Source organism: Myxocyprinus asiaticus, chromosome 20, assembly GCF_019703515.2.
Source record: "Myxocyprinus asiaticus isolate MX2 ecotype Aquarium Trade chromosome 20, UBuf_Myxa_2, whole genome shotgun sequence".
Lineage (NCBI taxonomy): Eukaryota > Metazoa > Chordata > Actinopteri > Cypriniformes > Catostomidae > Myxocyprinus > Myxocyprinus asiaticus.
In genome coordinates this window covers 14410233-14548837 of record NC_059363.1, presented here as the reverse complement: position 1 = coordinate 14548837, position 138605 = coordinate 14410233, and the positions used below count along the sequence as shown (strand labels likewise).

Genomic DNA, 138605 nt, shown 5'->3' with positions numbered 1-138605 from the left:
CCAGATATAAACGTATCTAAACAAAAATAAATCAAGAAATATTAACCCACCAGGTCAACGACTGATGTATCACCAGTTTCGCCACTGCCTGCAGCCAATATTGTCTCTGTATCTCAGTGTATATTAATAGAGAGGAGTTAAGTGCTTATTATTAAATATATTTAGAATTGTATCTTGTATATTTTAGTTTCATGAGCACATTAAAGGAATATTCTGGGTTAAATACAAGTTAAGCTCAATCGACAGCATTTGTGGCATAATGTTGATTAAAAATTTGTCTTGTCCCTCCTTTTAAAAAAAAAAAAAAAAAAAAAAATAAAAAACAAATCTGGGTTTCAGTGTGGAACTTGCTATGAAAGTGAATGGGGCAATCCATAAACGTTAAAATACTCAATTTCAAAAGTATAGCCACAAGACGTAAACAATATGCGTGTTAACATGATTTTAGTGTGATTAAATTACTTACTATAATAATAATAGTGTTTTAACTGCTTTTATCAAATTAAAAGTTTCACATTTCTGCCTTTTAAACCCTCCAAAAATCATCCCCATTCACTTTCATTGTACATGCCACACTGTTACCTTGATTTTTTTAATTTTTTTAATTTTTTTTTTTTAAGAGAAGGAGGGACAAATTCAAATTTGTGGCAATCAACATTATGCCACAATTGCTGTCGATTTGATGTTAACTTGTATTGAACTCAGAATATTCCTTTAATGTCTCAAAATCTTCACCATGATAGTCATCACTAACAAACATCATACACGCAGAAAAAAATAAAAATAATAATATATCAGATTGTGTGTAAGAGAGATACAGATAGCACTCAAATTTGGTGTTGTACCTCTTTGCTCTGCTATGCTTTGTGTGAGATCAGATATGGTCATGTCGCTGCGGTGCCTAATAATGACCTTGGTGACCCCAGGTGGGAGGGGCTTTGCTTCACTCCAGCGCGAACAGGGATTAGACGCAGCATCTGCTATCAAGCAGCATGACTGTCCAATCACTGATGCCAGTTTCTCCCACTGCTCTACATCCTAAACACAAAGACACACTGGCAGTTAGCCCTAATTCCATAGTTTGCCAAGTCAAGCTGAATGACACATAGTAAAGTGATTTTATTGCTTTATACAGAAAAATTTGGATTTAAATGAACGTTTTACTCACCTCTTTTCTGAAAGGATCAGTGGGGGCTGAGATGGCAGGATATTTATTGATCAGACCCTCATACATGTCATCCAGCTCATCTGGGGATTTGTGGCAGCCTGACATCACCTCATACTTCCCACGTGACTAGACGAAAGCAAGAGAAAAATTTAAATCATATTTTAGAGTCATTAAATAACAGTGTGGGTATATTATCACTTCTTTAAATTACTTTAACCCCGTGAGACCCTGTGTCCACATGTGTGGACATTACGTTTTGGCTTTGCTATAGTCTATGCTTAATGTTTTTTTTTTTGTTTTTTTTTTTTAAACCAACTGATCTCAGTTCAGGAGTCTGTAGGTTGTCATTAAAAGGTTAAACTTTCAGCACACCAAGTCATGTGACAAAACAATATGTGGAAACACAGCCGAGTTTGTCTTTCTGTGAAAAGGCAACAAAATTACTCTCGTAGGAAACCAGTTTAAGCTTTCACATTAAAACCTGTTTGAGTCAGAAGAGTAGTCTCTAGTTTCATCCGATGTGCCATTTTAAAAACTGCATCGATTTATTGTGAAACAGTATGTTGTTAAACACAATGTACCTGTACATGGACAACAGGACAACTTTTCCATAAAAATCCCACATGTACTCTGCATTATCACCAGGGGCAGATCATCCAATGGGTTTTATGGGCATGTGTCCGGGAGGCCAGGCCACTAGGGGCCCTCGTGAGCAAAAAAAATCAAGCCGATGTAAACATGGTGATGGTGTGCAACAGCTAAATGCGTTCATGTAGTGCATGGTCATAGCATAATGTTCCGCTCCAAACGTTCCGCAATTGTGACGTTGGAACAGGCATGTCAACGTGAAAGATGGTGAAATATTTTTGATATAGTATATGACAGATCTTACCTATAGTATATAATTACTTAATGTGCCATGCATTACTAAAACATATAGATTGTGTAAAAGTGCCGCAGGAGTATTGATTTATGCATATCCACTGGTACAACAGAAAAGAGCTTTTGCCTTTATTTTATATTTTTTTATTTTAGTTTGGCTTCTTCCGTATTTTGTTTACGAATTCAATGCGTGATATGTCGTTACAACAAATGCCCAACTCAGACGTATAGGAGCTTCCCAGTTGCACCTGAAGGCAGTAAATTTAATGGTAAAACTTTCAAACAGTAGTACACCACATATGATGTCATTACCCCATTGTCACATAACCTCAATATATTACTTCAGCGAGTTGGAATTAAAAACTGTTATTTTGCATCCAATCCAATTGCAATCCAATTTTGTACAAAAATGTCTTTACTCTTGGCTGTTTAATTTAATAATGAGTTAAGTAGGAGATGTCAAAAATTGCTGTCGTTCATCACAATGGAAATGCAGGGTCAGGTCGAGCACATTCCATTATGGGTGTGAAACAGTATTATACACAGTGTGCTTTGATGTATACTGCACATTTTGGCAAATGTAGTGGGTCATTTACTGTACTGTATGTATTTCATGCATACAGAAAATTTGCATGCTGCACAGTGCAGAAATAATGAGACTAGTATGGTAGTATTCTATTCCAAACATTTCAGCACCCCTATACCCAATAATGTTATGTAGGTCTTTAGAGGCTATAGAAACTATAGCATTAATGCAGTGAGGTTGCCACAATGTACAATGCACCCGTAATTGCCTTCCATCTAAACATAAATATATATATAGTGTGACATGCTGTTAAGTGGTTCAATCGGCTTTCACAAGCCCTGCACATGATTGAGGCCTGTTTATTTCATTCAGATGTTGATGTGCAGATAATTATCCCATCAAAGCATAAAAAAATCCACACATAATTTGTGTGCTGCTTAATGCTTTTGTGTGAACCCGAGCATGAAGAATTATGTGCCTTTGTCAAAGAGTCAAGCCCTACGAGAGCATCCTTACCCCGGCTTTACACGTGGATCCATTCAGAACTCTACGCATTTCACACTGCAGCTCAAGGCCCATGCCGATGACCTGCAAGACCAACAAACACACTTAAGATGAGCAGTATGGACACTGCAAGTTCTAACGAGACTCAGCACAGCATTAACACATCTGTGCTGAAGGATTACTATGTCCTACTTTGCTAAGAGATGGTGTTTGTTTGTGTTTTGGTGTGAAAAGGTGGTATTCTTGAGCACACGCATACTTATCTGATTTGGATTTAAGATGGCCTCCTCCAGTAGGTTGAGTTTGCCCGCAGACTTTTTTCACAGCTTAGTATTGTAATCATGGGAACAGGCAAGTGAATCTCATCCTGAGCCTAAAGAAAAAGGGGAGCGAACATAAAGGAGATAAGGTTAACATCAGTATCCTTGTCCTCCTTATGGCCAGTCTTTGAATGCACTAATCTCTGTGTGACCTTTTGAGTTTGTATCTGTGCTTCATATTTCTGTATAATGTGTCTATCAGGACATGCACAGTTCAGCTTTCTTCTCGAATACACACCCCTGTAATCTCCCACATCCACATGTTTGTGTGTATCTGTGTCTGCCTGATGGATGCATGATGCATTTAAGTACTATGATGTGCAGGGGTCATCACCGTGTCAGCATGTGACAGACATTTGGGATAAAATGCAATTTTTATCACAGGCACATAAGAAATTGATCTTCTCAATGACATTACCAGAACGGAAGTGTGAACTGAGTGTGTTATTTAATAAAGTCTCTTGAAAGCAGAAGATTTTAGGTCAATTTTACTCACTTTTTTTTTTTTTTTTTTTTTTTTTTTTTATAAAGTATTACTTAATGGAAATTAATGTCTGGTTTGATTTTAAACCTTGATAATGCATGCAAAATTGTGAAACCTTAACATCTGTGACTATTCAAAAATGTGACTATGCAGAGAAAACACTTTATCAGGCATTATCATTTGAAATGCATATACTTTTCCTACACAAAATGTATTTATTATTTATTTTTTATCAATCCTAATACGTTTTACCATGGGCACGTTTGTTTGTGTACGGACATGTTGATGAACCCTGTTGATGTCTATGTGTGTTTGTGTGCATTGTTTTTTATGCTTGTTTACCTGCTGGTCTCTTAATGATATGAAATGTCTGTATAAGGCTAATTCTATAAGTCTGGAAGCGGTTTTAGCCACAGCCAATGAAACAACACCCACTGCTATGGCCCCTGGCAGCCTAGGCACTGGGGGCTCTGCAGGAGGGAGGGGCTTCTTCGTGTTGTTTCCTTTTTTACCTGGAGAGCCGAGACATAGTGACAGCGAGAGAAAGTGCAGGGGAAAGAGAAATTGTTAGAAATCATACGGATGTGCATTTTGAAGTGCAGCGAGTTCACCCTTCTGTGATCTTAAATCACCTGAATTTTAAAGGTAAACTAAGTCATTTTTGTTTGTTTCACTGGGTGATACGACAGTCATCTTGGACTTTCTACTGACACGTTTCCGGGAGGATGCAAAATCATACAAAAGCGAGTGTGGATCATTGGAACTATATCTAAGTGTTCTTTGTTCCCAAGAAAAATCGAGAAGTATTTGGCTGGTCATGTGATCTCAACAGGGCGGGCCTCATGAGGAGGCAACCTGCCCCAACACAGCCTTTTCAAGGTCACTAATATGACTAGAGTCTTCAGTGCATGTGAGTGCACATCATTTTAAACATATTTTAAACTATTCATTTTAGGGATAACACCATTTTAACAGTGGAAAAAGTTACTTTATGCACCTTTAAAAATGAAGTAATTTCTGCAGCACTAGCATCATCAAACCGAATTGATCACAAACAGATTTCAGACAGTTTCACCCATCTTTCAGTGGTTGTACAAACAAACTCTGCATATCTACCCTAAAAAAAAGGTGTTTGTATTTAAGAGGCTGGGGAGAGGAGCAATGAGTGAGTCGGTCAAATTTTTGTGAAAAAATATTGAGAACATGTGACTTTGTATATAAAGTCTGGCGTCAACTCATTCTTTATCTAGAAGTAAAAAGGCAGCATTTTTTAAGAAGGCAGCTGACCTCAAGGCAAACGCTCCTATCTTTTCAATGTTATTTTCATGATTTCTACAGGCTATACAATTTTAAATAAAAGCATTATTTTAGAAAAAATCATGGAAATGTATAATGTGGGCCCTAATATGTAGGGAAATAGCAATGAATTCATTTTCAGAAGTACAGTACTTTTACATGCTTGACTTTTTACGGTTAAGCTTGTATACAAGCTTTAAATCCTGAAATGTCTGTGATTTCAAGAAACCTGCACAAGTTGGAATTTTTAGACTATGTGAAAGGTTAAACTAGAGTCACCGTCATCAGATGGAAGGATACACTGGGATTATCTTTTTCAGTACAATCTGCTAATGTAGCTGGGAGCAGGCCCCGGCAGGGTTTCTTTGAAACAGAGCAATGTGGAATACTCTTACGACAGGTCCCAAATAAATAAGATGAGAGCAGAGTGCTAGAGGTAAGCTAGACTCTTGTTCAACCTCTCGTCTTTTAGTCCCACTGGCATGATCTACTGCACTAACACAATATGTCAGGCTTGTTGTCTTCTTCTGAACCCATCAGACACATTTTAACCTGGCTTTGATCCCTCTACTATTCTTTTTTTTTTTTTTTTTTTCTTTCTTGCCTTATTGACACTTTTAAATGGTACATATATTCAAAAGATGAAAGGAAATTATGGGGTAATGGAATGGGGAAATGGAATGAGCTGGACTTGAATTTGTCATCCACATGAGCACCACCGCAAACAGTGTCAGAGCATGTGCACTAATGCTAGGCCACGGCCCTGATGTCCCTCTAATATTCTAATATATTAACTTAGTGACCTCAAAAATTATGTGGCATCAGAGCTGTTCTGTGCAATGCAACCAAATGCCCTGTTAAAGGAACAGTTCACCCAAAAAGGAAAATGTTCTCGACATTTACTCACCCTCATGCCATCCCAGATGTGTATGACTTTTTTTTTTTTTATGCTGAACACAAAATATATATATATATATATATATCTCAGCTCTGTTCAATGCAAGTGAATGGTTTCCAGAGCTTTGAAGTGCCAAAAAGCAAATAAACACAGCATAAAAGCAATAAATTCCACCCAGTGGTTAAATCCATGTCTTCAGAAGCAGTTTGATAGGTGTGGGTGTGAAACAGATCAATATTTAAGTCCTTTTTTTTTAACCATAAATCTACTTTCAAACAGCCCTCCTATGCACATTCACCAGAGTTGTTGTTCTTCTGTTTTTGGTCGATTCGCATTCTTAGTGTATATCGCCACCTACTGGGCCATGGTGCAAATATGTTTTATTTATTCTTTTCCTTTGCTTTATCCCTCCTTTTTTTCTCCTCCCTGCCCAGTAGATGTCGATATGGGTTAGGTTCTGAAAAACAGAATAAGAGTGAACGCACATAGGAGGGCTGGTGGAAGTGTAGATTTGTAGTAAAAAAGGAAACTTTTCCTTGGGACCCTCAGAAATTTCTGATGCCCCCCACCCAGTCGATTAGTCTTCTTTAACTTTAAATGACAAAAGGTGGATTTTGGTGGATTAGAAGGATCTGTTGAACCTTTCTAAGAGATATACAGTATGCCTGGTACAGTGTGTATTGTGTGTTGCATGCTTGGTCACCTGAGCAGTTTGTCTACATTTGTTTGGTCATTGGGGTTGATTCCTTGCAGCATTGGACTGAGATGTTCTCTGATCCAAATTAAAGCTGTTGTTACAGAGTTGTTGCCGGTCATTGTTAGAAACTGTTTCCCCTGACTCTACTAGACCCTCAGTCAGGCGATCATAAGGGCCACCCATCACTGCACTACACACTATCTAAAATTTGCACCAGAGTCAGAAATTAATAGGGGCTCGGGGCAAAAATGCCACCATAATTAAAAATGTGAGGGCACAAAACATCCATGTAATGAATTTGCCTGTTTTTTTATTTAGTTTTTTTTATTTGTATATTTGTAATATCTGATATATATATATATATATATATATATAATATTCTAGGCCTAGAAAATTATTCTAATTATTCATATTTAATAAACTGACTAAAGCAGAGGTATTTGACATAAAATGATGACATAAAATGTGCTCTTGTGAAAGGGAAAAAATGCCCTTAGACAGTAAAAAAAAAAAAAAAAAAGGCAGTAAAATCCATTCCAGGCCTTAATAAAAAAAAACATTCAGACACTGAAAGCAATGTGTTTTTTGCAATAAACAGCAGCAAATATACAGAACTTGGATAAGTGATGGGATATGGATATGTCTGGTTCATTCCTAATAACACTCACTGCCAGCTATAGCAAACAGAGCTGTAGATCAGCAGTGAGGAACCATTTTCCTATTAAGGACAATTTGAGTATTTACAAAATTATTTGCGGGCCATACAATTGCTTGCAATTTCTGATTGTGGGTTGAAACGGGGATTATTTAGCAGAGATGGGCCACTTCTATTCAAATGAATGGTGGAAATTGGAACACTCAACCAAGGAGCTCTGAGCGCCTAACGGTCAACGGATGTAGAGAGGAAGTCTTGCCATAAAAGAGCAAATCACCTTTTAGATACAGACATCATCTGTCAATCAACTTGAGAACGTGCATGCGCATTAGCTATACAAGAAAATCGTGTTTTTAGCATAATATAAGGTAAAGAATCACAATTTATGATACCAGTATTGTCAGATTTTATTGCTGATTTGAAATATGTTTTTGAATCGTAATCTTCGCCAACCATTTTTGCGATTTTGGTCTTTATCCATTCAAGTAGAAAGGAGCTGCACTGGCATGACTGGAAATCAGTCGTGAGCGCGTTCCAAAGATGACCGACAGTAGACTGACTTGCTAGAAAGACTTTGGTTGAAATTGATGTACACATTCTGTTGCATGCTCATGCACCAAGAAAAATTTTAAAGGTCATTGTTATTATTTGAAATGATTTTAATAATTATTTACATTTTATTTATTGTTTACAGTTAAAGAAATCAAGGCCATTTTTTGCTTTTCAGATTATTTCTCGAATGGCCTCATCGGGCCGGAAATATTGGTCTCGCAGTCCTTATACGGCCCTGAGGCTGGAGGTGCCCCATCCCTGCTATAGATAATCTTACAGGTGATGGGTTCAGACTGAATGACGGTACCCATTTTGTGGAATGGAGAAGTCCACTGCCCCCAGTCAGCCAAATATGTGTGTGTTTGGGTTTAGTTGATGTTAAAGGGTTAGTTCACCCAAAAGATAGTGACCCAAGACCAGATGTCGGAAAGTTCTTTTTAAACGTGAGAGAGCAGAACAGTGTGACATCACATTCCTAACTCTCCCAGAACATTCTAATTGATCTTAGGCAGTGTGTGCAGTGGAGAGGAATGCCTATCCTCCTCTACCATTTTCTTTCACTCTTTCTTTTTCCTCCCTCTCTTCCTATTCCCATTTCGTTCCACACTCTACTCTTTATTCGGTGAGCCACCCCCCCCCTTTCCACCTCTCCACTCCTCTTCTCCTTTCCTCCCCCTAACTCCTGCCTACAGCTGGGCCGTTCCCTGTCCTTCTGCATTACTGTCATAAGCTCTAAATGTACCAAGCCAAAACAGCAGCTCTCTGCCCTGCAATATGGCCACCGTGCCAGAAGGCAGAGTGCTTACTTCACAAATACAAACAGAAAGGAAACTAAACAGACAGAGAGAGAGAGAGAGAGAAAGAGAGAATGATCTGATGATCTGAATGGTCACACATAGTAGTTGGTTACGGAGGCAAGTAGCATCGCAGTACAAATGCACACACTCTCCTTAATTGCTCTATGTGCATGAATGTGTGAATGGGCTCACTGTGACCTAAATTCAGCATTGTGTCATTATACATTTCTCCTGTTCACTGTACAGCATGGTGAGAATGCCACAAGGTGAAAGGTCACAGACCAACCAGCTTCTTGTTCTTTATAACCGACAAAACAGACCCACATAGATCTTTTATTCTCCATATTGTCCACAAAACAAAACATTTGATTGGAGTTAATTTCATTATATTAGGCCTGCTCAATGTAATACACTTGAAGCCCAACTGACAAAGTGGTAGCTGCCCTGAAAATTTATTTTAAAAAAACAGTCACCTGAAATGTCAAAATTTCGAAAGAATGTGTGTATGACGTCAGAATACCTTTTCCTCATTTCTGATGATACAGGTCTACTGCTGTCAGTCTTCTTCCATCAAACACCTCACTTCCGGTGATCTTACTTATTACAGGAGTATAAGAAAACCGGGAAAAAAAGTTTGCCTGAAATAGAGCAATGAGTGTTATTGATTTCCATTCATTATGTTGGTGTGTAATGGGGATCTGATCCAGCTCTGAACAACATCAATGCTGACTTCAGTCTGGCATTATAAAATGCAAACTGGATAAGATTTGTACTTTAAACTTGGTGTGAACTCATGGCTTGTCTACGGTTCCCACTAGATCAGTGGTTCCCAACCTTTTTTCCAAGGGACCCCTATTTTAACATTCAAAACCCAGAACAACCCCTTCTCCTGCGAACACCACCCCACCCCATCCCCAAATTAAATAACTGACATGAGCAACATATTCATGTGTTATTTGTTGAATGAAATTAATGAATTGAATGATTTTCTTTGTAACACGAGCTAAATATAATCTGTTAATGTGAACATCAATGCATTGGAGGAGAAATCACTAATGTACAAATGTATTAATTTTACTTAACAGATAAAACTATATATATATATATATATATATATATATATATATATATATATATATATATATATATATATATATATAATAATTTAAGAACAGTAATATTGTGGGATTTTCACCTAATAAATTATATGCATATTTATGATATTTATTGTGAGCTCTAGTCAAAAGATCCCTAAAGTTCTGGGGTATATTTTGATAGTACAGGTTTTCCCAAAGGTAAAACTTCCTGGGTTTACCCACCATCTGAGGGTGTTTGGTGCTCTGATGGCTCTTCAGTACGATATGAAGGAACAAAGTTAGGTATATGTGTTAAGTTGTTGAAATAAGCGATATGCCAAGCGATAATCCTATGATGATTTCATCAGAGCGTGTGGAACCCCACTGCCAAATATACTGAATATTGTTGGGCGACTGTCTATTTCAGAGAACACAAACAAAAAAATGCATGTAGACTGCGTATAATATATGGTTTTCCCATTAGCTACATATCCACAAATAAGACACACTCCATTACCAGATGAAGTATTTTGGAGAAACTCGATTTTAGTCTCAGCCTTCAGATTATGTCAATTTTATCATGAAATCTAAACAATAAATACTGTTTTGATGCTTTATAATGCTTTGTGTTGCAGATCGTGGTAGCTGCACATTCAAACGGAGTGGCACAACGCTCTCAAACGTAGCATGAATGAATATCAGAGGTTATATTGAAAGAGTACAGTACAACTTACTGTAATGTGTCACAGACATGGATAATATATTGTGCTTTTCCAGATTGGAGTACTCAATCTGTTCATTCATGTTTCATTTGCTAGTCTTTCACCACACATCACACACACAATTTGCATTTTGTCCATTGCCTCAATGAAACCAAATTCAATTAAAATAAATCCAAATAAATAATTATAAATAAAACCAAATAAATCCTCTTTTTCTTTTTACCACTTATGTTTTCCTATTCTCCCTGATGCTTTGCCATAGTCGTTGCCTTCGTTTGGCTAGCTAGTCTGTTCTGATCGTTGCTCAGTACTGTACATCTGTTATTTTTGCAAAGCAATTTTGCAACGTCTTTAAAAAAAAAAAAAAAAAAAAAAAAAAAAACTGCGTCCTTACTACCCTCGCGAGATGCGAGCCTATGTTAGATACACTGTATATATTGTCTTTTCATATATCTCATAAACAAGTAAATATTATTCAGATACTCAAAAATGGCCCTATTTGATTTTGCTTTTTTACAAAAATAATTTTAACTTTTTTTACACATCCAATTATTTTCTTCTTGTAACCCTCAAAATGGAGAGAGCTTGGCGACCCCTAGGGTTGGGAACCACTGCACTAGATAACCATAGATGTCATCCGGCTTCTGAAGAAACATTTCGTTCAAGACGTCCTCGATCCTCTGCGGGACCCCGTTAGACCTGTAAAACTCTGCGGCTTTGTTTTTTAAGTCGTAAAACTCCTGGTACTCTTTTGAAACTCTGCTATTGTAGCTCAAGAAACCTTTATACGACATAGCTCTTTGATGGGCGACAGTTTTTCATTCGTTTACAGTATGTGCGCGTCCTCGCTGGCTTTGTTGATTAACGGTCGTTGCATGGCAACGTCAAATGTAACACCGCGAGATTTTGAGATGTCATTTCGACACATTTCATTGTAACAAGTTCCATGACCGTTTTGGCGCAAAACTGATCGTAATTTTTCGAGATTTCTTACAATCAAATGTGGTCTCCGTTCTAAGTGGACGCTCTTGAAGTTAAATATAGGCCTATACCTAATAATATTTATGTATGATATAAATATAGTCTTAAATAGTAGCCTTACTCTTGACAATAAATATGTTTGCCTCTTATAGGCTAACTAACCTCCACAAGCCTTAAAGTAATTTAGGAATAAATCTGATGAAGCATTATGAAATAGCTCATCAAAAATCTTTAGGCTACATGCCCTATCAAACACCGCAAAGAGAAAGTGAGTTAAGAAATGGCTATTCGTCATTATTCATTATTTCTTTATGTATGTATTTATTTAGGCATTTGGGCATTTAAAAAACACGGTTAACCTACTTCAACATAGGCGTACTAATCAAAATATTTCTCGTAGTTGTCAGACTATCGGTTGAGAGATCATCATTACAGAAACGAGGATGAATTGAAGTTATCTCTCGTCCCATGTGACGTCGGATGTCGATAAAATGAGCATTAGAAATGATTGTTGCAGGGACAACAGTGTTCAATTTAAAAACCCGTTGTCATCTTGAAAATGTTGTCAGAGGTAGACTGCCGTTTATTAGTAATAAACGGCAGTCGGTAACAATAAATAAACTAAAACACACCGTGAACTGGAAAAATATATATTTAGGAATTACAAAGGGATTGAAATACAATATATTAAAATGTTCGATCTGATAGAAAAAGTAGCCTAGCTAGTAAAGAAAACGACTGACTGAAGATTAAAAATACCTTAACTATTGTTTAAAAAAAAATACAATTTAACTACTACTAATAATTATATTATTATTATTATTATTATTATTATTAGCTTATTATTATTAAATGTTTATACTACCGTAATAAAGGGTGATTCTGACGCGCTTGCGGCTGTCTGCAGAACAGTAACCCACTAAGACTGGTAGGCTATTAATGTGTTGATTCGCACACAAAATTATAAATTGCATCAGTCCACGTAAATTATTCTGCCAAGTGCAAGAATTGTTCGCATATCAATATAGTTATTATTTGTAGTTAATCCCTATATGCAATGAATAGGTCTATGTCAATGCGCAAGTTTCCACTTATGTTAACCAAGGTTTAATTTGATGTAACAGAGTCTTAAGAAGTTTGTGTGTGGATTTCTTGTGATATGTTATGCAGCATTAATGCCAGGTTGTTTTGCTTATTTATTTGTTACAAACCATTAAATAGCCATTGTCACCGCGCATATAAACTGCATAACGTAAACTGAGTTAAACTAATTTCAGTTTAATTGTTTTATTTTGTTTAGTGCAATATTTGACACAAGTTAAGAGAATGCTGAAATGTGTCACTGTGCTTTAGGTTATTTAATTTTTTAATTCAGTCACTTGAGGAACTAAATGTAAAAGATTATTGAATACACACATTTAAATATTTTACAACCGAATTAAATAGTCTATACAAACCCTTGCAACAGAGCCATTCATTGATTTTTTTTTTTTTAATTGAGGAAAGCCTAGCTAAACCTATGTGATTTGTTATAAAAAAATAAAAAATACAATTTTGTAGTCTAATATTAAATTTCATTTTCATATATTCTTTTTGGGTTTCCTTCTGAATTTACATTTTAAATCTTGCATTCTACAAATTCTACATGACATTTATTGCTTAGGCTACTTTCCGTTCCTTGTCGAGGGTGCGTGGGCTCTTTAAAATTATCTCATAGTAGCCTATATGTAGCCTACCATGTTTTCCAATAGTACAAATAGTGTAAATTATTATTAATTAAACTAATTAGGCTGTTATTTATTTTAGTCTAACAGGTGAACTAACGCTGATTCCTATACACAAATGTTTTGATTTAAGAGTTTAATTTTTATTTTATTATTATTTTTTTTTTTTAAATAGGCCCAAACAATTTCTTTGGATTAAGAATTATCTAAATGGATTCCCAGTTGTTGTTATATATATATATATATATATATATATATATATATATATATATATATATATATATATTTCAGCAATTCAATTTGTCCTTGCTCCTTGTAGGATAGTAACAAACAGTCTCCCTGTTTACAAATAATTTAACTTCGGGTTGTGAGCCTGATCACTCAGGTGTATATGCTGTGAACTCCTGACTCTTTTTAAACCCATGCAGCAGGAGATAATAATCCAGATTTTCATCCATTTACTACATCCATAAATACTGTTATATACTGTATGTACATTGAGACTAAGTAACATTACCTGCTCAGACACATAAAATCTGTGAAATAATTTATCGCTGTGTTATGATCAAATCAAAGTGCCAACAGTGCCTATAGAGAATCATGAACTCATCGGCAAACGCTATGGACAAGTGTTCTACCATGACGTTTTTTATCATTTAGCCTCTTTAAAAATAAATAAATAAATAAATGCGTCCAATGCAATGCAGAGTTATATTTGGGCCCTCTCACTGAATAAAGCACGTGCATGAGAGTGCCCAAATATAACTTTGCATTATAGAAGTCGCATTTTTGCAAATAAATAGGTTATTTTGAGACGGACAAACCGAGTTCACCCGACACTGCATGCATGGGTCACGCAGCGGTCAGAGGTGAGCTCTCGAGCACTTGGCCCGTACGGTGGGTTTATAAGTGTAGGTTTGGTATTCTTGAACTAACCAAATATTTATATATTCATTCAATACCTAGCCTATATAAAGCCTATATAGACCTATATTTCTCAATTCGTTGTTTTTGTGTATAGGCTACATTCTGACTGGACAATGAGATGCAATATCCAAATCAGGCTTATTGTTTATATGAAATGTAATTTTCTTTCATCTGTGTTTTTTATGAATATATATATATATATATATTCATAAAAAACACAGATGAAAGAAAATTACATTTCATATAAACAATAAGCCTGATTTGGATATTGCATCTCATTATAGATAAGCTAGGTATTGAATGAATTTATAAATATTTGGTTATTATTATTATTATTATTTTTATCCACGTATATATTAAACTTATGAGTAGCAGTATATTCGTTGGTCAAAACACAGTCGTTTTCTGCGTCAAATTATGAGCTTGCGACTAGCTCGGTACGGAAAAGTATGTCTTGTTCCAAAGGAATAGGATAGGCTTTTCATTTTTTACATGCAGAAGCATATAAGCTTATACTTTTAATTATTTAAGAAGACTCTATAAACGTTCATCTCACATCATGGCTGCGAAAATGAAAGACATCTCAACTTCATCTTAACATAGGCTACTGCCTAATTGCAATGAGAACACTGTTTATATGGACCAAATATGGAGTAGAGTATAAAAATCTGGTTCTTCGGATTTCAAATTAAAGGCTGTGACTGTGTGGCACGCGCTTCTGCTCGAGTATGGATTCAGGTTCACGCGGAGGTCAGTTGCTCCAGGACAGGAAGTCACCGAGAGATCGCCAGCGTCACTTACGTCACAGACAAAAGCGCGTTCATTGGCTTTTTGCAGCGCTTGGCTGGTCGCGCGGACAGGGCAGACACAAATAATATCTGACACAATAAAATCTGCTTGCTGAAAAATTAACCGAGGCTCTATTATATTTCAGCGTGAAGCCAAATCAGTATGATTTTACAGCGGAAACGAGTACTGATATTATGCACATATAGGCCTAAACAATGAGCGCGTGGCTCATCCCAAAACGGAGAGCATTTCAGCAAGAAAATAAACACAGAAACACGCATTGGACTCCAGTCTAGGCTACACGTTCTCCAATGACACGCAAATGGAAAAAATCAAATATGACTCCACGAATAGGTAAAAAGCACCTGCTCTGTATTTTCAAATTCACAATGAAATAAGAGGAACTTTACCTATATTAATAGAGCATTGTAATTTGGATAAATTATGGCCTTCTGGGCATAAATGCATTTCAAATGCATTTACAAAGAACATCACATGAAGCGGATCTTTGAGCATATTCATGTATTCCGGTCAACTCGCAGTACAAGTGCGCAAGCCGGCATGTTACTGTCGCCACCAGCCGGCACGTCTACACACTCTCAACTTCAACCTGCATGTATGCAGTCTTTTCCCAAAGGCTATATTTACACTACATGTAGGCTATTTTCGTCTTATGCTTTCTTACATAAACGGCGTCGATAAAATGCATTATGTATGTTGTTGTTTGTAGATATATATATATAGAGAGAGAGAGAGAGAGAGAGAGAGAGAGAGAGATAGATAGATAGATAGATATTGTCGGTAACATTTGAGGATGTAGCCTATAGTCTACTATTACGCAAAATTATCTATAGCCTAACAATATTTCCTAACGAAACATGTGACTTATTAGGCTAAATTAATAATTTACCGAGTTTTAAAATGACATAAGCATCAAAAATCAATAAAATAACATTTAAGGTAGACTACTTTAATTTATCTACTTTCATTTGATTAAGAATGTTTTGTTCACTTACATTTTGGTGAAGATACATCCATAGACACTCCCATTAGAACAACTCGAAAGTGGTTGCCAAAGTAACCAATGTGATAGACATACCAAGCCCATATCTCCAGCTTTACATTATCAACTGCATCTATAAGAGAGAATATTATATACAAATAAAAAGCCTATGGGGACAGTCACCAAACAAAGAGAAACGTAATGTCCGTTCTAAGCTGTGGATATAAACAATCTGTTTAAATACACATTGTGTCTGTTTTTGGGTCCCCTGGGCCCTGTAAAGGAGTCCAGGCTTTTCAAGTGCATTAAAGCTTGAAACATCCACATTGTCAAAGACATGTGACTGCCAGTGGGTCAGACACTCCCAGTTCCATTTTCTGTCTATTTTGTTTCTCCCATTTCTCATTTCAACCTCTTTGAGCTCATATGCTGTCACTACATTTGGATTTGTTTTGTTTTCCTAAAGTTCTGGCAAGTAATTTTAATGTTTTATCAATCTTTATCAATTTAAAGCACTGACATGAATGGATATTCATCCAGCTCATGCTCAACCACTTGTTGCTTTGTGTTCCATGAAGTCCTGTAGTTACTGTCCTGTTTACATTTTTGTTATGTTGTCATTCTGTGACCTCATTTATGGCTTGCATCATGTGGATCATAAAAAACACAAAATGTAATTTTCACAGTTTTCACGAAAGGCTACATTTGCATTTACACGTTTTAATTGCTTAACTAATAATGTTACATAATAATGTAATAATGTTTACCTGATGAAGACCTAAGCGGTCGAAACGTTGTACTTATTAAACTTCTGTGAGAGCATGATCAGCAGTGTGCGGTCCCTATTTTATTGTTTTTTAACTAATAATGTTAACCAGCTTGCCAAGGGTCCCGCTGGGTCACAGGAGAAAAGGGCCATTGCTACCTAATTAGCACGTCTTCTCTAGTCCTTAAGCCGCCAGATGCACCGCCTGATGCCCTGATTAATGCTTTCAGAGCCGCTCATGTTTTCAATCTTTGCCAGGTGTCATCTGAATGAACAACAATAGATTTTTTTTCTTTAGTTTGTGTTTCATCCAATTAATACGACCACAAGGGCTCAATGAAAAAAATCCTTGCCATTCATTAAAGAGTTTTGGTGTGGTATAACTTTAGAATGGAGGTTTGTTATTCTGGTAATGCAAACGACCACAATAATGTTTTGCTGATATCTGATTTGCATGGTTTATGTTCAAACAGACAATTGTTTTAACTGTTCTAAACGTGTCCTTAAAACATTTCATCTGCAAAGTTAATATGATCCAAGTGATTCAAAAGAATATTTTTTACCAGGAAAAAAAAATATTAAAGTTTGAGCTAAAATGTTATTAAATGTAATTTTATTTCATAAGTCTTAGAATTGTTTTAGCTTCATTTCGGCTTATACATTTCAGGATAGGGCCTACTGACAACTCCACTTCATATTGGATATCCCACTCTGAAAAAATACAAGCATTGTCATGGGTGAGTCCGCTGGTTTGTTTCAGTTTGTGGTTACATGTTCTCTATTGATTCAGGTGTCGCTGGCTCGCGTAATCAGCGTTGCCATGGGATCCTTGATTGTTTCTGTGGTAAGGCTGATCATTCCAGCTTGCTGTGAGCAAGCGGCACTTGATCGCCATTAATTCCCTGGCTATAGCTACCTCACTCTGTTTTGTGTTCGTCGCTCGAATGTTGTTTGAGTCCTGTTACTTACCACTCTCTCCCTCTGCCCTAGTATATCATGTATCATGTTCTGTGTATTGGTTGCCAGTCTGTGCTGTGTGCGCCGTGATTGTGGTTACCTTCTAGTCTGTTGCCTCAAATCTCTTGACGCTTCTCCTGAGTTCCCCTCAGCAATACTGCACTGCGCTGGATCTGCTCTGAACACGACCATTACGCACACAAGCCTACGAACATATTACTCTACAGAGAATTCATCGAGGATCTACGTTACACTTCCACTACGCACACAAGCCTATGAATACACCATCCATTTCCAGCTGCAGTCGGTGCCGGGTTCCCCTCTCGAAGCTTTACCAGCCTAGCTGTGTTTGTTAAATAAACTGATCAATGTTCTCCGCACTTGGATCTTTTGTCTCATCTTTCCTGACAGAACAATCAAGCCAAGATGGATGCAGCAGAGGAGACCAACCTGCAAGCTGCCCTCACTCTACAGGGAGTGTTCTTGGGTCGCCAGCAGGACCAGATCTCCGCTTCCAACCGCGCCATTGAAATGGTGGTCTCAGCTAGCGGAACTTACATCACTGGTTCAATGACTCCCACAACTCCGTCAGTCTCCTGACTCCGACTCCGCTGCTGAGGTTTCTTCAGCCGTTCTCCCTAGCACCGGGTGCTCAGAGCCCCATGTCATTCCTCCACCTCCATACTCAGGTGAAACAGGGTCCTGTCGCACATTCCTCACGCAGTGTTCACTCTGTTTCTCGCTGCAGCCCTCAACATACTCCACGGAGGCAGTCAAGTTCACCTTCACTATCACACAAATGACCGGGAGGGCTGGCCAGTGGGGAACTGCTGTATGGGTGAGTCGCCACCCTTGCTGCTCATCATTCCAGAAAATTTTGGCTGAGCTTCTTCAGCAGATCTGTACATGGACAAGAAGCTTCAAGGATTTTGTCCGGGTTGACTCAGGATAACCGCTCAGTTGCAGACTATGCTACCGAGTTCCGCACTCTCTCCGCTTTTGCCGAATGGAATGAGGCAGCCTATTGGAGTTGGTTCCTGGATGGCTTGTCAGACACGATCCACGATGAAGTTTACACTCTGGATTTGCCTTCCCATTTTAACAACCCGGTCATTCTGGCCATTAGGATTGACCAGCACCTTGCAATCCGATGCAGCCGATTTCGCTCCTCACCTCCCACCATCCTCCCACTCCTGCGGCCATGGTTTCAGTGCAGTTACCCGAAACGGAACCCATGCAGATTGGGAGGACACGCTCATCATGACAAGAGAGGCGGCGCCGCATGTCCAAGGGGCTCTGTCACTACTTTGCTGGTCCTGGTCACATTGTTGCCAACTGCCCAGTAAAAGTCGGTAGACAAGGGGTTACTGGCGAGCGCAATTCCTCTGAGCAAAATCCCCGTACAATGACCTGTTCTCCTGGCCCGGCTGCAGCTCGGAACGACCAGTCATTCTGTTTCTGCCCTGGTGGACTCCGGAGCGGAGGGAAACTTCCTTAATGCTGCCACGGCTTCCAGGTGGCAGATTCCGGTGGTAAAGTTGGCCAAACCCATTACGGCGTACTCTCTTAGCGGCTCACCCCTGACCATCATCACCCATTCTATGGAGCCACTCACCCTTATCACGGGTAACCACTCTGAACAACTCTCTTTTCTGCTGGTCTGCTCTCCCTAGGCACCGGTGGTACTAGGGTATCTATGTTTGGTAACACACAATCCACACTTTGACTGGTCAACCAATTCTGTTCTTGCCTGGAGTCCTTATTGTCTTTCCCATTGTCTTAACTCTGCTGTCTCTCCTGTCCAGTCTTGTGTGTCTTTTCAGGATGAACCAGCGGATTTATCTGGTGTACCTGTGGCATACCATGATTTGGGGGCATTGTTCAGTCAGTCCCGCGACCCTTCCTCATTTCCCGTACAATTGCGCAATCTATCTACTCCCTGGGACTTCTCCTCCATGACGTCGGTTGTATTTGCACTCTGCTCACAAGAGTGAGGCCATGAATGAGTATTTCACTGATTCTCTGGCAGCCGGTCTCATCCGCTCTTCCTCTTCCCCTGCAGGGGCTGGGTTCTTTTGCGCGGAGAAGAAGGACGGCTCGCTTAGACTCTGTATTGATCACGGTGAAGAATCGTTATCCTTTGCCGTTGATGTCTTCAGCTTTCGAACTCTTGCAGGGGGCGTCCGTCTTTACAAAGTTGGACCTACGCAATGCTTATCACCTGATTCTGATCAGGAAGGGTGACGAGTGGAAGACAGCTTTTAACACCCATAGGGGGCATGTTGAATATTCGGTCGTGCTGTTCGGATTGGTCAACGCCCCCACTGTCTTCCAGGGGTTCGTGAATGACGTGCTTCGGGACATGGTTGATCGATTTGTTTTTGTTTATTTAGACGATATTCTGATCTTCTCCCAGAATATCGAGGACAATGTCCAGCACATCAGGCAGGTGCTCCAGCGACTGCTAGAGAACAGACTGTTTGTTAAGGTGGAGAAGTGTGTTTTTCATATGCAGTCGGTTCCGTTCCTGGGTTTCATAATCTCGTCCAAGGGAGTGCGCATGGACCCTGTTGAGGTCAAAGCGGTGTCTGATTGGCCAACCCCAGATTCCCGCAAGTTTTTGCAAAGGTTTCTGGGGTTCAGTAATTTTTACCGATGTTTCGTTAGAAACTTCAGTCAGCTCGCTGTGCCCCTGATGGATCTCACCTCCACCCGTACCAAGTTTTGTTGGTCCTCATGGGCAGAAGCTGTGTTTTCTAAATTGAAAGAGAAGTTTACTACCACTCACATTCTTAGGACTCCTGACCCTTCACGTCAATTTATGGTGGAGGTGATGCGTCAGAAGTCGGGGTCGGTTCTGTCCTATCATAGCACTCTTCCTCGGATGGGAAGATGCATTTGTGCAGATTTTTTCCGCACCGCAGTCCCCAGCCGAATGGAATTACAACATCGGTAATAGTGAATTGTTGGCTGTCAGGTTGGCCTTGGGGGAGTGGCGTCACTGGTTAGAGGGTTCAGGGGTACCTTTCGTGGTCTGGACTGACCACAAGAATTTGGAGTATATCCACGGAGCTAAACATCTTAACTCCAGACAGGTTCATTAGGCACTTTATTTCACCCGTTTTGATTTTATTTTATCGTACCGGGTACTGTCACAGTCTCAGTGAGTCCGCTGGTTTGTTTCAGTTTGTGGTTACATATTCTCTATTGATTCAGGTGTCGCTGGCTCACGTAATCAGTGTTCCTATGGGATCCTGGATTGTTCCTATGGTAACGCTGATCATTCCAGCTTGCTGCGAGCGAGCGGCACCTGATCGGCATTAATTCCCTGGCTATATCTATCTCACTCTGTTTTGTGTTCGTCGCTCGATTGTTGTTTGAGTCCTGTTACTTTCCTGTTACACTCTCTCCCTCTGTCCTTGTATATCCTGTATTGTGTTCTGTGTATTGGTTGCCAGTCTGCGCTGTGTGTGCCGGGATTGTGGTTACCTTCTAGTCTGTTGCCTCACCTCTCTTGACGCTTCTCCTGAGTTCCCCTCAGTGATACTTCACTGCACTGGATCTGCTCTGCACACGACCACTATGCACACAAGCCTACGAACATAATACTCTAGAGAGGATCCCTCAAGGATCTGCATTACACTTCCACTATGCACACAAGCCTATGAACACACCATCCATCTCCAGCTGCAGTCAGTACCAGGTTCCCCTCTCGAAGCTTTACCAGTCTAGCTGTGTTTGTTAAACTGATCATTGTTCCCCACACTTGGATCTTTTGTCTCATCCTTCCTGACAGGAATAGCCTATGCCTTTTTTCATATAATTCACTAATAACCAACCCATAACTGTTTAGTAGCCTATTTCTTTCTTAAAGGATTATTCCGGGTTCAGTACAAGTTAAGCTCAATCGACAAGGACTGGGTTCCCCGATAACATTGCAACTTAAGCTTTTACGATCATCTTAAGGTCACTGGTTATTTTAAGATGGAGTAATTTCCCAAACCAGAATGTAGATTGCTCATTATAAATTTTAACTTAAGTGCTTCGTTATGGGAGCCAAATTGATGCTGATCACTGGCCAATATATGTCCAGGAGTTTGTCTTCTCAAAATGAAAATAATGTGGAAATTCTAACAAAAGTAATTTTTGTGGTTATCAGTATTATGCCACAAATGCTGTTGATCGAGCTTAACATTGAACCCGGAATATTCCTTTAACCATGCTGTATTTATTTATTTATTTATAAGTGTACTCTAATAACCAATTGCGTTTATATAATAAAATAGAATAGAAACATAATAACACAACAGAATACATATTCAGAAACGTTTCCATAGAAATTCTAAAAATTCTTACAAATTGTCAAGCAGTTCTTACAAATTGAAAGTGTTTTAATTTAGGCCTAATTAAATATTGTGAATTAAAATGGCAATACATGCGCAAAGTCAAAGTGATATTCGCAAATTAATAGGCCCAAACATGGTTTCATCAAACATGGGGGCAACTGAGAACATCTGCAAACAGATGGACCATTTATGTTGGCATGCAGCCTACGAAATTGACAGATTAAGTATTTTTGACTAAAACACACTTAAGATTTGCCTTAATGTGCTGGACCGATCTCGTTTAAGTCACTCTAAACCCATTACAGAGAGTTCACGCACAGGTCGCGGCGTGGCCCGACCCACTCAGCGACGCTCTGCTACCTGACCCAGAGAGATCTTTGTTGAATTATTCGATTCTTTCTTTTCTTGGTGCCATTACTGCCATCTGGCAAATGCATAAGTAAGCTCAAAATCTTGACCTTCGCTTATCCGTATGAGTATGCATTTTCCTCCTGATAAAATAAGAGACAAGTGTTATTTAAACCTGCCGTCTGCACGAGGAGAATTGGGGACACAAAAGCAGAAAGCGCTAAAAGATGTACAGTAGCCTAGGCTACTACATGCTGGGATAGTAAAACTCAGTATCTAAACATCTCTATCAGCACATGCGTAAGGATTCCCATCATTTAAATGTGTTTTATAGACCATAAACAGTTTAAGGCATTTTATTCAAAGCTATTCACAATTATTATTGTTGGACATTGGCTTTAGCCCTATGGATATTTGGAATAGAATACGAGTAAATTGGATTGCAAAATAAATAAATAAATAAATAAATAAAACAGATGAAAACATGAGCCTATAAAACACGTTCAAATCTGTTTCCGGTTTCAGCATTTTGGGAGCCTATTTTTTCCAAGAATATCAATATCAATTTTCTAACTCAGTTTCAGGCCTGATTTTAGGCCCCTTCGAACTGGCCAAATGCTACAGCAGGAATTGATCGGGAACAGCATTAATAGCAAAAAGGCGGCTGTGTTTGCAGTACTACAGTATGTTGTGATGGCTTCTATTTAAACCTCTCTTTGCGCGCAATAGGGGCGCAATGGGCATTATCACCAGTTTACAACCAGCCAATCGATTGAAAGAGAACTTTGATGCAAAAGCGGTTATGCCCAACAAGTCCTCGACGATTAGGCCTACACCATATTGTTTAAGCGGAATAATTATTTAATAATTCATCATAAAAAAAAAATAAATAAATAAATAAAAAATCATTTGGTTGTCCTGGGCAACTTAAAATTACTTCATAGAATCTTCCATAAATTCCATCATAAAAAAAAGAAGTTATTTTATAAAGAATACATTCAAGATTTTTCATTGTGAGAAGTGCAAATCAGAGTGTACAGTATAAAGCATATACTTTGTATTCCAGTGTGTACTTGCAGAACTAAAAATGTCCGAAGTGCTATAACAGTTTTGACACTGTGTATGAACACTTCCCCCTTGTGGACTTGAGGGCGTGTTGTCCCAACGTCAGGGCTGTGATTGTTTTTTTTTTTTTTTTTTTTTTTTAAGAAACCTATAACATCTTTGGAACATGTATAGCCTACTTTAGAACAGCTGTCAAAACAAAGGTGAAAACAACAGTCATTATATAAAAAAGACCCATATAATAATTGTATTTATTTATCACATGTTATACATTTGCACATATACAGTGAAATTCTTTTTTTTTTTCTTCACATATCTCAGCTAAGCTGGGGTCAGAGTGCAGGGTCAGCCATGATATGGTGCCCCTGGAATAGATACAGTCAAGGGCCTTGCTCAAGGGCTCAACAGTGGCATCTCAGCAGTGCTGGGTCTTGAACCCCCAACCTTCTAATCAGTAACACAGAGCCTTAACTGCTGAGCCACCACTGCCCCTATTTTTATGTGTGGCATTGTTTATTAAAAACTCATTCAAGACTTTGGTGTGGGACAGCATATCTGCCATTTTGATAGAGTTTTCACAGGACAATCAAACAATTTTTTTTAATTTTTTTTTTTTTATTATTTATTTATTTTTTTGGCACATTCACATATTACTGTAATAGCCTGAGCAAACATCTGCACAATGGCCTGCACAAACAGTTTATTGTAAAATTAATACATTTCAATGTTTTTTATTTATTATGTAACAAATTATGGATGCGTAGGCAGATATAAGATATTGAATCCTGAGTACTTCCTGACTGTTTATATGGAGAGTGTATGTTTGTATGTATAATGGTTGTAAGATGTAAAGATCATCATAGGGCCAATGAAATTACAAGGTAAATATAAACCAGTCATTTTCATAAACCAATGTTCTCAGGGAAGAGACACCATTCTTAAGTTGATATTTGTTTGAGTTCTTATAAAGTAATGGCCAATTGCTGTGTGTGAAAATCCCAGGAGATCAGCAGTTACAGAAATACTCAAACCAGCCTGTCTGGCACCAACAATCATGACACGGTCCAAATCACTGAGATCACATTTTTTCCCCATTTTGATGGTTGATGTGAACATTAACTGAAGCTCCTGACCCGTATCTGCATGATTTTGTACATTGCACTGCTGCCACACGATTAGCTGATTAGATAATCGCATGGATGATTGTCTGTGCCAGACGGCCTGGTTTGAGTATTTCTGTAACTGCTGATCTCCTGGAATTTTCACACACAACAGTCTCTAGAATTTACTCCAAATGGTGCCAAAAGCAAAAAACATCCAATGAGCGGCAGTTCTGTGGACGGAAATGCCTTGTGATGAGAGAGGTCAACAGAGAATGGCCAGACTGGTTCGAACTGACAAAGTCTACGGTAACTCAGATAACCGCTCTGTAAAATTGTGGTGAGAAGGATAGCATTTCAGAATGCTATTCTGAGATGCGGGTTGGCGCTGCTTTGGTGGCACAATGGGGACCTACACAATATTAGGCAGGTGGTTTTAATGTTGTGGCTGATTGGTGTATATGCCCATGTAAAAATTATATGTATGAGGTTATATATTGGGGTTGTTGTTGATAGTTTACAGCTGCTTCTGTTTTGGAGTAAAGTTGGATGATAAAGCAAAAATAAAAAAATAAATAAAAATAAAAAATTAGGGTATGACTATAAACTGGCTTGTCATAGACATAGAGGGTATTGTGGGTCAAATTCAGACTAACCACTAGATGGGGCATCGGCCCTTTTTATACGTCAGCAATGCCACAAAAGGTGACCAATACTGTTCATTGTCTTCCTCTAATTGCCGTATGATATCTACTTAAGTTTAAGCTGTGTCCACTTGCAATAGCAAATTGCAAGACTATGCATATTTTAGATATAGACTAAAATGCAACTTATAATACTGAATCCAACTTTTAATGTCATTGACGGAAAGTAACCTTGTTCATAAGTGTAACATGAAATGTTAATGCATGTTATCTAAAAGACTGCTTGAGTTTGCTCAGGAAGTCCCCACAGCAGATGCATATGTTCTGTGATTTATATGATGTCACTGACATCACTTGTGATGTGTAAATCTTCACCCTGGTGGGTTGTGATCACACCCATATGCTGCTGGACTCAGGCCAGGAGGAGCCATACCCCCTGAGAATCTGCTACCCAGCTGTGATTATGCAGTGTTTCCCTGGTCTTCCTCCAGTGATGTTGATCCTATTGAATTCCACCATGTGCAATATCAAATCTATGGAAGATGCACACTGAAAAATGTTTATTATGTGTGTGTGTGTGTGTGTATATATATATATACATATATATATGCCGTCTCAATTGTTAGACAGACAGACAGACAGACAGACAGACAGATAGATAAATAGATAGATAGATAGTGTTTTGATGTTTCTGTTTTAGTTCCCATGGGCCTGTGTTTGCTCTATTACTGTATTCATTAGTCTGGACTCTAGCACATGGAGTCGAGCTGCAGGGCGGGGCGGGATGGCGAGCCGACAGAGGACAGGCGGAAAGTCTGGATCGGTACACTTCCTTTCTCCAGATGTCAGCCAGTCTAAAGAAACCTCAACTTTAGTTGAAAACAGAACTACTTCATTTTTAAATGCGTTTTAAAGCGTTTAGTCTAAACAAATCTTGGGCACGAAGTGATTAAGTGAGAAACAGGGCGACGGGACGGGGGAGGAGGCACCCGCTTGAAGAGAAGTTAAGAGCTTTCTGTAAATAGGCCTAAGCAAATGGTCCTTGCAGAAAGTTTTGGGGAAATTTAAAGGAATAAGAAAACTTGAAGAATATGATGATGACTGAGAATGAGCTGGAGATTGACAACATCATAACAGGTAAGAGAAATCCTATGTAATGAAACTTCAACAGTGTGTAACTTCAACAGTTTGAGCAAGAGGGGTGATTCCGTTATTCTATGGTGCAATCCCGTTATCAGCTCCCACAATTTAAGATCCATTCTGCTATTATAACTGTAAGCGTAATTACTGGTGTTTCACAAACCACTTTAAGACAAATCCGCACACAGCTCTATATTTAAAATCTTAATAATTGTATGGGCTATATTTTGTGACATATTCCAAGAATGCAAGGCACATCACTGCAAGCCGCATTCAGCTGTACCGCAGTGTTCCATCAGCGCAGGCACATTTTAAGCACCATTTTTAAGGGGTTTTCTTTTATCCTTGCACGACTCTTTAACGCATTACAATGCGTAAAAATGCACTAGACTTTAAAAGGGCATTGTGGACTTGGGGGTGAATGAGATAGCAGAGGTGCAGAGTTGGGTCACGTGGTTGCGCTCCTGAGAGCTTTGAGTCAATGCAGCAAAAGTCTGCACGCTCCATCATCTTCATCCCAGGTGAAGCCGGAACGAGGTAGGGCTCCTCAAGCACCGACCCAGACACGCCGTAGGACTTAAATATTAAATATTAAATATTTTAGTGCTAGGATTAATACGGAATTATCGCACTACGGGGAAATCTACTAACGCGACTGTCTATAGCTATAGATCAAAACAGCATTTTCTACTGTTGCACAGATGAATATTGGCTATATGATGCTTGTTTCAAGGTTTGGCATGTTTTGACAGTTCTGCGCAGTGGAAGCTAAACGAGCACGTGAACTGCTGGTGTCTGTCCTTTAGGAAGGACGCTGGATTGTCAGACTGCTGATGTGATGTAATGTGATTCAAGAGAGGCGCCTCTCTGACAGAGCATAGCATCTGTGTTAATCTCATCGCGAAGATGTCTTCACAAAGGCGTTTTGTGCAATAGACATCAGTAGACATCACCAAGGTGATATTTGTTGAAAGATGCGCAACATCTTTTCGACATTGCCGTATTTTTCTTCAGCCTGCCTCAGTGCGTCCGATCGACAATCACAGTGGAATATGTGTTCCACCGTTCATACCCGAAATCGTTATTTGATTCCGTCCTTGATGCTTTTCTATCGTTTCCCGATGCTTTTAACCGTTGCGCCGCGTTTTTTAGATGGCGTGTCGAGTTAAAAACAACTTAAACTGTTAAGATCACATCTCGAAACACAAAAACGAGTGCTGTGTGAACGGCTCCTGTCACTATAGTCAAAACTTGTTAATAAAATCAGGATGTTGCGGATATGACACTTGCGTGCTAATTGCAGGCGCACTCGGAAATTTGCATAAGAACATTGAACTTGCTGCAGAGTGATTTAGGTGCTTTTGGCTTTGGAAATTTGCTAATCGTTTTGCAAATAACCCCGTTGTGTTCTTAAACTGACAACTCGTCCACGTCTACTTTAAGATTTCTGTCGCCTATGTTTGGTCAGGAGGATGACAGTGGCAGGTTAAAACCACCTGCCCTCCAGCACATTCCCACAGTGGCACTTCGGGCCTCCAGTATAAAGGAGTCATTGTTTGTGTAAGGGGGAAAAGGCCTCATAGGTAGCACATGTAGGCGGGTAAAGATGAGAAGTGTAGACCCACAAAGTGTTTATTAGATGGAGAGTTGTGCATGTTGCATGTGGAGGCACTATGTAAACAAATATGGCTTTCAGACTTCCTGTTTTCAGACTTGAGATACATTTCTATTTTCATGCATTTTCACTCCCTGAAAAATGTGTGGTTTGATTCTGTCTTAAAAACAGTGATTCTGTTTCAGAAGTTCCACAGTGTTTAAAAGGAAATGTATTGCTCGATTCAGGGATTGTTTAAGTGTAACTTAAACCAGGTCTGATCTATCCAATCTAAGATTGAGTTTCAGTAGCATCTTTAAAAAAAAAAAGGCATTTTTTTATTTTTATAGGCCTACCTCCTTTACCCTTTCCCTCTTTCTCTTTTTGATGCCTTGCTTGTGATCTCAAATGGACAGCAGTAAAAACAGCTAATATTATTACATTGCTGTTTCCTTATAAGTGGAGCTAAAAGTGGGATTTTGCATCTTTAGTTTAAAAACAAAACATTCACTATTATGGTGTATTTGCATCAGTGTTAGGCCTAAACCTTTGTTATGAAGTCCATCCAATGTAATGGAGTTTTTAACTATGAGCATTGTCTCCTGGCAACCATGCACCTGGAGTGATGCAGTGATGTTTCTGGGCTGGCTGGTGCAGTTTAAGTTGAACAGGCAGATGCACGTGGTCAGGTCAGGACTGCTTAGTCAGCATGCAAGGGATAGGGGATATTCATGCCTGTCTGCAGCATTCAACAAACACACACCATGACCAAATAATATACAACACACAGATGTGTGCCAAACATCTGATGCACAAACTCTTGACCCATAACCTGCTGTGTGCATTCAGCAGTATGATGTGATACAGATAGCTGAGACAATGCCCACTATCAGGGTGTGGTCGTGAGACATGATGTGGTTGCACATCTGTTTAAAGAACCTCAGTTGAGACATATGACTGAACAGTCAATACAGCGATGATTCTGCTATTTAGAAAGAAAATAGGTAACCAAAGTAATAAATGCTTATAAACACATTAACAAAGAAATGATGATCATTTTAAATATATATCTATATTTGTAAATTTACAGATGTGTGTGTTTTTCGATCTACTGTGGACTGTTGAAATGAGGAAAATATACATTTATGCATTTGGCATCCTTCTGGAGAAAAATAAATAAATTAGACTGTACCTGCATAAGCTTGTTTACTGGCCTTAGCTGGTTGAACTGGTCTGCCAGCCTGGGCAAGCATGTGTTCAGTTGATTTAGCGGGGCAGACACTTATCTAAAGTGACTTACAATGCATTTAAGGTAAAAATTGTATCGGTGTGTGTGTTCTATGAGAATCGAACCCATGGCCTTTGCGTTGCAGGTGCCAAAGAATTCTGTTGATTATGTTTTCCGCGTTCCGTGTGTTCTATTCTGTTGAAGTAAATTACAAGTCACAAAATCTACTTCTAAGCAATAAAGTCTTGCTTGCAGTCTAGGAGATGCTCAACTGGCAGGGGGTGTCTGGGCCTGGGTGTGTGTTAGGACAGGTAGGACGACAGGGTGATATAATTTAAAGCAGAGCAATTAGCATCTCCGTTTGAGGTCAGTTCAAGGCCTTTTTGCTTCACACACACACACTCACTTTGGAAGACTTAATTTGTTGAGTGCTGTCTATGGTCATCATCTGTGTAGGTCAGACTCACTCTCCGTCTCTCTCAGTCTCTGTTTCACTTCTCTGAGGTCTCCTGATATAGAAAGTAATACAATCAGAGCAAGCATCAAGTTTTGATCTTCACAATCTATAAAGATACTTGGACTTTAGACTAGGGCTGTGTTTAAATATAAATATGGCATACTACCATACTACTCTTGCTGTTTCTGCAGTATATAGCCTATATTGTACACACTATGCAAACATTTTTGTATGCTTGGGATACCTGAATGACCTGCTTCATCTGCTAAAATTTGCAGTAGATAGTGTGCAGAGTTTACCTTCCCTTTCCATGTGACACATGAACCAGAAGTAATGTTTTTAACACCTCTTTCTTGACTTATTATTTGCTTGGACAGCCATGACATTTTTACACTAAATTAGAAATAGCAAAATAAGCATTCTTATTGCCTAGTTGAAAACTGGATTCCACTCACTGCAACTTAATAAGGGCATGTGACAACAGTGTAGCATACTACAGTTTGGAATGGTTGTTGTTGGGTAATGTATTGTTTCACATACTGTACTAAGTATGCAGCAAGCAGTACACTAGTTAGTATTCCATAGAGAACAACAGTGCCTGCCCACCTTTCAGCCATCTTGGTTACGGAAGTATTTTTCCTATTAATTTTTCCCATAGGGATTTAATAAAATCCTTCATAAAAGAGCCATGAACCAAACCAACCAGCTCCGTGGTGAATTGCACCAAGCAAAAATGTATTTGAAAATCTGACAAGATTTTGTACTTAACGTCTTTCATTAGGGCATGAACTGCAATTCTTCGAAACACTGCCAATGACGTGATCAAATTAAAAACGATAGAAAAATATAAAATAATTTATTTTATAAGTATAGGAACAATATAATTTTATTTTATTGCAAAATATTAAAATATTTGCATATATAAAAGTCGTTTGACAGTGTAGGGAGACCAACTCGATTGCGTCATTTACAGTACATCATGAGAGTTCGTGGTCACTGCAGAGCATGTTTGGCACACTTTGTTTGTTGTGATTCTCTGATTGGATTTATCTCTTCAGGATCATAGGTGTTGCAACATGATTACACGGGATGTCGGCATGTTGTTTCCGAGATTTTCAGTAACCTAAAACAGTACCCTTTATCATCGGCTCCAGTGTTTTTACCTTCCCTTGTGGCGCGACCAGAAGCATGTTGCATTGCATCAGCATTGTGGGAGACCTGGGTTCGGATCTCGCCATAAAATCAGCAAGTAATCACATTCCCTTTATCAGTGATGAATGTGATTCAGTGGTTGCATTTTTACCTCTAACATTACATTTTCACTTACTGATGGTTAGGTTTAAGTTTGGGGTTTGGGTAGGGGGGTACAGTTTATAAAATATGCATTTCTCTTCATTGTAATTAAACCCAGAAAATGGAGATTACACGTGCCCATACGCCCAATGACACTTACCGCTTTGGCCGCTGGGGGTTGTGTTCCGAATTTCGGTAAGCACAGACTGATTTTAGGTAATGAAATGTCAACCTCCTGTTTCCGATTTCACTGTGAGATCAGTCTGAGTGTCATAGGTCTTCAACAGATATAATGCGGAAAATAATGCATTGAAATAAGTGGAAATAATGCAGACTGATGGATTCAACAGAAGCTTATACCATTAATTAACAACCTCGGAGCTCACGGTAGGTCTGTCTTTAAAGTTTTTATTATCGTTAAACATCTACCTCCCTATGGAGAAAATTAGTGGTATCAGGAAGACTCACAGACTTGAGTGAAATTTAAGATGACATTTATTTGATGAATATAAAACAGAAATGTAATGTCTCTCTTTGGCGTAAGCCCCGTCTGGTGGTCCGAAGAAGTTGCACAGCAATGTGATAGATTGTGAGCAGACTTATAAAGCAATGGCTTACATGTGATTGGCTAGGAGTTACCTAGCTAATGGTGAGATAATGTACAGCTGCTAGTCTTCCTGCTAGAACTACGCTGTGCTTACATTTCTGGTACCATACTGTTGCGCTCTATTACAAGCATTGCCATGGTTTAGATTAATATTTAGATTCATATTTATTATTATTATTATTATTATTATTTTTCATATTTTAGAATAATAGTAAAGTCATCACAACTATGGAATAATAGAAATGGAAATATGGGAATTATGTTATGACTAAAAAAATCCAAAATAAATCAAAACTGTGTTATATTTTAGCATCTTCAAAGTGGCCACATTTTGCCTAGATTTTGCAGAAATGTACTCTTGGCATTTTCTCAAGCAACTTCATGAGCTTTCACCCTGGAATGCTTTTAAACAGTATTGAAGTAGTTCCCATCTATGTTGGGCACTTATTGGCTGCTTTTCTTTATTATTCGGTCCAAGTCATCCATTTCAAAAACTTTTTTTTATTTTTATAAAATTTTAGTTTTGTAATTAAATAAATTAATATGTTGGCACAATTATATTTTTGTCTACAAAACTAATTTCAAACATTTAAGCATACGCCCTCAGATCAAAAGATTTTTAAGATCATGAGAAACATTTCAGGCAATTGACCCCAAACTTTTTAACGGTAGTGTATGTTGTTTTTAAAAGTCTTGAAATCAATACTCTTATATCAGGTATCTATCTCTGAATGTATCTTCATTTAAGAGTGTGTAAGTCAGTTAATATACTGAGTGGCTGTCTGTATTTGCAGTGTTTGGGGCAGGATTACTTGCAGATGGAAGCCTGCTAAGACACACAAAAAAGCCTGAAAATTCCTGCATTCCTGCATTACGTCATGGTATAGGTATTAGCTGCGGTTGCCACAGTTCCCAAAGGGAAGGATAGAGAAGCTATGTAAAGGGGGAGCAGGCACTTTTTTAGTGTCAACAGACCATCCACGTGATAATGAGAATGTTGCTCCTTTGGGATGTTGCCTTAAAACCCCATCTCAACTGAAAATAAATCTCTTTGTCACTCTTTAGCTCTTTCTGTACAATACGTGTCTTCCAAGAGACAGCCAGTCAGACGAAGCAGACTCCACCCAGCACATATGTTCTAATGCTATACATCTGTGATATACAGCTCAGTATTTTATAATGTGCATCTAGGTATTTCCATCATGACTTTGCAGTATTTGAAGTCAGTTCAGTTTAGCATTTCTAAAGAATGATTTTTGGTGTTGAAACTGTTGCAGTATTGTAGGCATTCGTTTGTGGATGTACCCAGAGGTCAATTTGTAAAATAATTACAAGGGGGGTGGTGGTGTCAGAATTTTTTTGTTGGTGGAGGGTGGTGGCCAAGGTGTTAAAAATAAGAAATCTTCTAAAAATCTAGTTTAAAACTCTTGTGTCAAGTTCTTAGAAATGTAATCTTTGTGTTCAATTTGGTTTCATACATTTTTGAAAAACCTTTATAGCATTTACTACAAAAAAAATTAAAACCTTTAAAATGTCATGTTGTGTAACCATAAAGTATTATAAAACTTTATTTGCAACTTGAATACAGTACATGAGAGTATAAACAACTTCCTCATTAATTAAAATAAAAAGTTCTCAAACATTTTTTCTAGGTAAAAGGTTTTTCTAAGTATTTTGTTATATATATATATATATATATATATATTTTTGAGTCAAAAATATCTAGAAGTTTTCTCAGGGTTGCACCACATGACCTGAACAAAATGTGCCTTTTTATAAAAATGTCAAAATGAATATCAGATTTATTTTTTAACTTCATGCTCAGTTTTGAGGGTCTCAATGTGTCTGCTCTGTTTTATGGTTTTATGGTCAGTATAAACAACAAAATGGCTACCTACAGGTTGGTTACACCACATGATTTTGATTTGATGGACAAAAGTGTTTTAAAAATGAATACTATTTTAAAAAACAATTGTATCACTGCTTTTTTTTTTTTTTAAAGAAATGACAGTAAAAGATGATTCAGCACAATTCATGCCAACATTTCTTTTTCAAGAATTTCAGCTTTTAATGAGCTGAGATGTTTCTGGACACCACAGTTTTTACTTAAAGTCTCAGAAAAAAATGTTAATATGACTTCAAACTCAGAAATTAAAAATATGCTAATCATAGAAAAGGTGTTTTAGTTTTTTGTGAATTGCAATTTAAATGTATTTTTAATTTAATAGATCTGGACAAAATATGAGTCATTAACCCATACATGGCCATAATATGCACCTGTTACCCTCTGTTATTGTATTTTTATGATTAATTTATGAAAGAGGTTTGCTCTAGATTGTTCGCTCGCTGTCACACACACCCATTTTTTTTCTTCTCCAATAACTGAACTCTAAGCATTCTTTGAAGGATGCTTAAACAGTGGTGCAAAAAGATGTTCTACACACAAAAGCGATTAATGGGCGAAACCCTGAAAGTGTTTGAGTTAAAAATATGTAGCCTACATGTTGTAACTGTACACTTGTCATAGCAATATCTTACCTTCTGTTCTCTTCTTTTTAAAAGAAAGTCAAATGATTTCCTTGTACTGTTGTCATGACCATTTTTGAAAGTCTGCGAAACTTTTGAAAACTTTTGAACTCTGCTAAACTCTGACACACCTGTTTGCAGGTGCTTGAAGAAAACCGGCACCTTTTTGCAGTGGATAGAGAACTCGCACGCTCATGGTTGCCAGATTGCACAACTAAAGCGTCACACTGGCAGAATATTTCCAAACTGTGTGAGTGAAAAGATCTAATTGGGGTATTTCACCTCTTGAAATCTGGCAACCCCAAATGTGTCGAAATCTAATTCTGATCGGCTAATCGCCGTTATTTAAAGTCTGTTATTTATCAAACATAGAGAATGAAATATTTTTCTTGCATAATTAGTTCTAAGTAATACATGACACAATTAATTTAATGGGGATGGTAAGGGTGGTTTTACAAGGAGGATGGTTTTTGGTATTTCTTGCAATAAGGGGAATGGCATCCCCTCGCATCCCTCCCTCAACTCAAGCCCTGGATGTACCACAGAAATAAACAGTGCAGTGTAATTTATTGTTTCTGTTCTCTGTATATTATCTGTTTAGTTCTGTGCGTGTGTTTATGGTGAAAAGACTTTATATTTTTCATACCAGACCTGCGTGAGCAAATTTGGATTGTAACATGATCACCTGACTTGGTTCTTACTCAAATTTTAAAAACTGCTCATGGAGTTACTTCTGTAGGTCTGTCATGCACTGTGCTGGTGGTTCACTTTGCTTTGGAGAATTCTTGAATAATTTCACATGTGTTAAATAATTCAGATGCACATTTCTGTACTTTCTAGTGCTTAGAGAGATGGTCTGGTGGGCCCCACTATAGTTTCATACTCATAGAGACTAATGTAAATTCAGTCTGAGTTCTGATGACTTTTCATTCAAAAATGAAAAATCTATCATTTTTTCACCCTCATGCTGTTCCAAACATATATGACTTCTTTCTTCTGTGGAAAAAGATTATTTTATGCAGAATATTAGCCGCAGACACCATTAATTTTCCATGCATCTTTTTTCCATACTGTGAAAGCAAATGGTGGTTGAGGCTGTCATACTGCCTTACAGCAGTATGTTCCACAGAAGAAAGTTATAAGGGAACAACATGAAGTCACTGAGTGTTATTGACAAATTTTTGCTGTCTCAGACACCCTTACAAAAGTGAAAGTTTGAAATGAGTTTTGTAGCTCTGAAAGTGATGAGTGTGAAAAAAGCATTCACATGCTGTCAGGAAGTCTTGATATGTTATAGTGTATTCCCTGTGGGCTAGGCTGTACTATGTAAGGAAACTGACCCCACCAGTGTGGAGAGAAATGCCAATAATCCAATCAAGCTGTGTCTGTCCACTAATCTCGGTGGGCAATGGGGGAGGTGCATACACAGTTGAAGTCAGAAATTTACATACACTTAGGTTGAAGTCATTAAAACTCATTTTTTAACCACTCCACCGATTTCATATTAGCAAACTATAGTTTTGGCAAGTCGTTTAGGACATCTAATTTGTGCATGACATGAGTAATTTTTCCAACAATTTTTTTTCAGACAGATTGCTTTTAATTGACTAAATCACAATTCCAGTGGATCAGAAGATTACATACACGAAGTTAACTGTGCCTTTTAGCAGCTTGGAAAATTCCAGAAAATGATGTCAAGCCTTTAGGCAATTAGCCAATTAGCTTCTGATGGGCTAATTGGAGGTGTACCTGTGGATGTATTTTAAGGCCAACCTTCAAACTCAGTGCCTCTTTGCTTGACATCATGGGAAAATCAAAAGAAAAAAAAAAAAAAATTGTGGACCTCCACAAGACTGGTTCATCCTTGGGAACAACTTCAAAATGCCTGAAGGTACCACATTCATCTGTACAAACAATAGTATGCAAGTATAAACAACATGGGGCCATGTAGCCATCATACTGCTCAGGAAGGAGATGCATTCTGTCTCCAAGAGATGAACGTAGTTTGGTGCAAAAAGTGCAAATCAATCCAAGAACAACAGCAGAAAAAGGGTGAGGCTTGCAAGCAAAAGATCACCATACCAACCGTGAAGCATGGAGGTGGCAGCATCTTGTTGTGGGGGTGCTTTGCTGCAGGAGGGACTGGTGCACTTCACAAAACAGATGGCATCATGAGGAAGGAAAATTATGTGGATATATTGAAGCAACATCTCAAGACATCAGGGATTGGGTCTTCCAAATGGACAGTGACCCCAAGCATACCTCGAAAGTTGTGGCAAAATGGCTTAAGGTTAACAAAGTCAAGGTATTGGAGTGGCCATCACAAAGCCCTGACCTCAATCTGATAGAAAATTTGTGGGAAGAGCTGAAAATGCATGTGTGAGCAAGGAGGCCTACAAACCTGACTCAGTTACACCAGTTCTGTCTAGAGGAATGGGCCAAAATTCCAGCAACTTATTGTGAGAAGTTTGTGGAAGGCTACCCAAGATGATGTCATGGTGTTTAACATACTGTTCCAGCCACAAGTAAAGCCAATAATGCAGGTTTTTCTCTCCATGGACAGCTCACGAATTGTTTTAACCAATCATCAACACACTTTGACCAGCCGAGTTCTCTTAGGTCAAGAATTTCAGAGATGTGCGTGAACAGGAGAAATCTCACCAAACGAACACCTTGGCAGACAAAAAAAAAGTCACTGCATTTCATCATAATTTGTAGGCAAACTAAGCGAAGCCTGTTCGCCCAGTAAGTATAAATTAGCCTTTACACACTTCAACTTTAAGTGTACTATGCTGAATTTACTATGCTGTCTTTCGTTCACACAGAAATGAAAATTCTGTCATTATTTACTCACCCTCATGTCCTTGGAAACCCAAATTACTTTGTCTTCTGTGGAACTCAAAAGGAAATGTTTTGAAGAATGTTTTCCATACAAAGTAGTGGTGTCACGATACCAAAGTTTCAGTAGTTTGGACTGATACCAGTGAAATTTCACGGTTCTCGATACCACAGCAAAATATGCTAATGTGGTTGGTTATGTGCTATTGAACATAACATGCTCCTTTAGCCTATTTAAAAAGTTAAATTTCAATGTAAATAATAAATTAAAACAAATGCATGTGTCCAAGTGTTTCTCAATGAAGTATGCATTGCTTAAGTGTTTCTAAGTACGGCCCTACTAAATCTTTTTTTTATTTTTTTTTTTAGAATTCCATGTTTTTAAGTTTAAATTAATTTCATCTGCAAAAGTGTCTAATCAATTCCTAAAACTTTTATCAAATGAGTATACAATTACTTTTTAATATACCATTGCAATTTTTTTTACCAAACTTTTATTCAGTACAACAGCACTTGTGCTTGTAATATATTGCTTAAATTGTAAAAATTATTATTTTTTTTATTTTTCAGTATTATTTATACTGCAGAGAAAGACATGGGTTATGTCTCCATCCTCTGAGCAGATGGGTGTGTCTTTAAGACCAAGCCTATACAATCTAGAGGGGGTCCAATAGAATCGATGTAAAATCTTGAATTGCATAAGGCACGCCCTTGCATCTCTAGATGCAGACTTGTTGTTTTTTAGAATCCTAGCCCACTGTCCCTCCTCCAGTACCAAGTTTAAATCTTTCTCCCATAATCTCTTGAGAGAAGTTGAAACTCCACCCCCCCAGACTCTGAATTAGCAGGGAGTAATACACTGATGCCTCATGACCTTTTCCAAAAGTAGCAATCACCACTCCCAGAGTGTCTGCCGCTCCAGGGGGGTGTATGCTACTCCCAAAAATAGTACAGAGCAGGTGGCGCAGCTGTAAATATATAAAGAACTGAGATCTGGGAATCCCAAAATGTTGAACCAGATTTTCAAAAGATCTCAACACTCCGCTCTCATATATGTCACCAAGTGTATTAACCTCCCTCACAATCCACTCTAACCAGCTGAAAGGGGACTTATTAATACATAATTTGGGGTTCAGCCATAAGCTCGAGGCAACATTTAAATAAATGTCCAAATTAAACACTCTGGACACTTTTGTCCATACCGAGTGTAAATGTGAGATAACGGGGTGTAGTTTAACTTCTCCGGTTAGTTTGATAGAAAGGCTTTGCAATGGCGAAATAGAGGCAAGAAATTCCTGTTCAATACAAAACCAGGGAGAGGCTCTCTCAGGTGGAAGTGACCAATGAGCCAAATGTCTGAGACCGAATGCATAATAATAAAACAAAATCTTGGGTAGGCCTTGCCCACCTTTGTCAATCGGCCTGTGCATCTTACTGAAATGTAATCTGGGACATTTCCCATTCCAAAGGAATGACTTCACTATGCTATCAAATTGCTTGAAATAAGAGAGGGGGACATCTATAGGGAGTGACTGTATCAGGTAGTTCAATTTTGGAATACAGTTAATTTTAATAACATTGACCTTCCCAATCATCTATAAATGTAATGAAGCCCACCTGCCCATATCGCTCGAAAACCTTTTTATTTATTAACTGAATCCATCCAATAAAAGTATTCCTGAACCCGTATATTTCCAAATCTTAAAAAGTTAATCTCATTCTACCATATCAAATGCCTTCTCGGCATCAAGTGAGATGGCCGTGACCGGCGTCTGATCATTCGCCACTGACCACATAATATTTATGAAATGCCTAATGTTATCAGAAGAGCTGCAGCCTCAAATAAACCCCACCTGACCTGTATGTATAAGAGATGTCATAATTTTACTTAATCAGTTAGCCAGAATTTTTGACAATATTTTTACGTTTAGCTGGATCAGGGAAATTGGACGGTAACTCTTACACTGACTTGGATCTTTGTCCTTTTTAAGAATCAGACTGATCCGGGCTTGTGTCATGGTTGGCGGAGCTTTCCATTCCTTAATAATTCCGTATAAACTTCTAACAAAAGTGGAGCCAGATCTATAGCATAAAATCTAAAAAAATTCAGTGACAAAATCATCTGGCCAGGCCTTAATTACCTTGCCAAGCTCCTCCAAGTTTATCTCAGAAACAAGAGAATTGTTTTGCTCAGTCAACAGTTTAGGGAGTTCTAAAGGTTTCACAAAGTTTCTAATATCTTCATCAGTAGACGAAGACGTGGAACTATAAATATTAAGATAGAATTATTTAAAAGCATTATTAATATCAGTGGCTGAGGTAAATATTTCACCACCAGCAGATTTCACTTAGGGAATGGTAGAAAAAGACTCTCTGCTTTATATATCTAGCCAAAAGCTTGTTTTGTTTTGTCCCCCTACTCATGGTATGACTGTCTTGCCCTGAATAGCCAAAACTCCACCTTCCGCTACAAAATAGTATTATATCTGTATTTCAATCGGGCCAATTCACTGAGGCCATCAGATGACATTCGGCACTTCAGCTCTGCCTCGACACTTTTAATATTCCCTTCCAACTCCACGAGTTGTCGTGCTTTGGAATTTTTGATGAATGAGGCATACTGTATGATCCGACCCCTAAGAACTGCTTTAAGTGCCTCCCAAGCCACGCCCACAGAGGATACTGTCTCCATATAAACACTGATTTCAGCCTTTAACAATTGTTGGAATTCAGGATTTTGCAAAAGGGATATATTAAAGCGGCAATTATATGATTTCTTTTTCTCCGTATGTGGCAACACCTCTAAACTCACCAGGGTGTGATCTGAGACTAAGATACTTCCAACTGAGCAATCCACAACAGATGAATGAGGGACTTAGAGATATATATATATATATATATAAAAATCTATTCAAGAATAAATCTTATGGACTGATGAAAAAAATGTATAGTCCCTACCAGATGGGTTCAAACGTCTCCAAATATCTGTAAGACCAAGATTTTTACACATCCTGTTAAGCGTCAGTGTTGCTCTAGGGGGCTTACACACTTTTGCTTCACTATGATCAAGGACTGAGTCCATCAAAAGATTAAAGACTCCTCCCAATATTATATCATGAGGGGTGCCAGCGGCTTGCAACATCCCTTCAAGATCTATAAAAAAGCCCTGATCATCAGCGTTAGGTGCGTAAATATTAGCCAAAATTAACCTTTGCCCCTGAATTTCTGCTAAAACAATAATGACTCTTCCTAATTTATCATTAATCTGTTTGAGACATTTGAATTGTAGATGTTTACTTATCACTGTTCCCTTATCCCCTGCTCTTAATTGAGCCAGCACTAAAGAAAACATATCTTCCCAAATTCTTCAGCTTCCTGCAGGGAAGAAACACAATATCATATTTTTTACATTTAAGAAAAGAAATAAACTTCCTTCCTTTTATGGGGTGCCCCAACCCATTCACATTCCATGTGGAGAGAGACAATCCACTCATATTAACATTTGACATTTTGACATATTAGAAAAAATATATTTTGTGTCAAAAATAAAATTATAAATACCACCTTCCAACATTAGTGCAACAATCAAACCCCGAACTTCCCCCCCGAACCAAACAAACAGAAAAAAGAAAAACGTGCGTATTAACCCCATACACGACAGTGCCAACTGGCGTCTATCCCTCTAAACTCAAACAGTCCATGTACGCCTACGAGAGCCCCCTCGACAACTTTGCCGTCGGATTGCTCAAGTCCGGTGCTTCTATACAAATTTTGTGAGACAGAATTACACAACAGAAAATAATTTATAAACAAACTCCAGCCAATAGGCGGGTTAAACACAAAGACTTGCAGATTCATCCACGTAACTGTTCCGAAGGTGTGTTCCTCCACAAAACAACTCCAGTCACTAGGCAGAACCAGCACAAAAAGAAACACAAAAGGCATCCAGTTTCCTCGGACAGTCAAGTGAAAGTTCAGCAAGTCAGTCTCACTCGACTGTTACATGAGTGCAAAAAATGCCCTAATCACTCCAATATTTTGCAAGAAATATTCCACAGGACAAACTCCAGCCAATAGGCATAAGAACAAAAACGTGCAGATTCATCCACAAACTGTCCCGAAGGAGTGTTACTCACAAAACATACTCCAGCCGCTAGGCGGAACCAGCACAAAAAGAAACAAAGAAGGCGCTCAGTTCCCCGGACAAACAAGTGAATGTTCAGTGAGTCAGGTCCACTCAGCTGCATAGAGAGTATCACACAGTAACTTACTCATTCCATTGACTTTATGAAGGACATTGCTTGCTGTGGGCATGTAAATAATTTGCGGCCATCCTTAGTATCTATTCTCAATTTGGCCGGGAACATCAGTGCAAAAGCGACCATCTGTTGATGTAAGAGTTTCTTGCATTCCTTGAATCGATCACGTTTCTCTCTTGTCGAATTTGCAAAGTCTGGGAACAAGAAAATGTTGTGGTTCTTCCAAGAAAGCCTTCCTTTACTCCTCGCCTCACATAACACAAGATCTTTATCGGATGATCTCAGAAAATTGGTCGGAATTGATCAGGGCCTGTCTCCCTCAGTGGATCTCTGAGCCAGAATAATTAATAACAATTTTCTTTATCACACATTATACATTTGCACATATACAGTGAAATTCTTCTTTTTCACATATCCCAGCTAGGCTGGGGTCAGAGTGCAGGGTCAGCCATGATACAGTGCCCCTGGAGCAGGTAGGGTCAAGGGCCTTGCTCAAGGGCCCAACAGTGGCATCTTGGCAGTGCTGGGGTTTGAACCCCCAACCTTCTGATCAGTAACCCAGAGCCTTAACTGCTGAGCTACCACTGCCCCTAAACCCTGTGAGCTCCCTCAATTTCCAGCTTATGGCCTGTTATGTCGAGCAGACTGGGGAAGAGTTCATCTAGGAATTTCACCATATCTCGGCCTTCTTCGTTCTCAGGAATTTCAACAATTCAGAAGTTGTTTCGCTTGCTACGATTCTCTAAGTCTTCCAACTTTTCCCAAACATGTTCCAAGTCTGTCTTGGTTGCTAGCGGGTTTGCAGCTAATTCCCTCTCCAATGACTCCAGATAATCGATCCGTTTCTCAGAACGTCCGACACTCTTGTAACCAACTCAGAGAATTTAGTCTCCATGGCAGTGATCGATTAACGTATTACAGCAAGATCCTCCAAGTCAGCAACGACCTTCGCCAGCATTGCCGACATGCTCGACAGTTGACGCTGAATCTCTCCCGCCGCACCGTCCAAACCGAGTCCCTGGTCTGCGGCCCTGCTGGAGTATCAGCTTGAGCACGTAAGTGTCTTTTAATGTCTCCAGAGGATTTTGACTTCTTTGACATACTGTCTTCATAGAACAGCTATGGATCAGGGTGTATACAATCTCACTGGTTTATGACATAAAAAGTATAAAAAACTAGCAAAGTGCGCAAAGAGCTTGCCGTTCACATGTCCAACCCTCGCATGGCACCACGTGACTCTCCTATATGTTGTTTTAATATTGGTTTCATGCATGCTAAGATGTAATCATTCATATGACTGCGTGTACTGTACCGAAGGCCCTGTATCCGTTCGGTTCAGCATGGATACATGTACCGTTGCAGCCCTAGTATTGTGACATCTTTTGTTTTGTTCCGACTTGGTACCGAAGTATCAGTACTTTTGACATCACTACAACAAACCATGTAGTGACCAAGGGCCATAGTATCAATCTCCAAAAAGGAAAAAAAGCACCATGCAATTAGTCGATATGACTTATCTTCTATAATCCAAGATGTCTGAAACCATACAGTAGCTTTGTGTAAGGAACAGACCAAAATGTAATTAATAATTCCCTGAAAATCTTCCCCTCTGTCAAATTTGAATATGCGTAAGTGCTTTATAGCCCTTGGTCACTATATGCTTATTTACAAACTACAAACTACTGTATATTTAACATTTACTTTATGTTCCAGATGATGGTGTGTAAATGATGACAGAATTTTCATTTTGGGTGAACTATTCCTGACAGAAAGACTGTAGCATTTCTGAAATCTGAAACACCAAAAAAGCTCTTTTGTTAACAATATTTTTTAGGGTAAAATCATGGTCTATTGAAAGATGCTGAGTTACCATTTGCAATAGACTGTGTCATAATTTGTGATTGTTGGAGTGTACAAGACCTTCCTTTTGCTTTGTGTACCAGCTGTAATCAGTGTTCAAACCAGAACACAGGAAGGAAAAGGTCTCCGGTTACACGTGTAACCTCGGTTCCCTGAGATGAAGGGAACGAGACATTACTGTAAGAACTATGGGAAGTGTCCTGCTACACAAACTTGTTGAAACCCTTATACAATCATGCCAATCCTCTGATTGGCAATGGTGTCTGAGCCCTGCCCCACCCCCGTAGGCGCGCAGTCAGCCTATATAAGCGGGAGCTCAGTCACCATTTCTTCAGAAATTTCTGACTGAAGGACAAGAGTGAGTCACTCATATTATGAAATTCTGAAGTAGTAGTGCAGCCAGCTTTCGCAATGTTTGTTCCCTTCATCTCAGGGAACCAAGGTTACATGTGTAACCGGAGACATTCCCTTTCGATTCAGTTCACCCAACAGTGCTGTAAGCACTATGGGAAATGATACCCCATCACGCCGCACTACATGACATTACACTCCCAGAGTTATAACACTAAATAGAGATATTCATAAGGAACCACAGGCCAATGACTGATGAGTCATATTAAAGTGTATATGAATAGTCCCACATGGTGGATGTCAGATGAAAATTAATGTAGTCTGGGATCTATATGAACCATGTAGATATACACAGTATGGTTTATTAATTCTCTCACAACATGGTTCGAAAAGTAGGATTTATTTCTTATGGGAGTGCTTATGAATTTTAAAGGGGCAGTTCAATGTGTATAATTAGGTGGCTGTGTTGATTATAGTTGGTGGCCCACCCGTAAGAAGCACTCTATATAGAGAGGACTTGTGAGGAGATGGATGCCACGTCCAGGTTATAAAATCTCACAAACGTGTTTTGTGAGGACCATCCTGCTGCCAAACATATGTCCTGTAAGGACACACCATTTATCCTCACCCACGAAGAGGCCGTGCCTCAGATTAAATGTTCTTTGACACCAATAGTGCTGTTTGTGCCCTGTGATTCGTAAGCGAGAGCGATCGGAGACGGACATTCCTTTTGTGTGTCCTCCATAACAAATAAAAAGCTGTTCTGAGAGCCTAAACTGACGGATGCGCTCAACAAATGTATGCAATGACCTCACCAGGCATAACATATGCATAGATTGCTCTTCATCTGAATTAAATGGTGGGGGAAAGAAGGCTTGCAAATGGACCACCTGAACCCTGAAGGGCATTGATAAACCCTTAGGCATGCAGCCTTTTCAAGTCAAGTCAAGTCATTTTTATATGTATAGCGCCTTTCTCAACACACATCGTTTCAAAGCAGCTTTACAGAAATCATGCATTAACAGAAAATGAAACTGTAATATCTATAATGTCATAGAGTCATCATTGTGTAGTTTGATAAAATACGATTGTGAATCGTGTTTAAAAATAAATAATTAAATAATAATTGTATTTAGAAACCCAGTGAGCAAGCCGAAGGCGACTGTGGCAAGGAACACAAAACTCCCTAAGATGTTGGTTAATGGAGAAAAATAAACTTGGGAGAAACCAGGCTCACTGTGGGGCTAGTTCCCCTCTGGCTAAGATCATGAATATAATGCCAATATTACTTAATTATGTATAGTGCAAGTCATGGTTTAAAATTATTAAACTAAGTAAGTATTAAGGGTCAGTGTTTAAACAAAGATTTTGTAAGAACTGTAAGATTATTAACTAATGTCTTTGAAGTTAATCCTGGATTAACTGCATAAATTCACATAGATGCATTGTCCTTTGTTATTTGGCAATTAATTGATAGTCTATATATTCCATTAGAAGAGTGTAGTCCATCATTAGAACGAGGTGATACAGGTAGAGATCAGTGCGGTGCATCACAGTTCAACCGGCCGGTAATTTCGTTGAGGTCTATCCTAAATCCAAGGTTCAGGCAATGGCATATGATATATCCCATGTCTTATGGTTGGAGTTGGCAAACGAGGGGGTCATTGTATATTAATTTTCCAATATGTATTTCACAAACTAGTGAGCAACTTACTGAGAAGACACTGCTTAACTATGCACTGCATAACTTTGCCCTGTCTGCAGAGTAACCGTCAGCTCAGAGTCAGCTCTGTAAACAGTGGAGTCAGGGCACGCTCTGCTGGACAAACTACACTACACTATGACACCAATTCTAAAGCATTGTTTTCTGCATTATATGTTCTGAAAAAGTTTTCATATCTGCACATATCGGTAAACATTTATGCCGATACCGATATATTGGTGAAAGGATCGGGCACTATTTTAGAGGTTTTTGGTCCAATAATTAGTACCTCTGTTTTGTCGAAATTGAGTAGAAGGAAATTTCTGGCCATCCAATCTTTGATTTCATTGATACACTCTGCTAATTTGGAGAATTGTGAAATTTCATCAGGTTTTGAAGAAATATAAAGTTGGGTATCGTCGGCATAACAGTGGAAACTTATTCCACGATTCCTGACAATGTCTCCCATGGGAAGCATATACAAGGACAAAAGCAGAGGCCCTAAAACTGATCCCTGTGGCACTCCATACTTAACTTTTGTTTGGTTTGACAATTCCTCATTTACATAGACAAAGTGGTAGCGGTCTGCTAAATAGAACCTAAACAATGCTAATGCAAGTCCACAAATGCCAACAAAATTCTCTAGCCTATTCAAGAGAATGTCGTGATCTAGCGTGTCGAATGCAGCACTAAGATCTAAAAGCACTAGAAGTGAAAAGCAGCCGCGATCAGATGATAAGAGCAAGTCATTTGTAACTCTGATAAGTGCAGTCTCTGTACTGTGATGGGGCCTAAATCCTGACTGAAATTGTTCATATATACTATTTCTCTGTAGAAATTAACATAATTGGGAGGACACTACCTTTTCTAGTATTTTTGACATAAACGGATTTGAAATCGTTCTATAATTAGCCAGTTCTCCAGGATAAAGTTATGGCTTCTTAGTAAGTGGTTTGATAACTGCCATTTTAAAGTTTCTTGGGACATGTCCTAAGGATAGTGAGGAGTTAATAATATTAAGAAGAGGTTCTGAGATTACAGGGAATACCTATTTTAAGAGCTTAGTTGGAATTGGATCTAACATCCCTGTTGTAGCTTTTGATTTTTCGATTAGTTTTGTTAGTTCTTCATGATCTATGACAGTGAAGGATTGAAGTTGCACATGAGGAAAATTATGAGACACTGTTTTCTGAAGAACTGTGACAGATGATTGCATAATTCCAATTTTATTTCTGATTATTTCAATTTTATCAGTAAAGAAATTCATGAAGTCATTACTATTGTGCTGTGACGGAATATCTGGTTCAGTTGAGGCTTTATTCCTAGCCAATTCTGCCACAGTATTGAATAAACACCTAAGATTGTTGTGGTTATTTTCTATGAGTTTGCTAAAAAATGCTGACTTGGCAGATTTTTGTGCCTGTCTGTATCTCCAGACACTATCCTTCCATGCACCGCGAAATACTTCTAATTTTGTATTCTTCCACTTGCGCTCCATTTACCGAGCTGCTCTCTTGAGAGCATGAGTGTGATCATTGTACCATAGTGCGGGGATTTTGTCTTTCATTTTCTTTAATCGAAGGGGGCGACACTATCAAGAGTGCTAGAGCAGACTGTATTTATATTTTCTGTTATTTCATCAAGTTCTTCTAGAATTTGGGGCTTATTGAGTGTATGAAATAGATCTGGAAGATTATTAGTGAAGCTATCCTTTGTGGTCGAAAAATAGTTCTACCTGAAAAATAGCGTGGTGTAGATTGAGTAACATTAGCTGATCGCAGCATACAAGCTCTGCGGAAGAATTTCTATAGTATCAACTTCAACTCCATATGACAGAATTACATCTAGTGTATGATTATGGCGATGAGTTGGTCCTGTCACATTTTCTCTGACTCCAAGAGAGTTGAGAATATCGATAAATGCTAATCACAATGTGTCATTTTCATTATCTATGTGAATGTTGAAGTCACCATTAAAGCTCTATCTGCAGTAACTACAAGATCTGATAAAATAAATTAGCAAATTCACCAAGGAAATCAGAAAAAGGCCTGGGTGATCTATATACTGTGGGGCAAAAGATATCTGACGGTGTCACATTAAGCATTATTAGTTCAAAAGACTTAAACTTATATCCTGTCCTCTGAGTAACACCAAAAACTTCACTGAATATTGTAGCAACACCTCCTCCTCGACCCTTCAGATGAGGCTTATGTTTATAACAATAACCTTGGGGATTAGATTCATTTAAACTAATATATTCATCCGGTTTAAGCCAGGTTTCGGTCAAACAGAGTGCATCCAAAGTATGATCTCTAATAATTTCATTTACAATTAGTGCTTTGGTAGAAAGAGATCTAATATTTAGTAGCCCTACCTTCATATGATGTTTATCTTTAATAATTTTTGTATTTTTGTATTTATTTTCAAGTGTGACCTTAATCAAATTTTTTCCTAATGATTTAGTGAGAGTTTTGTGTTTGGTAGTTCGGGGAACAGACACAGTCTCTATGTGATATCTAGGTGATACAGTCTGTATGAGTTTGTGACCTGTGTGACGTCTCAAGGCAGCTAGCAGACGTTCGGATTAACCAGTTTGTCTGCATCTTGACCTGGTCCCCAGTTAGTCAGATACTATCATTATTAAGACTATGAGCCAAATTACTAGAGAGGAGAGCGGCACCTTCCCTGGAGGGATGGAGTCTGTCTCTCTTTAGCAGGTCAGGTCTACCCCAAAAACTCCTGCAATTGTCTATATATCCTATGCTATTCTCCAGACACCATTCAGACATCCAGCCATTCAGTGACACTAATCTACTCTAAACCTCACCACCACGACGAACAGGGAGGGGGCCAGAGCATATTACAGTGTCTGACATAGTTTTTGCAATTTCACACACCTCTTTGTCATTAATGCCGACATGAATAAAAATTTTAGAAAATTTATGTTTAGCATTAGCCAGCACTTGTAAATTTGATCTGATGCCGCCAAGACGTCACCCAAATGCCCTGCTGCGGGGGCTCTAGAGCTAACCACTGACCTTCACTAGCATTCGGATGCTTGTCTCTAACTCATTAAACTTCTCCATCAGCCTGACTAATTCCTTACATTTATCACATGTGAATCCCTCACTGCTGACGGAAGAAGCTATAGTAAACATGTGACATGCAATGCAGGAAGAAATAACATGAGCGGATGCCATGACTTACCGCAATTGTTTGTTATTGTTGGTTGTTCCTGAGTGGTGAGGGTTTGAGATCGATGTGAATCCCTCATGCAATTGTTTGTTGTTATGGTTGTTCTTGATAAGCGGTGCTTTGAGATCGATGCAATAATCCGTGTAACACAGAGGAGAAAAACGGGTGCGTGCTATAAAATGTTAATCGCGATACAAATAAAAAGCAGATGCACGTGGAAAATGCACACAGTTGAATTGCAATAAGAGAATAATGCGGGAGAAAACCAGATGTGTGCTGAAAAATGGCAAATGTTAAGGATTAAAAGCTGAAAACAGATAGATAAGCGAGCAGGCTACAAACAGACTCGAGCTAGGTGCCAGCAGCAACAGGTAAAATACATACAGATGAAACAGTAGAAAAGTGGAAAAACCTGAAACATGCGGTAAAATGACAAAGGATAAAACGATGAACGTATAAGAATAAGATTAAGCAGTGCTAAGCAGGCTACAAACTCTCATGCAGTGTGCCGTCAGCAACAGGAACAGCCATCGAACACTGCCCCAGCCTGTGTTGGATGCATCTGTGGTCATCACTTTTCTTCCGAAAATTTGACCCAGCATAACACCCTGTTGATAGAAGGCTGGCGCCGTCCATGGTGCTAGAGCAGCCAGACAGCAGCGAGTCACCACGATGCGCATGCGCCCGAGGCTCCTGGCGCGATGTGGAACGTGTTGCTTGAGCCAGTACAGGAGAGGTCTTTGAATTGATACGCAATTCCCTCGAACACGAATCTCAAAAACCGTCTGTGACATGGTGCAGTTGGTACATGAAAGTACACGTCCCTCAGATCTATTGACGCAAACCAGTCCTGAGGACGGATGTGCGATAAGATCTGTTTCTGAGTTTATATTTAACTTCATGAGCGTGCGATTCAAGTGTCTCAGATCTAGAATGGGCCGAAGTCCGCCGTCTTTCTTCGGAACAAGAAAATGATGGCTGTAAACCCCGCTGTGTGTGTTGCAATCTGGGAGAGTATCGCTTTTTTTGCGAGGAGACTGTGAATCTCTGCGCGCAACACCGGCGGATCCTGTGGTCAGACCACAGATTGCAAAACATCGGTGAAGCGAGGTGTGGCAGTGGAGGGCGTGGTCAAGCAGCACTCCGGAGAGAGAGAAAGCGGTAAGGGCGCTTACACCTGAGCTAGAGTATGTCTAACACCTGTCTCTAATTTCAGTGAGCACGAGGAGAGCGGCATAAAAGAGCCACACCGCCAGCAGACGGGGAGAGAGACTGGCGCAAGGAAGGCTACGGTGCTACATGTTGTTAGGTTGATAATGTAATGAAGTGGAAGTGCGTGATTAAATATTTGCTTGTGAAGCTGTCGAGTGTGTGGAACTGTAAGCGTCAGGGTGCACAATTAAACGCCTACCTGAACCAGGAAATCTTGCTTCTCGCCTCCTCTTTTCCACTGAGAAGTGTTACACGAGGTGACCGGTGTACAAACTGAATCGTATAACCATGCTCAATCATTTTTAACACCCAGTCTGACACGCCCGTGAGGGCTCGCCATGCGTTCGCGCAGCGTGACAGCAGGCTTATTGATTCACTCGCTATAGGAGATAGAGCGCTGCTCACCACAGGGATGCGGTTGAGCATAATGTGTGGGGTGTATGATTGGTGAAGAGGAAATGGCCCTTTTTATGAGAACGTGTGAGCATCCCTTGTTTGTACAATGGGCACTTTTTTTCTCTTTTGTGAGATCGTTCTCAATTTGAGTAATGCACACAGAAGCAACATTTTGAACAACGTCCCATTCCCGATTAACAGTATTGGGGAAGAGGGGAGAAACACTGTGTGTCTCGAATCAAGCCTTCTTTGTCTCTGGGCTGTGAATAACGGCAAGCTCTGGGCTCCTCTTCATGAGGCTGGGCATGTCAGGAACTTTTCTGCTGCCCGGCTGGGGGTTTTCCATCTGCGCATTTTACGCCAGGTGCTTACGTTTGGGCAACGGTTTATGTAGCTTCACAGATGGCTCCGTAGTAGATTTTGGCTGCGCTGGGGTAGCGAGAGATGGATCCTTTGCCGGGCACTGACCGGAATTAGATCAGGAGCGTGTCGGGGAAGAAGTGTTACTTCTCTTTGGCAGAAAGTGTTTCATTGCTTGAGAGTGCTTTTGCGCCACGATTAAACACTCTGAAAAGCCTTCCACGGTGTTGCCAAAGAGACCATTGGGTGACCCTGGTGTTGAGGAGGGTGGCTTTCTCTGCGTCACGCATCTCCGTGAGAGTTAGCCAAATATGCAAATATGAATAAAGCTCATTGCTTTGCCGATAGCCTTAGTGGTAGCTTTCGTGGCTCGCAGGGCCAAATCTGCCAGTTCTCAGGGTGTCTGAAACAGTTCACAATGGCTTTCCAATGATCAAAATATATTAGTAAAATGTATTAAATGTCCAATTGTCTTTGATAAACTGTGAAAGATGACAGAATGATATGTTGAAGTTGCACTTAATGGACTTAAGGTAGCTTCAAAGCTCTCGTTAATTTACGTTTTTATGAACTACTTAGATGATGATGCTTTTGGGAAACGCGCCTTAGAGATTAAGTCCTACTTAAGTGCTACTAAAGTTCTACTTAGTGCTTTGGGAAACCCAGCCCCTTACAGACTCCAGCCCCTTACAGGGTGGGGCGGGGTTAGGGTATCTGCTGCCTGCCAGGAAAAAAACCATGGCCCCTATGTACATTGGGCTGCATTAACATGAACACAGAAGCCGTGTTCTCCAACAGTAATCGCTTGTGTTAAAAAACGCTTTCTCTTAACAGCCTTTAAGCACTTAATGGCTGCATTTGCATTTGCATGACATTTCACAAAGGCTTTCTGTAAAACCCCGAATAAGACTTTTTTTTTTTTTTACGCATGTAAACGTGATCAAAATCTTGACAGATTGAAAGATATATATGGAATAAAATGTATAGAAGCCACAGCGAAGTGAAATTATGTCCACACGGCAAACTAACAAGGATCTATGCTTCTAACCACAGGTAAAGGTTTGTAGTTCCATCCAATTTGTGATGCTGGAACTATGGTTTTGGGAAATTCCAAATCGTTGAACTATGTTGGTAACGATATAACTTCCGACCATAGCTGGCTAACAAGGTGTAACGGGTAAAAGATGGGCAAGAAGGAGGTGGGAAATGGCAGAACAATCAATATAAACTTTAATGGCATAAACTCAACTTAAAACAACATAAAACACATAGACGCGCGCGCACACACACACACACACACACACACACACACACACACACAGCGGCCGCATGTGTCTCTCTCGAACTGGCGTCTCCGGCTCCCCTTTATCCCTCTCTCCCGCTCGTCCTCGTCACACAATGCTTTTGGGAAATGCACCCCTGGATGGTTGCTAGGGTGTTGCAAGGTGGTTGCTTACTGGCACTAGTCAAGAGAGTCCATTTCCCAAGTCTCTATGATATTCGGATCCCTAAATATGGCACAAGTCCCTCCTTTAATGTAATCTAAATGATATTTTATTGTCTGCAAAATGAAAAACATAAGTCTGACTTGGAAAGTTAATAGCACACCTCTCTCTAACAAGCTACGTGATTTGATGTAGCAAAAATGTAGGGCAAGTTATGGGTTATGTGTTTGTTAAAATCCCCAACCTAAGAATGAGCAATAATAATGGCCTTACAAGAATCTACAGTGGTGTGTTGATAGTATAATAGCATACACCACTAACAATAAAAAATAAAAAAAACATGATCTTTCCATTTGAGCCCACCTTGTAAGCTCAAGTCAGTTTTGCATCATCATCTAGCAGAGCTTACACAGCTCCAATTGACTGACACAGCTGATGAGTTCACAGGGAGCTCTGTTCTCTCAACTAAACTAGTTTAATATTGCACATGGAATGCAGTTCTGTTGTGTAGATGGGTGCTGGTTTCAGTTCTATTTAGTGCTGCAAAAATCAGTTCTCTCTCTTTCTCTGTGATTATGTATCATGTCTCTGAGGTTGTATGATGGTATAGATTTAGAAAGACAGCTCTCTCTCTCTACTATCTATTTGGGCTGAGATTTGATGTAAGTCATATGCAGCGGCGCCTGCAGCCGAAGGCACTGTGCGTACCTTGACGGATTGCTTATTGGTGTTATTATTATTTAGCATGCCACTATCAAAGGCAAGGGCATGGGATCAGTTACCAGGGAACACTTATACTGATAAAAATGTACAACTTGAATGCACAATAATTTGCTTCCATAATAATCAATGGAGCTGTCTACACTGGAAGTACCAGTAACTTTTTACTGTGAACTGTATTTGTTATAGGTTTCTGTGCTTACCCTGACATGCATTCCTGCAGGTTTCCCTGGTAATATGCCCACTTCTACACAATCTAAAAAACATTTGTTGTACTATGTATGATAAATGGCTTATGGTAGGGGGAGACTTATGTTGAAACACTCGCCTCTTGTCTGTTGTCTTGGCAAATGTAATGGGAGTTTATGTGCTCTGTAAACCCTCTAATTATTCTCCAACTTCACATTCCAGAATTAAAAGAGTAGAGGAACTCCTACAGACACAGTCTTTCAAATTCAACTGATATTTCAAACGAGTCTGAAACCTGTAGGATATTAGAGGGTGAACAAGTGGGAGAGACAGAAAGAAAGAGACTAATAACATTGCACCAGTCACAGCTGTTGTGTGGCTCCTCTCACCCACTGTGTGTGGGATGTGTGTTTGTGGATGAATGTGAGTGTTTATTTGTGTGTTTTTGTGTGAGTTTGTGTGAGTGAACGGAGCCAGCTGGACTCATTGAGTGTGAGTTAGAGGACATCCTGGCTGCGTTTGGTTTTTGGCATTTTTTATGCTGCGTCTCTGAATGAAGCTTCACAAACACGTGAACTGGAGCAGTGCTGCCCTGTCAATGGCCTCTCTTTGAAGGGGCTTTTCGCAGTGGCTGTTTGCGGCTTGTAAAGGATGCATCGAGCTGGAGTATTTGACTAAGCTCTGTGTGCTGCTAAACTATAGCTTTGGCCTAAAACTCAGTTCTCATTGTAAACTTCCTGTGAGGATACTGCCTAATATTGTTTACAAAAAAAAAAAACTTGTTACATTATATTGCTCGAGATTAAAAATGCTTGAGTTAAGCACACTTTTCCCTTGTAGTGATATATATCTTTGGTTTCACTTACCAGAGAATTCTCAACTTGATATTTTGATATCAAGATATTTGCTTTTGTAAATCTCTGCATTTGGCTATTATTTTTGGATAACTTTCAAGCCAAGCTTACAGAGTTAGCTGATATTTGTCTCAGATATATTGAGATTGATTAAAACTGTGAAAAATACATTTAATTCATAATGGATCACACACACACACACACACACACACACACACACACACACACACACACAAAATCTTGAATATGTGGTCAAACTGTCCTCCATTTTTTTAGAAACCAGTGTTGGAAAACCATTTGATGAAAAGCGACCAGTCTAACACTAATATTTGCTTTTTCCAATTTTTTTTTTTTTTTTTAAACTTTTGTCTGGGGAAATGAGCTATGAAACCTCATAGGAAGTAAAAATTCTGTGGGGGAAAAAATAAAAAGAAGAAAGGGATACAACCTCAAAAATGGCAAACAAAAATGCTTTTTAAGCATGGCAGAAAAAGCCATAGCTTCTCTTATGGATATCTAATTATTAAACACACACACACACACACACACACACACACACACACACACACACACACAAACAAACAAGAAAGTAACATTTATGACTGATATTTCAAGTTGATTGTGGCAAGTCATAACCTTTTCTTCATATTTAAAAAATTATCTCAGATCTCGGGTTTTCTCACTCACTCTGACTAAAATCTATTTCAATTCTGCATATTTTATAGATAATAGATTCCAGACCCAAGACTGCTTTTAGTCAAATATCTTTTGTGAGTGCACGTCAGTGGTCCATATGTCTCTCTACTCTATTATTTCTGTGTAAGAGGCTGCTTGGAATTCCTCTGAATTTGTAATTCCACAGAGGAGGTATGACCTCTGACTCCTGCTTCCTGTCAGAATTTTGTATAACATTCCAGGACAGAGCTTGAACACAGTTTATTCACTCCCGTTCTCTTGGGGATGAGAGGAGGGGGTGAAAACAGGAAACCTTACTTTTTCACTTCTCTCCATCCTCTGAATTCTGCCTGTTTATTTTCACTGCTTGGATAAAAGCATGTAAAATGTTTAGCTTGTGTGCTTACCTTATTGAGAGTATTTTGTGTTCTATGGTTGTTCTGTTTTTTGTTCTTCATAAACCTTTTTTTTTTTTTTTTTTTTTTTTAATGGGCAACAAACTTGAAGTCTTTTATAAGACTTACTCTATTTTTGTATTTATTGTGTCAGTATTGTGTTAAAAAAACTCATTATTTCTGAAGTAAAAGAATCAATCTTTATTGTTGACAACCATTTTTGATACATGAATGAAGGTCAGGCCTGTTTGCAGATAAATTCAGTGTCATGAATGCTTATGTATTGTGTAAATAAGTCTTTAAAACAGCAGGAAAATAAACATGTAATACACAATCAATGCCCTAATCAAGAATCTTTCAAACAGCTGCCAGGGAAACTGTTGCCATTGCCTTTGTTTAATTACCCCAACGCACAGTACAGGTCCCAGTACAGTGATCCATGTTGCCATGTGAACAAACTTAAGTTCCTTTAACCCACAAATCTATTCGCTGAAAAATATGAAAAGATGTTCAAGTGTGTGTTTTTGTGAGTAACATTTTTTTCATTTAGGCATTTATCATTATGGACAATCATTTTACTCCTTCAGTGTTGATTTGGATGTTCCATTGTCCCATTTTAAAATCAAGCTCGGTAGCTGGAAGCGGAGTGTATCGGTGAGTGGTTGAAATGAAGTGTGAGCCGCAGGTAGCCAGTCACTCAACCCGTAATTACTCGCTGAAGAGCTCTGCACTCTTTCTGTTCACTCTCGCTCGCAGTATGGGGTAAAGGCAGGAAAAAAGGATGAGCGCTCAGAAAAACGCGGCGTCCCGTGGTGTGCCATACCCGGGCACTCGTTTAGTGTTCAGGGTCCGCCACGTCCGAGTGTTTTAGTGAAGCTATTAGGCCCGGCTAATGAGGATGATGGGAATGGACAAATACAACCTCTAATTCGATTCAAATGTCAGTGTTTAGGGGAGCAGCTGTTGCTGTAGTATTCTAAAGCTCAAAGGATTTTATGATTTTATGACCAAATAATGTAAAATGTGAGACATAAGCAATGTTATAAAAAGTACGGCTAAATGAGTGGTCTTTCAGACAAATTCACTGAACATTAATTGAGGCTTTTACGTCTAGTTCTGTCTATAAATTATTTTCAGGAAAGATTTATTGCTGATGGTGCCATTTAGCCCTGGTCTCCATCTGACCATGAAACATAGCTATAGAATGCTAAGGTTTAGGCACCGTTGATGCGTTGCCATACAGAAATGTACCATAGCAACTATAGTTTCCGCCAAAATACCATAGTTACTACAGTAAAATAGTTATTACAGTAAAAATGTGTTTGGCCACCACTATAGTAGTACAATAATTTTTACAGTAATAACAATAACTTTAGTTACTGCTGCATATTGGTAGAACATGTGTTTACCAAATGTTTGTGCAGGCTTTTTCAACTTTCATGTTTTGTGAAGTGGTATCCTAATGCTCCTCCTTGGTGATCTACTCAACTTTCAAATAGCCTTGCTTTTGGTTTGCTTTGAGCCTTTTTAGGCATTTTTAAACATGTTCAAATGACCCAACATAAAACTGTCAAATATTCATACATCAGAACTGCCTGAAATAATTAAATTCAGAACCTTTTTAATGAAACATCAGAATATACCCTGACATTCCAACACATTTTGTTCAGAAGTCCTTTGCAATACATGAACTGATGCCATTATCTCTGCAAATAAGGTCAGTTATGAATTAGTTTACATTTAAGGTAAGGATTTGGGTCATGGCTATTTTCTTTGTGTGTCTCTCTCTCATTCTCACTTTCTTTAACGTTGCAGATGCAATGGCCACTCCATCTCCAGCCAAGAGTATGGGAGACCCAGGCATCACACCACTCTCCCCCACACACACCCTGGTGAGCTCTGCTTTCTTTATAGCCAACACAACGTTGCTCATTACTAGGGATGCACCGATACCACTTTTTCTCTTCCGATTCCGATACCGAAATCTCAGTATCGGCCGATACCGATCCCGATCCAATACCAGTGTTGGTTTTTTTTGAATAATCAGTTTAGAATATCTTTACATTATTGTGTGGAACTAATTGGGTGTACTCTTTAATATGTAAAGAAACACAAACCTCTAACTACACATTATTTCAATATAAATGTATAGCTTCACTATCGTGCTGGCGCTGCGCGTGCATACTATATATTTACTTATTAAACACAGCCTATTGCGATTCACAGAGCTATCACACGTCTTCAAGTGGCTTTGAATAAAATGTAAATGCAAAATAAAATGCAAATGAGTCACATGAACTACTTTAATGGTGTTTTTATGGTTCTTTTATGCCATTTTTGGAGCTTGACAGTAACAAACATGACTAAACACAGTATTGGATTTGGATCGGGCTCGTCGGACCGATACCCGATCCATCTAAAACTTCAGTATCGGAGCCAATACCGATCCAGGTATCGGATCGATGCATCCCTACTCATTACATGAAGGAAATGTCCGACGTGCAAATGAGGCCTTAATGGATCATCTTATTTACAGTGAGCTGTAATTTCTTACAACAATTGTATTGACTGACATCTATTTAACAGCTCCTCCCTTGTCTTTCTCGTTCCCCCATTCTCTCTATTTCTCTTTCTCATCCCTCTTTTCCATCTACAGAAGGACTCGGAACAGAATGAGCCCCCGAGACACCACTATGTGGTGGTGGTGGCCATTGACTTCGGCACCACCTCCAGTGGCTACGCATATGCCTTCACTAAAGAACCGGAGTGCATTCACACAATGAGGTGAGACAAAAGGGGTAGAGAGAGATAGTGAGAGAGGGGGCGAAAGGAAGTGTACACTCGAAGGAAGAGCTGAGATGAGATATAATCTTCAGATTTTTTTTTTTCAGCACTGATTTGGGGGCCGTTCCGCAGAATACTTTTAAAGATGAAGTGCATAATTTTTGTGCCACTAGCGGCACCAAACAGAATTGCAAAAATAACAGCTGTTTTCAAACAAGTTTCCCAAACACTCTCCTTTCCTGCCATTAGTCGTAAAAATAGATAGTTCCATCCCAATCTCACACCATTGGTTGAGCCTATGTCAAGCTGTGGTCTGGAGGCTCAAACAAACATTTTTATGTTAGATTTTTATGCTGTCAGTTTAACATTTCGTGCTGCTGATTGTGTCCAAAAGGAACAATCTTACATTTTTATTACCAAAAGAAAAGAAAATTTAATTGTTTTAATTTTTTGCTTTGAAATTCTTACTTTAGGCCAATCAAATCTTTCTGTGCCAGGGTTAATTTTTTTTAGTCCAATGTAAATTCATGTTGTGGTTCTGTCTGATATTCACATAGCTCTCAGATTAAGCCATTACAAATCTGAAATCTGATATATCACAAAAGATTATATAAAAATGTATAGGCCTATATAAAATGATATAAAAAAAAGTCACATACTTAAACATACAGTATATGCAACGACATATATTTCAAAATACCAAAAAAATTACTGTTTTCATATATTTAACATATTTTCCTAAATCATAATTTATTATAATCTAATTTGAATTGGCTGTGTAGCCTACATATATGCCCAAATAAATGAACTATAGTTTATGCTGTATGTAAATTGCCTTATATCAGATTTCTTTTTGGGAAGACATTTGAAATACCTTTTATCTTATGTTAGTAAGCATACAAAACTTTTATTTTTGTATGTTCAGATATATTCAATCAAGTCAAATCGAAGATTCATCATGTTTATGCATTGTATGATAATTATTATTATTTTTACATTGCTTCAAAAGCAATACCTTGGCATACAATAATACAGCCACAAGCATTTTTCATGAAAGTTTTATCTGTTCGCCTATTATTGTTTTTTATAGTCACCTTATTTTTGGATCATTAGTCATCTTCTCACTGGCCCATCACTTGGCTTCTGTAGAGATTAATGGGTAGTTCACCCAAAAAATTTATATTCTCTCATCATACTCAACCTCATTCCATCCCAGATGTGTATGACTTTCTTTCTTCAGCAGAACACAAAGTTTTTTTGAATAATATTTTAGCTCTTTAGGTCCACACAATGCAAGTGAATGGTGACCAGAATGCAGAAGTTCCAAAAAGCACATAAAGGCAGCATTAAAGTAATCCATACGACTCCACTTCTGAAGATATGGATTTAACCACTGGAATCGTATAGATTACTTTTGTGCTGCCTTTATGTCCTTATTGGACCTTCTGAGTTCTGGTCACCATTCACTTGCATTGTATGGACCTACAGAGCTGAGATATTCTTCTAAATATCTTCCTTTTAACATCTATTAGCATGACAGGTTGTGTCTCTGTTTCAGTCAAAGTCACAGTCATCTTTCTCCCTGGCCACTTTAAAACTAATTTGGTATAGAAGTCCCAGTGCTTGCACTGGTCAGAACTTTGCAAACTTGTACATGTTACTACTGGTGTATGAATGTAAAGCCACAGCTGCTCTGTGACCCTGACCTGACCTACTTGGTCATTTGACCGTTCAGCTCAGAGGTGAACTCACCCGAGTACCAACTGAGCAGAGCCAACACATGTTTCCCTCCCAAACATTAATTTAAGGCTTCAGACTCATTAGCATAGGATTTTATTACACAAGTACATCTGTAGAGGGCATCCTCATAATTGACACATTTAAATAAGAAAGACTGTTGAAATCTAAATGTAAATTCTGCTGTTAGTTTTCCATTGACACATGAAGGCCATTACGTATACAGATATACTTAGCTTTGATGATCAACCCAGTTTGTTTTTTTATTGTAATTTATAATTATAATAATTTTACTATACATTGGTAATACATTTCAGTTGTAATTTCTTAAGGCTTTTAATTTGACTCCTGATTTTATTTAGAAAGTCCGGCGCTGAGCGCTCCAGGAAGTCTGTGTTTGAGTGTTTGTTTGTAGGCTAATTCACAGTAGTGTAATACACTTCTCATTCAACGTCTGGTAAAATGCTTGTCTGGTGCCATTCTCAATGCATATTATAGGCGGACCGAACTATTGATCATCTACATCTGAGATGGAGTTTGTGTGGAGCTATCACATATTGCACTGAGCAGTGCATCACGAACCTCTGTGCATATTTATGTGTGTGTGTCGGCAGAGCGGCGCTCGGCAGTAAAGCCTGGTGCCAGAGACTACTTAGCTATGCATGCTGACAGTACATTTATTATTAAACACAGCCTTTTGCCATTCACAAAGCTTTTGGATGACTGTAAGAGCCTGAATAAAATGCACGAGTTATATGGACTACTTTAATGGTGATTTGAAGGTTATTTATGTCATTTGTTGAGCTTGACAGTAACGTCAATGACCAACATGCGGTATTGGATTTGGATCGGGCTCGTTGGACCAATAACCGATCTGGGTGAAAACGTCAGTATTGGACCCAATACCGATCCAGGTATCGGATTGGTGCCATCCCTAATATTATTTGTGGTTTGACTGCTGCTACAACTTCACACACACACACACACACACACACACACACACACACACACACACACACACACACACACACACACACACACACACACACACACACACACACAACAACACAAATAGCCCAAGCCCTGTGCGATTATTTGGCTTGGACTCAAAGTCTAGTCCCTAAATTTTTACATAAACACAGTGTCTCTTGTAAAAACTCACAAATCTCTTTCACTAAGTCTTTTAGAGTCTGGAAGGCGGCTGCTTTGAGTCTGTTAAGAGGAGATCAAATGATTGACAACAGTATGTCCTGAATCCACAGTATCCCCAAGTCATTTTTTAGTTTGCTTGTAGAGAATGAAATTATTAACTCTGATAAGCTGAAACCTTATGGACTATTACATTCTGCATTTTGGTAAGTTCATCACCGTTTTAGAATTGCACAACTATTTAGAAAAATACAAACATGTTATGGAGTTTTTCTTTAATATTATGTTAATTTTAAGCAAGAATGTAACCATATATTCAAGATTGGATGTGAAATGTGTTCTGTGGCATTCAGGCACTCTGCAGTCAGACACTATGCTCTGTTTGGAACTGAGCTTCTTTGCCCTGGAAGTAAAACTCATTAATATTTAAAACCCCTCTGTCTCTGTAAACAGCTTGTGCTGGTTTTTATGGCTACCTCAATGTGGATAGTGAGTATGATGATGATGATAGGGCGGGTTATGGGATATTATAGGTCATCTTAGGTCAGTTCTATCATAATTAGGAAAAAAGTGACAAGCTACATTATTTCCAAATTCTGCCTTATTAGATATTTTTAGATGGTATATACAGTATCTCACTATTTCTGTACCACACGCATACACACACATGGTAACAGAAAAGCATTCATGTATTGCATTTTATGTTTATTTTTTAGATATTTGTAAATATTACCTCATCAATTTTCTTCTCTAATGATTTCATTTAGTTTTTTGGAAACGGAATGAGTGAACAATTAGTTTAGTAATGCAGTTGGAAAGTGATTGGTTGATTTACCTCTGTTGCTAGGCGTTGGGAGGGTGGAGACCCAGGTGTATCCAATCAGAAAACACCCACCACCATTCTACTGACTCCAGACAGGAAGTTCCACAGTTTTGGTTATGCAGCAAGAGATTTCTACCACGACCTGGATCCCACCGAGTCTAAACAGTGGCTCTACTTGGAGAAGTTTAAAATGAAACTACACACCACTGCTGTAAGGACACTCTTACACATAAACTATGTTGATTTTTAGAAGAGGGGACACTGAGTGACCTCAGCTTCCCAGCACACACACCCATCCAGGGAAATGCTGATGATAATTGTTAGAACATAGCCTCCTCATGAAATATTCTTCTACCTGATATTGCAGGGAGTTATTGTAAATTTTATCTGGCTGCTGCATATCTTATAATAGAGAAAACCTTTCAAAGATCAAAATGAGCCATCATCATAAGACTCATTACACTGTGCACATTAATTACTGGATAATAAATCAGAGCTTCAAGAAACTGAAATGGGTCTTGTATCTTTAGACTCTGGTTTAGTTTTCCTTATTGAGTGAACACTGTATTAAGTTGTGCAGTAAACCTCAAATTATAGTTGGTTTTTGAGAGGTGTTTTTGTCATTTTATTTTCTCCAGAATTTGTCAATCGACACGGATTTGCATGCGGCCAATGGGAAAAGGGTGAAAGCTCTGGATATATTTGCTTATGCGCTGGCATTTTTTAAGGAGCAGGCTCTTAAGGTATGTCTTAAAACCTCATACTGTATGATCATCTTTTTTACATGATTACATTCTGACTTCAAATATTCAATCAGAATCTTAATGAACAGGTTCTTGCATAAAACTCATCAGTGTGTCTTTTTCTAATTGTTTTTTGTCTGTGCCTCAAAAGCATGTTAAAGTGACACAATAGGTGATGTAAAATGCCTCCCTCTGATGATGGTTTGTGATTGGTTACAGGAGCTGAGTGACCAAGCAGGGGCGGAGTTTGATAATGCTGACGTCAGATGGGTTATCACTGTACCGGCCATCTGGAAGATGCCAGCCAAGCAGTTTATGAGAGAGGCAGCATATAAGGTGCACAGTTTGTGTCTTTCTTTCCACTACATTTATTCTTTCTCTCTTTTCATTGACACCCATATGCACAAAATCCACACACACCTGTCTAACTATGATTAATGTGCAGATTGGTCTTTGTTGTGTATGTGTGTGTGTGTATATGTATATTGTGTATACAATAATCATCTTCTAAAGTGTCATATTCATACTTCCAGCACCCAGGGTGATGATAGACTTTTATTACATCTAAATTAGATTTTTAAACAGCTTTCCCTTACATAGAAAGATTATAGTCCGCCACTGGCCATTTGTCACACAAGTTTGACGGATGGGGTGTACAAATCCCTGGTGGCAATTTTAGGTACTGCAGTATTGAGATGTAGTGTGAGTATCCCCTATTGTTAGCTCAATGGTTAGGTTGCAATATATAGAGAGAGAGAGAGAGAGGGAGGGGTCGAGAGGGCTATTTTACTGGCATATGAGTTCATGAGCAGATACAGAGAGAAAGGAAGAGAAAAATAACGTACAAAATATGTTTGTTTGTTTTTTTGTTTTGTTTTTTGTCCAAGTCTGTTTGCTTTGAGGCAATCTACATGCTAGTGTACTCCTAAAAGTTGATAAATTACGCAGTCATATCCATTTACATTTTCTGTCCTTCTCTACCAGGAAAACAGACCAAAAATTATTAATGACTCATCTAGCACTCACAGGAATATACAAATTTTCATCCAAGGAAATGCTCTTTAGCTATTGCAATGACTAGCAATAGCAAAACATGGCTATGACATAAACTAAAGGCTATTGGTTATTTTAAAAAAGGGACAAGCCCTTTGATTTGTCCTGAATTCCTGTTTCAATAGAAAATACACCAACACAGGAAAGACAGCTGCACTTGTTGAGTCATTTCATGGGTTTTTAAGACGGATACAGAAGCAGATCAGGGAAATGAAAATGTAGAGTAGAAAGGAAAAGTAGAGGGATTACCGGAAAAGGAAAAAGGCAAGTTGAGAGAAAAGGAGACGGTGATCTCACCCCTTAGATACAACCTCTGTTTCTCTCGTTTTCACTCTCTCTTTCTCTCTCTCTCACACACACACACATAGTGGAATTGTATCACTGACACACTGTGGGCGTGTTTGTCTTTGGAACAGATGGCATGATTATGTATGTGAGTATGTGTGTTCTGATCTGTTGAAAAATGGCCAGTGTGCGTGTGCGCTTGCGGCATATATCCTGGATTAATGAGATTATGAGACACAGGTCAATAAAAACAGAAAGCAGACAGGATGAAAACCAAAAACAGAGAAAGAATTGAGAGAGAAAACCAGAAAGAACCAGAAAGACTATGACAGCAGTTATGAAACATAAACTAGTTAAAAGAATATTCGAGGTTCAATACAAGTTAAAGGGTAAATTCACCCAAAAATGAAAATTATCTTATTATTTACTCACCCACATGCCATCCCAGATGTGTATGACTTTCTTTCTTCAGCAGAACACAAATTAAGATATTGAGAAGAATATCTCAGCTCTGTTGGTCCTCACAATGCAACTTATGGACTTAAATATTGATTTGTTTCACACCACACCTACTGTATCATATCGCTTCAGAAGATATGGATTTAACCACTGGATTTTTATGGATTACTTTTATACTCCATTTTGGGTCTTCAAAGTCCTGGTCAACATTCACTTCTATTGTAAGGACCAACAGAGCTGAGATATTACTTTAAAAATCTTTGTTAGTGTTTTGCAGAAGAAAGAAAGTCATCTAGATCTGGGATAGAATGAGGGTGAGTAAACGATGAGAGTATTTTCATTTTTGGGTGAACTATCCCTTTAAGTTCAAATGGACAGCATTTGTGGGGATAATGCAGATTGCAACAAAAATACATTTCGATTTGCCCCTCCTTCTCATTAAAAAAAAGTTACAGTGAGGCCAGTCCCATAGTGTAAAAACATTATTTACTAACCATTTCTGTATAAAGTTATATCCAATTTTACAACTTATTTTCCATGACAACTTAATGCCGTAAACCCTAAAACGACTGAAAAAATTATGATTTAAACAACTTTACAGCTCAAATAATACAGTTTTAACAAAATAATTTATAAATTTATTAAGGGCTTTTATAAACATAAGCTTCTCGTATCTGCCTCTAAAGCCCATTCACTTACATTAGGTAAGTGCTTCACTGTAACATCGATTTGTGCTTTTTTTTTTTTTAAGAAAAAGAGGGATGATTTGAAATTATTTTTTGTGGTAATCAACATTATGTTACAAATGCTGATGATTGAGCTTAACATGTATTAAACCTGGAATATTCCTTTTAGGTTAGTTGACATATCATATGGTGCGACATGCTATACTCCAGCTTAAACAATTTTAAACAGCATTTTGCTAAATTTTATAGTTAATATGGCAGTTTTCTTTTTTTTTTTCTTTTTCTTTTCACCGCATAGGCTACATGGAAATGTTTTATTTTTAAGAATTTATTTGTCACACTGCAGGACCATTTTAAATGAACTTGTGAAGCCAAAAAAGTATATTAAAAAGGGTTACAAGCACCTAAAAAATATACAAATTCCCTTATACATTCATTAAAATTTTTATATAAATTTCAAAAAGTCCATGGACATGTTATGCATCAATTTTCCATTACTTAATTAAAACATAATTATGTAGATCACTCTTTAGACACACACTAATTATTTATTCATTTTATTCATTAAGGACTGAATATAATCTGTATTTAAACCTCTGCCAGTCTCACATTTATAATAATCACAGCACAGTAAAACAAATGGAATACTGGAGAGAGAGAGAGACAAAGGCAGAATGGGAGGAAGATCAGGGTGTGGCCTCAGCTTCTCTCATCATCTCAATCCAAAGCAAAGAAATAAGAGACATAAAGGACAAGAGTAAGTGAGTTAGACAAATTTATAGCAAGAGAAGAGAGAGCATGTCGAGAGACAGAGAGAGAAGGGGGGGAGTCTGCAACACCTGATTTCTGCAGAGGGAATTCCTGCAAAGCTGGCCTTAGAAGTGTGTGTGTGTGTGTGTGTGTTTGTGTGTGTGTAGTGAATCAGCTCTCTGTAGCAGCAGGATCAGAGGAAAGAGGGAAAGGACATTGCATTCTCTTTCTCTCGCTCTCTGCACCTCTTTTTGCTTACACTGTCGCTCTGTAACGCATTGAATTTTGCAGCACACTCAGAACAGTGTCACTCAGCACAGCTTTTGTGTGTGTGTGTGTGTGTTTGTGTGTGTTTTGTTGTTTTGTTTGTTTGTTTTTTTTTTTTTTTTTTACATTTTTACAGTCACACCCTTCCATTTGAAGTGAAGTTATGTCATTCTGATGTATGTGGCATATGTACTAGTAACATTTAAATTTCACACCATCCAGCAAATAAGTCATGGTAGTTAATATTTGGGTGTGGGTCTTTAGGGTTGTGTCCCAAAAACTGTTTGTGATTTTGTAGAGAGTATATAAAACATCGGACACTTTTGCAGAATGTTAATATTGAAGCTGATGTGTGTTATTTTCTTTGCTGTTAAAATTCTGTCTCGTATCCCAGCTTATTATCCAGAGTCAACCTCAAATAAGGTTGATTTCACCTGTGGCTCTGTGGCACTAACAAAACATTCCACTGTTTGTCTGTCCAACCAGCCTAACACAGCTAAGTTTGCTCAACCAATAGTGTGAATTTGGGGCAGGACTATCTGTTTGTACAGCCAATGGAAGATGGGGGGAGTTTTCTGAAATCTGCTTGAAAACAAAGATTATATGTGCTATTCCATTTGGTGATGCTAGTGGTGCAGAAATTACACACTTCAGTTTTAATATTTGGTTTTCGTGCTTCTCTAAATTTATTGTGTTATAAAATGTGACCGATGCAAATTGTGAATAACATTCAAGTTCATGAGCAGACTTTTTGATTAGAATTGACTGTTCCAGTCAACAGTTTGGACATACCTACTCAATTTTTATTATTACTATTTTCCGCTTTTTATAATAATAGTAAAGTCAAAAAGTCATTAGCTAGTTATATGTTAGTGTCTAATAATTTCTCGTGTGTTCTTTGTGCTCATCTAGGCTGGTCTGGTTTCTCGTGACATCCCCGAGCAGCTGATCATTGCCCTTGAACCTGAGGCTGCTTCTATTTACTGCCGTAAGCTCCGCCTCCATCAATTGGTTGATTTGGGCACCAAAACAGCCCTGAACGGTTACAGTCCAACAGAGAACGTTGGAGGCGGAATGACGCAGGGTAAGCCACAGTTTTACCAGATAACAGAGATTCATATGTGGCATAAACGTCTTGCAATGAGGATAAACCACATCAACCACAGATGATAGTATTCTCAAGGTTACGCTGCATTTATGTTTGTTGAAAAGTGCATAAGCATAATACTGCCCACGTGTACTGTGTTCTTTCTTTATGATCACCTACTAGGGAACAATTATAACCTAGTCTTATGAACAGTACTATATTTTTGCAAACTGAGTTTTATGTGCCGTGTTCTACGTTTTGCCACAGTTTTCTGGTGAAATTAACAATAGAGGCATGCATCAACTGTGCGTTTTATTCACTTTCACACAAATCATGAGTACAATGGTTGATTATGACTAGACACTTATTTTTTGCTCTATTATTCACACACTGCTGTGTAATGATATCAAAAATTTGAAAAACTATACATTTTAACACTTTCATTACAGACCCACCTACATTTATACACTTATTCCAACGTGATGAGCTTGTGCGATAGTTCACCTCATAGAGTGTTGGACTTGGATTTAGGAAGACCGTGTTGGCAAGCGTGTTCACGCGTTCCCAACATAGACATTGAGAGGGCTCACAGGACTCCCACTTTTGCTCCTAACAACATGAATTCAACTCAGAGAAGCATATTAGTTCGGTTTTTGCGCTTCACTGACAATGAAACAATCCTGAAGGTGGCTCTGAAGAAGACTGTAACTTATAACGGCTCGGAGCTTCTATTTTTTTCAGACCTGTTTGCTGGCCTCCTGCAGAGACATCGTGAATTCAGCTTCGTGGGAAAAGCCCTGGCTGCTCGCGGTCTGTACCGTGGATTCGATTACCCGGCGAGGCACAGGGGCCTGCATAATTCGAAGATCTGTTTGATGATCCAAAGTCGGCTAAGGCTTTTTTGGATTCTCTGGATAAATAGACTTGATTTCTGATTGGAACATATGTTTTGATTCTCGGAGGAACAGTTTGTTCCCATTGGACACGTATGATCAGTAGTATTCTTTAAGGTAACAACAAGATGGTCATTGTTATCTGTCACGTTTGACTGTGTATTTGCAATTAGTCTACATGGCACATTTTCTCTACCCGTTTTTTCCCTTTAAATATCCCAATGGGCTCACTTTTTTAGTTATCTATCTATAGTGTTTATGTTAATGGAGCGGTTTAAGAGTAGGGGGTTGTGAAACTTGGTGGTACACCGGAATGTTGTCAGTTGTTTTTTGTTTTGTTTTTTTTCTCCCCTTTTCTCCCCAATTTGGAATGCCCAATTCCCAATGCACTCTAAGTCCTCGTGGTGGCATAGTGACTCGTCTCAATCCGGGTGGCGTAGGACGAATCTCAGTTGCCTCCGCGTCTGAGACCGTCAATCCGCGCATTTTATCACATGGCTTGTTGAGCGCATTACCACGGAGATATGGCACGTGTGAAGGCCCATGCTATTCTCCGTGGCATCCACACACAACTCACCACGCACCCCACCAAGAGCGAGAACCACACATTATAGCGACCACTAGGAGGTTACCCCATTTGACTCTACCCTCCCTAGCAACCGGGCCAATTTGGTTGCTTAGGAGACCTGGCTGGAGTCACTCAGCAGGCCCTGGATTCGAACTCGTGACTTCAGGGGTGGTAGTCAGCGTCAGTACTCACTGATGGGGAGGGGGTTCACAAATTCGGTTTATGTTCTAACTGTGGTACTTTCCTGTTTGAATTTGGCATCTCATGCTGACACAATTTATACCTCTGTGCAACCCATCTGCTTCATGACAGTACACTATTTGGCTTTTATATATGAACAACATCCTTAAATTAATATTGTGGAATGTGAAGGGAATTGGTCACATCATTAAAGGAAGAAAATTCTGACTTTTCTTAAAAAAGAACACATATCGATAGCATTATTACTGGAAACTCACTTATCCGATAAGGAACATTTAAAGTTGAAAAGGGGCTGGGTTGGCCAGATCTACTTCTCCTTATTTACTTCAAGTAGCAGGGGCACTGCAATTCTTATTCATAAGAACATTACATTTATTCTTGTACATGCAGAATCTGATTCGGAAGGTAGATTTATGCTGATCTCCGGCTGTATTTTTGGAATGCATGTTACTGTACTGACATATATGGTCCAAACGAAGACTGTCCCAGATTTTTGTCACATGTGGTTTTAAAGTTCAACTAACACTGTAAAAGCATTGGATTATTAGGAGGTGATTTTAATTGTGTACTTGATGGAAACTTCAAATACCCACCCCAGATCAAAACAAACTTTTCACATACTCTCAGGAGTGCCCGTAAGGATATAGGTTTGGTGGATATCTGGAGGGAGTTGCTTCCTAGAAGTAGGGATTATACATTTTACACTCATCCCCATAATTCATACTCAAGGCTGGATTATTTTTTTGTACCTTCTAAGTGTATACATTGTGTAAATTCCTGTCAGATTGGTTCTATCGTGCTATCTGATCACGGCCCAGTATACTTAGGTACTGATATCAGTATATCAACTCCCAATTCATCCTACTGGAAGTTCAGTACTTCATTTTTTAGCTGTAACCATTTCCATTCCTTTCTTAGACAGAAGATAATTCAGTATTGGCAAGACAATCAGAACTCGCCTGTCTCTTCTGCTATTAAATGGGATGCTGCCAAAGCTACACTACATGTCCATCTCATTGCTTACACCTCACTACTGAAAAAAATCAGAACTCAGAAAAGGAAAGATTTAGAAGCCGATGTGATTCACTTAGAAAAACAACACAAACGGGTTGTTGTGAATAATTGGGTTTTGTTAAATAATGCCAGGGCAAAGCTTAATTTAGAACATACTGAACACGTTAAGAAATTATTATTTTTTTAGTAAGTAGAGATATTATGAGTCTGGAAACAGACCCGGTCATCCGCTTGCTTACCATTTAAAAGGGAGCAGAATGAAAGAGCTATAAAGGCAATTAAGACATTTGACGGCAGCGTGTCCTATGACCCCATGGTTATAAATAGCACTTTTTCTGACTCTATAGGTCTCTATATATATCTGAGTACAGCAGTCCCAGCAAGGATCTGCTGAAATACTTGCATGAGTGTCTTCTTCCCAGTGTTTCTGAAAATGCTAAACTCCTTTTAAATGCTCCTTTTACCAAGGAAGAAATTTGGCAAGCTATTCAATCAATGCCGTCAGGCAAAGCTCCCGGTCCGGATGGGTTTCCGTTAGAATTTTATAAGCAGTTCTGGCTTGAGCTTTGCCCAATTTTAATGCCAGCAATCAGTAGTCTCTTAGAAATTTATTCTATGCCTGAATCTTTGTCAATGGCTGTTATTAAATTGCTCTTGAAGAAAGATAAAGACCCATTACAATGTTCTTCATATCATCCGATTAGTCTACTCAATGTGGATTGAAACTGTTTTGCCTCATATTATTAATCCAGACCAGACTGGGTTTGTTTAGTCTAGATATGGTACTGATAATATTCATAGAGTATTCATTGTGTTATCCAAGATTTTTATGTTCTTTGCCATTTATTTCTAATATATAAAGGATTCAATCTCTGTCTAATAATTTCACTGTGGCAAATACTCTTCTGGTGTGGAATGATGTTAGGAAATACTTAGCTATTCCAACAAAATTATCTCTTAAATCTCCCATTGTGCTCAACCCTGATCTTCCCCTATCAGTACAGAACATTGGGCTTCAGGCCTGGATGTCAAGTGTTGGAGTTAGGCCATTTATTTAAAGATGGTAAAATTAAATCATTTCAGCAGTTAAGACAGGAATTTAATTTTGCCCGTTAATAATTTTTATACGTTTCTTCAGCTACGGCACTTTATAGAGTCACAGATAAGAGAAGGTAACATATGATTTACTCTTACTGAAGTAGAAAAACATCATTTTTCCTCATCTACTCTTAAGAGGAAGATCTCTGACTTATACATTATATAATGTTAGTCCTTCATCTTTTGATTCTTTGAGGGTGATATGGGCAAAGGACATTGGGTCTTCTTTTAGTGGCGAGGAATGGTTATCTGTTTGTGCAAGTATTTTTCCTAAGTGTGCCCCAATTTCAGTCCACGAGCAAAATTTTTTATTTATCCATAGCACTTACTTCACACCAGTTCACCTTCACAAATGATTTCCTAATACTTCTCAATTATGCTTTAAATGTAAGATATACGACTGCACCGCAGAAGTATAACCAAGTGAAAAAATACACTTATATACAAAATACACTTATATTTAAGATACATTCTCTTAAAGCAAGTCTAATATCTTATATGTTGCTTCTCAAGTAAATGTATCTTGTTTTAAGGATTTTTAGACAATTTTAAATGCAAAACAAGACAAAAACACTTGATAACAATAGGATTTTTTGAAGTGAATTTCTTTACTGAATTAAACTTGATAAAAAGTATCTTTTTTCCCTTTAATTCAGTGAATGTCATTTAGAGGTATTTTTAAAAGATGATTTTGTTCTCTTTACACACATTTAATACAACCTTCTAAGTAGGGGCACAAGCTGAATAATCGGTTAAGAGTTAATCATTAATTGTTGCAATAATCGCAGAATAATCGTTCTAATAATCGTTAGATTAATCGATTATCAAAATAATTGTTAGTTGCAGCCCTACATAAAAGTAATCCATATGACTCCAGTGTTTAAATCCATATCTTCAGAAGTAATGTAATATGAGTGTTAAACAGAACAATATTTAAGTCTTTTTTTACTCTAAATCTCCACTCCAACTTTCACTTTCAGATGTGAAAGTGAAACTAAACAGGCACCACATGTTTAGAGTAAAACTCTAAACTTTAATTTGTATCTGTTTCTCACCTGCACCTATTATATTGCTTCTGAATATATGGATTTAACCACTGGAGTCCAGTAGATTACTTCTGTGTTTCCTTTGTGATTTTTGGAGCTACAAATGTTTGATCACCATTCACTTGCATTGTATGGACCTACAGAGCTGAGATATTTTTTCTAAAAATCTTCGTTTGTGTTCTGCTGAAGAAAGAAAGTCAAACACATCTGGGATGGCATGAGGGTGAATAAATGATTATATAATTTTCATTTTTGGGTGAACTAGCCCTTTAAAATCTCATCTGATTACAACACCATTTCACTCGCTTCTGGTGCCCCCCACTAGACATTTCACAGGGAAACCGCATCAAAACGTTTATTGAAGCCCATAATTTTGTTTTGCAAAAATTTTGCCACGGTAATGTCATTTTCTTGAGATCAGGCTGAACAATTGATTGAAATCGTGAAAAAGATTTGAACATCATGGGTATTTGGTGAACAGTCAAAAACAATGCTGGTATTGGTATAGTATTCAGCCTATAAGATGCAGTATGCAAGTTGTTTGGACATGTGGTGTAGGGTGTCAGATGTTATCACCAATAAAGGTGATGTTTGTGTACAATATATGCAATTTTGAGATGTTAAAATACTTTCTTCTATCCCAGCTGAATGTGCAGAGCCAGCTATAAGTTAGCCATTCTCTGTAGAGTTGAAGGATTCCTGCAGTCCAAAATGGCCTTAACCCTGTGGGGTCGACGGACACGCCGGTGCGTCCTGCTGGATTTTTTCCTCATAACAGCGGAAACAACTTAAAATACTCCGTCATTTTTGGGCATACAGATAAGTGTAAGACATCATTAGAGACTGTAAAGGGTCTACCTTTATTTGTGTACACTCACAATAACAACAAAACCTTGTGCTTTTGTAAAATAAAGAAAATAAACAGGGTGCGCTTTCAGCCGTCTCTGTCTCCGCGAGCATCTTTCTGAAACATGTCACAAAAATGAACTGAAACTCCGCAAATACTTATCAGACAAACATGAAACATGTCTAAAGAAAGCTTAAAATGTCTACTTTTAAATAAAACAATTCAAATTTAAAACAAATATTCTCCTGCAATGTAATCTGTATGAAACAAAGCGATGTACAGTTTCTCCTGGCTCAGCTAATTACCGTTATGTGATCACACCCACCAGCAGAGTGCGCAATTCATACAGTAATGTGCTGAGGTGATCAGTGCAAATGGTAAATGCCCCCAACAGTGCCTTAAAAAGCATCAAGTTCATCATCCGATTCATTCACTTTCCTGTGCGTTTGGAAGATGGCACACTACACAGGTGAGGAAGCTCATCAGATGGTTGTGGATAGTGAGGAAGAGTTCACATTTTCCTCTGAAGAAGAGCGGGAGTCCGACAAGGAACGTTTGCATTTTGAAGAGCGACTTGATCCAGCCGAGGATACAATTTTGGATGAGTAAGTCATTTAGTTTTATGTACATTAGTTGACATGCTATTTTATATAAATATGTACATATTTTACTAGTTGGACTATTTCCAGACTTGCCAGCCAGGATTCAGAGTATTGAAATTTTAAATATGTCCGAATAGGCAAGTTTTAGTTACATTTAAATGTTGTTTCGCTAAAGCAGGTATAAATTGTATGCTGTAAATATGATATTTACATTTATGCATTTGGCAGATGCTTTTATCCAAAGCGACTTACAGTGCCCTGATTACAGGGACAATCCCCCTGGAGCAACCTGGAGTTAAGTGCCTTGCTCAAGGACACAATGGTGGTGGCTGTGGGGATTGAACCAACAACCTTCCACTTACCAGTTCAGTGCTTTAGTCCACTACACCACTACATTTTATATCATAAATAACTAGTGTTTATGCTGCCTCATTATCATCAACGAAGCTTGTCCTTGCAAATATCTGTTCAGGTGTAAATGTGTAAAATGTGCTGTAAATATGCCCATATTAGAAAATCAGCATATTAGAATGATTTCTGAAGGATCATGTGACACTGAAGACTGCAGTAATGATGCTGGAAATTCAGCTTTGATCACAGGAATAAATTGCATTTTACAATATATTCAAATAGAAAAGTTATTTTAAATTGTACAAATATTTCACAATTTCACTGTTTTTGCTGTATTTTGGATCAAATAAATGCAGCCTTGGTGAGCGGAAGAGACTTCTTTTAAAAACATTAAAAAATCTTACAGATCTAAAACTTTTAAATGGTAGTGTAAGTCTAAAGTTTTTAAGTCTTTATGTAAAGAAAATGCATAGTCAGATTACTTCTTTTAAATTAAACTTGATTTTGCGAATAAGCTACAAACAATACATTCAATCATTAAGTCTCCTCACATTCATTCTCTCTCAGGGGAGGGGTCTTTGTCTCCTCAGGTGTGAATCACATCAATATTCATGATCATCCACGCCTCCTCGCATATGACCTTTCTAACACTAATAATGTTTTACAAAAGTTAAATGACTATATTGTTTTGTATGAATGAGTGATCAGGATGGTTTTCACATCATTTTTGTAGCAAAAACTCTAGGCTACAAGATCCAGTTCTCAAAAGTCTTGTGAACAAATGTTTAGTATGTGTTATATGGCCTTATTTCAGTGACTTTTTTTCAAAAACCATGCATAAATGTTATTTTCTCAAAAATACAAACATGTACATACATGTTGCTCACATATTATTGTAGCCCAATTTGTGCTGAATACAGTGTTATCAGACTTTAGCCATTAATATGTTTTTAAGCAACTGAAAAAAGCACAAATGTCAAGGCATGTCAAAACTTCTCCAGGGCCCAAAACACCCTCAGACCCCAGAGGGTTAATTTAAGCTCGTTTTAAATTTCTTTATTGTACCTGCCATTTTCCATGTGTTTGATTACACATACATTCACTAATATGCATGAGCACATGTGTGCTTCAAGTGTCTTTATTAGCTGCTGTTTGTGATTCTCTGCACTGGCACTGAGTACGTGTGATGGTGGTTAAATATTTATGCCTACTGAATATTCGTATTTACCTGTAAGTGTGAAATCGACATCAGCTAATAACATTCATCAAGACGTGCCCTAATATGCTGTGAAAAACTCACATAATCATACTCATGTTGTGGTATACCTTGCTAGTTTACATCACATGCTAAAGTAAAATGTAATTGCATCAGTTTCAAATCTCAGACCTAAATATTTTTTTGTATAGAGGCAGAGCAGAGTACATCACATTCTCCTGTATTTTTCCTCTACCCACTGCTGTCTGCCTCCATCTCTCACGAGAGCACAAAACCACTCTCTCTCTCTCTCTCTCTTCTGGTGTTTTCTAGTTCACCTCCATTGCCCTGCTCATGGCCTTACTACAGACTAACCGCACATGCACTTTGAGCTTTATAATGTAAAAGTATTCTCACATGATTACATATTTAGGTGTTTCAGTGACCTGTGATTTTAGAAACCAACATGACAATACTTTTTCATGTCCATTCAAAAGGTGACAGTCATTTGGATCACTGCTGAATGGTGATACCAGCATGAGAAACAGCTTTGGCAAATTCATGCTTTCCCTCCTTTCTCCCTCTTTCCTTATCTCTCTCTCCCCACTCTCTCTCAGTCTTTCTTCCTGTTAAAGTCTGCATGTACATTCATTCATAATTGTGTAATTATTTGAGGTCATGCATTACATTCCCTTGGTTAAAAAAACAATATTAATTATACCAAAACAATGTTAGCAATGTCTCTCAATTATTTAAAACCTTAACCCAATTTGTTGCTTGTATTTCCAGGGTTTATTATTGGTCAGTGTCAGCATATTGGTCAATGTCAGTCCATTTGTTGGTGGTCGATGTTTCAGCACTTAAGAATGTCAGTTATTTTGTCCATTATGTGTTACTGGGTAGTTGAAACGAAATTCTTTTAAGAAATGTATTTAGACATCCACATGACTCCCTAGAAGGGATGGGTTAATGCAGAATAACAGTGCTTTAAATTGAAATTAAGACCCGCTATACTCCATCTAAAATTATTTCATATAATCCTTGAGAAAGACAAAGATTATGTATTATTGATGTTGGAAAAAGCTTGTTGACATTTTATTAATGACTATTTACTATTTTTACTATTGTCTTTACTGAAATAGCTAGGGCAGAACTATCATTCTTGTGTTAGTGAATGTTTACAGTAGTGCAGTTTGTTTGTCAGCTGAGGCTGATGCATGCAGCACTGTAACTCTACTCCTCTGCAAGAACAAACTGTCAGAGAGGGAGAATTTAATCAGATGGACTGTGTGCATTTAAGGTGAAAATAACAGGGGAAGAAATGGGTGAAATATGATTATAGTGCTGAAGCAGAAAGGAAGTGTAAAATCGCTTGTGCTAATGTTTTGTTTTCTCTTTGCATAAGCTGTGCTATAGAAAGAGAGAGCAAAAGAAAGGACGAAGGACAAGAGGAGTAGTTTATATTGATTTATTTTTTTAGCACCAGTAATATTTGTGCTCTGATGGAGCCTATACATTTGATATCACTATGTAACACAATTTTTGTTCCTGGGTAGTAAGTGTTATTTCCTAATTGCTTATGCCTCAATATTCCCCACAAACTTTGCTTTTGTGACCAGGACAGTGATATTTTTGAAATTTACCTATTTCCAATGAGAAAACGGGCAAATGTGTGTCTTTTTGTTCACAAAGTCAGAAAAAAACAACACATGAATCTAAATTAACATGTATTTATACTAAAGTAATATAAAAATAACTACAAAAGATTTAGAAGTGAGTAGTTTTTCGAGATTTACGATTATACTGTAAATCACTTTCACGAATCAGCCCCCAAATGTACTCATCGTACTTCAAAGTGTCCAGCAAGGTCTTGATGCTGTTGTAATCCTCTATGAGGTGCACCGAGTGAGCCTGGGGAAGAGACGGGTACTTGTTACCATTATGGAGCAGCAGGGCTTTGAGGGCTCCTGGATGAGCTGTCAATGAAGAGGTGCCACTCATTCTGGTTACAGGCGATTCCAATTGCCTCAAACAGACTGGTCACATTGTAGTAGAAGCAGAGCCCATCTTGACGGGTGAAGAAGCTGGAAAAAGGTTGGTGACGCTTCCTCTGATCTGTGACTTGCACACTTTCATCCAACAAGTTCCACTGCTTGAGCCTAGATGTCAAAAGCTCGGCATTGGACTTGGTGAGACCAAGATCTCTAATCAAGTCGTTAAGGTCTTTTTGGTTGGGGTAATATGGGTTTCTCTCCTCAGCTCCACCTCTGAAATTGTCATCTGGATCTACAACGTCTTCCTCGCTCTCTGACTTGCTCTCTTCTAAAGACGGCTGCTCTCTCTCCGGAGGAGTGGGTACAGGGAGCTCATGGCAGTGTGGCACCGGGGCGATGGATGAAGGAAGGTCCGGATACGTGATAGCAGGTGCATTCTTGCCAGTCCGACGTTTGGAAGGGTCCACCATGCAGAAGTAGCAGTTGCTTGAGTGGCCAGTGGGTTCCCGCAGAATTCTTGGGATAGCGAACTTCATGGCTCTCTTTTCCCTTCTGTACCATCCTCCAAAATTACATTTATTTCACCCATGACTAATGTGTAAGAGATTCTCGCAACATTTTTCATATATGATATATTTTTTCAATAACATTGAAAATTGTAAAACATTTTAAAATTAAAAACTTCTACCATTTTAAAAATTAACAAATTTTATAACAAAATTCCAAGCAACAATTGTCCATCTTACCTTCAAAAAATTACCCAGATTTTTTTTTTGCAGTGCTTGCAGGTGAATTGAGGTGCCCAGGGTTTGTCTTGATCCCCGACAGGCATGCCGAAATATGCTTTGTAGGCCTCACACATCTTAGCAGATGCTTCCACTGAGTACTTTTTCGCTCTTGTCTTGATAAATTTGCCGCAGACATAGCAAAATGCGTCTGCCGGATGCTTGCAGCCTCTTGATGCCATCTCAGAAAAATGCAGATATGTATCCATTTAGGCAGCTGGAACTAAACTGAACTGGTGGGCTTAAGGCCCCTGTATTTATACTACTATTTATATTACTGGAAAGTTACTAGTTTACTCAGCACTGAATCTATCTGGAATATTCTGGAAAATAGGTACATTTCAAAATATCACTGTCCTGGTCATAAAAGCAAAGTTTGTGGGGAATAATAGCCATTTTCTATACTTCTGAGGCATAAGCAATTAGGAAATAATACTTACTACCCAGGAACCAAAAAAAAAAAAAAATTTGTTACACAGTGTATTCAGTGGTGAGCATTGAAAACATCTAAAGGAGCTGAAATAGTCTCTGGTTAATTTAATTTGCCAATGAAAGCCAAGACCAGATGCAAGAAGCAATTGTGTGTGGCAACCCGCTGGGAAGTAAATTAAAGGTCTGTTTTAGATTGTATATGTCAATTTACGAAGTACTGAATACAAGTTAATATATTACATTAAAATATTGTCATTATTTACTCACCCTCTTGTTGTTCCAAACCTGAATGTCTCTTTCTTTAGTGTATTAAAAAAACATACAAACATACTTTGAAGACGCTCTTGTCTATATAATGAAAGCATATTTTGCGTATAAAAACACCGTAAAAGGAGCACAAAAGCAGACTTGTTTGCTATTTATTCATACTAGATTCATGTGTGCTGAATTTTGGTCTAAATTTGGTACATTTTGGCCATGTCTCGCTGAAGTTTTTGTCAAAATGTTGTCCACTTCTTGCTAGATGACTGTGCCCAAAATTTTGGTACATTTTGGCAACTTAAGCTATATGACTGTGCGCAGAATGTTGGTGTAAATTTTGACCACTTTCCCCTATATGACTGTGTGCTACATTTTCGTCTAAATTTTGGTACATTTTATCCACTTCCCACTATATTACTGTGTGTTAAATTTTGTTCTAAATTTTGGCCACTTCCCTCTTTATGACTGTACACTAAATTTTGGTCTAAATTTTGCCCACTTCCCAATATATTTCTGTGCACTAAATTTTGTTCTAAATTCTGGTTACTTTTGCCCACTACCCTCTAAATGACTGTGTGCCAAATTTTTGTTAATTTTGGCAACTATTTTTGGTACCTTTTTGTCATTTTTGGAGTTCGACTGTTCCCTGTCACTATCTGCTTTTGTTGAATGGAAATGTGCAATGGAAAATTCTTCAAAATAGGGGCTTAAATAATGGGCTGAAATAGTCACTGGTTAATTTTAGTAGGCAGTGAGAGTCTGAGACAGGAAGAGGTGTAATTGTGTGTGGCGACCCACTGTTTAACTGAGCAGCAGTGAGCAGCATTGAGGGGCTGTCTCTCTGATATTAGTAGACCCAATATCTTCCTAAACCCAGTCAGAGACTGGCAGGGGATAACATGTCCCTTTAAGGACTGTCTCACAAATATATCCTTTAACATCTGGATCTATTTTTTCATTTACTGAGGATGTTTTCCCACTAATCCTGTTGGCTTCATCTGTTGTCACACTGATTTCCCAGCATGTAATCCAGCTGCTACAGCTGTATCCAACTGTATCAGATGGCAGACTGTCAGAGTGAACACCCCCTAAAGCAAGAATGTAACCACATATTCAGGAATTGGGGGAACCAAATGTAATAATTTAAGAATCAACCTTTGAAAAACATATCAGTCGACCAGTAATCTGAAGGGGCCGTATTCTACTCAATGTCTATAGCTGATACAGCCCTGGCTCTTAAAGATTTTTCTGAAAACTGAATGACATTCTCTTGTGCAATCATTTTGTTCACACATCTAACATATAGTTTTCACTGCCTTAATGATGTTTTGAACTACAATAGGCTGTTTCCTAACTAGTGAGTTGTGAATTTGTTATCAGGCTGCTGCAGGAATGTTGAGATGGGGGTCTCTTGTGTGTTGAAAACACTGTTAGATTGAGCAGTTTGAAACAGTTTGAGCCTCAGCTCTTCCACGCTTCATCAGAACCTGTCTTGTACTGAAAAAAAAGGCCAGGTGGCCCATTTCATTGTTTTCTGTGGTAAGGGAAAATGTCAATCTGACATCTGCCTCCATGTGGTCACTCTCTACAGCTTTACACTTCCTGTTTGGGAATGTTTACAACTGCCAGGGTGACCATTATCCTCTGATGTCATCAAACTAACTGCCCTTTATCTGGCCTGGCTGATTTCCCCCTCCACAGTGAATGAACAGAAACTCTTATTTATGCATTCCGGTTGCAGTCAGGAAGTTCACAAAAGTGAAAATGGGAGGAAATCTTTTAATGGAATAATTCGGAATGGTCCTGAATATTTTCTGGCTTAACCGCAATATTCTGTATTTATACTATAAATATCAAGTTTTTAGTTTAAGGTTTTTAATGATTTGCAGAGACAGATATTTTTAGGTTGATTACCCCCAAAAAGTGTAGCTTTGTGGCTCTGTGGCATTATTGTTTTTTTTTTTTTTTTTTTTAGCATTCCAAAGGTGAGTTTGGGCTAGGACTAAACTGTTAGTCCATCCAGTGGAAGACAGTAGGAGTGTTCGGGAAGCCTGTTTTAAAAAACAAATGTTGCATTTGTGTTTGGAAATGCTAGTGGTGTAAAACCTAACTTTTTAGCAATCAAGGTAATACTAGGCCATATTGGCTTAATAGTATTACACTAATATCATTCTCCTAATTTTTCTATTTTTCCATTTTATGTCATATTTGGAAATTTCAGTTTCAAATCCACTTAATGATTAACATTTAAAGAACACTCAAAATTTCAGCCATTTCAAAGTTATGTTTTGAATTTTATGAATTTGGCTGAAATTAAAAGAGTCTTGCATTCTGTTACAACTTTTTTCCAATGGCATCCCCTTGCTTAAAATAAACTGTTATGCAGCCCATGTTCCTTTCTCATTCTATCGCCTTGCCTATAGAACTGCCACAAATATAGAAATGTACAGCTTCACGCTGCCTTCCCTCTCACACACACTTCCTGTCTCTCTCTGTCAATAACCAGCCAAGGAGCATGTGCGCCGTAACCGACAGAGCCGCACCTTTCTGGTGGAGAATGTCATAGGAGAGCTCTGGTCTGAACTCACTGAAGGTAGAGTCTGTATCTTCTCACAAACATTTTTCTTGTAGTATTTTGCTCCTGCTGTTTCTAATGCTGCTGTCATATGAAACCTAAATTCTTTTAAGATGCACCCTAGCTTATAGAAAAAGAAACATGCTTAGCTTGAAATCCTTCTTCTGGTGTTTCAGGTCCGATAAACAAACATTTCCAGCCCTTATTCTTCTGTCTGAATTAGCAGCTTCTCACACACCAGTACTTCAGCACACTTTGCCAATTCATCGCTGCTGTAATAACCCCACACAGTTTAATTTTCTTCTAGTTCTCTGTTCTTAGAAATTCATTAGCATTTAGAATCATTACAATTCAAGTTTAAATTCTAATTAAATTTAACTTAAATTATACAGTGTGTACAATATACAGAGCTTCTTAAATGCTAAAGGCCTCTCCTTTGGTGACCAACAAACTGTCGATGAACCCTGAAAATAGGTCACCGTTCCCCTGACACCTTGGAAAAGCACTTCTTTGCAGACATGTCAGAATCACTCACTTCCAACATCTACAGAGATTTTCCTGAAAGTGTCAAACAGAGTAAAATGTCAGATGCCTCACTGGATGAGATGATCCTGATGAATTCATTTCTGCTGGTGACCTCTGATGACCTTCATTTGATGTTTCTGCTGGTGTCTAGGTGACCGGTATGTGGTTGTGGATTGTGGAGGTGGGACAGTGGATCTAACGGTGCATCAGATCCGAATGCCAGAGGGACACCTGAAAGAACTGTATAAAGCCTCAGGTAAGAAAAGCCACAGAATCAAGGAGAGCCAAATATTCAAAAAGCCAGACTTTCTTTATTCACTGTGGAAGGAAAGCTATCATTCTGAAATGACATTATACATAATTTTAAATCGAATTAAAGTAATAGTTCAGCCAAAAAAAAATTATTCTGTCATTATTTACTCACCCTAATGTCATTCCAGACTTGTTTGCTGTTATTTTTTTTCTGCGGAACACAGAAGTATAAGTTTTTAAATTACAGTTCATAAACACCATTAAAGCACTATTATGGTGACTTTTTAAAATTATTATTCTTTTGGACACTTGATAGCCCCTGGTCACCATAAACTGCCATTATATGGCAAGAGCTACTTAACAATTCTTCCAAAATGTATGTGTTCATATTGTTGGAAAATATAACAGTGTACATATTGAGAACGAAATGAAGGTGTGTAAATGATGACAGAATTTTTCATTTACACTTTCCATCTTCTCCACAGGAGGCCCGTATGGCTCTATCGGAATAGATTATGAGTTTGAGAAGCTCTTGTGTAAGATATTCGGGCAGGATTTCATCGACCAGTTTAAGATCAAGCGTCCTGCTGCATGGGTGGATCTGATGATTGCGTTTGAGTCTCGTAAGAGGGCTGCGGCTCCTGACCGAAGCAATCCACTAAATATTAATCTGCCCTTCTCATTCATTGACTACTACAAGAAATTCAGAGGACACAGTGTGGAGCATGCACTGAGGAAAAGCAAGTGAGTGATGAACGCTTGACTTTTTCAGGAGTGAAATTGGTTGTAGAATGCGGTTGTCACTACCATAAATAACCTAACTCTTTGAGTACAGAACGAGATTAAAGGAAAAGTTCACCCAAAAATGACAGTTTTGTCATCATTCACTCACACTCATGTTATTCCAGACCTGTATGACTCTCTCTCTGTGGAACACAAAGCTGACAGCCTCAGTCACCATTCACTCTCTTTGCATCTTTTTTTCCATACAATGGCTACGTTTACATGCACCCTCATAATGCGATTACAGTGCGATTAAGGCAATACTGTGATTTGATGGCACTTTCTCCATTGTCATAAACTGGTGACTCTATTTCCTGCTGACTGTCTTCCTCTGCAGTGATTGTTGTCTCTTTTGAGCTCGGATGTGTGTGACCTACAGACCCTGGGGAGTTAATCTGTCTATTCATGACCGCTGTCAATACCATCCACACACACAGCCATTCAGTAAGCCGTCAGGCCCTGTATAAAGATGCCCATATCAGCTGAATGAATACCATGTTTGTGTACATGTGATTGCTGACTATGTACTGAAGACACTCATAATCAAGCAAATTATTATAGAAACTAAACAAGGTATCTAGTTCAGTGAGAGAACCTTGAATTACATGATATTAGTATTATTTAGAAAATGTGAATGTTTTTTTTATTTTTATTTTTTTTCTCCCCTTTTCTCCCAATTTGGAATGCCCAATTCCCACTACTTAGTAGGTCCTCGTGGTGGCGCGGTTACTCACCTCAATCTGGGTGGCGGAGGACAAGTCCCAGTCGCCTCCGCTTCTGAGACCATCAATCTGCACATCTTATCACGTGGCTCGTTGTGCATGACACCGCGGAGACTCCGCATGCGGAGGCTCATGCTACTCTCCGCGATCTACGCACAACTTACCGCTCACCCCATTGAGAGCGAGAACCACTAATCACAACCACAAGGAGGTTACCCCATGTGACTCTACCCTCCCTAGCAACCGGGCCAATTTGGTTGCTTAGGAGACCTGGCTGGAGTCACTCAGCACACCCTGGATTCGAACTCACGACTCCAGGGGTGGTAGTCAGTGTTAATACTTGCTGGGCTACCCAGGCCCCCTATGTGAATCTGTTTTACTATTATTAGCAGTGCTTGCTACAGCACTATTACTATTGCTCATACTTAGGGTTAGGGATTTTAACAAATCCCTAAAGGCTGATTTATACTTCTGCGTCAAAATCTCTGTAGCCTGACGTGCACCTCTTCAAAAATTGAACAACAGCTGTGACTGGTCCGCTTTGAAACCAGAGACTATTCCCAAGGATGATGATAAGATATCTGAAGTAGCGTCACATTTTGTCTAACATTATTTTAAGAACTATGCATCATATTCACTGTTTACTGTTTGCCACATCTGTTTACAACTTCTGTTTTTGTTTTACAGGGCTTTTACTCGATATACAGTATATTCGGTTTATGAATGAAACAATATTTGTTGTATTCTACTTGAGATCCAATCTGTATGATGCTTCGACCGTTGTTTGACAGTATTGTGTACAGTAAATAATTATATTTCATAAATTATGAAAATGCTAAACGTTAAGATGCTGTTATTTGTCAGCAAATTAAAAAGCATCTGTTAAGAATTAGTTATATTTTCTATATGCAACATAAAGTCCAGCTTCTAAGCTTTAAAACAACACTTATTTTGTTTACGTCAAGCGAGTAGTTTTCATTAATTTGATTATTTTTTTCAGCACGGAGCGTCAAAGTATGCTACAATGACTTAATAAATACTTTTGAATCCAATAATTGAATTTGTTTATTTATGGAATACAGGTGCATCTCAATAAATTAGAATGTCATGGAAAAGTTCATTTATTTCAGTAATTCAACTCAAATTGTGAAACTGGTGTATTAAATAAATTCAATGCACACAGACTGAAGTAGTTTAAGTCTTTGGTTCTTTTAATTGTGATGATTTTGACTCACATTTAACAAAAACCCACCAATTCACTATCTCAAAAAATTAGAATATGGTGACATGCCAATCAGCTAATCAACTCAAAACACCTGCAAAGGTTTCCTGAGCCTTCAAAATGGTCTCTCAGTTTGGTTCACTAGGCTACACAATCATGGGGAAGACTGCTGATCTGACAGTTGTCCAGAAGACAATCATTGACACCCTTCATAAGGAGGGTAAGCCACAAACATTCATTGCCAAAGAAACTGGCTGTTCACAGTGTGCTGTATCCAAGCATGTTAACAGAAAGTTGAGTGGAAGGAAAAAGTGTGGAAGAAAAAGATGCACAACCAACTGAGAGAACCGCAGCCTTATGATTGTCAAGCAAAATCGATTCAAGAATTTGGGTGAACTTCACAAGGAATGGACTGAGGCTGGGGTCAAGGCATCAAGAGCCACCACACACAGACATGTCAAGGAATTTGGCTACAGTTGTCGTATTCCTCTTGTTAAGCCACTCCTGAACCACAGACAACGTCAGAGGCGTCTTACCTGGGCTAAGGAGAAGAAGAACTGGACTGTTGCCCAGTGTTCCAAAGTCCTCTTTTCAGATGAGAGCAAGTTTTGTATTTCATTTGGAAACCAAGGTCCTAGAGTCTGGAGGAAGGGTGGAGAAGCTCATAGCCCAAGTTGCTTGAAGTCCAGTGTTAAGTTTCCACAGTCTGTGATGATTTGGGGTGCAATGTCATCTGCTGGTGTTGGTCCATTGTGTTTTTTGAAAACCAAAGTCACTGCACCCGTTTACCAAGAAATTTTTGAGCACTTCATGCTTCCTTCTGCTGACCAGCTTTTTAAAGATGCTGATTTCATTTCCCAGCAGGATTTGGCACCTGCCCACACTGCCAAAAGCACCAAAAGTTGGTTAAATGACCATGGTGTTGGTGTGCTTGACTGGCCAGTAAACTCACCAGACCTGAACCCCATAGAGAATCTATGGGGTATTGTCAAGAGGAAAATGAGAAACAAGAGACCAAAAAATGCAGATGAGCTGAAGGCCACTGTCAAAGAAACCTGGGCTTCCATACCACCTCAGCAGTGCCACAAACTGATCACCTCCATGCCACGCCGAATTGAGGCAGTAATTAAAGCAAAAGGAGCCCCTACCAAGTATTGAGTACATATACAGTAAATGAACATACTTTCCAGAAGGCCAACAATTCACTAAAAATGTTTTTTTTATTGGTCTTATGATGTATTCTAATTTTTTGAGATAGTGAATTGGTGGGTTTTTGTTAAATGTGAGTCAAAATCATCACAATTAAAAGAACCAAAGACTTAAACTACTTCAGTCTGTGTGCACTGAATTTATTTAATACACGAGTTTCACAATTTGAGTTGAATTACTGAAATAAATGAACTTTTCCACGACATTCTAATTTATTGAGATGCACCTGTATATAGTTATTTCAGAAATTAAGGCATTTTCTCCTAAAATACTATGGTTGTGTACTCACAAAAGGAAGCAGACACACCAATGCAGAACTATAAATGCAAACCAGCCTACAATGTATTTTTTTTTTTCTCCCCCTTTTTCTCCCCAATTTGGAATGCCCAATTCCCAATGCACTCTAAAGTCCTTGTGGTGGCATAGTGACTCGCCTCAGTCCAGGTGGTGGAGGACGAGTTGCCTCCGCTTCTGAGACCGTCAATCCGCGCATCTTATCACGTTGCTTGTTGAGCGTGTTGCCGCGGAGACATAGCGTGTGTGGAGGCTTCATGCTGTTCTCCACGGCATCCACGCACAACTCACCACGCGCCCCACCGAGAGCAAGAACCACATTATAGCGACCACAAGGAGGTTACCCCATGTGACTCTACCCTCCCTAGCAACTGGGCTAATTTGGTTGCTTAGGAGACCTGGCTGGAGTCACTCAGCACGCCCTGGATTCAAACTCATGACTGCAGGTGTAGTAGTCAGCATCTTTACTTGCTGAGCTACCCAGGCCCCCTACAATGTAGGTTTGACGCAGAAGTATAAATCGGCCTTAACATTAAGACTAAAACCTTGGCATGTAACTTGTCCCAATTTTCGTGTAGCAGACGTTAAAACAGGTGAAAAACTCCCATAGACTTACATTGAAGTAGGAACCCGAGCCATGTCTTGGGTCCAGAACGTCATTAAGATTGGGGGTGGGCTATTTCACTTGGTCCAATAAGTAACCATTATGTAACCACCCAGAACACAATAGCAACCAGGTAGCAATGCCCTGCCAGCCACCCTGAACACCCTAGCATCATGGTAGTGAGTTTTGACCGGGTTAGTACCATTCATTTTATATTTACTTTAGAAAATATAAAAATCTAGTTTATTGCTTTTATGGGTACACTAGTGTATTCTTTCTCAACACAGTATTGAAGCTTATCAGTTGCGAGCCCTGAGTAAGATCCCCTAACTTGTATGTTATAGATTATTGGCTCTAATGTCTCACAGGGGACAGTTTTCCCAACAATCAGACGATTCAGCCATCAATATGAGGACTCGTACAGCTCTACATTACACTGCTCAGTGCAATGATATGGGAATATGTGCATGCTTTAACCAGAAGCACAAACATTAGCTCTAACATACTGACTTTTATAGCAGTGTAAATCCTAATAAAACAATATGAACTCAATAATATAAACACTATTTTTAGAACCATTTGAGATTAAAAAAAACTTTTTGACTTTGCACCACGTGCAAGTGAACTGTGATAGTTTATTTCATAGTTTTATCTCAGTCTTTAACTCTCTTTTTTTTTTCATCTCCCCTGTACCTTGCAGTGTGGACTTTGTGAAGTGGTCATCACAGGGCATGCTAAGGATGAGTCCAGATGCAATGAATGCACTGTTCAAACCAACTATAGACCACATTATACAGCATTTGAGTGAGTACACACCCAGTTTTACTACAACAAAATTGCTTACACTCCAGTTATTGTTGGATGTGCCTTTAAATAATAACAATATTAGTTTAATCTTGTTTTATTGTAGAGCTCTGGTTGATCTCTACAATGCAGTTTTATATACAATAATGCTTTATAATTAATTATCAGCAAAGGCTTCATAACATAATCATGTTTGCAATTCACTGCAATATGCCTACTACAATTTCAAACATTTCAAACATCTACTTATTAGAGCTTGTAAAGCTGTGTATAAAATAAAGAGCCACTTAGAGACACATTTAGGGCAAGCGTTGCTCCAGACAGAGATATCCCAACCATCTGCCCGAAATACTCCAGCAAATGCACACAGAACTAGGTCAGAATTGGGTCCCTCTGCTCTCATGTTGGCTGCATTGCCCAACTGTAATCTGTTCAAACAACAATTACAAGCAGATATATGAAACCAATAAACTGCATTTTTTGTCAATTTAAAGGTGCACTCAGTAACTTTTGTTTTTGTTGCACTGGTGGTTGCACATTCAAGTTGACTTTAATTGACAACTAGCTGTTTAGAAGCAGCATCACTCAAAAGCAAGAGTTTTTGATTATAGAAATTTGCCATAGAAATTTGCTTTTTGCAGTCAGCGATGATTCATTTATTCTGTGAGCGAAAGTGTCAGATAAAAGGGGAACTACCAACATAAAATAAGTATAACTATTAATGTGGTCATGTGATCTCAACATGGTGGCACCCTTGAGACAGCCCAGCTCCATGTAAAATAAAACAGCTTATATTAGGCTCATGTGATCTCATGTGAGTATAAATTACTTAAATAATATTTGCATTTCTTTAGGGGTAAAACTTTTGTTAATGAGGAAACAATTATGCACCTTAAATGAAAAACCAGAGAAATGCATTCTTTGGTAAAATTCCACGAGTTAGATTAGATGAAGCATGTGATGAAATTATGATATTTGACTTTCCCCTTTTGTTTTGCTGCCTGTTCTCATTCTTCTATTTGCTCTCCAGCTGAGTTATTTGAGAGGCCGGAGGTGACAAACATCAAGTTCCTTTTCCTGGTGGGTGGCTTCGCTGAGTCTCCACTACTCCAGCAGGCAGTTCAGAAAATGCTTCAGGGCCGTAGCCGAATTATAATCCCGCATGACGTGGGCTTGACCATCCTTAAGGGGGCGGTGTTGTTCGGGCTGGATCCCAGCATCATAAAGGTGCGCCGCTCTCCACTCACTTATGGCGTGGGTGTCCTGAATCGATTCGTAGAGGGGAAACACCCGCCAGAGAAGATGCTTGTGAAGGATGGAACACGCTGGTGCACCGACGTCTTCGATACTTTCATCTCTGCCGATCAGTCAGTGGCGCTGGGTGAAACAGTAAAACGCAGCTACACGCCCGCGAAGCCATCACAACAAGTGATTGTGATACACGTATATTGCTCGGAAAAAGAGTCGGTCAGCTTCATCACGGACCCAGGTGTAAGGAAGTGTGGTACGCTGAAGCTGGATGTGAGCGGTACTGAGAGTCCAGCAGCACGAAGAGAGATCCAGACACTCATGCAGTTTGGAGATACTGAGATAAGAGCTATGGCTGTTGATGTGGCAACCTCTCGTTTTGTCAAAGCTAGCATCGATTTCCTTAGTCAATAGGAGAGGAGGGGGCATTAGTAAATGATACGCTGCAAAAATAATTTTCTTGTGTAGTATTTTTGTCATGCTTTCCAGTTAAAATATCTAAGCATCCTTTTAACAAGATAGCTTTTCTTGAGAAGCAAAATTGTGTAATATAATACTTTTTTGAGAAAATATATGTTGAATTTTAGTGTAATTTGAAAATTGTGATTTATATTCTTAGTAATTAACTAAATCCTCTAAAAAGCTGAATCCACGTGTAAGTCATGGAAAATACTATATTAAATGTATTTGGCTCTAAAATGCTTAATTTTATATAAATTGCTTTTGTGAGTGCAATATCTGTAAAATGATTTTAAAACGAACCATTGGAAAACTCATGGTAAGTCATTGTTTAAAAGGTGTTATTATGCTTAAAGCAAGAAAAACAATTGTTCCAATGGGTAAGGAAAAAAAGTCTTATTGTGTCATCCATTTTTGCTTCTCAAGTAATTTAACTTGCTTTAAGGATAATATGTATTTTTACTGGAAAACAAGACAAAATAGTGATTAAGTAAATTATTTTTGCTGTGTAGAAGGATAGAGAAATATAGAGAGAGAAATGAAGGCTGTAGGTTTGGAGTCTCAACTAATACACAATGATCGCCGACCCTCCATGTGACCATTGCTTGAAGTAGCTGTGCCATTCATGTTATTTTATTTTTTATAGATATCACAACTGGACTCAAGAAAGAATTTGTCATATCTGGCATAGAGGGCTTACCCGAAGTCGTTATATTTAAATTGTATCTTTTCGCATATCAGACACGTTATATACGTCCACTTCATCTAGGCTCAGTCCATTATTCTCTGTATGCTTCTATAGTCTATTTGCAGTATCTTAGTGGCTATTTTATGCACAGGGATGCAAAATCTGCATGGATAGAGCTAAATTACAGCTGTGTATTGCTAGTAGTTCTAGTTTGGGATAGTACCATGTATGAACTTAGCAGGTAAGCATAGCGCTATGTTCAGGTTAAGGCAGCAACATCAGTCTTATAAACAGATCATGGCAGAAATATAATATTGTTCTCTCATATAACTCCCTGCATTGCTCCAAGGATCAGTCAAAAACAGTTCATTCATTTAGATTATAATGAAAACTTGAAAGCCTTTTATCAGATGGCTTTGGCTACTGAACTGGCCACCTATTTATTCATTCCATAATAAAGTCATGCAGTGGGATGAAACCGCAAATCTCAGTCAGACAGATGCAGAAAATCTGATTCATTTGTTCCTCATCTCAAGCAGAATCAGAATCTTTGAGAAAGAGTTGAGAGCTCTGAATAGAGAGTATGGTACCTCTCAGAACCACTGATTAAACCTGAGCTACTCATTACATAAGGTGCTGATGCCTGTGACAAAATGACCTTCAATTTGTCACCTAGTGCTACAGGTCTACGCAGCAAAAACTTTCAACCCTTTTATAGTTTTATGTTCTTATTCTAATGTTTCTCTTTTTTTTTTATTTTATTTTTTTTAATCATTTTTCCTGCTTCCTTTTTTTGCATGTTATGAAATTATGAGTTCTGGACACTTACATGAACTCAATTTGGCATGCTGGTAGATACAAGTTTTTTAAGAGAGGTTGAGGGTGGCATTTCATTTGTCTCTAATTTAGAAATATCTTTTCATATTGTCAGTCAGTATGTTGCTCTAAGCATAATGAGAACGCTTAAATCCTAGAATGTGAATTTAAATCATCATTCAAAGTGCCGATGAAAGAGAAGTCGCTAGCTGCACCTGCAACACGATTTGAAATGATAGCCATTGCTAAATGCTAGTTGCCTTTAATCCTACTTCTTAGAAGGAGAAGCCACTGATCTTTTTTCCTGTTTTTATTTGTATTTTTATTTAGATTCATGGAGAATATGACATGAAAATATGTTTATTTCTGTATATACAGTATTTAAAGATATTGTACAGATTTGTAGCATTATTTTAGCATTAGCAGCTTTATGAGCAGTGTGTGTATGCTGGCCTCAAAAGGACACTTTTTTTTTTCACACTCACCAGCCTTTATATGAATCGTAAATGCAGATATCACCCTAATCCAAACTCAATCATAACCCCATGCCACACCCAACATAAAACCTACCTTAATCTCCAACTGTACCCCAATGAAGACCCTCAAATTATCCCATTCCCAGTGCCAAACCCAGACTGAAACCTAATCATTACTTTAATCCCAACCCGAACCCCAAAGAAGACCCTTAAATAATCCCTTCCCAGTGCCATACCCAGATTGAAACCTAATACTTACTTTAATCCCAACCTGATCCCCAAAGAAGACATAAAAAATAATTTCTTTGACCCCGTTTACACCTGGTAGTAAAATGTGTCTCGGGTGATCTGATCAAATGTGGTCAGACGAGACACATCGCTGTTAAACTGCGTCTCCTGTGAACACTTGTGTTCAGATTTCAATGGGAGGGTCTCTGATTTCATAACAACATGCATCAATTACTATTTCACTGTGTTACTGAATGATATTAAAGCACAACAAAGTCATAAAAGACAAAGAAAGTGCGAAAGAAACTGCACGCTTTAAATTTAATCTAAGCACAAACACAACATGTCAAGCAGAATTATCTGTTATTTTAGTGGATTACCTTTGCTAAAGGAGCTTTCAGATCCGTGAAGCTTTCGTGCTTGTGTATGTATCTGCTTTTTTAAATTTTCTGATCTAACAGTTACGTCCTTTTAAAGCCTCTCATTACCAGCAAAGTTTAAACTCTTGTTTTAGTGCAGTGGTTGATTGACAGGTGAGGTATGGTTCTTCGCTGCTGTCTGGGGCATAAGAAGGACGGATTAGCATTTACACCTCAAATGCAATGTGGTCACATGGGTTTTTGACCACATTCGTATGTGATTTTTGTGATCCTATCACAAAACATTTTAGACCCCGTTTAGACCTGTATTTAGCGCTGACCACATGTGATCGGATCATCTGAAATGCATCTTAATTCCAGGTGTAAATGGGGTATAAACCATACTCAGACTAAAAACTCAATCATTGCAAGATTGAAACCTAATCTTTACTTTAATCCCAACCTGATCCCCAAAGAAGACCCGAAAATATGCCAAACTCTGTCTGAAACTCAATTATTACTTTAATCCCAACCTGAACCCCAATAGCCACATTTCCACTGTCGAGCCAAATGAGGGCATGCTAGTGCTTGCCAGGGCACGATGGGAGAAAGGTGCCAGCCATTGTCCCTGGCAGGCTACTCTGCCTTGCAGGCTACATTTGGTTACATTGGGGGCAGACTCGGGACACCATGGCAGTTAAAGTCGGTGAGTTGTCAACGGATACTTATCTTGCTAGCTAGCTAACGTTTACATACAATATAAATTTCATATTCTAGATAACTAGATAACATGCGTATTTGGTTTGGCTTGTGAAATGGGCAGGGTGTTTGACGTTTGCACCATGGTGGCGTATTAAGGGTGGGTTTTAGGGCAACGCTGTGGGGCTTTTGGCCCGATGGTGGGAATGCAGAATGATTTTGGCATCGTGGCTTGAGGTCCGAGGCTATTGGCCCCTAAAATAATCCCATTCTCTAATTGCCATTTCCTAATCCCTATCTCAAATGCACATAGCCAAAAGATGAATGATTGTGTGAGTTGCCTGTGTTTCTCTGTTTTTAGAAAAGACTTGAAAACCTTTGACCTTAAAAACAAGCAGTTATCATTTGAACTGAATATTAAAGAAGTGTAACATTTTGGTATATTTTGCTGTAGGGAGACAAGGTGACTGATAGTTCGGGGTGTGTGCGGGCTGAGGGCCCACATATTATTCTGTAGATGATTCCACAAATTTGATGTGTTTGCTTTGGAAGACTAGTGTGCACCAATACCCAGCCACTGCATTCATAATGACACTGGTAAATAGGCATTAAAAATGAAAGCAATAAAAGTATTGCAGTGTGATGTCCCACACTTTTTACTAGTTTACTAAACCATGCTATTCTGTCGGTGTTAAGTCTGTGTGTGAATGCATTAGCTGCACAAATATAATGTTGCTGTGGAATGTGTAATTAAAAATTTGGTCATTGATAATACCTACACATCATCATTTTATGAAAACAACTTGCATTTTATTTTATATGTTTTTCCTTTCTTTAACACTGTCTTTAAACAGTCAGCATGAGAATCACAGTAACTCAGTGTAATTCTAAAAATAAACAAATTAAAAAAGTTCCTTTATGCAAAAATCTATCCATATATTTGCCTTGCAGTGTAAGACATAAAGCACCATGTGTTAACAGTAAAACAGTTCTCGTACAGCACAATTAAAATTAGCATAATAGCATAGGCCTTGCAGCAGAAGAACTGTCATAATGATGGATCAATAGGGCCCATGTTTCTTGGAAGGGTTCAAATCTTTCAATCCAATCATCTGGTAAGGTGTGATCAGATCCTGTTACATTTCCTGTTTAAAATGTCATCAAACTATGTAATATTAAGAAAAAAATAAATAAAAAATAACAAGCTAAACTGGCTAAAATACTGAAGCTTCTTTAAATGTAAATTCTTACCACATGTAGACTCGCTGCTGCTCATGTGATTGTTATTGCAAATATTTGCATATGCTCTGCACGATTCGCATGAGTGACCAAAAAGATACAAAATAATTTCTGGTTGTCTTCATTTGAATATTCTGTTTTAAATTAAACAGATATCTGGATAATAAAACCCAAGCTACCACAGCTCACTTGTTCATTGGCTCTGCAAGGCAGAAGAAGCAGAAAATGATGTCATCAGGTGTGATAAGTGTGCATGCACATAAAGGGCAGGTGAGACACCTGTACATTCCCACAAACATAGACGCACACCTTTACAATCCTGTGCAGATGTGTGTTGTAAGCACACCTTTTCTGCTCAGAGTGAATTAATAGTGTGAATGTGCCGCAACAAGCCCTTACTCTGTTGTTGTGCTTATTTAAAATATTGCTCTTGCTCTACACTTCACCATACTTGTTCATGGGCAGCTTTGCTATTATTTTGTAGCGATAACACAATATATTGCCTCTTTATAAAAATATACTGTAGTTATTGCTATGACACGCTTCTAAAATCTCCTAAAGAACACTGTCATTTTGTTCTTTTGGGTTTCAGTTTAGTTTTATTTGATTACCCTGTCAAAAATACCCCTAGAGAGGGACTTTCACTGTGAATTTGATTTTGAATGACTTTTCAGCATTATTTTATTTAACTGGATTAGCCAAAAGCAAGGGGGTGGGGTCATAGGGCATTGATACATTTGGGAAATGAATTTCACTGTTTGCTAGATTCTATGCTTAAAATGCTTGAAAGTCACCTAGTCATTCACTTGAGCTGACATGGACTCTCACTCACTGTGTAAACTCGCAAGCTATACACCTACTGGGTTGTTTTTGATCAATGGAAACAGTGTCACTGCTCTTGCCATCTGCACATAAAAAAAAACCGAAAAAAACATTTGCAATTGTATTTCAATCAATGCCAAGTACTAACCGCCAAAATGTCACCCAATAAAAGTATATGTATTTCAAAGAATGGTTGTGTTGTCCTCCTTATGTATGAAATGATATTTAAGTGGCCTTATGCTCTTCTCTTGTAAATCTTAGAGGGACTATTTCCTCAGTGAAGTTCTGCTGTGCTGGAGTACTGTACACTCTAACTGCACTAAATTACTAGTCACTGCATTAAATGTGCAGTAAAAGTACTACACTTTTCCACTGCACGTTACAGTTCGACTCGACTCTGCTCACTTTACTTTTCTGAGCTTGCTTTTCCACTGCAGTTTAGTGCAGCCTCAACGTGGGTGGGATTATAGGCTGATCGTCATAGTTGCGTCATCCCATCCAGCTCTCGTTGGATCCTCTCCTCGGCTACTAACGAGAGGAACGTCTGCACCTCGTTTATTGACCACAGTGTGGTTTTGCACACAGCCATTTCTTTTTAGAGTTCGAAAGTCGCATGAACAAATGATACTGCTATCGCTGTTGCTAGCTTTAAAACTAGCGGGTTAATGTCCCGTGTCGCAAATCCAGTGATGCTGGTAGTGATGATTCTCTCTGACCAATCAGTGATCTGCAGGGTTTTGACCTCACATTTAGTATCGGCTCAGCTCGCTTGGAACCTCGATCGTGGTGGTACTAAAAAAAGTACCAGGTACTATCCACAGTGGAAAACCCCCAAAAAGCGAGCAGTCGAGTCGAGCTGTACCGTGCAGTGGAAAAGCCCCATAATGTCCCTATTCTTCTCATTAACTAACTTCTTTCTTTCTGTTCTTAGTACGTAAACCTGAGGAATATGACCCCTCGGTTATAACACTTTTTATTTATATCTCCTCTCCTCTTTGTATGTTTTTCAGCCCACTTTTAAAAGGAGAAAAGAATTTAGGACTGAGACTCTTCCAAACATACAGTTTTATGATGTTTTACTACATCCTCCTGTATGTGTACAGGTAGTTCTAGTTAGGGACCTTGACTCATTAATAGACTCGTTCAAGCCTGAATTTTTGTCAGTCTTTCTTCAGTCATGTACATTCACCATTCCATTCTTTAAAATGGTCCTTTCATTGCAAAGCCTTATGACATCTGTAAATTCTAATGTTCTGTACACAAATAAAACCAATATTCTCACAGTCTTTAATTTAGTTCAACACATCAACTTAAAGTACATAATGGCACCAGATTTTAAGAGTTTAGAAGCTGCTTTTTCATTTTCTATGGATTCGTCAAGAGTATATGCTTTTGTTTAAAAGGAAAAGCATCCTTTATTTTTTTGGTTTGTTTTCACAGAGTACATTTTAGGTCCTTCAGCAATGAGCTACAATATATGAGACATTGAACTGTAACCTGTTCCATTCAAAGAGGTTTTTATGTTCACAAGTGGCCACTTAACTCTTGTGTCCTGTGAAGAATGAGTGATTCAGTTCAAAAGATACATGCCACTGTTTTCTTGTTCCGGGAAGAACATATAATTGCTGGATTATTTAAGTCAAGGACATCTTGGTCCTCTTTAGACTGAGGCGACTGAAATTTGAGAGTTCATCTCATGAAACAATGCAAACTCTTTAAGACGGGGCCTTAAAACGTACTTGAGTCTGTTGGGATATGACATTGCATGTATTTGTGACTATGATGAGTAGCACAAGAATCCAAAACACATTAACAGGCTCATTTAGGGAGATATACCACATTTGTCTACAGAACAAACATGCTCTTGGGTACGAGAGAGTGATTTGCACTGTGAATCAGGGGGAGCTTATAAATTACGTATAAGGCAAATTTAGAAAAGTTGTTTTTTGCTAGACCTAAGCACTCATCTATAGATACTCATAATTTGTTATTATTATTTTTATGCATAAGATTACATGACAGCAAAACCAGTATTTACATAAAAAGGCTCTTGTGTCCCACTCTGCCTTGAGCAAAAATCTGAAACTAATTCATGCTAAAATGTGAAAGCACTCCTATAACACTTTATTCAAAACCCTTGACACCAAGTACACTGTGCATTTATGTGCTGAACTGAACTCTGCTTTACATTTAGGTATTTACCAAGAGTCATTTTCTGCATAGGGGCAATTGCTGACAATCCACATGAGACCTATAAGATCTGATGATGCAAGTTGGCCAATCAGGAATTTTACTACTGAGAAGAGGAGATTGTTAGAGAGTAAACACTGCCCCCTAGTGGCTGTTATATGTGTAGACGTGTAAATGTCAGTACTTTGTGGCAACAAAGCGTACACTGCTTTCAGTCTAGGCCAGCATACTGTGCCTTTGGCTACTAAGAAAATAATAATAATAAAAAATATATTCATGCAATAAGGACATGGAAAATTTGGGGGGTCAATGCCCCACCTAGTGCCCCCCAAGACCCTGCCATGATTAAAATACTGCCTCACATCTCCCTTTGTGTTCCACTGATGAAGAAAATCACACAGGTTTATTACAACATGAGGGTGAGTAGATGATGACAGAATTTTCATAGAATTTTGGATGAACTATCCCTAAACTGTCATTTCGGCAGTCTACTGAACAAGAGAGATAAAGGGTGTGTGGGGTAGTTTAATATCATTCACTGTCCATTTGTGGGTCCTTTTTGGCTGTGCTGAGAGTACTTTACTCACCACTAAAACATAATTCTCAGCTGTCCCTGCCCATATGCAGCAGGTAAGTATTAATAAAAAGATTTGATTATAAAAACACAACAATTACAGTTTGCCTCAAGCACCCCATATTCAGGATCCCAGGCCATCTGAATATAAGTCTAAACGCAAAGCACTTCTGATTCAATTTATACAATCAGCAGGGGTGTATGTGTTATTTTAACAGAGGAGGGACTGGAGGACCACTCAACTTCAAATGGGACGGGGTCTCTGAGTGTGTGTGTGTGTGTGTGTGTAAGAGAGAGAGAGAGAGAGAGGACTTATTTAGGAGGCTTATCAAAGAGGTGAGATCATCATAACTTGGCTGGTTGCTACGGTGATAAAGAGAGGGTATCTCTCTGAAAATGCCCCTTCAAAGGTACCGCCCACACACAGGTCTGTCACCAACAGCAATATGATCTGCAAAAGTAGGCGCTTAACACATTTTCAGCATTGTGTAGCACATAAACTGTATCTCTCCCTTCTATCTGGTAATCGTGTAATTATTTTATTGTCTGATTGTTCATTTATTTAACAGGAACAGCCACAACTAACTGTTATAAGGGCTTTGAAAAATTAAGATGAGGGCTGAAATTATTTAGCTAGACAAATTAGAAGTCAAGCTTTTAAAAGTACATTTTATACTGATGTTTCTTAAGTGCTGAGCATGATAAAGCCCACACTTTGTCATGACAGAGGTGGATATCATGGTCATAATTCATTCATAAGAACCACACATATATGTACCTTAAGACAACATGGTAAGACACAAACATGTTTTTCATTCAGCATGGGCTGTATGGAGATTATTATAATTAATGCTGTTTGCTTGTGGAATTTCACTCCAAATTCCATAGTAGGAACTAATCTTATCCTTTTTCAAGTTAGTGGTCAAAATGTTAATTACCTTTGTCTAACATATAATGTTGATTTAGATGTTTGTATGTACTGTATGTAGGCTATACAGACAAGATATTATGTATTTAAAGAAGTCATGACATGCCTTTTTTATATAATAAAAGTTTAAAAACAATTTGCACAAAAAACAGTCACAAATTTGTAAAACATGATAATTTTCCACCCTCATTCTGACCCTCTGTCAATAATGAGTGCTTTTGGTGCTGCTGCTTCTTTAAGACTTGACAGTAATCGCCCCCTGTTATGATTGACTCTCTGCTCTTGACTGACCAGCTCTCTCCTCTTGCCATCTCATTGGTCAGGTTACGGATGTGATAAGGTGTTGATGTGTTGTGGCGATGGTCAGATGCAAATGTCTACCACAGAGTGACATCACAATGTGGAGGAAGTAGAGAGTCGTTTTGACAGCTTGGATTCAACAAATGCTCTTTTTGCAGTGAGGAGGAAGTTTTGAGTTCTGAAATTGACAGTATGTTTTTATAGAACAATGTCCTCTTATATGTTAAAAGACCAAGGAAAATGTGACTCCTCATGTCATGACCTCTTTAATTTTTGGAATACTCTAAATATTTGATGTGTGGCTCAATGACGTGACTTTTTTCTTTCTTTCCAGATCTATGAAGTTATTCAAAAATACAATTAAAAATGCAGTTCCCACAAAACAATGACTTAAACACACCTCTTCCATGATTAACACGTTTTCAGTTACTGAGTTCAAACTCAGTAACTGTGTCTTAAAGTAAAAAATGGCATGTGGTGTAAATATCCGGAGACAGCACAAAATAAAATAAAATTAGTTTTTAAGATACTAAACAATCTGTTTTTAAAATATTATTAATATTTCCAAATCCATGTCATGTATTGAGGTTGCCATTTTGTTGTCATATGACAGATAAATAAATAAAATATTAAACAATATCAGATGTTTTGACATTTTTATAAAAAGGTATTTTGTTCAGGTCATATAGAGTAACCCTGAAAAGACATCTTGCATTTTTTTTTTTTTTTTTTTACTAAAAAATACATGATATTTGTACAATACCTTGAAAACTTTTTGAAATCAATGACGAAGTTGTACACATTCTAATGCACTTGAGGACAGCATTTGAATACCTTCAACTTGATTGTTACACCACATAAAATTTTTAATTTCATTAAATCAATTTAGTTGTAGAAAATGCTATAAATCTTTTTCAAAAATATATTATACTAATATGGACACAAAGATTATATTCCTATTCAACCTGACAAGAACTTGACATGTTTTAAACTAGATTTTTTTTTTTTTTTTTTTTCACATTGGACAACCTTATTTGTCAATTATCTGGTTATATATATATATATCAAATATTTAGTGTATATAATAAAAACAATTAATTATATGCATAAAATATTTAAATTATTCCAAATACATTTACAAGTAAATAACTTGGGCTGCTCATCAACTAAAATTTTTTTAACAGGACAAAGCTACAATGTTCTAAGAAGTCTTTGTGTCTCTTAATGGTTCACCGTGATCTCATTAGAATTCATATGTATTGTTATGTAAAGTTTGGTTCTAGCAAACGTACGTTCTCTTTCGTTTGCATAAACACCGAAATGTACAATATTGACGTATTGACAGCATATAAACGTCATCATTTTACAAATTAACACCTATAGAAATGTACACATTTTTACGTGTACTGTTTGAATGGCTTAATATTGAATAATTAATAGAATTAATCATTTAATTACATTTAATTTATGATCAATGAGATTCGTTAAATGCCATCACATTTATTTAATGCAGTTGACATTATAATATGACATTTTAATGGTTTCATTCAGTTCTGTGTGATTTCTGCTTCCCTACACAACGTTCGAAAGGATTATATCACTTTAACTAAGACTAAACTTTAAAATGTTAAAATGAATCAAAACTCTGTAATCGTTTAATCATTTATTAAGCATTTTATTTTATTTTTGTTTGCCATGGGATAAGGTGACCAGATTTCTGAAATGAAAAACAGGGACTAGTTTAGTGGTAAATATGTCATTGAAATTTCACGTTACTTACAGTTGTGGCCAGAAATATTGTCACCCTTGGTAAATATGAGCAAAGAAGGCTGTGGAAAACAAATCTGCATTGTTTGTCCTTTTTATCTTTCATTAAAAAAAATATCATAAAAATCTAACCTTTAATTGAAGTAAAACAACTGAAACGGGGAAAATCTTATTATGAAATAAATATTCTATCTCCAAAACTCATTGGCCATAATTATTGGCACCCTTTTATTCAATACTTTTTGCAACCTCTCTTTGCCAAGATAAAAGTTCTGAGTCTTCTCTTATAATGCCTAATGAGGTTGGAGAACACCTGGCAAGGGATCTGAGACCATTCGTCCATACAGAATCTCTACAGATCCTACAAATTCAGAGGTCCATGTTGGTGGGCTCTCCTCTTCATTTCACCCCACAAATTTTCTATGGGGTTCAGGTCAGGGGACTGGGATGGCCATGGCAGAACTTTGATTTTGTGGTCAGTGAACCATTTTTGTGTTGATATTGGTGTTTGTTTTGGATCATTGTCCAGCTGGAAGATCCAACCAGGGCCCATTTTAAGCTTTCTGGCAGAGGCAGCCAGGTTTTTGTTTTTATTATTATTTTTATTTTTTTATCTGTTGGTATTTGATAGAGTCTGTGATGCCGTGTATCTGAACAAGATGTCCAGGACCTCTGGCAGAAAAACAGCCCCACAACATTAAAGATTCAGCACCACATTTAACCGTGGGCATTGGGTCTTTCTTCATCTCTGTGTGCGCCAAACCCATCTCTGGTGTTTGCTACCAAAAAGCTATTTTTTTGTTGTTTCATCTGACCATAGAACCCCGTCCCATCTGAAGTTCCAGTAGTGTCTGGCAAACTGAAGACACTTGAGTTTGTTGTTGGATGAGAGCAGAGGCTTTTTTTCTTGAAACCCTCCCAAACAACTTGTGGTGATGTAGGTGATGTCTGATTTTTTTTTTTTTTTTTTTTTTTTTTAGACTTTCTGACCCCAAGACCAAACTGATTTTTGCAATTCTCCAGCAGTGATCCTAGCAGATTCTTTGGCCACCTGAACCATCCTCCTCACTGTGCATGGAGACAATATAGACACACGTCCTTTTCCAGGCCGATTCTTAACATCTCCAGTTGATTGGAACTTGTTAATTATTGCCCTGATGGTGTAAATGGGCATTTTCAGTGCTTTGGCTATTTTCTTATAGCCACTTCCCATTTTGTGAAGCTCAACAACCTTTTGCCGCACATCAGAACTATATTCTTTAGTCTAACCCACTGTGATTGATGATTAAGGAAATTTGGCCTGTGTGTTACCTCATATTTATACCCCTGTGAAACAGGAAGTCATGGCAGAACAATTTCATGTTACTAGTCACCCAGGTCTACTAAAAATGTAAAATGTAGTGGGAATATACTTCAGATATATTTTACTCATAAGAATTTCTAGGGGTGCCAATAATTGTGGCCAATGATTTTGGAGAATAATAATAATAATAATAATAATAATAATAATGATGAGATATTTCCCCTCTTTCGATTGTTTTACTTCAATTAAAGGTTAGATTTTTGTGGGGGTTTTTTAATGAAAGATCAAAAGGATAAACAATGCAGATTTTATTTTTTTTCCACAGCCTTCTTTGCTCCTATTTACCAAGGGTGCCAATATTTTTTTACCACAACTGTATCTATGATTTAAAAAAGGGGGACAATTCAGATGTTATGTATTTTGACCATGGTGAATGTAGTAATGTGATGAACTATAGTATATCATATTCGGTTGAATATGTCTCAATGAAATTCCGATATGCAGGTAAAGTTGATCATTTTTAATTGTCTTCTGTTACATGAGTTCATTATTTTCTGTACTGTATACAAGTGAAATACACTCAGCATTACAACTGAAATAATATGAAACACTTACACTATGGACAATATAAGGGCCTGAAATCCATTTCTAAAGGTGGGTCTCCCTCTGACATCACAGCAATTCCATTGGCTGAGGGACCTATTAATGGGTACTCTATTCACTGCCTGAGTAGAAATCCTTTAAAATAATTTTATGATGTATGTTGATATAACTTTGTAAATATGACATTTAATGACGTTTAAACCATAAATTACACATAATAGTATATAACTGAAGTTACAGATTGTGAAATTAAAGGTGTCGTTGTTTGAGTTTTTCAATTAGCCTAGACTTTGACATGCTATCACGATAATATGATAGGTTTTTGCTCAGACATTACAAACGGTTACCCCCATGGGGACTCGATTTACAGGGTGGACTCAATTTATCATGACACCGGTAGAATTCAATAGGGGCTTTCTTGGGGCCTGGGTAGCTCAGTGGTAAAAGACACTGGCTACCACACTGGAGTTCGCTAGTTCAAATCCCAGGGCGTGCTGAGTGATTCCAGCCAGGTCTCCAAAGCAACCAAATTGGCCCAGTTGCTAGGGAGGGTAGAGTCACATGGGGTAACCTCCTCGTGGTCGCTATACATCTTCTGCAATTTCATCCTAAGACAGGGCCAAATCAAATGACCATAGGGCTCCTTTTCCCTGAGAGTATTTAAATTTTTATTTTCCTTTTTCTTGCCTTTGTAACATTTGATTCCACCAAGAAGCCTTCCAAAACTGATCTATAGCTTTTGAGCACAGAGCATTCAGAATTACCAAGAATACAAACACTTTGTGATGAAGCTGGGTCAAATCGACCAAAAGCTTGTTTTCAAACTTTCCATTCTGTTATTCATCATGGCAGCAGTGAAATAGAGATGCTGTCATCTGGATATTACCTCTGACAAGCTGCTGTAATTACTGGAATCAGAGATCTATGTTATCATTAGCTTTGTCCACAGTGAAAAAATGAGGAAAAGAGGAAAAGAGCGAGAGAGAGAGAGAGAGAGAAAGCATGTATTTGAGGGCATTCAACCCCTCCTCTTCACTTGCCTTGGTTTAATTCAGATTCTAACACTATAATGCAGTTTTACTCTGAGCTGAAGCCTGCAGATTGTTCTGATGGGTATTGTGAGTTTTGATGGCTTAAATGAGTAAAAAGTCAGTGTAAATGCAAATGTACTTTATTAGTGTCACCATGAAAATGGCAGCATGCCTTTTTAATGCCTTATTTTTACAGCTGTGATTATAGGTTGGGTATTCAAACAAGTGAATGAGAAAACAATGAGCAGGCAATCAGGACTTCATAAAGCAGAGAGCAGCATGGGACAGATTAATGAGAGTGCGTCACACATGCACACACTCATGCAGCCTTTAGAAATGACACTCATGTATGTGACAAATTAAAAGAGGGCTTGCACTTTGAGCAGAGATGTGAAAAGGATCAGAAGACAGTTAACGTGTAATTTAGAGATGAATCTGACTGCTGTTTGCACAAAAGAAACAGAAATTCTGCCACATCAATACAGAGAAATGTTTTGCACGTCACCGCAACCCTATCACACAGACAGAGTAGGACAAGCTTTGTCAACGTATTCAAATGGTTCATGCACCCACATGTCACATAATGATCAGATGAAGAACAGTAACTGCTTTTAATGTGGGTGTAAAACAGAATCTCAATGAAAAGAATGGTTTCAGAAGAGAAAAACACTAGAGCTAATGGTTGTTGCATGTTGTTTTCTTATAGGCTGAGAAAGAGTGCTCGACAACCCTGTAAGTATGAATACATTTTATTTTTCACTTTGTTATATCACTTACTCTTTATTTAACTATCCCTAAACTATGGGTTCATGTAGAGTTAGTGAAACCACACACTATGAAACCAAGTGTATGACAAGGAATTTATTTGTTTTTACTCCTTTTTAGTGGTAATTAAAATAAATATATATATTACATTTTTTTAATTTTTATTTTATTTTTAAAACACAGGAGATGGTTAAGTAGATGGTTCCATGTTCATTGTTAAATATTGGCTGTTAAAATCAGAAACATGCAGAATTGGGCAGGTAAATATCTGATAAGGCATTAGAGGAGATGAGCACATTTTTTTTTTTTTTATGAATTATTTTGTGAAAGAGGTTGGCAGAAATTATTGCTCTGCTTCACAGTGAAACTGCAAACAGAAGTGATGATATACTGCCATCTTTTGCCCAAAACAACACATAACATACAATAACATATTGTGAGGCTATAGTAAGGGTGATGGCAGTATTTTTTTTTTTATTTAAGACTTGTTAAAATTAAAAATTAAAAAACAGCATTTTTAAATTTAACAAGTCTAAAAAAATGTATGTGTGTGTATATATATCTCAGAGGTATAGTCAAGACCAGACCCTCCAAGACCCAGACCCAGACCAAGACCACGTTTATATGGTCTCGAGATGTCTTGAGACCAAGACCACAAGATCAAGACCCCACCTCAGGGGGTTGGGGTGTGGTGGATTAATAGGGTTCAAAACAGTGTTACTATGAATGCAAAATGTAATACAGTGAAAAACTCTATTAGCATAACATAAATATATATAAATAAATACAAATTTCTATGAGTGTACTATTACTATTATTTTGAATGGCCATGGAAAATGAAGCAATGTGATAATTTTACCTGGTCACAAAAAGTAGTCTGTTAATTTACCTGATGAACTTTCACCTTTTGCTGACCCTTTATGCTTTGCAGAGCTAATGTGTGCTTCTAAATCACTTGCACCTTTATTAGCAACTGACACATAAGTGCCAACTTTACATGTCATACATTCTGCTTCCCACGGATCTCGACCTGGATGAAAGCATGGGAATTTTTTGTGCAAATCTTCTGTAAATTTGCACTTTCGTTTGGGCATTGTTTCCACTCAGCTGTCATTTGCTGCTACTGTCAAGCAACAGTTTGATGCTGAACACGCGCGTTTGCGGAGAGATTGACAGGCAGGAATATGGCCAATAGTTGCTGCAAGACTCTTATAATCAACCAATTGGTGTGCGAGAAGGCGGGACTTACAAAGAGGGGTTAAAGCAATGCAAATATGCGTGCACACACAATGATGTATTAGACCAGATACACATCATAATGCAACTAAAGCCAAATCCCGGACATTTCCGCAAATTTAGAAATTCCGGCCGGACGCTTTTTTAAGGTCCGAAAAAGAGAACACGTCCAGGAAAAAGAGGACGTATGGTCACCCTAAATTATGATTTTAGTCATAATCATTCAGCCCTACTCCTGCCAATAAAGAACACCTCGCAACGTAACAAGCTTATTGGGTCGCGCGTTCACCCCGAGTGAAGTCACGGCTTCTACATGGCAGATGTAATCATAAATCATTAATGTTTGCTTTGTGTTGTTAAACCATAGTTCTTGCACTTACATTCATGTGATGAGAGATGGTGCTTGCCAACACATGCGGTATGACCAAGGCAGAAGTAAGGTGCTTGCAAATTCTCAGTAATGGTAAAGATGCAGCGCCAACTAGTGGCTGAAATAATAATCGCATTTAGTGCACTGGTAAATACACAGCGGTCTTGACCATCAAGACCATAAGCCGAAACCGAGATCCAGACCAAGACTTTAAATGTTGAGACCATGACCCAGACCAACACTGAGTAACGAGACCCAGACCAAGACCACGTTTATATTGTCTCGAGACCAAGACCACAAGATCAAGACCCCACCTCTGAGAGATATATATATATATACAGGTGCATCTCAATAAATTAGAATGTCGTGGAAAAGTTCATTTATTTCAGTAATTCAACTCAAATTGTGAAACTCGTGTATTAAATAAATTCAATGCACACAGACTGAAGTAGTTTAAGTCTTTGGTTCTTTTAATTGTGATGATTTTGGCTCACATTTAACAAAAACCCACCAATTCACTCTCAACAAATTAGAATACATCATAAGACCAATAAAAAAAAACATTTTTAGTGAATTGTTGGCCTTCTGGAAAGTATGTTCATTTACTGTAAATGTACTTAATACTTGGTAGGGGCTCCTTTTGCTTTAATTACTGCCTCAATTCGGCGTGGCATGGAGGTGATCAGTTTGTGGCACTGCTGAGGTGGTATGGAAGCCCAGGTTTCTTTGACAGTGGCCTTCAGCTCATCTGCATTTTTTGGTCTCTTGTGTCTCATTTTCCTCTTGACAATACCCCATAGATTCTCTATGAGGTTCAGGTCTGGCGAGTTTGCTGGCCAGTCAAGCACACCAACACCATGGTCATTTAACCAACTTTTGGTGCTTTTGGCAGTGTGGGCAGGTGCCAAATCCTGCTGGAAAATGAAATCAGCATCTTTAAAAAGCTGGTCAGCAGAAGGAAGCATGATGTGCTCCAAAATTTCTTGGTAAACGGGTGCAGTGACTTTAGTTTTCAAAAAACACAATGGACCAACACCAGCAGATGACATTGCACCCTAAATCATCACAGACTGTGGAAACTTAACACTGGACTTCAAGCAACTTGGGCTATGAGCTTCTCCACCCTTCCTCCAGACTCTTGGACCTTGGTTTCCAAATGAAATACAAAACTTGCTCTCATCTGAAAAGAGGACTTTGGACCACTGGGCAACAGTCCAGTTCTTCTTCTCCTTAGCCCAGGTAAGACGCCTCTGACGTTGTCTGTGGTTCAGGAGTGGCTTAACAAGAGGAATACGACAACTGTAGTGTCTGTGTGTGGTGGCTCTTGATGCCTTGACCCCAGCCTCAGTCCATTCCTTGTGAAGTTCACCCAAATTCTTGAATCGATTTTGCTTGACAATCCTCATAAGGGTGCGGTTCTCTCGGTTGGTTGTGCATCTTTTTCTTCCACACTTTTTCCTTCCACTCAACTTTCTGTTAACATGCTTGGATACAGCACTCTGTGAACAGCCAGCTTCTTTGGCAATGAATGTTTGTGGCTTACCCTCCTTGTGAAGGGTGTCAATGATTGTCTTCTGGACAACTGTCAGATCAGCAGTCTTCCCCATGATTGTGTAGCCTAGTGAACCAAACTGAGAGACCATTTTGAAGGCTCGGGAAACCTTTGCAGGTGTTTTGAGTTGATTAGCTGATTGGCATGTCACCATATTCTAATTTGTTGAGATAGTGAATTGGTGGGTTTTTGTTAAATGTGAGCCAAAATCATCACAATTAAAAGAACCAAAGACTTAAACTACTTCAGTCTGTGTGCATTGAATTTATTTAATACACGAGTTTCACAATTTGAGTTGAATTACTGAAATAAATGAACTTTTCCACGACATTCTAATTTATTGAGATGCACCTGTATGTGTATATATATATATATATATATATATATATATATATCACATCACAACTGTACTGAGCGGTTATCCGAGTTACCGTAGACTTTGTCAGTTTGAATCAGTCTGGCCATTCTCTGTTGACCTCTTTCATCAACAAGGCATTTCCATCCACAGAACTGCCGCTCACTGGATGTTTTTTATTTTTGGCACCAGTCTGAGTAAATTCTAGAGACTGTTGTGCGTGAAAATCCCAGGAGATCAGCAGTTACAGAAATACTCAAACCAGCCCGTCTAGCACCAACAATCATGACACAGTCCAAATCACTGAGATCACATTTTTTCCCCCATATCTTCGTTTAACGTCACGGTGAAAGGAAGGAAGGAAAGAAGGAAGGAAGGAAGTTATAGTCACGTGACGTCAGAGGAAACTCACTTGCAATCTTGTGTTAGTGCACGCGTCCTGTCAACATAACAAAACTGTAATGGAAAATGAACAGGTTAGGGCTTTTACTTTATAAATTAAATCGTTACTACAACTTAATAAGTATGATCGCACACTATTAAACGGAGTGTTTAATGCAAATATGATTCATCTTCATGCTGCCACGGTGATCCGTTTGTGCATATCGGGTATATAGAAACTAATTTTGCTGCAACAAATGTAATGACTGTTTCCTGAACACAGTTTCCTACATTCTGTTCTGTTTGTAGTTTGACATTTATAGTATTTATTTGTTTATATTGATAGGAACGTACAAGGGAATGCTTGCTCGATTGCCAGACTTACTGTAAACACCATGTTGTTAGATTCTTTGCCCATCTGCTAAGTTACAAAGTCACATTGAATTAGTCGGAAAGCCAAGACCTGCTTGTTAAATACGTGGCAAGACCATGTATTATGTGCGATTAAAAGTACTGACATGTTTTTATGTCGCCCTGGATGGCAGGATCATCAGGTTTCGCCTTTAAGGAAGTCTCTACAGAACTGGTTACAACGCGTTGCCAGATTTTGTCACTAACATCAGTGCCATCAGCTTCTACTTCACATGAAAAAGCGCGTACCGCCTAATTATTAGGAAGGAATTAGATTTTTTTTTTTTTTTTGTAGATGTAAGAAAAGATAAATAAGATATTTATATATAGTAATTGTGAAGGAATAGAAATAAACCCTAAGAATACGTACGTAATGAGATGTGTTAACGTTCACGTTTTATTCAGCCACTAAAAATATGAAAATCTGGCAACCCTAACTCTGCACTTCTGTGTGATTGGCTGCCGGAGGTTCAAGGGGGCTGGGCTGTTTCGTGTGATTGGTTGTCGGCGGAACATAGGTAGTGAAGTCCGATTCGTGAACGAATAGTTCTTTTAAACCGATTCTTTAAAATGACTCTATCGAACCGATTCGCAAATCTTTGGAAGATCAACCAGCTGTAAGTTTTTGATTAGTTAAACTGTGAAATGGGAACAGTTTTGTTAACAAAATTGGAACAATCAATATTTTTTGTCAATATTACTAATATTGGCAACAATATTGTTAGTGATTATCTCAACAATATTGTTAACACTATTGTTTGAACTATTTAGTGAAATACTGTGATACAAAAGGGAAACTGCGCGGGACGTCAGGGAACACTTTTGAATGATGATTTGGTTGTGAATTCTTTTTTGAATCGGCTTAATGAAACGAACCGTCCGAACGAACCGATTCGCTAAAATGATTCAGACTTCCCAACGCTAAACTGAGTGGGCAGAGCGGCTGTGTGTGATTGGCTGAATGGTTGGACGGAGGAGGAAAGGTTAAGCTGATCAGCTGGTCTCTGCAGATATCCGACTTCTGTAAAACAATGTAGGGAAAAAAGTGCTGAATGTCAGAAACGCCGGGAGGAGAGACACCGGATCACACACATACACACACACTCCGGGGGTACATCTGGATCCAGCGCGTTTAACCGGCCCTACCTTTTGATTCAGCGAGGTTAAGCGCAGGACTGCAGTGTATAGTCTCATCTAAGAGTGTGTTTTCCTTTTCTGTTTTACGTTTCAGTAATGCGAAAACGAAAAAACAGCGCAGATCATGACAGCTGTGCACTACTGGACGACAGCTCCGATCTAAAGCATTGCCACGAACACACACACGCTGGTACTGATCCAGGAGGTTCAGGGAAAGCGATGGGAAGACGCTACAGGAGGTGAGACTGACTCCAACACAATCAATGTAGTGTTATTAGATTGACAGCTGGTGTTACTGTATACATGTGGTACTGATGTTCTGTGGCATAAGGATGTGTTCATATTTTTGTTCCAGTATAAATTACCTTTGTTCTACATTGCTCTTATATTGTGCATTTACTACATTGTCTTATGCATTTTCAACATATGACATTTTCAAGTCTTGTTGGATGTTAATTAATATAAAATCAAATCACTTTTATTGTCACACAACCATATACACAAGTGCAATAGTGTGTGAAATTCTTGGGTGCAGTTCCGAGCAACATAGTCGTGACAGTGATGAGACATACACCAATTTACAATAAACATCAAATTAACACAACACAATTTAAAATCTAATATACACATAATTACACACAACACAATATACAAATAATAACATACAATGTACAGTATACAATACACACAATATAGAATACACATTATACAATAAAAAATTGTATATATAGTATATATAAAATGTACAGTAGGTTGTCTTGTACTGTATTGACATTCAGGCTGTCGGTTGATAGTCAGTTGCCAGTGTGTTGTTAAGAGAGAATAAAATTTATAACAGTCCAGTGTGAGATAATAAGATTAATATGATATGACTTGCATTATTGTCATTCCTGTGAGATCCTAGTGGCTTTGAACTCTTTTGGGGCAAAAAACCACAAAGCGTATTTTCTATGATTGAATCAATCCCATGTGACCGAGAGACTCTTGGGATAAACAGATTTTAGGAATAGTTTTGTCACAGAACAAGATCAGCTTGTGGGTGGGGTGTGAAGTGATTGTTTCATTGCATGGCTGTTTGGGATATTTGTATACTTTTCATCCTCCAACAAAATGGTAGTGTGATTTTGTAACAATTGGATAGAAATTTATGACACATTTGTAACATGGGGAGTATTTTCAGTTTTGTGTCACAGGTTACAATGGGGTCATTATAGTTTGTGTAATCAGGCTGACTTTGTATGTACATAGTATCTTCTTTGCTTTAAACAGATTTGGAGTATTTCTGTCTGCACAAGCGGAACGTTCTTAGAGCCAGACTTGGAGCCCTTACATGCAAAGCTTAATGTTAGTTTTCTAATACATTGTAGGCTGATATGAAATGCTTTAATGGTGGAAGGAGATCTGGCTAATGTATCTTAAATCTTCTATATATTTCCTCAAAACAGAGCTTTAACAAAATCTGATAAATGTATTTAAACATGTTCAAATGTCAAATGTATTAAACAGAGCTGAGAGTACTTCATTCTTATTAGTAACTGAAACAATTGATAAATTAGCCAAAATCAGGGCTGTTTCTAGCTATAAGTGGTATAAGCCCTCAAGCCACCTGGGGGCCCCGCAAAGCAAGTACATTTTTTATATATATTTTTTATTTTTAAATATATTAAAAGCTGTGAGTAAGACTCGGGCAGATGTTATGGCTCAATTAGACTGTTAAAGGGGGCCCCCTTGTGGCCCGAGAGGGAAGGGAGAATGTAACTGCAAGGAGAGAGTTGTAGATAGATGTGACAGGCACGGGCGCTCAAAGGGTTTTTTGTCATGAAGCGCACATACAGGTTGGGAGCAGAAAAAAGAAAAGGAAGAGGAGGAGAAACTCAGCCAGACCACTGCTAAGAAATGAATGTAAGCCAGCTACATAGCGAGATGGTGTTTGTTCGTTGTCATGCATGAAATTGCAACAGTAAGTTAGCCAATGTTTTGAAGTTGTGTCCCATTGTATATAGATATTTATTGTTATTCATAGTAATTTATAGTCCAAGTAGTCCAATTTTGCTTAGGGCCCCCATGTGCTCAGAAATGGCCCTGACCAAAATATATAATAAATGCAGAAGAGGTGGGAGAAGTGTCGAACGTATTGAATAACAAACTTTCTAATTCCAGTTTTAAATTCAGTTCTTTGTTGCCCTGCTAAATGACAGATCGGGATGCTGTTGAGATGGGTTTGGGCTGTTAAAGCAGTTTCCACAGAACAGTTTATTTCAGTAAAGCTTTTAAGATAACAGGATTATATCAGGTTTCATGTGTTCCCTGTGAATCAAACCCGAGATTCTTTGTCGTTACTAGCGCCATGTCCTACCAGTTTAACTACATAAACTACTATGTTAGAGTAGAGCCACTGTGTGTTTCATCAAATTGGTTTCCCACATGTTTGCTCTGAATGGTGGATATTAAATGTGTGGTGATATTTGGAACTGGTATATTGCTCTAATGATCATAATATTTTCTGATTAAACTGGCTCCCAGTGGGATTTAGCTTTAAGAGTAAACAGTTATGGGCTCTTTTCTGCAATAATGCTACCAAATAATTAAGTCAACTGAGGACTATTAGAGGCCAAGAATTGTTATGAAAGATTTCAAGAACAAACATGAAATGGAAAGTCTCCTGTTGTAAAAGAAGTCTCCAAATTAACTTGAAACACTAGCATGAAGCGGTTCTGTAAATTCTACCATCGCTCCTCATTTGAACTGAAATGCTACTCTACTGTTGTACTGTATCCGATGCTGCGGTAATCAGACTCCCTCCAGGGCTGTGTGGGTCTGGGGTATTGGGTGCACAGGGCAAGTCATATGTCTGACACAGGAGCTGCTCCTGATTAGTCTGGTTGCAGTGACATATCTGTGACAGGCTGAGGTCAAGGTCAACGGGGTCAGTTTAGTTTTAATTCATGAGATTTGCTTAATCTGCAAAATTCAATTTGCAGAAAGTTTTGAACAAGTGGCCCTAAAAGTATTTGGACACTACTTTAAATATATGAATTATATTATTGCATTAGATTTCACATAAAATGTTTGTTATATTTTAAATGGTTAAACTATAGATATAGTCTTAAAAATTGGTTAAAAAAATATTTGGACACTTTCTGGTTGTCAAATTAGTGGAACTTGACCATAGTTAATGTGATGAACTACAACTGTGGTTACTGAGACATCTGCGCGAACTTGAGGGGAACTGACTTCAGTTCATACATCCACTGAAATCACATTGGGACCAGTTGGTTAATAGCACAAAAACATCACAAAGGTGAAGTTATTTCTGAGAAAAGGTCTAGTCTAGTGTAACTTGTTTGCAGATGCAGTTTGGCTTGATGTTTTGTTATGCAATGAAATTCAAACATTTTTAAGTGTGACTTTTTGAAGACCCTGTATATAACCTGAAAAATGTTTTAATCATAACACTAAAAATCTGACAGTAAATAGGTTGTTTGGGTGCATTCCCCTATGCTCCAGGCCAAATTTAAGATATTCAGCTGGAGGAGGGCCAGAAAACTCATCCTTTAGCTTAAATAATAAACCATGTCACCATGGTCACCATTTATTTTCTGTCTGAAATTCTGGTCTGTTCTTGCTCTTATTCTGCACATGAGCTCTAGATCAAACCTAGATCCAAGAGGCATCCTAAACGTGAAAATTTGGTGTCTTATTTTAGTACTTGTGAAACTGTGTCAGGTTTAAGAGTCTTGACTAGGTGTCATCTCAGTTTAGTAACAAAGTTTCAAGGAGACTAGTATGGAAACTTTGCGATGACTTCTATGTAAATAGGGTTGCTCCGATACCAAAATTTGGCTTCGGTATGATACCAGCCCTGGTACCTCGGTATCGATACTAACTCGATACTTAGGCAAAAAAATGTACAAAAGAAAAAAAACAACTCAGATTTGTGATGAAATTACACAGAAAATTACTTGACTAAAAGAACTGCATAAGCCTTAAAGATAAAAATTATGGCTTTTCTTTTCTAATTTTTCTGGATTCCATGTTAAATGTTTTAATTATATGTTATGATCAAATTGTGTTTAATCAAATGAAAACATAATAATTTTCAATAATATAGAGCCAATAATAATAATAATAATATATATATTAGGGGGAGAGGGAGAGGAAGTAGAGCATCTGAGATGTAGCATGGGTCTCTTTCATCCTCAGGAGTGCTGTGTTTACAATTTCTCTTGTCCTTCACATGCCGGTCTTGGCTGATCTCGAGCCATTTGCATTATTGCTGCATAGTTCAAAGACCGAATCCATTCAATTCCACATCAGCTTGTCTTTAAAGGCAAAACAAAATCAAAATTGGTCCCATTTATTAGTCCTGCCATTCTTTATTTACACAGAATATTTTAGAAATACATCACATTATATAAGTTTAAATGCTTTACTTCTGTCGTATCTTGTGTGTTGTCTTTAAAATTGACTAAAAAGCAGAAAATCTGATCACATTTAATCAAGCCCCTGTAAGCGACCTCTATCGTCCATGTTAATAGAAGGTTCAGGGTTTTGTTGTCTTAAATAGGAGGAAGGCATTAGAGTAATGTTTCTTCTCCAAGCTCTATTAACAGTTTTCTATTTTTCTCTGTCAATGTATGTTACCCAGACTCTGTCATTGTCTATCAAACATAGCAGTAGTTGCTGGTTTGTGAATGTGCTCCACTTTTACTCTACTACTTGTCCTTCTACTTTCTCCTCTTCATTCTTCATAATTTAGCCCTTAACTGTAGGCCTAAGTGTGGTTGTCTATAGTATGTTGAAGGTGTTTTAACTTGACACAGCATCTTAAAAACACTCAAAAAGAGACGTCTGTAGCGCATGTTTACATAGAACATTGTTTCCCAAACCCTCTATTAACAGTTTTCTATTTTTCTCTGTCAATGTATGTTACCCAGACTCTGTCATTGTCTATCAAACATAGCAGTAGTTGCTGGTTTGTGAATGTGCTCCACTTTTACTCTACTTCTTGTCCTTCTACTTTCTCCTCTTCATTCTTCATAATTTAGCCCTTAACTGTAGGCCTAAGTGTGGTTGTCTATAGTATGTTGAAGGTGTTTTAACTTGACACAGCATCTTAAAAACACTCAAAAAGAGACGTCTGTAGCGCATGTTTACATAGAACATTGTTTCCCAAACCAGGGTACGCATATCCCCTGGGGGGTACGAGAGGTCCTGCTCTGCTCTGTCATCTACTTCACACACATGCAGGTATTCACGTGCACACACACACACACACACACACACACACACACACATACACAAACGCAACACACACAACTGGTGCTTGATTTTCATGCAGTGCATTTAATGACTGTGAACACTTACATCTTCACCAGTGCAGCTCGGAGATTTCAGCTCGCGAGTGGTGACAGGAGTATTCCAGCAGTAATGGGAAGCTTGATATAACCAGAACCTGTCAAAAAAAGGAAGAACTCAAAGGTCTGTCAAAATAAAAGTCCCACTAAAATGAAAGATCTATTCAACTGGATGTGTGAAATTGAAGACAGAAAAATATAACTACTGTGCAAAAAGTATGAGGTACCAGGGCTGGTATCATACCAAAGCCAAAATTTTGGTATCAGAACAACCCTATTCCTGACACAGTACCGTTAGCTATTCTTGCGTACCAGTAGCTCTTACAAAGTGGTTCCGTGCGACACAGTGAGAGGGAGTTTGCAAGTTATGTAGTTATGTCATTTTTTAGCACAACAATCTATTAATCGGGAAGCAATTTATTCAATATATATATATATAAAATATATAAAATAAACAAACAGTATCATACATACTGTATCTTGTGTGAATGTTATCTATGCGTTAGAGAGGAGGTACGCAAAAGGATGTTGAATGTTTGGAGGGTTACGCCACAGTAAAAAGTTTGGGAACCACTGACTTAAAAACAATTAAAAACAGTGCAGACTGTGTTCTTTGTGAACTGCCTATTAGGTAGCCAGAGGTCTGGTCTCAAATCAACCATGGTCACTATAAGAGCAAGTAATTAGCTGTCAGGATATTTTGGACATTGATCAGGGCAGCTACAGTAGAGAGATCTAAAAGCATATCCTGTGCCAAAGTCTGCCGCTTTGTAGCTATTGTCTGGTATCCAAACACATGAGACCAGCCTTTTAGACATCCTACAGAAAGAGAAGGTAGAGACATACAAACTTCAGAGGGAAACTTTCAGACTGTATTCCTGGGATATGCACTTCCCAGAATCCAATAGAAGATATCTAACCTTGGCTTTCAAGATGTAAGGGCTCAAAGTTTGAGGTAGGCAGACTAGATATCCTGGTTTTGTTGGGATTTCAAATAATGCTTTGAATCTAAAGCCCATCAGATTTTCTCAGACCAAGTCAAATCGGCAGAGCTTTCCCTGGATTTCAGGAGGATCGATGGCTCAGTTTGCTGGAGAAGTAAGCTATAATAATTCTATGGGATATTGGTAGCTTAATGGTTTATGATCTGTACTGCTGCTGCATCTGTACATCTCTATTATAATTGGATGAGTCAATGTGAGCCCACTTTGAACATTTTTCATAACAGACCTATTACCCCACTTAAGAAAAACAATGTGTTTTATAGGGGCCTTTAGCCCTTGCAACAGGGGGGCTTTTTACGCCAAATACTATCCTTGCACTTACTGGACAGTTATTGAAAAAGGTTTGATTTAATGACCTTAAACTGAAAATGTTAAATAAGTATTTTGTCTCAAAAGAAATGTGTTAATTTCAGGAATTTTCATTAGCTACATAAATTTGCAACATTTTAAAAAAAATAAATAGAAATTAGATCAAATTGCCTCAAAATCAACCTTTAGACACCATACGCAAAGATCTCATGGAACAGGAAAAAAATTCAGTGTATAGTGACAAACAGGTGTTTAGGAAAGTACTGTGGTAGTTTTTGTTGTTATTTAGTGTTTTGGGAGAAAATAAAATCAATAGAGCCTTTTACCCCGCGGAGCCTTTAGCCCCGTTGTACCCTATAGAGTAAAGCAGGACCTTATTTCTTGTCTCCCGACTGCGACTAAAATGGTCGCAGATGCAACCAAAAGTAATTGATTGCGACAATAATTAAAAATGTACACTGGCGACAGTCGTGTTGTGTGAGTTCATGTGCTGTTTTGTCAGAAATCATCTCGTGAGTCATTTAATATATTTTTAGATCGCGCACCAGTTTGTCTTGCGCCGCTTCACCCGTTTTGCTGTGATGATGAGCTTGCTGCACTGCACGCAACAACAGAATCAGCTCGAGAGAGTCGTGAACAAATGACTCTTTTGAACCAGGTCTTTTTCATGGATTACCCAAAAAGAGCTGAGGGTATGAACTCAGGAACTTAGGTTAGTTTGAATCAGATTCACTTTCTCAACGAATCAGCCGTCAGTGAGCTCACAACTGGGAGCGCAGACATTTCAAAATAAGAGTCCCATGTGTATTTCGGGCTTCTTTATAATTAAAAGTCCTGTATTGTGTAAAACATTTTTTTCTTCTGGTAATTATTGATTGGGATTGGAGTAGCATAATAAACTGCATTTGGAATTTCATTCAGTTTGCACTCTTGTAGTCTCTGTGTCTGGGCCATCCGGTAACAGTAAAAAAAAAACAATTAAAATTAATTAATGATTAATGGATTATCAGCTGACTTCCTTTTCTTCGGCTTTCTATCTTGTTTATGAACAGCAATCTAAATCGAGAAAATCTGTGATTTGGCACTAAAAACAGTTTGTTTAGGAGCCAATGGCTCCTACGTAATTTTTTTAGTCTGGTGCCCATGTATTAATGTAGAAGCAGAGTGCATTTATGGTCCGCCTTTTCCCCCAGATTAATGGTAGGTATTTGTTACAGCTATAAATTTACAATAATTGAATGATAATACAGCAACTATGTATTCTTGATTCTGGATACATATTCTGGATTAGCTATTTTAATAGACATACAGTATATAATGGATTCCAGGAAAAGGGTCAGTGGTGGTGTACACATTCAAAAGCCAAAAGTGTCCATGAGGTTTTTTATCTTGAGTATTGCTGATGTCATAATAGAACTTCAAACTGACCAATCAATGCAGTAAAGAGGAAATCTCTCTTTTAAAAATGTCTTAAATGCAGTAAGAAGATGGCCAACTGCTGCCACTCTTTAGAGATGTAAATAAACTCATTACTGGTATATTAAAATCTTTCTCATCTCTTCTATTTTAAGCCATTTCTGATTGACTCTGCAATAATGAAATGTGGAATGTTTGTGTGATTTTGTGTGTAGGAGTAGTGTGTTGCAGGTAGTCATTTTGAGAGACTTGTCTGTCAAATGCAGAGACGAACACACACAAATGAGAATAACCAAACTGGTCATGCACTAGAGAGCAATTTTCCCAAACTATCATATTACATTGAGTTAAGCACATTGTCAAAATTAATGAAAGCCAAAATGCAGTAAATATGCATTTACATTAATATACTGCAACTAATCTAACATTGTAAACAGAAAAAAATGGCTTTAATGTTTTTTGGTTAAAGCCAAATTATGGATTATTAAATGTTCACAATCTGTGTTCTCTAAATCTTAAATCTAATTAAGTCTTTAAGCATCTGCCCATTTCTGTAAGATCTGAAGTTCCTTATCTTTTTGCTCAATGCACCAGTCAGAAACATTTTGTCCCTGCACAGTCCTGGACTTCTGATGCCCAGACAGCCATAATAATGCCCATATGGCAGTGGATCAGCATGGCTTAACATATTAGTGCTCCCCTGAAGGTGTTGGAGCTGTGGTCAGGATGCTCTCCATGCACATATGAATGGTCCAGTACCTGCAACTGGTTTTTGAAGCACTCTGGTATGTGACATGTTATCACTATGCAAAACTGCACTGAGCGTTGTCATCTATAAGCTAACCAGAAATCACACTTCTGATTTGCACAACTGCACTGCAGTCTACATCCACATACAACCTGCAATAGCACTGATGCACATGCACACACAAATAAAATACTTTTCTGCATAGCTTATTGTTCTATTTGCTAATAATCAGTCACATCCAGAAAGGTCAGCGTATGCATGCACACACACAGCACCTTGACAGTATATGTGTAAGCACAGGAGAGCAATGATTCACTGTGCAGGCTTTGTATTCCGTATTTAGCTCTGCTGTTACACAATAGTCTTGCTTTCTCTTCATCTCAAGCACGTTGCGCTCATACACAAGCAAAAAATCTCACATGGTCAGACCTTCTGTAACTCACAATGAGGCCTTATCTTTTCAGGCACCTTAAGATAAGCAGTCTGCTGCATTTATCACCTGTAATATATATCACAATAAAATCTAACACCATTGTCCCAGGCACATTGAACTGTGGTGCTTACATGAGCAATGCGGGTTTGAAAGTGTGAATAAGCTGGTCATGATTAAAATTCCTGACACAGTTTGGTAGTAGGAAATGAAACCAGCTCAATACAGCTTGCCTGTACAAACCCCTTTATCATCAGGAAGTCAGAGTTTAATTTTGTAGGCCTAGAGTATATTAGGCATGCACAAACACAAATAAACACTTACAAATTAATAATGTACAACCCTAAAGGGACTATCCAGGGTTAAATCCTAAGCTTTATTGACAGCATCTGTGGCATGTTGTCAGTTAGCTCTGGATATAATGTCAGTTCATTATTCAGTTTGTAAAAACATGATTACAGTTATATACTTACAATGGAAGTTGTTTTAACCTGAAATATACCTTTTATATTGCTTATTAGTATCTAATCAAAAAGATGTTTGAAGTGATAGTCGATTGCCAATTGCATAGAACATATTGGATTTTTTTCCCCCATGCTGTGTTTGATGTACATGTTAGCTACACAAAATGGTTTATAAGCCTTGTAATTAAGTATGATATTTCATTTGTTATTTGTGTAGTGGCTTTTGTCTTGTGACAATGAAAACCCTTTTCATCTAATGGGAATTTACTTTGTTTGCTGTTCATTACTAAAATCAACATTTATCATGCACACAACAGACAGTTACCACTAACATGTTGCTGATCAAAGAGAATCATGTTTTTTGTGCTTTGCCAATTCACTGGCACATGCACATTCATTCAGGTAAACACACACACACCTTACAGTGTATCTCAGGGCACTAAGTCAGACAGGGTAAGTTTGTTCCTCTAGTGATCTTTCGCTTTCTCTCTAATTTTAACCGTGACACATTATACTCCCCAGCACAATTTAGAGGTCACCACTGGCTGCAAAGGTGCACACTGTATGATCTCCGATTGTGAGTGAGACAGAGAAAGGACAGGAGATGTTATGAGGAGAGTACACTCTTTAACTGGAGAAAGTGAGAGACAGAGAAGGACTCAGAATCCTCAAAATAATGAGTCCTAATACATTTCCAACCTAACACTGTTGTTCACCTCTCGAATTAGCTTTCCAGATTGGCCTACAAATTGATGGCCTACTCATGACAGAACAGCTCTATTGGGTCAAGATACATCAGCCAATCAAAGTTAAGAGAATGTTTCTCTTAACCAATCATTGCAGGTCTTGTTGAATAGGACCAAATTGGATTTGGTATGTTATAGTATTTAATTTTTGATCTTTATTCTGTTCTTTTGTATTTTAATACTTGTATTTATGAAAAGGAAAGTGAATGCACAAGGAGAATGTGTAATGTGAAAGCACACCGGAAATCAGACTTGATATTTAATATGTTTTTCTCTATTTCTCTTGTCTGCAGAGGTGGTCTGATGTGGCGGCTGACGAGGATAATAATCTGGGTGCTAGGAATCTACATCGCCATCCCTGTTATCATCAAACTCTGTCCATCAATACAAGCAAAACTAGTCTTTTTAAACTTTGGTGAGTCTTAATGCCAGTGTTTGTAAACTTTGAATATTTAAACCAATATTTGTTTTTAGCCCAGTCTTTGTAAAGTTTGGTGAGTGCTTTGATCAATCTTTGTAAACTTTGGTGAGTATGTATGCCAGTCTTTGTAAAAATTAGGAGTGTATTCACTGCAGTATTTGTAAACTTTGGTGAGTGCTTTGATCAATCTTTGTGAACTTTGGTGAGTATTTATGCCAGTTTTGTAAACTTTGGAGTGTAGTTTTGCCAGTATTTTTAAACTTTGGTTAGTGATTTGATAAATCTTCTTAAAGTTTGGTAACTATTTATGCCAGTCTTTGTAAAATTTGTGTGTATTTATGCCAGTATTTTTAAACTTTGGTGAGTGCTTTGATTAATCTTTGTTAACTTTGTTGAGTATTTATGCCAGTTTGTGTAAACTTTGGAGTGTATTTTGCCAGTATTTTTAAACTTTGGTCAAGTCAAGTAATTTTTATTTGTATAGCACCTTTCACAGCACACATCGTTTCAAAGTAGCTTTACAGAAAATCATGCATTAACAGAAAATGAAACTGTAATATCTATAATGTCTTACAGTCATCATTGCGTATCAAATACGATTGTGAATTGTGTTTAAAAATAAGTAATTAAATAATAATTGCATTTAGAAACCCAGTGAGCAAGACGAAGGTGACTGTAGCAAGGAACACAAAACTCCATAAGATGTTGGTTAATGGAGAAAAATAACCTTGGGAGAATACAGGCTCACTGTGGGGCCAGTTCCCCTCTGGCTAACAGCATAAATATAATGCCAATATTACTTAATTATGTATAGTGCAAGTCATGGTTTAAAATTATTAAACTAAGTAAGTGTTAAGGGTCAGTGTTTAAACAAAGATTATGCAAGAACTGTAAGATTAATGATTAATGTCTTTGAAGTTCATCCTGGATTAACTGCAGAAGTTCACATAGATGCTTTGTCCTTTGTTAGTTGGCTGATGAAGGCTTTTGTTGGCAGTTAATTGATAGTCTATGTATTCCATTATAAGTGTGTAGTCCATCATTAGACCAAGGTGATGCAGGCAGAGATCAGTGAGGTGCATCGCAGCTGAACCGGCCGGAAATTTCTGTGAGGTCTATGCTAAGTCCATGGTTCAGGCAATGGCATATGATGTATCCCATGTCTTATGGTTGGAGTTGGCATCAGTTCATCCTCTGAAGTCCATCATAATAGACTGAAGGGATGTTTGCCTGGCACCGGCTGCATTTAGTCATCATCACTCAGAGACACGTAGCAGTGGAGTCCAACACGAGCAGGAATGGAGTTGGATCCATCTGGTTCTGGTGACCTCAGGATATGAGTCCCAAGGTTGAGACAGGGATACAAATAGAATAATATTAGCATAGATGCCATTACATTTATTGCAGAGTTATAGATCATGATCAGTGTTTCTGGTTCTGGCAGACCTAACTAAAGCAGCCTAATTGTGAGTTGAAGGATAAATTAGATGCATGCCTGGCTAAATAGATGAGACTTAAGTCTAGACTTAAACTCAGTGAGTATGTCTGTGTCCCGAACAATGTTAGGGAGACTATTCCATAGTTTAGGAGCCAAATATGAAAAGGATCTACCTCCTTTTGTGGATTTTGATATTCTAGGAACTATTAATAGGCCAGAATTTTGCGATCGTAATGAACGTGATGGAATATAGCATGGTAGATGGTCACTTAAGTACTGTGGAGCTAGACCATTCAAAGCTTTGTATGTAGTTAACAGAATTTTAAAATTAGTACAAAATTTAACAGGTAGCCAATGTAACGATGATAAAATGGGGCTAATATGATCATATTTCTTGGTTCTAGTCAGCACTTTGGCTGCTGCATTTTGTACCAATTGAAGTTTATTTATTGATCTTGCTGGACATCCTCACAGTGCATTAAATTAATTTAGTCTTGAGGTCATGAAAGCATGAATTAGTTTTTCGGCATCAGCAACAGAGAGCATGTGTCATAACTTAGCAATATTTCTTAGGTGGAAGAATGCTGTTCTACAAACATTGGTAATTTGATTTTCAAAGGACAGATTGGTATCAAATATAACACCTAAATTATTTTCTGTTGAAGGTGATGTAACAGTACATCCATCGAGAGTCAAATTATATTTTAGCGGCTTGTTTTTAGAGGTTTTTGGTCCAATAATTAGTACCTCTGTTTTGTCGGAATTGAGTAGAAGGAAATTTCTGGCCATCCAATCTTTGATTTCATTGATACACTCTGCTAATTTGGAGAATTGTGAAATTTCGTCAGGTTTTGAAGAAATATAAAGTTTGGTATTGTTGGCATAACAGTGGAACGATTCCTGATAATATCTCCCAGGGTAAGCATATACAAGGAGAAAAGCAGAGGCCCTAAAACTGATCCCTGTGGCACTCCATACTTAACTTTTGCTTGGTTTGACAATTCCACATTTACATAGACAAAGTGGTAGTGGTCTACTAAATAGGACCTAAACCATGCTAATGCAAGTCCACAAATGCCAACATAATTTTCTAGCGTATTCAAGAGAATGTTGTGATCTATCGTGTCGAAGGCAGCACTAAGATCTAAAAGCACTAGAAGTGACAGTATTTTTAAACTTTAGTGAGTGCTTTGATCAATCTTTGTAAACTTTGGTGAGCATTAAGGCCAGTCTTTGTAAACTTTTGTGAGTATTTTGTGCAATGTCAGATTTAAAAAACAAAACAAACAACTCACACTTAGTACCTTAGAGGACAAAAATGTCTGTCAAAAAACTGCCATAAAAATATTATATATTCATATTATTTTCCACTTTCATTGATTTAGATTTTTTAACCAACATAAGTCCTGATCATAACTACCAAATATTCATTCATTTTCAGGATTTTAACCCTTTAAATCCTAGTTTGTTTACATAATGCCACTGTTTTTTTTTTACAAACACACACACAATTTTAGCTGCATCATTTATTCAACTGCCCTGCAATGCTCTATAATACAGCAAACAGAAAATAGGAAAAAAGCATGTATTTGCTCCATAGGCAAAACATGAGAAAAATGGTGGAAAATATAAAAAATTTTGAACCCAGTGCTCTGGAATTAAAGCATAATATCATAGAATTCATGATTTTATGCTTTAATGGCACTGGGATTAAATATTTGCAGTTTTAATGTGTCCTTAAGGTCCTGAGTGTAACTATTTTGTGTACACAGTGTATTATAGATGTATTATAGGAACTGAGGTTGAAATATAGTACAAAAAATACACCTTTGGCAAAATGTATGCCATTGGCATTAACACAAAAATGAAAAAGACAAAAATGGCCCGAAGGTCACACAAGGGTTAAGTTTGACACAGACAGCCTTTTTCACAAGCAAGAAACAACAACATCATTCATCCGTCAATCCAGATAAATGGCCACACTGTTTGCTCACTTCAACACCCTCTCAAACCCTGTCTCACACATGTTTCTCAGTCCTATCTTACAATCTTTCTTTCAAATTATCCACATATTCACCCAAAAATGAAAAAGCTGTCATTATTTACTCACCCTCATGTTACCAATATGTGTGAATTTCTTTCTTCTGTGGAACACAAAAGGTGAATTTTTGGGTGAATATCCTGGCTGGTCTTTTCCAAATAATGAATGTGAATAAGGGCTGACACTGTCAAGCTCCAAAATAACAAAACAAAAAAAAAGCATCATAAAAGTCTTCTAGTTTTGTGTGAGGAACAGACCAAACAGTAAAGTCAGTATTCAGAATGACTTTTTTTTATTGTTGTTGTTGTTGTGATTTTGGAGCTTGACAGCTTCAGTCCTTGTTCACTTTCATTAAATATAAAATGGAAGCCAGGATATTCACCCCAAAATCACCTTTAATCTTCCAGAATATTCATTTTGAGCAGACTATTCCTTATTTTGTGGTGTCTCAGGCTGAAAATAGATTTAGCCTTGTGCTGTTTCAGCAGTGTAGCTCAGATTCTGTCAGCTGATATTTCTCCACACCACATTTTGCTTCTGTTTGCAGTCTGATCTAACTATGGAAAAAACGTGTGTAAAAGTCTGTTTGTACGCATGTTTGAAATCTGTGACTTAGGTCAGTAAACTTAGTCAAGTCATCAGTCTGCTCTGAAAGCTTGTGACACGCTTTCAGTTCACTTACAATTTTGGTTAAGGTTTCTTGCACTAAAAAGTCACCACTTAGATTTACCATTTTCCACCCTTTCTCTGACCTTTAAGATTAAACAGGCTGTTAAATACTGTACCTTTAAGACTTCTGTAAAATTACCTCTGTTATGATTGGGTAACCTCCACATACTGGTATAGATGATACTGTCATTCATCAGGGTGAGCCATGTTGCTGAATACTGAATAGGGATTGTTATGCAAACATACCAATGTATGTGGCGGTGAGAATCAATAACTTATTTTTTGAATTTATTTCTATTGATTCATTTCATTTAAATTTCTCTCTCTGTCTGACTCTCCCTTTCAGTGCGAGTGCCATATTTTATAGATCTGAAGAGGCCACAGGATCAGGGCTTGAACCACACTCACAACTTCTACCTGCAGCCAGAGGAGGGAATCAACATTGGAGTATGGTGAGAACATAGACATGTGATCTGAACTGTAAGCTCTGTATCTATGGCTGAAATACAGCCAAAGCCTACCCTGTTCCCTGCTTACCTCCATCCTCCTTTCTCTCTCTCCCCCATGGCCATGGCTGTCTTTCTGAAGGGCGTGGATAAACTCATTGAAACACAGCCTGTGGCTCAGAGTGTATGTAAATACGTAGTGACACCGTGGACTACACAGGCCTGTGACTGCTGGCCATTGTGTGTGTGTGCGTGTGCGTGTGTGTGTGTGTGCGCACACGCCTGTAGGTTTGACTTTCAGTGAGTAACAGTGAGAAGGGCCATATAGGCCTCCTGGCTCTGAAGCTGCAGTATTCTCTGTGCAAATATTCTTCTGTGTTTCTGCAATGGGTGGTCAGATTCAGTATTGAAAAGGGGATTCTATCTATATTATGTGTGTAAAGGGGCATATCCTCCATTTTTGTTGCATTTAAGTTGCATTTCATACTTCTATATCTAAATTACCTCTGTTATTATTGGTAACCATTTTGACTGTAAAATTATAATATTTGCTTATGAGTTGGTTTGTATGGGTTCCAATGTGAACTGGCCCGAAAAGTATTTGAACACTTAAGCTATATATGCTTAAAAATATGAAATAATTGCATCATCATTGCATCAACCAAGATAGCACATTTTGAAGAAAGCACAATAAAGGTAGGTTGGTAGACTGGTTGATTGGTAGGTACTATATAGATTGGTTGGTAGATAGGTAGGCTGGTAGTTATAGGTAGATTTTATTTGATAGGTATGTAGGAAGGTAGTAAGACTGGTTGGTTGGATGGTAGGTAGTAGGGGTATAATGGTTCTCGATAAAAAAATTGAACAGTATGGTTCGCCACGCACTGTTCTGTAAGCATTTGTACCGTGGTTCATCCCAAGTTTAATGACGCATTTGGAGCACAAGAATTGCGAAGAAAACAAAGCATCAAATAAACAGGCACAGTTACAACCTCCGCTTATGCACCTGTGTGGCTCTGCAGATGGATACGCTCTTCCTGTCCTGTGTTTCACATGGGTCAACTTTCTACCGAGAGAAGCTGTCCTATTAACTGTTAGTATGTTAAATCATTTGATGATGTCACAGATCTGCATGCATTTGTGTGTAGTTTATAATGGCTAGCGGAGAAACAAACTGTAGATAGAGAAGCTCCCTGCATCATTCAATTCTCCTGTCTGGGAGAAAAAATGTTTTGCAATCAATTACAACAATGATGGTCAAAAAACCTTTACAAAACAGGCTTTGTTTGCAGACATTGCTCGATGCGAGTGCCGCATACTGGTGGTAATACATTGATATTTGATTAGCTATTTAGTAAGTTGGTAGATTTTTAGGTAGGTAGATATCGATATTTATCTAAATTGAAACATACATTTTTAAGTGTGGCGTAAGTGTCAAAACCTCCTGTTTTACATTGTATGTCCAAATGTACGAACCAGTTTTACAGCTGCATATCTCTCTACTAGGGATGGGATGATATGGATTTCTCTTATTTATTTAAATCGTATATATAATAATGAAATGAGCTGTCATTGTTTGAAATAGTGTGTATGATTTACAAGTAATAACATTAAGTTTACATTCATTTGCATAACAAGCGCTATAATGAGACTGTCACTTTAAGAGTTTAATCTCACCAACTCGCACAGGTGTTTCTGTTCATTCATTAACGACAGAGAAGTCTCGTTTTTTTAGTGCATCCATACTATTTGTTGTTAAAATTAATATTTATTTTTACTTTTTTATCTGACTTTTAAGAACAGAAAGGATATTAAAAGACACATTATTCAATGAAAGTTGAGTGTGAGATCTCATCTTTTGATGGATACATATTACATGGAAGAAAAGGTCAGTTTTAATCTCAAGCACTTTTCAACAAAACAAACAAGGCAATTTTCCAGGTATTCCAGTAGTTAAATTTCTAAAAGCTAAATTCTGGCACTTTAAGCACTTGAAGGTCCTTGTGTGAACTCTGTTAGCAGTGTATAAAAACAGTGCAGTAGGGGTAAAATCAAGCAGTAAAGAGATTATGATGTTTGACGGGTCATTACATTTATGATCACATGGACAGAAAACAATGTTTAAAATTTTATATCAAGTTTTGCCTCAATATGGTTTGTAATCTTTTTTTTTTTTGTTCACGATCAATATATCGAAATTCGATATATCGTCTCATCCCTACTCTCTACAAATCTCTATTTTCTTTTTCCTGCAGATGCTATTTGCACCCTGGTGCAAATAATTGTATATGCTATTTACACCCCAGTGCAAATAGTGGCAGATATTATTTGCACCTCATCCCTGGTGCAAATAATGGTAAATACTATTTAATCCTGGTGCACATAGTGGCAGATACTATTTGCACCCATATTTAAATACTAACATACAGTATATAAGCATCACTGCAGAGTGTTATTGTATTTATTTAGAGTCCCACAGACTCCCTAAAACAACCTCTACCCCTAAACCTAACCTTAGCCTTCCCTTAGAAAAAATAACCTTAGTTTTACTACAGTTACCATAGTCTCACCATGGTATTTTGAAGTAAAATTATAGTAACCACAAAATTAACCATGGTTACTATATTACCACCATATTACTGTAGTAACACCATGGTTAATTGCATTAAAACAATGTTTTCTTCCAAAAAACATGGTTACTACAGAATTACTATGGTAATACAGTGATACAATCAACACAAAAGCGATGCAGAGCTGTAAAAGGAAGGGAAGGTGTGCGATCGACAGACCCCACCTCTGGATCAAACCCTTCTCTGCACTCCCCAACATTCACCGTGACCAAATTACTGAGATGAAATCAACCTTTATAATATTTTTAAAAAATGTATTATTGCAAGTAGTATTAAAGGAAATATTAAGAGTAGAAACAGGAAATCGTATGGTAAAAAAAATGTGGGACAAAAGGCGGAATTGAAAAAGGGTCACTATGACATCACTACACATTCACACCATCTTTACACCCCACTCCACTGCAGCGACACCTATTGTCTAGTTTGTCGTATATACTGTATCTGGGGTTCCACCAAACTATTGGGAAAAAAATAGCTGCACTGTGTGGCAGATGTTATTTAAACCGGGGTACAAATATTCCACTCTCTTTTTTTTTTTCTCTCTCTCTCTTTCTAAGGCACACTGTACCTGCAGTGATGTGGAGGGAGGCTCAGGGTGAAGATGCTGAGTGGTATGATAGAAGCTTCCAGTCCAATCACCCTGTCATCCTTTATCTCCACGGCAATGCGGGGACAAGGTACACAAACGCACAGGCACATGTGAACCGTATATATATCAATTATCAAGTATAAAGCTTAATTCCAAACCGGATCAGTCTCAGTTATAAGGGTTCTTACGTCAAATGCAATTTCTGTCTTATCTGTTCATTTTACCTGTGTTTATGTTTCAGAGGAGGGGATCACAGAGTTCAGCTCTACAAGGTACAAAAAAAAAACAAAAACTTATTTTGCATTTTAACCCCTAGTTTGTTTTTCTTTATCCTTCCGTCTTATTAGGCAGAACATAACATACATCATATTTCACCTACTCTAGGTTCTGTTTTATTTCATCTGAACTGCTGATATTAGACTCTTTTCTCTCTGTGCTTGACTCCACAGGTCCTCAGTTCATTAGGCTACCATGTAGTCACATTCGATTACAGAGGTACGTCTGGCATGATTTTAATGCATTATCTTAAGGAACAAGTCAGAATCTACTGTAGTTTGATTTGGTCTTAAGTGCTGTGTGCTCATTGGTTCGATCAGGTTGGGGTGACTCTGAAGGCAGCCCTTCAGAGAAAATGATGACATTAGATGCCCTCTTCCTCTACCAGTGGATAAAGCAAAGGATTGGTCAGAAGCCCCTCTACATCTGGGGTCACTCGCTGGGCACAGGGTGAGACAAGCTCTCCAGATCTCAGTGTGGTTGACAGATGTTCACAGCAAACTTCTAGAGATGGAACTTTAGATTTTGAATCACTGCTGATGCTGCTCTTTCCTGTTTTTCCAGAGTTGCCACTAACCTAGCGAGGCGTCTGTGTGACTGGGGTATGTTAACGTGCGTGCATGCTTGCATTTGTGTGTTTGTGTCTGTTTTGATGTGTTGCTGTGGGGATAAATTTCTAAAAATAAATGTGCCTAAAGAAAAGCAAATCCTTACAACAACTTCGGTAACACTTTACAATGAGGTTCCATTTGTTAACAATGGAAGCCGTGGGGTGCCAACTGAAAAAGAATGAACAAATGATCAATCTATTACTTTGAAAATAAAAATGTGAATAAATAAACCAATTTATAAATGGAAAAATATTTGCGTCTTTTCTAATTTGTAGATTTGTTCTTGAGAAATTAATTCTTGCAGTGCCACAGCAAATAATTTTTTTTATTAATGTATTTATTTATTTTGTGGAATTTGATAGTTTTCCATGGCACACCTGACAGTCTTTCACGACACACAAGTGTGCCGCGGCACAGTGGTTCGGAAACACTGAAATAAATACATGATTTATTAATTCACAATTTTATTGTTAAATAGTTACATTTTTAAACATGAATTAAATAAACACATTTAAATGTGTCTGTTTATTTGTCCATTTATTAATTGGTTTATTTATACACATTTTTATTTTCAAATTAATAGACTGATCATTTCTTTTTTTTAATCTGCTCTCCACTGCTTCCATAGTAAACATTACATTAGTTAACATGAATTTTAATTTTAATGAATGGAACCTTATTGCACCTAAGTGTTACCAAAACTTCTTGTGAAAAAATATAGTCCTATAAACAGACTAATTGAAGTCTAATTCAAATCTTAAAATGCCAAAAGACGTGTTTTATAGTTAGGGTTAGTCTATCATAGATACAGTTGGTTTATATTAATAGCAATGGGTATGAATTGAAAGACTCTTTAAACAAGAGCTTATGAATGTCTTGTTTAATTTCAGTATATCATGGTTGTAAGGAAGCTGAGAGCCTTGTGTTGAAGTTTCAGGAATAGACAGCTTTCATAGAAACTGACTTAACAGGATTAAGGTTGAGCTGTCGTTATTGTAATACTCTAGACCAAGACTTTGAGTTACATAAGCTTGTGGAGTCATGCAGTGATTTAGACCCCATTTTTTCTATTTGCAGGGACACCACCTGATGCGCTGATCCTAGAGTCACCCTTTACAAATATTAGAGAGGAAGCCAAGAGCCATCCCTTCTCTATGGTGCGAAATCCTTGACATGTCAAGTACATTTTATCTCTTAAAGGGGTAGTTCACCCAAAAATACACATTTTGTACTTGTTTACTCATCGCAATGTTGTTCCGATCCCATCTGACATTCTTTCTGAAATATAAAAGGAAATGTTTGGCAGAATGTTAGCCTCAGTCACCATTCAGTTTCATTGTAAGCAAAAAAGATGCATTGAAATTGAATGGTGCCTGAGACTAACATTCTGCCTAACATCTACTTTTGTGTTCCATGGAGTAAAGAACGGGTTTGATGAACGAAGTTACAAAGTAATATCACATTGACATAAGTATTCCGACCCTTAACTCAGTACTTAGCTGAAGCACCTTTGGCAGCAATTACAGCCTAAAGTCTTTTTGGGTATGATGTGACAAGCTTTGCCCACCTGGATTTGGGGATTTTCTGCCATTCTTCTCTGCAGATCTTCTGTCAGGTTGGATGGGGACCGTCGGTGGACAGCCATTTTCAGGTTCGATTGGGTTCAAGTCCGGGCTCTGGCTGGGCCACTTAAGGACATTCACAGAGTAGTCCCTAAGCCACTCTTGTGTTGTCTTGGTTGTGTGCTTAGGGTCATTGTCCTGTTGGAAGGTGAACCTTCGGCCCAGTCTGAGTTCCTGAGCGCTCTGAACCAGGTTTTCATTAAGGATATCTTTGTATTTTGTATATTCAACCCTGACCAATCCCCCAGTCCTTGCCGCTGAAAAACACCCCCACAGCATGATGCTACCACCACCATGCTTCACCGTTGGGATGGTCTTGTGCAGGTGATGAGCGGTGCCTGGTTTCCTCCAGATATGACGCTTGGAATTGAGGCCAAACATTTCAATCTTAATTTCATCAGACCAGAGAATCTTGTTTCTCACAGTCTGAGAGTTCTTTAGGTGCTTTTTTGCTAATTCCAAGCAGGCTTTCATGTGTCTTGCATTGAGGAGAGGCTTCCGTTTGGCCACTCTGCCATAAAGCGCAGATCGGTGAAGTGTTGCAGTGATTGTTGTCCTTCTGCAAGTTTCTCCCATCTCCACACATGATCTCTGGAGCTCAAACTGAGTGACCATCGGGTTCTTGGCCACCTCTCTTACCAAGGCTCTTCTCCCCCGATTGCTCAGTTTGGCCAGGGGGCCAGCTCTAGGAAGAGTCCTGGTTGTTCCAAACTTCCATTTAAGAATTATGGAGGCCACTGTGCTCTTGGGAACCTTCAATGCGCCAAATTTTTTTGTAGTCTTCCCCAGATCTGTGCATCGATACAATCCTGTCTCAGAGCTCTGCAGGCAGTTCCTTTGGCATCATGGGTTGGTTTTTGCTCTGATTTGCATTTTCAGCTGTGAGACCTTATATAGACAGGTGTGTGCCTTTCCAAATCATGCCCAATCAATTGAATTTTCCACAGGTGGACTCCAATCAAAGTGTAGAAACATCTCAAACATGATCCAGGGAAATGGGATGCACCTGAGCTAAATTTCAAGTGTCATAGCAAAGGGTCTGAATACTTATTTCAATGCGATATTTCAGTTTTTTTATTTTTAATACATTTGCAAAGTTATCAAAAATCTGGTTTTTGCTTCGTCATTATGGGGTATGGAGTGTAGATTGATGTGAAAAAAAAAAAAGATAATTTAAAGCATTTTAGTATAAGACTGCAATATAACAAAACGTGAAAAAGATGAAGGGGTCTTAATGCAATACTTTATGAATGCATTGTATGTTTATCTCTATAGGTTTATAGATATCTACCAGGATTCGACTGGTTCTTCCTGGATGCTATAACTGTAAATGACATCCGATTTGCCAGCGACGAGAAGTAGGTTCTTCTTTTTTTTATACTTTGTTTGTTTCTATTTGAGCTTGCGTGAGATTGTGTTTGCTTTGTTCACTTTAGTGGACTGTTGAGTGTTTACACAACACTATGTCCATACAGCTGTGTTGAGAGAATATCTGGTCATGTTTTCTCGTGCTGGCTTCATTCGCTTCTGCGGACATATTTTAGATACCGACATAATGTGTACAGTATATATACATTTCCCCTTCAGTATTCAACACAATGTGGACTTATAGTTCCTAAAGGTGTTGTGATCATGTAATTCACACTATAGGAATTACACTTGACCTGCATTATGAGGTCACAGGCTGTAATAAGACTAGATCTATGTTGTGAATTTAAGTTCCCTCATATAAGTCTTTCTTCCTTGTGTCTTTCTCATAGTGTCAACCACATATCCTGTCCGGTTCTGATCTTGCATGCAGAAGATGACACAGTTGTTCCCTTCCAGCTTGGAAAAAAGGTAAAAGAGACCCTCATAGCTACAGTATATTATCAGATGGATGGTCACTGTGATGGTAATGCATTTGTTTAAAAGATGCTCTATTCTCCTCTGATTATCCACAGCTGTATGATTTGGCTGCTCAGAGTAAGAGTCTGAACGGTCATAAAGTGCAGTTTTTCCCTTTCCCCAGCTCTCTGGGCTACCGACATAAGTTTATCTACAAGAGCCCAGAGCTACCAAACATACTCAGGTGCGTGTGCTTCATAAACTGCTGCTATCTGTACTTTTTCCCCCTGCTAAATGCTGACAGAACAGTTCAGCCACAATCATTGTTTTATATCCCTTGGATTCTTTTTAGGATTGTGTCAGGTGGGGTATTTTTTGTATTCTATTTATGCCCCTGAAAACAGTTAATGTCTGTATATCACTGTGCTCTGATCTATTTTGGGTTGGTAACAGCCATGCCTCAACACTGATTGGCATTGTTCTTAAAGATCTGTCAGGCAGGCAGAACTGGACATTTCCTTAGGAAGAGGGGAGTAGTAAACATTTGAGTGATTTACAAGAGCTGGTTTGTTGTAGAGCAAAAATGTTTGTCTACTGAACTCCTGATTTTAATTATTTACTTTGAAGTAATATTCTAACCTCACAATGAATTTATTTAATACATTTAAAGACTCAATTTTGTATGAATACAGTGCCATATTTAATTTTATTTTAATTTTTTGTTTGTATTTATATAATTAACATAAGTTTATAATAAACAAAAATAATAATTATTATATTTCTTTATTTTGAAATAATGTTTTAACTTAACAATAAATTAATAAATGTTAACGACTTATGTTGATGTATTTTTGTCAAGATCAAAGGGCTGTATATATATTTATTTATTTGTAAGTATAATTAGCATGTATTATCATTATTTTATAATTATTTTTATTAGTATTATTATTATTAATACAATTATTATTATTATATACTATTTATTTACTATTATGTATTATGTATTTTATGTGCAAAATCAGAGTAAAGTGCTGTTTTAATATTTATTTATATAATTAACAAATTATTATTATTATTATTAATGATAATAATAAAAAATATTTTTTTTAATTTTGAAGTAATGCTTTTACCTATTATTATTATTATTATTATTATTATTATTATGTACTATTATGTATTTTGTATATATGATCAGAGTAAAGTGCTTTTTTATTTGTATTTATATCATTTACTTGAATTATTATTATTAAAGATAATAATATTTTGAAGTAATATTTTAACCTTATAATACATTTAATTAATAAGTTTAAAGACTAATTTTTATATGTAAGATCAAAGTGTTATATTTTAACTTTTATTTGTGTATGTATAATTAGCATGAATTATTATTATTAATAATAATATTATTATTATTATTATGTACGTCAATGTCCAAACCCTCCAATAGTAAGTTAATTGGTTAATAAATTAATAATTCATACAAAGTAAATTAATAAATTAACATGAATTATTATTACTTTATTATTTACACTGAAGTAATGTTCAAACCTTACAATAAAATTAAAGAAGAGTTTTCATTTTAAAAAGAACAAAACTGCTTAACTAGATTTCCAGGTTTTATTTCTTCAAATAGGCAGTAGATTGTGAGAAATCTTATGTTCTTCTTGTTCTTTTTTTTCTCTCATAGTGAGTTCCTCAGTGCATCGCATCCTCACATGTAGTCAAGATAATTTCACCTGACTGCCCTCTCACACACATACCCACATGTACACGTGTACACACAGCACTGTGTACATGATGTGTATATGTGCGCGCACACAAGCATGGACTGAAGATGCACCAGTTCTTTTGCATTCCTATGTTAACTTAAAACCTAAGGAAGGAGAAAGTTTTCTGTTATTCAGGCTGATTTGTTTCACTGCCTCCTGTTGTCATGGTAATTGGTCTGAAGGGGCAGCTAGAACACACAGTTTGCAAAATAATTTGCAAATATGCACTAAAATGAATGCTTAAGTCAACAAACCATCAAACGAATAAAGAATACCAGCTGAAGTTTTAACGATGGCACTGCGAAGACCATACGTGGATCACGGTCAAAGGAACAACATGCTATTATGATGTCACTTTTCTGTGGGGAGAACTGTCAGTGCAAGCTGACTGTGATTCACTCCTTTTTTACAAACGTACTAAAATGATCAACCATATCATGGACCTTATTTAAATTCTGAAATCCACTCAATGTGAATAAAAAGTTGTTTTAGGTTGAACTTGGATTATGTACAAAAAAAGTTACTCTTTTATTATTTTACTCATTAAAAACTAAACTTAATGGGATATATTTGTAATTGGATAAACCTGCAGCTGTGATTTATATTGCTGTGTTTTGTTTGGTTGCTTGCTATGCATATGTCCACAGTCAGAAAGGAATGACATTGTGAAATGAGAATTCCTTCTCCAAAACCACAAATGGTGATACAATTTTTGTTTTTGTTTTTAATAATTACATAAGTCAGTTGATCGATACTAGTTTGCATGCCTGTTACCGAAAAAAAAAAAAAGATCGTTTTTGCACAGCTAAAAGAGAACTACAAACCGTATTCAAAATCTGTTTCTTTCTTTCTGTATGTGGACTATATACTCTTTTGTTTTATGTCGTTTTACCCTTTGCACATTCCAGAAAAAGACAACTGGTTACTTATGACATGTTCATTTAAAAGTCTTATATGAAGATCTTTATTTATTTTTATTAATATGAAATGAATTTCAGTGCCCTCTCTTTTATTATAGAGCCAAAAATGCCTGCAAGTCAGCACCTTAAGAGACATAAGGACGGCTTTGGTGACTGTCCATCTTGAAAATGTTTTTTTCTTTTCTTTCAATGAGCTCTTTAACGTCTTATCAGGATTCCAAATACCTCATTAATGTTCAGTAGCAGTCTGATAGGGCTTTGTGCAAAGCATGTGAGGTCTCCAAATGAAATACTTTGATTTTATCCAAACATCCATTTTAGTGTGTCTTTACTTCCAGTATTTTATAATTGCATTCTCTTGTTTGGCTTAATGTTTGGTAGGGGTTTTAATGGGCAGTATATTGTGGATACATAAACATGCAAATGAGGTCAAATTAAGTCAAGGACCTATTTAAGCACCCAGATCTATGATTCTATAAAATAAATATTTAGCAATAATGACATCTTTGATTTGCTCTGACGTCTTATGTACATACAGTATAATTAATTTATTTTCTTTGTTGAGTGCAATGACTCATTACATATAATCATTATTATCTGCTAATGCAAATCATTCTCAGTGTAATAACTCTTTTGAGAATCAAGCCTATTGTATTGTTGCTCAGTATGTCACGGTCTATTTGTCTAAGATCAGTTTTTTTGTCCTTATGGGGCTGATAATGACAGCAAGGTCATGTGTGCATGTAAGCTTTGATAGTAGATCTAAACTGGCTGTCCTTTCTGAAAAGGCTCTGTGCACTGCAAATTTTATTCTCAGAAAGAAATTGTATCACAATATTTTTCTTTCTTCTGCCAGTGTGTTGAAATGGAAATTCTGTCATCATTTACTCACCTTCATGTTGCTCAAACATGCATGACTACACACAAAAGGAGAAATTGTATAGAATAACATGGCCGCTCTTTCCCATACAATGAAATTTAATGGGGAGTTCTGCTGTCTAGCTAAAAAATGACAGAAAAGCATAATAAAAGTTGTCCATATGACTTGTGCACCATTGCATGACTTACAACTTGTTCGCCATATTTGAGAGCTACAGCAGAGGGGAAGATTTTCAGTGAATAACCATTTAATTCTTTAGTTTTTTCTCACACATCTATTTAATGTTTTACTTTCTGAAGCTTCTTTGCGTTACACTTAAAGTCGTACAGGTGTGGAACAACATGAGGGTGAGTAAATTATTACAGAATTTTCATTTGTGGGTGAACTATTCCATTAACCAAAATCTTAGTTTGCGAAGGACTGTATAGATATGGCACGATAACCAGAAATCAGGTTTTTGAAAAGTGCAATAAGTTCTAAATCTGAAGGTCAACCATACAAAAGACCAAAAATTCACTTCTATATAACATACTGTCAAAAAATGACTTTTGGTGGACCACAGAATATTTGGATGTTACTGCTCTGAACACAGATTTTACTCTGCCGTTTTTATTGATGTTGACCAAACTTCGCATATTTGAATTCAACACTTTAAAACATTTGTTTTTTTTATACTGAAATACTGCCCAGTTATTTCAACAGCAGCTTTTTGCAGAATATACCATGAGTGATTTACAATTTTTTATTTTTTTTGTTTGTTTGTTTTTCTAAGCTGCTAAACCTTACTGAAAACATGCACAGATGTTAGTACAATATGTTTGTTTGTACACAATAAAGGACTGGGTATGTGTAACATTTGTTCCTGATATCTGTTTCTTTGGTATAGTTTTGGATTCAATGACATCTCTTCTGATCTGTTAATATTTGAGTCAATTCTAGTAATTTGGTTTCTGAGGCAGGAAAAAAAGGAAAAACTGCAGTCAATGTATTGTGTGCTATCAGTCAGTATCAGTTGTTCACCTACTTCTGAAGGTTCAACCCCTGACGATCCACTATGACCATCAAGTTACTTTACAAGGCTTTACTTTTATCTGTCCCAAGGTTGGTCCAATCTAGTTAAACTAGTTCAGTTAGGGTAGAGAGGCAAATATGGGAAGTCTGGGCTATATCAACTGGATTTACTTGTATTGATACATTTTTTGTTTACAGTGTATTAGGGTTACTTTTTTTTTTAATGCATTTGGCAGATGCTTTTATCCAAAGTGACTTACAGTGCCCTTATTACAGGGACAATCCCCCTGGAGCAACCTGGAGTTAAGTGCCTTGCTCAAGGACACAGTGGCAGTGGCTGTGGAGATTGAAGCAGCAACCTTCTGATTACCAGTTCAGTGCTTTAGTCCACTACGCCGCCACCACTCGTGTACTTTACTCATGCGTTCATTATTGCCACACCCAGCACCTGTTCAAACCACTCATTACAATACTGAGTGATGTGAATGTTGCATTTTAACATGACAAATGCATTTGGTCTTTTAAACAATCAGGGAAACGGATGATATTGCAGAAACTTTCTAGAACTGCAACAATATTCGTCAACATATTTTTTTTTTAATGAGCATTTTAATTATATATTAACATGGTATTAAAACAGTAAACTCCATACAGTACTGTAAAATGAAGTGAGAAAACAATGTGAGTGAACGACGAGTGTGAATTTGAAATCTCTAACACCCCCCCCAAGCATGAGTACATTCAATTGTCTAGCAATCTGAGACAGGTAAATCTAAGACTAGTAATATGAAATGCTGATGTTTGAGATGAAACTCAAGTCAGGGGTGGCTTTACAACTTGCAGCAGGGACCAAGCTGTTCTTAAGTTCAGTCACTTTTAGCCTAACTCAAGCATTACAGTACAAAGTAAAAATTCAAACTCAAACATTTCAGCATTTGGTAATATATGCAATACAGAGCACAAATTGACATTTGATTCCACCCTGACAAAAAGTAACTGAAACAGGACACACTTGTGATGGATTCCCATACATTTACGTCAGCCAGCTGCCATGTACTGTATCTCCTGTTTTTATTGTGTATATGAAAAATTCACAAAGGGACATTTTATCCCCTTGTTTTTAATATTGCACATTTATGCACACAAGGCACTCTTCAACTCATGCGTGAAAGCATGAATACAAAAAATTCACTTAGATGGTGAATATCGTGAGCCAGTAAAAATCACAGACAGCCTCAAGATGTAAAAAGCCGTTGTTTCTGACTGGATTAAGAGCACTATGTATTATAGGGCAGGGAGACATTTCTACTGAAAGACAAAAAGGTCGATGTATTACTGAAGTAGTAAGAAATTCATCCAGGCACAAAATATGTATGTCTTAAGTGGTTCTAGATGTTGTGTTTTGGTTCTTAAACACCATGAAATAGTTAAGGCAGATCCAGGGTTCTAGTTCAGACCCACTTTTTTGTTTTGTTTTTTGTTTTCTTCATTTAGAGCCATCCTTAAAGGAAAATTCAGAGTTCAATACAAGTTAAGCTCAATCAACAGCATGTGTCGCCCCCTCCCTTTTCTTAAATAAATAAAATGAGATACAGTGAGACACTAACAATGGAAGTGAATGGGGCCAATTTGGAAGGTTTAAAGGCAGAAATGTAAAACATAAAACATTTACATTAAATCTCCTGTTAAAACTTGTGTATTATTTGAGCTGTAAAGTTGTTTAAATCATCGTTTTTATGGTCGTTTTAGGGTTTATGTTTACGGCGTTACATCATCATGGTAAAATTGAATATAACTTTACACAGAAAAGGTTAATAAATGCTTATCATACTAAATTCATGCTAACATGCATATTTTTCATATCTTGTGGCTATACTTTTAAAACAGTTATTATTTTAATGTTTATTTATTGGTCACATTCACTTCCATTGTAAGTGCCTCACTGGAACCCAGATTTTTATTTTTTTATTTTTAAAGAAAAGGACAGCAGCGTCCAAAAAATTGTTGTGGTAATCAACATTATGCCACAAATGCTGTTGATTGAGCTGAACTTGTTTTGAACACTGGAATATTCCTTTAAATGAATATTTCACACAAAATTTAACATCCTGTCATCATTTACTTACCCTCATGTTGTTCAAAACCTGTATGACTTTCTGATATTAAGGATTCCACTCTTTTCTATACAAAGAAAGTGGATGGGGACCACAGATCAGACGTAGAGAAAAGAACAGACTGGACTGTTCTGCTATATAACTCCCTTTGTGTTCCATGGAAGAACGCAAGTCAAAGGGGTTTAGAATGACATGATTGTTTGTGACAAATCTCATTTTTGGGTTAACTATGCCTTTAAAAAGTAACTATTCAGAATCCCCACCCTAAAACGCGGTATAAGGAATGCAAGAAAATGATAATGTACTC

The 138605-nt window shown here is 37.9% G+C and overlaps 2 protein-coding genes and 1 pseudogene across 6 annotated transcripts; 2 read left to right on the top strand and 1 right to left on the bottom strand.

The window, feature by feature from the left end:
• LOC127410809 (enolase 4-like) overlaps window positions 1–11371 on the bottom strand; it is an 11880-nt pseudogene extending 509 nt beyond the window's left edge.
• Window positions 11372–26019: 14648 nt separating this feature from the next.
• Window positions 26020–93847, top strand: LOC127410838 (heat shock 70 kDa protein 12A-like). Of its 3 annotated transcripts, none has more exons than XM_051646041.1 (12): window positions 26020–26364; window positions 56339–56415; window positions 57180–57307; window positions 61041–61227; window positions 61655–61759; window positions 61979–62095; window positions 66172–66343; window positions 80140–80226; window positions 80885–80989; window positions 81471–81729; window positions 86520–86623; window positions 87654–93847. In XM_051646041.1, the coding sequence occupies exons 1-12, from the start codon at window positions 26319–26321 to the stop codon at window positions 88283–88285; spliced, it is 2019 nt and encodes a 672-aa protein (XP_051502001.1). In that variant the 5' UTR covers window positions 26020–26318; the 3' UTR covers window positions 88286–93847. The 3 variants fall into 3 exon arrangements, with proteins under 3 accessions (XP_051502001.1, XP_051502003.1, XP_051502002.1); XM_051646042.1 differs by lacking the exon at window positions 26020–26364 and adding an exon at window positions 26820–26904; XM_051646043.1 differs by lacking the exon at window positions 80140–80226.
• A 12856-nt stretch (window positions 93848–106703) lies between these two features.
• LOC127411395 (lysophosphatidylserine lipase ABHD12-like) lies at window positions 106704–137407 on the top strand. Of its 3 annotated transcripts, none has more exons than XM_051646925.1 (14): window positions 106704–107107; window positions 108655–108799; window positions 119328–119449; window positions 123950–124055; window positions 127237–127356; window positions 127510–127540; window positions 127718–127763; window positions 127865–127994; window positions 128109–128146; window positions 129233–129312; window positions 131053–131135; window positions 131538–131616; window positions 131721–131848; window positions 132058–132468. In XM_051646925.1, the coding sequence occupies exons 2-14, from the start codon at window positions 108657–108659 to the stop codon at window positions 132125–132127; spliced, it is 1176 nt and encodes a 391-aa protein (XP_051502885.1). In that variant the 5' UTR covers window positions 106704–107107; window positions 108655–108656; the 3' UTR covers window positions 132128–132468. The 3 variants fall into 3 exon arrangements, with proteins under 3 accessions (XP_051502885.1, XP_051502884.1, XP_051502886.1); XM_051646924.1 differs by lacking the exons at window positions 106704–107107; window positions 132058–132468 and adding exons at window positions 107109–107240; window positions 133292–137407; XM_051646926.1 differs by lacking the exon at window positions 106704–107107 and adding an exon at window positions 119017–119161 and having other exon boundaries at window positions 108660–108799.
• Window positions 137408–138605: the final 1198 nt, after the last annotated feature.

Excerpts from the sequence above, each read along its gene's own strand:
- LOC127411395 (XM_051646924.1), top strand. The coding sequence starts at position 107,195 with ATGATTCATCTTCATGCTGCCACGGTGATCCGTTTGTGCATATCGG. Across the intron at positions 127,541-127,717 it reads ACAGAGTTCAGCTCTACAAG|GTCCTCAGTTCATTAGGCTA; the intron begins GTACAAAAAAAA and ends TTGACTCCACAG. Across the intron at positions 127,995-128,108 it reads GGTCACTCGCTGGGCACAGG|AGTTGCCACTAACCTAGCGA; the intron begins GTGAGACAAGCT and ends CTGTTTTTCCAG.
- LOC127410838 (XM_051646041.1), top strand. The coding sequence starts at position 26,319 with ATGATGATGACTGAGAATGAGCTGGAGATTGACAACATCATAACAG. Across the intron at positions 61,228-61,654 it reads TGAAACTACACACCACTGCT|AATTTGTCAATCGACACGGA; the intron begins GTAAGGACACTC and ends TATTTTCTCCAG. Across the intron at positions 80,990-81,470 it reads AGAACTGTATAAAGCCTCAG|GAGGCCCGTATGGCTCTATC; the intron begins GTAAGAAAAGCC and ends TCTTCTCCACAG.